General features: G+C 36.7%; 1 long non-coding RNA gene across 3 annotated transcripts; it reads right to left on the bottom strand.

The window, feature by feature from the left end:
- Positions 1-50,726: 50,726 nt before the first annotated feature.
- LOC145674527 (uncharacterized) lies at positions 50,727-107,124 on the bottom strand. 3 transcript variants are annotated; one of them, XR_014128966.1, is made up of 3 exons: positions 107,037-107,124; positions 82,624-82,765; positions 50,727-51,148 (listed from the first exon to the last, which is right to left on the bottom strand). It is a non-coding gene; the product is annotated as an uncharacterized LOC145674527 (long non-coding RNA). The 3 variants fall into 3 exon arrangements; XR_014128965.1 differs by having other exon boundaries at positions 106,790-107,117; XR_014128967.1 differs by lacking the exon at positions 50,727-51,148 and adding an exon at positions 75,679-76,690 and having other exon boundaries at positions 106,790-107,118.
- Positions 107,125-144,179: the final 37,055 nt, after the last annotated feature.

Raw genomic sequence — 144,179 nt, 5'->3', positions numbered from 1 at the left:
AATTAAAAATGCAACTTACGAAAATGAAAATGTAGTTTTGAAAATTAAAAATACAAGTTTAAACACAAAATGCAGAAACGTAAACTAAAAATGCGAGTTGATAAAATGAAAATGTAATTTTCAAAATTAAAAATGCAACTTACGAAAACGAAAATGCAATTTTCAAAATTAAAAATGTAACTTGTCAAAATGAAAATGTAATTTTCAAAATTAAAAAATGCAATTTTCAAAAACAAAATGCGAAAACGTAAACTAAAAATGCGAGTTGATAAAATGAAAATGCAATTTTCAAAATTAAAAATGCAACTTACGAAAATGAAAATGTAATTTTCAAAATTTAGAAATACAAGATTAAAAACAAAATACAGAAACGTAAACTAAAAATGCAATTTGTAAAATGAAAAAGTAATTTTCAAAATTAAACATACAACTTCCGAAAATGAAAATGCAATTTGTAAAACAAAAATGTAACTTACGAAAACTAAAACGTAATTTTCAAAATTAAAAATGCAACTTTCCAAAACAAAAATACAAGTTTAAAAACAAAATGCAACACACATAACGTCTCTTTCATACCTGTATTACTTTCCATCTATAACATACTGAACACAGGTCGTAAACTAAAAATACAACTTACGAAAATGAAAATGTAATTTTCAAAATTAAAAATGCAACTCACGAAAATGAAAATGCAATTTTCAAAATTAAAAATTCAACTTGCGAAAATGAAAATGCAATTTTCAAAATTAAAAATCCAACTTGCGAAAATGACAATGGAATTTTCAAAATTAAAAAAATGCAAGTTAAAAACAAAATGCAAAAGCGTACACTAAAAATACGAGCTGATAAAATGAAAATGTAATTTTCAAAATTAAAAATGCAACTTGCCAAAACAAAAATGCAAAAACGTAAACTAAAAATTCGAAAAGTTTTTCAGTTGCATGCATTATAAAATGCACAAACAAATTTTATATACGCGGATCATAACATGCAGATTTTTTGTTATAAAAATTGAACACTTTTTCATACGCACATGTTAAAGTTTTTAGTTGCAAGAAATAATTTTCACAGAATATTTTAAGTACTATAATGTATAACGCATTTACACATAAGAAAATTTTTTTAAAAAAACATACATCTAAGGAAATAATAAACACGAAAACAAGTAATTTACAGTGATAAAATTTTATTTACAAATTACAATAAGATATATATTTTACATACAGTTACATTTGTGATTTTAATAATGTTAACTTTCCTTGAAATATTGTTTAATACAATCTATATTTATATTAGTATATGTACAATTACGTGTTGGCCAATTTATTGCTGAAAGTCTTTTATCAGTTGTTTTTGTTAATTTATACACTTTCTTTTTATTATTTTGTAAATGATTAACAAAAGAGTTTTTATTTTCCATTATTACTATTTTACAAGTTTAAAATTGCATATTATATTGTAAATCTTTTTGTAAGAATAACTGTAATTATCTGAATATTGTCTTCGTTTAACAATATGTTATATAAGCGTATGTAAATGTATCATCAATTTCAATATCACAATGCACTCTTGCACATTCTTCATAGAAGTCATCAAAAACTTGCACATTAACCATAGCACGCCATGCATTATAGCATTACATATTATAGTCTAAAGTAATACACTCATGTTTATTTATATTAGTGCGATTTTCAAAACAACCGTAACACAAAAATTTGTGCTGTGGTTTCCATCGTGCAATACATAATAACACGCACTGTTCATGTATAGAAAAAGAAGAACACTGATATTCGCAATGGTCGTACACATTTAGGGAAAGACACTGGTACTCACAGTATGGATTCTTGATACACATTTTTATCCTGTTCAAGATATGCTTCTCTTAAATCAGAAATATGATAATCATTAAATGCAATCTCCTGATATGTATAGTTAAATTTGTTTATAAGATGTGGAATAATGTTTGCATCTTTATATTTCACATGAATTTTAGATATTGTTTTAATATTTCTTCACGTGTTGAAATCTTAATTAGGAAATTCCACACAATAGTATTTATTCACTTACACTTTCATCACTTTCACTTACACATTTATGCTCAGTTTCTTTCTCACTACGAATTGCACAACTTTCACAAAGTAATGGTTCAGAAAGTTTATATTTTTCTAGTAACTGTTTTACACAAACGTCACTTACTTCATTAGAAGTACAACCACACTTCACATAATTGAATATCAGAATGTCATTAGAAATTGTATGTTGATCTACTACTACTTCCTCTTCAAAGGGTATTTCATTTGGGTATCTGAAATCTCGTCTATACACAGTATCTTTCATTACCTCCAGCTTGGGAAAAGTGATCTTAAATGCTTCAGCGTCTTCTTCAGGAATGTCAGGATCATTTGGATGTATCCTCGTCGCCAAAAGTGCCTTTACATCGCCGTGACGGGTATGTGACAGCGCAGTACATTAAAGAAGGGATGGTTGCATAAGAATTTGTGATTAATTTTGAAGAGTTTTTATTTTGACTAGGAAAATAAAGTAGGTATAGGGAGTAAAGACACAGATTTGAAGCATCAGTGCACTGTCATCTCTGAAAAGATTCGTATTATTGCCTTATATGTTAAGTTAAACACCACAACATCTGTCACTGATAGCGTAGATCATCTTACTTTTTAAAATTGCCTCTGTAGCCTATTTGTCCATACATTAATCTCCAGACATGATGTATAGAGAGGAGAAAGAAAGAGATACAACATCTGTAAGATTTATGTAATTCACTAAGGGACTATAGGAAACGACTAAGCTAATTACTGCTACTAGCGCTTTTTAATCTTCAGGGATTTACTACATGTTGGCAAAACATTATTCTAAGTCCTAAATCTGTGCGTGAATTATTTCATTCGCCTCACTGTAATTATTTTAGAATGGAAACTGATTACGCTGAACGTGAAAATGTTTCTCGTAAAGCAAGGGCCGTAATAAATGTAAATAAGGTTCTCATTATTATATAAAACACATAAGTATTTATTCCGTGTATAGAACAATATAATACAGTAACTAAGCAACATCATAATCACTAACGGCCGCAGGATTTTTTTCAACGGGTGGAGGGGAAGTCCGATATAGAATGTTTCGTTTTATTCCCTATATATACTAACAGTCATAACATTTATCATTGATAGCGTATATCGTCTTTCGCCACTGTAGCTTATTAGTCAGAACATTCATCTCCAGACATGATGTCGAGAGAATAGAAAGAAATAGATAAGAACAGTGGTGTAACTAATTTTGCTGCGCCCTGGATCGATCGATCATCGATTTACTCATACTCCCCCAGGCCCTCTGCCACAGGTATTTCAGCTGCTGCGTTATATATATGGTTCCATGTCAGAAGGGCCAAAAAAAAGGGCAAAGACAGAAAGACCCGAGTCAAAAGGGCCCTGCGTCAAATGGACCCGGGTCGAGATGGCCCCCTCGCTACAAAAGGGCCCGAGTCAAAAGATCTCCGCAACAACAGGGCACGAGTCAAAAGACCCTGCGTCAAACGGGCTCGGATCAAAAGGGCCCGAATCAAAACGCCCCTCATAAAAAGGACCGGGTCGAAAGGTCTCGCAACAAAAGGGCCCGAGTCAAAAGGCCCCGAATCAACACGACCCTCATAAAAAAGCCCGAGTCAAAAGGGACTCCGATACAAAAGAGCCAGAGTCAAACGACCCTGCGTCAAAAGGGACCGAGTCAAAAGTGGCCGAATCAAAACGCCCCTCTTAAAAAGAGCCATAGTCAAAAGGAGCCCACGAGAAAAGGATCCGAGTCAAAGGCCCTGCGTCAAATGAGCCCGGGTCAAAAGGGGCTCTGCCACAAAAGGGTCCGTGTGAAAACGACCCCACATCAAAAGGGCCAGGGTCAACAGGTATCCACAACATAAGTCCCGAGTCAAAAGGGCCCGAATCAAAACGCCCGTCATAAAAAGGAGCAGAGTCAAAAGGGGCCCCGCTACGAAAGGACCCGAGTCAAACGGCCGTAAGTCAAAAGGTCGCGGATTAAAAGACCCTAGTCAAAAGGGGCCAAATCAAAATGCACCTCATAAAAAGAGCCCGGGTCAAAAGGGTTCCACGACAAAGTTACCTGAGTCAAAAGACCCTGCGTCAAACGGACCCGGGTCAAATAAAGCCGGAGTCAAACGGCCCCGCGTCTAAAGGGCCCGGGTCGAAAGGTCTCCTCAACAAAAGGCCAGAGCCAGAAGGCCCGAATCAAAACGCCCCTCATCAAAAGGGCCATAGTCAAAAGAGTCTCACGACAAAAGACCCGAGTCAAAAGGACCTGCATTAAACGCGCCTGCGTCGAAATGGGCCCCGCTACAAAAGGGCCTGAGTGAAATCGGCCCCACATCAAAAGGGACCTGTTCAAAAGGCCTCCCCAACAAAAGGGCCCGAATCATAATGCGACTCATAAAAAGGAGCCGAGTCCAAAGGGGTCCCCCTACTAAAGTGCCCGAGTCAAACGGCCGTGCGTCAAAAGGGTGCTGGTTTAAAGGGCTGGAGTCAAAAGGGGCCGACTCAAAACGCCCCTCATAAAAAGAACCCAAGTCAAAAGTGTTCCACGACAAAGGGACCCGAGTCAAAAGGCCCCGCGTCAAATGGACCCGGGTCAAATAAAGCCGGAGTCAAACGGGCCCGGGTCGAAATATTTCCTCAACATACGGGCCCGAGACAGAAGGCCCGAATCAAAACGCCCCTCATCAAAAGGGCCCGGGTCGGAATGTCTCCGCAACAAAAGGGCCTGAGAATCGTTTGTTAACACAACGCAAAAATTTGAGATTTAGATAGCGATAATAAACATAACAATTATAATGATGTCTGCAGAATTTTTGTGTATACTGGTACGGAATGACAACCAACGTCAGTAACAGAGGCGACTCTTGAGGGAAGTGACATTGGTAAAAATTAACATTTTACGAACGCAATCAACAAGAAGTTAACTGCACAAATGTATGATGGAATTTCATTTACGGTGGAAAACATTAACGGTCTCAAAACAAAAGATCAAACAAAACTAGTGATGAGCGCAAGAGTCTTGGTCTTGCAGTTTTTCCAAGAGTCTTGCATGCAAGACCAAGACCAGGAATCCCGATGCAAGACCAAGACCAAGACCAAGACCACATCTGCAAGACCAAGATCAAGACCAAGACTCTTGCGCAAGAGTCTTGCACAAGTACCGTTTCGGTGGTAGAGCAGTCACATGTGGTTATACGGGTCCCTGGTTGGATTCTAGCATGCGCCATGGAAACTTTTTAGTGGGCAAACACCGTGTGCGTGGGTTTTCTCGGTAGAGACCTGCATGGGCCGGGCCTTGCCCGAGACCCGAAGCCCGGCTCTACCCGCGGGCCGGGCTTGGGCGGGCCGATTGTATTATTTCTTTGAGTCGGGCCGCACTGAGAAAAATCCATTATCCGGACAGCGGTATATTGTTCAAATACAAGGATTCGTTATGTTTACTAAGGAAATCTGTACGGAGCGTACTTTATCCATATACTACACAGGTACTGCCTTTTACCCGCTTAGATATTACATCATTTCGCTGCAGGATGTCTGACATCTAACAATCTTCTGTATTTTACATACATATACGTATGTTAAGTACTTCAGTTATACGTTATATACGTCCATCTGTACGTGAGATCCAGACCGCCTATAGACACTCTTTCTTTCGCCATGGCTGACGTCATTGAACTAGCGTCTTTTGCTTGCGAAACGAGGTTGTTACAATCGGAAAAGAAGAGAGGAAGGAAACAAAAACCTGGGTAAGTGCCCTAGTTAACTATTACTTTAGTTAAATATTCCAATAATTATATATTCTTTTAGTGTAACTTGCTTTAGTATAGTACTAAGTAAGTAATATAGTTTATGACTACAACTCGTTAATGATTGAGGAGAATGGAATGGGTGAATCTGAATTTTGAGAAATCTTTGAATATTAATGTTTTGAAACATTTTACGTTACAAGGTAGCAAAATGAATGTTATGTGTTTATTCATTCCGTTTTATATGTGACGATTTATTACGTGGTGCAGAGTTACTACAGGACTGCTTAACATAATTGCTAAGAAACCGTTTTCAGCGCGAAAATTCCCTTGTGTAGTGAAGATTTAGGCTTTAGGTCTCTGGGCTTTCGGCATCAATGGCCTTGTTAGCCCGTCACATATGAGGGATGACGTCCCTCGATGAGCACACTATCCGGGTAAAGGAAGGGAAGAAAGGATTGGGGAAGGAAGAAAACGGCCTGGGACCTATATGTTAGGTACCACTCCGGCATTTTCCTGCTGTGAATGAGGAAAACCCAAGGAAATCTCATTCAGGATGGCTGGACTTAAAATCTTTTGACACTTTTTCGACTGAGGAAATCGATCCCCAACGGGATCGAACCCGGGACCGTTCGCACCGAAGGCGAGAGCGTTAGCAACTACGCTACGCGGGGCCACTTGTGTAGTCTAGAAAACTCATTTTTATTAGGATATTTGCATTTTTTTTACTTTTAGTTTAACGCCCCATGATTGTACATAAACGTAAGTGAGAAGGTGACGATAAGATACATGATAATGGTGGAATCAAGAAAATGTAAGGAAACTGGAAAGTCTTAAGAATAACCACACCTACAGTGTTCACCAAAAGGCTATTTGTCGGGAGCAGGAATCGAACCAGGGACCTAACAGGTCAGAGGTAAGCGCTCTACTACAGAGCTTTCTTTTGTTTAAAGAACTTGTTTACATTGAAATATATATATTTGACGAAGATATTGATATATTTTACAGCCTCACTGAAATTTTAAAAAAAAGTAGTCAGGGAGAGCTTACTTGTCAGGTTTTTATTTTTTAAATTTAATTTGATTTGATTTCTATTTATTTATTTTTGCTTGTTATGTTCCCTAGTTAATTAATGTTTGGGTTACTGAGAATTAAAACCTTTTTAGTATTATTGTTATGGCATCACTTTGGAACCAAAAAGTTTGATTTTTTTTTTCTTGTGTTTTCATATAGGAAGTTGGTAAGTTTGTGCCTTAGCATTGGTTTGGTTTCTACTGTAGAACGTAATTGAAGGTCATGTTGAGTTGAGTCTTGGCGGGTTTGAGTTCGTGAAGTGTCAGGCACTGATTGTGCCCCTGTCTTCTGTCTGTGATGTTTCCTGGTTTTGGGCAGTGACGTATTTATGTTGAGGAGTACCAACGCAGGCCGCGTAACTACAACACAGCTTCAACAGCTCTACGAGTGCCAGGCGTTTGAATTTCACCCTTCGTTCCGGCGTGACTAATGCAGTATAGTACTAGGTTCAAATTCTATGGCTGGTAAAAACGGTATGGTAAGAAACACAACGTAATAGTTATTAGTTTAATTAGTGTTTCTTCATAGTATTGTTTCACTATTTCTAGAAGGAATTAACTATTAACGAAGTAAAGAATAAGAAAAAACACACTTTGATTGACGTTTACGATTTCTCATACTCCATTGAGGATGTTTTGATCCTCAGTTGCGCAAACATCCAGTGTGCGTTTTTTTTTTTTTTTTTAATTTTTTGTTGCTTACACTGCCTTACAGATGAGGGTTATAGTTAAGGAGCCGTACTTCCCATTTAGGGAAGGACGAGAAACGCCATACTTTCAGGAATTATTCATTGACTATCTAGGACAGCGTTTCCCAACCGGTGCGCCGCGGCACACTGGTGTGCCGTGAATGGGCCGCTAGTGTGCCGCGAGGAAGTCGAAGCAAATTATTAATTCTATAGCAATCAAATTGCAAGACGAAGGAAAAATGTATATTTTTATTTCACATTACTATGAACCTCTACTATGAATCTACAACTTTAAGTTTCATACCGTGTTACTTTTCTGTACATTTTTAATGTTGAAAATATATATTGGTTATCATTGTTGTGACTATTATTGCTTCTTTATTGTTGCAGACTATTTTGTAACTTGAAAATTTAAAATAACATTCAATCCTTTCGACAAATTAAATACATTTGTATTTTAAAAGTAAAAAAGATTTGTTTGTTCGTTCGTTATTTAGTGATCTTACTTCTTAGTGAAAGGTTGGATACAGTTTTCGAACAAGAAAGCTTAGTTTTAAAAACCTGAGTCCAATATTTTATTGCAATTGTTTTATATTTTTAAATTAGAATGAAAAATAAGCATAATAATTTACCACGGGGAAAAAACAGTGATTGAGCTTTCTTCTCTGTCAGAAGGAGATCAATAATCGCAGAAAAAATACTAGTTTTATATTTACAAATAATAATATCTATGAGTGCGCCGCGAGAATTCAAGTTACATCCGTAGAGTGCCGCAAGTTGAAAAAGGTTAGGAAACGCTGATCTAGGATGTTAAAAAGCAGGTAATAGACTGAGTTCTTGCCCTTGTACTTAGGGTGTTTAGGTAGTGCAACAATAAGATGTATCCTCGTGCACGGGAGATGAGAAGTAGCTGTTCTTAACTATTACCCAGATGGGTTCCCTCGTGGCTAAGTGGTTAGTGTACACGCCTTTGGCGTGGGACACCCGGGTTCGATTCCCGGCCGGAGCTCATGTGGTTCGGATTTCACGTTAATCTGTAAGTCCATGTATCATACAGCCTTGCTGCTGAAAGGAACGTTAAAATCAACTCAGCACTGCTTTACAGATGCAATTGTTCGATTCCGAGTTCGAATGAAGCTTTTTACGGGCAGGGGGTGACTTTTATATATACAATCCAAGCATTTTAGTTATCAGTCAGTGATGTAATATATATATACAGTAATATATACTGTAATATATATATACAGTATATATATATATATTACAAAATTGAAAGTGACTAAGTTTATGACTCTCAATCTCTTAGGGCCGCGGTGGCTCAATGGTAGAGCGTTCACCTCTGGTGCTTGGGGTCCCGGGTTCGATCCCAGCTCCCGCCAAATGAACTTTGTGGTGAACAAACATCGCATGCGTGGGTTTCCTCGGGATTTTCCCGTTTCCTCCCACTTTCTTCATTCCACCATTTCATTCATTGCTCATCATCACCGTCTCCTTTAGCCTAACCGGCATAACCGTGAGACATAAAACTCAAAGATTTCATTTCATTTTCATTTCCATTGTAGCTCTCCCCGCAACCAGTGTTGCCAAACTGTTGACAATAAGTTTGCGAAACGAGAGGTGGCGACTCGAATTTTGGGTGAAAAGTCGCTATAAAAAATAATCGAGAAATTCATTGTCTATAAGCATTGTTTTAAAGTTGTAGATGTAAACTAAACAATATGTTCTACTCACTGCCGCAAATCCCGGGGGGGGGGATGACGGATACATGTCCCCTCCAATCTTGGAACTGAGGGGGAGTTTTCCCCAATAATCCGATTTGAAATGTGTTTTTTTGGGAGAAATTTGATGATTTTTGTCCAATTGCTACAAAGGAACGTGAGATAAAATAGACGTCTCCCAGAATAAGCCTCAAATCTGCAGCTTCCCAATGCTGAAGACAACTCTGATACTCCACAACATTGTTTTTCAAGTTCATAACTATTCTGGACATCGCAAAATAAAAAGTATGGTAACGGTCTTACCCTTCCCCCCCAATGTTGAAGACAGATTTGCGCCGCTGGTTCTACTCACATCTTTGTAAACAGGGCGCAACCAATCCTTGAATTCAGGGATCATTTCAGATTGTTTCGGGTACTTTTGTTCATATTGTGGAGTCAAAATAGTTCCGAAATAATTAACACTACAGTACTTACGTTAAGCAATTTTTTTGTAAAAGAAAAAGTGCAGAATAATTAAAAGACCCCAAAGAACAAATATAACAAACATCCACATCGCCTTTATTCACGCATCTATAGCTAATCTTTTTGCTATCGGTAAAGATGTATTACGTGTGTCTCTCAACGGAAACTGCGAACTAAAGGACATCAAGTTTGTAGTTCTTCTTCGTTAGAGGACAAGGGCAACATAACAATGCAGGATTGTGGGCCAGTGGGTACGCTGTATTTCCAAACTCTTCATCACTTGCGCTGATTAAAACAAACAAACAGAAAAAAGAACAAACAGAAGCATTATTAGTTCAAAAACTGTTTTGAACTAATAATGCTTCTCTACAGATGAAAATTTTGTTTGCAGCAAAAAGTCGCTAAATGTATAAGTAGCTGAATCGTCATTTAAAAATCACCCATAAAAGTCTCCAATCGGAAAAATTATTCGTAGGGCGACCATACGTCCCGTTTTGACCGGGACAGTCCCGTTTTAGGGGCGTTTCCCGGCCTTCCCGTCAGTACATGGAAAAAAGTAGTATTCGTCCCATTTTATGTAAATGAAAGAAGTAAATAACAAACCCAGTACCTTTACTCCTTTTAAAAGTATTAATAACAACAAAGAGGCAAAAATTGAACTGAAATTCCCTATATTAAACATACTCTACAGTTCGTAGTACTGCTCGAAAGACAGCAGAGATTTAGCAGTTGGTTGTGTGTTGAACAAACTTCAACGTGTCTTTCCTTTTTCATAAGTACCCGCTCAGTAACAAAGAGAGAGAGAGGGGGAACTCTGATATCAAGGCACTGATAAATGAAATGAAATGAAATTTTTGAGTTTTACGTCCCACGGTTATGCCGATTAGGCTAAAGGAGACGGTGATGATGAGAGATGAATGAAATGGTGGAATGAAGAAAGTGGGAGGAAACGGGAGAACCCCGAGAAAACCCACGCACACGGTGTTTGTACACCACAAAGTTCACTTGGCGGGAGCAGGGTTTGAACCCGGAACCCCAAGCACCAGAGGTGAACGCTCTACCACTGAGCCACCGCGGCCCCAAGGCACTGGTAAGAACAAAGGTAGATCTAAAAGCCAGAACCTATCCCGTTTTTAACTGAAAATTTTATGGTCACCCTACGCTATCGTTGAGGTCGAATTCCCCTGATTTAGTGACTTTTCCCAAAATTGGCAACATTGACCCCCACCGAACAACACCAAGTCATCTGTAGCCTAGCAAGCATAATAGTGGGACGTAAAACTTAAAGATTTTATTTCATTTCGAACAACACCCCCAGAAACCTACTGTTATACCATTCCCAAAACACCCTTTTGTACAATTCTCCCTATTCGAAAAAAATTGTAAATAGCAGGGTTCATACATAAATATGGAACTCAATTTCCCTGAATTTTAGAGGTTTTCCAGGTATTAATTTTGCAATTTCCAGGTCTAGTGGAAGAAACTAATAATACGAGAAGACATAAATTTTAAGAATACTATATTTATATATTTGAGAATGGCCACCCTTCTCCCCAATGAACGATTGCAATTAAATATTGAGTCACAAGAAAATAAATAATCAAAACAAATAAAATTTAAGTTGAAAAATATTAAGTTGAGAAGCCTACTAAGGGAATTAATTAAACACTTTTGTTCCATACTTGAATACATTCAAAATATATAAAAATATTGGGTTGGGAAAGAAAAAAGGGCCCGCGAGATTTTAACTGATTCTTGTAGTACTCGACGACAGAAATCGATTACTGAAAGAATTTTCAAAATCGGCGCAGGCAAATATGGAGAAAATCATATTTTCATGTACCTGTTCAAAATGGGGAAGGAAAAAGGGCCCGCGAGATTTTAACTGATTCTTGTAGTACTCAACGAGAGAAATCGACTAGTGAGGGAATTTTCAAAATCGGCGCAGGCAAGCATGAAGAAAAACCCATTTTCATGTACCGGATCAAAATGGGGAAGAAAAAAGGGCCGCGAAATTTTAACTGATTCTTGTAGTACTCAACGAGAGAAATCGACTAGTGAAGAAATTTTCAAAATCATCGCAGGCAAGCATGAAGAAAAACGCATTTTCATGTACCGGTTCAAAATGGGGAAGAAAAAAGGGCCCGTGCGATTTTAACTGATTCTTGTAGTACTCGTCGAGAGAAATCGATTAGTGAAGGAATTTTCAAAATCGGCGCAGGCGAACATAGAGAAAATGGCATTTTCATGTACCGGTTCAAAATGGGGAAGGAAAAAGGGCCCGCGAGTTTGAACCGTTACGATGTATGTTCACGAATGTGCTCGTCTTCTCAAATTTAGTTAATTACTGTAGCACTGAAACATGTGACACAGAGTCACGTTGTGGATGACTCTGCAATCGGCAACCACTGCACATATACTCCTCCAGTCCCACAGTTTTATTATTTCGATCCATTCCTCACGTGCTAACGGCATGGTTTAACATCTGCAAGAAAGAGGTAAATGTAACGTTCAATTGGCAATAGCTTTTCACCAAATTAAGCTGCATGAAATCTGATTGCATTTTTGACATACTGAGAAAATTCTAGCCCGTGGCCATATGTATCACATATCCCACCAGTTCATAATAAAAATTTTGAACACAAAATTACGGTCGTCCGTGTGATGTACTCCCAAAAGGCCTAATGTGTATCACCCACCTCACATTCAATGAAACCACATCCGTGTAGAATTTAGAAAGGAACTTCTTATGATGTATACAGTATGTCTCAAAAGTTCCCTGACGTAGGGTAACTCTGTTATTATCAGAGTTACAGCAAAATGTAAGAGGAAAAATCATATCGAAATATGACGTTTTCAATCTAAAGTGAACACTTTTTTTTCAAAAAAAATCGGACGAGATATTTGTGCTGTATACTCTTTATGCACCCAAATTTAAATGAAAATGCAACGTTGTCATTTACCTGGACCCACAACATAAGTGAATGAAGTTCCTGTTTGAAACGGGGGCTGGCCATCGAAATGTTAGCGCAAAAGAAAGTAACTTCATTCACTTATGTTGTAGGTCCAGGTAAATGGGAACGTTGCATTTTCATTTCACATTAGGCGCATAAAGAGTGTACAGCGCAAACGAGTCATCCGATTTTAAAAATTCCTTCACTTTAGATTGAAAACATCATATTTGGAGATGCTTTCCTCTCCTACATTTTGTTGTAACTCTGATAATAACAGAGTTACCCTATGTCAGGGGACTTTTGAGACACCCTGTATACCTTATTTAATGTATGTTTTATGTCACTATAACTGTAGTATAATTTAGTTTGTTTAAATTTACAATTTAATATAAGTAGATTCGGATTTACATGCGTAGGATTTTGTATGCATCTAACTAATGAATTCTTTTATATTCATGCTTCACTTAGTGACTTGGCTTTGGACTGCAACTGATTATTGTAACCCATTATTGCTTGAGAAGAAACAAGATATCCGAATCTTCATTTGAAGAAATCAAAGGTCTATTGGAAAGCTGGGGATTACAATCATTAATTTCTACATTTCAAGGTGCGTAAATTATATATTCTGTGTTTCTTGTTAAATTACTATTACTATTATTGGGTTTAGAATCAATCAAGCACTTCATGATATTTTATGGGGATCAAGATGGGTGCCGGATAGATAAGTATTTAAGCGTCAGGTTCTTAATTCTTTTCAATTTAATATTTAATCAATGATTATTTTCTCCCTCGTTATTCGGCCAAATCGTATTCCAAGATCATCAATTTTCATTACTCAATTCTGACCGTCAACCTACATAGCATATTCGTAGGACGTAAAACAAAGATTTCCTGTTATTTTTTTTGTTTCTATCTCTTTCCTCCATAGCTGTGAAAAATAACGCCTTCAGCATCATAAATTTGTATGCTACTTGCGCCTTCAGTCGTCTACTCTTCGGTGGCTCAGTGGTAGAGCGTTCACCTCCGGTGCAAGGGGTCCCTGGTTCGATCCCAGCTCGCGCCGTGTGGACTTTGTGGTGGACAAACACCGTGCTCGTGGGTTTTCTCGGGGTTCTCCCATTTCCTGCCACTTTCTTTATTCCACCATTTCAGTCATTTCTCATTATCACCGTCTCCTTTAGCCTAACCAGCATAACCGTGGGACGTTAAAGATTTCATTTTTTATTAATCTCAGTATTTTATAGTGTATTCTTAAGCTTAAGGTGATGTATAATTAAATTTTGAATTCAGTTAACTTATTTTATTTCTCAGATTGTTTTTAAAATGAATGTACAAACGTTTATTTTCATTCTTGAGTGTTTAAAGTGATGTATAGTTATTAAACATAGTATTTAATATTGTACTCTTAACGTGAAAGTGATATACAGTTAACTTTTGAATTCAGTTAACATTTTTCTTTCTGAAATTGCTTTAAAAAGTATGTAAAAACGTTTCTATTTTCTTTCTTGAGTGCTAAAAGTGATGCAAAGTTATTAAGCTTACTACTTTATATTGTATTCTTAACCCTAAACTGATACACAGTGCGTTTTTGAATAAATTATATCAAGTTATTTGAGTGACGAATACTGGTAGAAAATCCTGACTACTACTGGAACATTTTGATTTTAAGGTGACGACTACTGGTGCAAGGATTTTAAAATATTGTTTTTCCTTCAACGGCTACTCCTTTTTGAATTCTGACTATATGGTCATTATAGGAAGGATCAGTGAGTCCTTCCAACTATGGTACAGCTCCGACAGATTCACGATGCTCAGAGAAGAGACAAAATAGTATGTTTTCAACCTTAAAGTGAGAACCATTGGCGTTTTTACCCTGCTATGCAAAAGTAAGTGAGTACTCCAATGGGGTTCCAATGCGGTACCTAATTTCTGCATTTTAGATATTTGGAAATACATGTCTCTAAAATGTAAACAACTGATTTTTTTTTTTTAACTGAAAACTGCAACTCGGTAAGCCTTATGGATACCGAGATATGGGAAAATAAAGAGCGATACTATAGGTATGTGGGAATTGCATACTTGACGCTAGAATTCGGAAATTGAATTAAAATATGACTAACGGCTATCAAGATGTTGTCAAATAAAGGGAGGACCAACACAGTTAAGGGGTTTTAGTGTTAGATGCTAAAATTTCCGAAATCGGTCATAGAAAGTTAATAAACACCAGTAGCAATTTCATCTTAAAGTAATTAGATATCTTCAGGGGGTGTTAGAACATCATGGAGTCTACCAAAATTAAATTTTAAAAGCTTTTGAAAATATAATCTGACATTTGTAAACAATATTTGAAATATGTGTTTACCCAAAACTTCCAGCTAGTACATCTAACATCTGGAGAAACACTGAAATAAAAGCGTATGAGATCTTGAAATTTCGGAAACAATTATTGGTCGCAACAAAATTAAATCAGATGGGTACTTCTATGGGTTAAATGAGTACCTTAGTACAATTTCGATCGAAAATTTAGTTCAGTCCTAGGTTTTCTTCAGGCAATTCCAAGGGTTCATCGAGCTGTGCAAAAGAATGAAAAGTCGCTGTCAATATCTAAGATAGTCGAGAAGATATAAGGAATTATATATTTTATGACGTAAAAATAGATCTTTATGGATTTGTACTTTTGGGTCTTTCCCATAAGAAAAAAATTCAGGAAACTACTGTATATACCTTAATAGACAATTCAATGGACGGGGATACAGTAGCTTAGTGGTAGGGTTTTTAACTAGTCTTCTTTTGCAGAAACTATTGGAGTTTTCACTTATCCCATAGAGATACGATCATACTTAACTCCCTATTTCATTTTAAAATTAAATAAAAGGAAATATTTCAGTGTAGCGACCCACGATTATGCATTTTAGTCTCAGGGAGATTACGATTAAAGCAAGTGAATGTTGTTGACAGAATTGATGGAATGCAAAGGTGGGAGGAGAGGTAGTACCCCTAGAAAACCCACGAATACGATGTCCACTACAAACTGACGGCCGCGGATCGAACCACGAACCCAATACACCAGAGGTAAGCACTCTACCACTAAGCCACCGTGCTCCCGCCCATTTAATTTTCTATTAAGGTATATACGGTTGTTTTCTGAAATTTCTTCTTACAGCAAAGACTCAAAAGTACAAATCCATGTGGGTCTCTATTTTTACGACGTCATAAAATAATTTCTTATATCTCGCTTGCTGTATTAGATATTGACAAAAAATGTTCACTTATTTCAGAGCCCGATGAACGCTTGGAATTGTCCAAAGAAAATTTAGAGCTGAATTAATCTTTCGATCGAAATTGTACTGACAAGTCTGAGGTAGTCACTTAACCCATAGAAGTACCATCTTATTTAACTTTTGTTAGGATCAATAATTGTTTTCTGAAATTTCAAGATCTAATACGCTTTTATTGTATGGTGTCTCTCTAGCTGCTAGATGTACTAGCTGGAAATTTTAGGTAAATACATATTTCTAATACTCTTTACAAATGTCAAAATATATTTTCCAAAGCTTTTAAAATTTAACCTTGGTAGACCCCATGATGTTCTTAAACTCCATGGAAGTACCTAATTACTTTAAGATGAAATTGCTACTGATGCTTATTAACTTTCCATGACCGGTTTCGGAAACTTTACCACCTAACACGAAAATCCCATAACTGTATGGATCCTCCCTTTATTTGACAATATCTTGATAGTCATATTTTAATTAATTTTCTAAATTGTACTGTCTAATATGCAAGCTCCACGTACCTATGGTGTCGCTTTTTATTTCACCATATTTCGGTAACTGTTAGGCGTACCGACTTGCAGTTTCGGCAAACACACACCTCTAACGTTCTTTAAAACGTTATTAAGACATATTTTAGAATATTTAGAAATGAGAGTTCTGCGAATATCATGGTACCCGAAAAGCCCCATCAGGGCGTGTGTGTAGTGTATTTAATTGAAATTACTTTTGAGGTTGTTGTAAGCCCTCGTAATTACATTTCCGAAACTGCACCATCTAGTACTCAAACCCCACACTTCTATGGTGTCGCTCTTTATTTTCCCATATCTCAATATCCATAAGGCTTACCGAGTTGAGGTTTTCGGTAAACAGATGTCAGTTCCTTACATTTTAGAGACATACATTTCCATATATCTAAAAAAATACAGACATTAGATACCCCATGGTACCCCGAACACCATTGGGGTACCCACTTACTTTTGAATAGTAATACATTTTGAGTTGTTATTCAGCATCAATAAACACTTCGTAATTTTTCTATGTGCAACCTAAAAGTCCATACCTGACCGAACAGATTTTGTCCATTTAATCTCAAAAATGTTAAGATACTTTGTATTGTTAAGTACAACTAAGTTGAGCACACCGAATGTAACATTTTAAATGTTTTCTGATTTTTGTTTCAGGTATTTCGTGCATCAAACCAGGATTCTGCTTGAAAGACAGTGAAAAGAAGCAGTGTAGGTTGTGGCTAAAAGTACGTCCTTTCTGAAGACAGACCCAATTGTACTTACATTCTTTTGTACGAACATATAACCCTAATAAAGATACTGTACTACAAATTATTTCTTTCTTCCATAAATTAGAATAAAATATTGTCTCTGTTTAAAGAAAATGTTTGTTACTGTTAAGTCATTTCAACTCTTTTTCTCTGTAATAAGAACATTATCTTTCGCAATATTTTTTTATCTTCGCGCTATTACGTTTGAATGAAGTAAAATTCTATACGAAGCACTATTATTTCAGACATGCATTAATAACTAATGTATTGTTCTGTATGTAAGACAATGTGTATACTGAACATGTCTAGCAAAGGTGTTGTTTTAATACAGAATCTGTAACTCAGCTTTTCAGTAGTCAACTTTATTGGGAATCCGAAGAAAGAAGTAAAAAAAAAAAAAAAAAAAGTTCGACTTACCAACGTATATGTGTTCGAATTCTGGACTAATCCAAATTATCCAGAGAAATCATATATTTTTTGTTGCAATTTCAGATGTATCCTTTATCCAAGTCGTATGAAACGGAGACTTCATACATCGCTATACTTTGTATGAACTATGTTCCGTATTTACTTAATCACTTTGTAACTTTCTCTAGTGTTGACAAGGCCGCAGGTGTCAATCGAATAGTTTAGTGTTTCACTCATGTCACCTTGTGACTAAGGTACGTCCTGTCGGTATATATATATGGTACTGGGTTCAAGTAGCGATAAAATACATTTTTAGCATTAAACAAATGCAAAAGTCTACACGAAATGAGATACCATGATCTCTGACTTACGGATAACACCATGAACTAATGGTACTGAGTGTGATTGAGTTTACTAGTTACTATCTGGCTAAAATCAGTGTTCCTTTAGCTATAGTTCTTTTCGTGCTCTGAATTGCAAAGTTTGAAATAACAGTTTTAAATTATTGTATATATATATATAATATCTTCCGAGTAATTCTGAGAATCATTGCTCTTTCTTTAAGCAATGTATGAGACTGTTAATCCGCTCGTTGCTTAAAATGTTGCACTAAGAAGGATGCACCCACGAAAATCCAAATTTGCAGAATGTCTAGAGCAGGGAAGGATAAATATGTTTAGTCGATGGCTGCACAACGCCTCCGCTGTCACCACGTTGTCGCACAGCGAATACGGCGGACGTTTAAGAGTATTCTGCACTTACTATTAGGTATCGGCCTGGGAACTTTGGCGCAGCTACCCAGCCTCCTTCTTGGTGTTGCATTTTTATAGCGAGTACTGAGTAGAAATCATCTTGTGAGCGAACACGTTTTCAGCTGACACCATACTTTTAATTGTTGCGACATTAAAAAAAAAAACATACCTGTTAATTAAAATGTACAGAGAAGTTGTTTGAGTTTGAATATAGGATTGTATATGGCTGTGCATTTTGCATTATTATTAAAGTGCTGGAACTAACTAACAACAAAGCATATGATAAATTCTTACAGTAATATATCACATATTGATTTACTCTGTATGAAAACGAAAATAGTTTAACATATGGTTAACCTCCTTTGTGCCCATAATTTTAAAATTAACGCTTGTGTCACTTTTCAACACTTGGCTTTGCAGTAGCTTCCCAACGAATTAGCAGGAAATCCAAACTTATAGGACACCCTGCAGGTAAATACATTTCTTTGGACACTTTCACTGCTCCAAACTAAGATTGTTAATTTTATTATTATTGGCACAAAGGAGATCAAACATATTTTAAGCTATTTAGTTTTCATACAGAGTAAAACAATATTTGACAACATTACAGTAAGAATGTATCATGCATTTTGCAGTATGTTGCAGCACTTTAATAATGGTGCACTATACGTACAATCTAGATCCTGCATATGTCCAATCCATATATTACAAGAAGGCAATACGTATGCGATACAGGTAAAATCCGCATATTTCATATGGACAACCTATTAGCTATATACATCCAATCCATACATTACATATGGCCAACCTGTACGCGACATACGTATAATCTATATGCTGCATGCATACAGTCTGTAAGCTACATATGTGCACTCTGTATGGTGCATATGGATATTCTGTATGCTGTATCTGGACAAGCTGTGTGCGACATAAGGAAAATCTGTATAATACATACGTACAATACGTATACTGTATCTAGTCGTACGTACGGGGCACAAGTACAATATAGATGCTGTCTTGGGGTTGAACGAAAGAAACATACGTAAAGAACGTATATTGCATACTTCTTGAAATTATGCTCCGTCCTGATAGTCAGTGTGTGTCGTCATTATTAACCCACATGCTACATACGATCCTGACGTCACAAAGCTAGATATCACCTCCGTATATATTTGTTACTGCAGATGACGTCACACGAATGACGTCATTGCACTTATGCAGACAGTGCGTATAATACATACTTTTTCAGCTATACGTTTGCTGCAGGATGTTATATACGGTTGTACGTTAAGTCCAGAAACTACAGGAATTACGATTGTAACCTACGTTTTTAAGTATGCCACCTACATTTTTTTTCTCAGTGCGGGCTTGGCGGTCCGACACTGATTTCTTTTCAGGTCGGGCCGGGCTGGGGCCGATTAATTGCAATTCTTTAACCCTCGAGAAGTCGCGCTGAAAAAGTAACGCGAGTAGTCGCGCGCGGTCAAATCGACCGAACGAACATAATGTGTTGCAAAAATCGTTTTAAACAGTTTTCTTGTATTAGAAACGTAATTTTGTATATTTTCTGATTAAGAGGGAATAACATTTTTATTATTATAATAAGTTTTACAGTAATAACTATTAGAGAAACCTAAAACTAGACATGTTATTTTTTTATTTCTCATTTGGAATAAAATGTTTTTGTCGCTACATATTTCCTTAGATAGATAGCTACGCACTGGTTTTATTGAAAATTCTAAACCTGATGATGATCTTTTGTTTTTGTCAACTTTGGTTCGTCTAAAATTAGAAATGCAATAGTAAATTAGTCAAAAATATACTATATAAACATAACAATAAAACAAAGCTTCACAGCGCATTTTACATTGAATTAGAGCTCAGTCGTAGCTAAGCTGTTAGCATACACGCCTTTGGCGTGGGACTGCCGGCTCGATTCCCGGTGGGACCTCATGTGGTTCGGATCCTTCGTTAAGCAGTAGGTCCACGTCTTACATAGCCTTGATGCTGAAAAGGGCGCTAAATTGAAATCAAATCAAATTTACATTGAATTATTTTAAGGTCCTGTTATTTTGAAACTTCACCTATACAGCACTACATTGAATTATTTTAGGTTATCTTCAAATTTACACTGTTCTACACTTCGTCGTCGCTTATTTCGTCCCCTCTTGCTCTGACTACATTCGGGGAATCGCTGGTCATTTCTGGGTTTAAGGTCTTCAGATTCGCTCGCAGACTCCTCACTTGACCTTTCGTGTTCACTCATATATATATAAATATTTGTTATGATCTTCCTCAGACAAAGCTTCCACGAGATCATGTCGGCTGATTTATCCAAATAGTCAATCCCTAACATTTCCCTCCGTTGTTTTAAGCTGTTCAGTTCTAATTTTCTCTTTTCTCATACTTGGTATCAGTTTGTTAACTCTGTCGACCTCTCTTCCGTCCATTAAAATAATATTTATGTTTATAAAGCTTAAAACATCTCCAAAGCAAAGGTCACGTGCAGAGCGAAACACTGAGAAAAAACATTACATGGTTAGTCGCGCGCGGTGGAAAGCACCGCAGAATCACTAAACAATCACTAGTACTTAAACTAAACAACGGATAACGGAGTGATTGAGCAGGAATGTTTGGGAAGGTGAGGGGCAAGATTAGCTAGACGGAGAAGTCTGTCGGACAAACAGAATGGACACACGATCGAAAATAATTTCCCTGTGGTGCTTTTGACCGCGGCGCGACTACTCGAGGGTTAATAATTATTGACATTCGTTAAACGATAATTAGAATAAAGGCAAACGTTGAAGAACTGTGCCCGTGAAAAATGTTATAAAATGAAACTTCGAAAATTTATCGGGCCCGGGCCGGGCTTGGGCCAAGAATTTTAAAAAACTTATAGGGCTGGGCCGGGCTCGGGCCGAAAATCTCCAAAACGTTTCGGGTCCGGGCTGGGCCGCGCCTACGTACATTCGGGCTGGATTGGGCTCGGGCCGAAAACTTCGGCCCGTGCAGGTCTCTATTTCTCGGTGTTTTGATGTTCCCTCCTACTTTCTTCAATCCACTATTTCATTCATTTCTCATGAATACCGTCTCCCTTAGCCCCGATGCATAATCGTGGGACGTTAAACTAGATATTTCGTTTCGTTTTAAAACATATTAGTGGTGTTTTTCTTCCAAAACTAAAGTGAAATGTAGTATTGAACATTGGTGATACCGTACACCATAGGTGTCGACTACATGGGTATGGCCTTGGCTCCCAGACTCAAGCATCCGTTGGGAATTTTTAATGTGTGCTCATAAAATTAATATCGAAATAACATTTTCATGACATTGAAGAAACTTAATACATGTAACCGCAAGTTTGATTTCATGGGCGGATGCTTATACGTTGAATAATTGTTTATCAATATAACTTTTAGCATCCTTAGGTATACGACACATCGAGGGTTGAGCGATATAACATTATCCTACAACAATAAATCTATGTCATAAAATTGAAAGTGACTATTTTTGTGACTCCTAATCTCTTGAACCACCCAACCGATCTCGATGAAAACACTCCCAGGCTCAAACTCCATCTGTGTTGAAAATTTGATCATTTCACTTTGACGGTAAGCTTAGGAGAGGGGAGAAGGGGGAGTTATATAATAATAAATAAAACTTAACAACTTCGACCAAACGAGTAATCTCGATCAAATTTTTAACATAGATGAGGTTCACGCCTGGAATGTTATATGTCAGTTGTCAGTTCACTTTGGTGGTAGAACCTAGGGGGAGAAGAGCGAAAGGGTATATATATATATATATATATATATATATATATATATATATACATATATGTAACTTAATAACTCTTGAACCACCTGACCGAACTCGATCTTATTTTAAGATAGATGAGGATCGGGCCTGAGATGGTTTCTATCATATCACTTTGATCTTGAAGTTTAGGGGAGAGGGAGAGGAAAGATATTTAAAAATGATGGAAAATGACCGACATTGAAATGGAATCTATAGTTTTGGGGACCGCTAAGGTAAACAATGATACTTCCGGTGCTGTTTAAATCAAAATTCAGCCCCGTAGCTTGGCGGAGGGGAAGGGAGATATATAAAAATGATCGAAAATGGCGAATATTAGTGTCGAATCCATAGTTTTCGAGGTCGCTGAGTTGAATACTGAGACTTCCTATACCATTTACGACCAAATTCAGCCTCGTAATTTGGGGAAGAGGGAGATGCATAATAATGATTAAAAATGACCAAATATTAGTGCCGAATCCATAATTTCGTGGTCTCTGACACGAACAGTGACACTTGTGATGCCGTTTAAATCCAAATTCAGCCCGGCAACTTGGGGAGGAGGAAGAGAGGGAAACATAAAAATAATCGAAGATGACCGATATTAGAGAGCGCTTTACTAATAGTAAAAAAGTGATTGACTAACGATATATATATATATATATATATATATATATATATATATATATATATATATATATATATATATATATATATATATATATATATATAATTATTATTATTATTATTTTAGTTTAACCCAACAAAGTAGATACTTGATGCTAGTAATCCATATTCACAAGTGAGACTTCAAATAACTTGGAGTTTGATGCCCTTATTTTGTATTTCTAATACAGGTCAACAGTATTTATATAAATTGAGTCTACACAAAAGACAAAGACAGTTGAGTCGTTTTCAGTTTTCCCTCAAATTATTCTAAAATATTAAGAGGTTTGATTATAATAATTATTATTTTAATTTTCTTTCCCTCTTTTTTTTTGTCAATATTGCTAAACATATCATCATCATAATAGCTATTCTGCTATTATTGGCAGGTTATTTGCTTCAACAGACCAGGTTTGACGTTCGGTGGTCCTCAGCTGGTCTCTTCGTCTTGACGTGGCAATTTTCTGTTTCAATACCTTCCTTCAACTAGTCTGCTTCGCTCCCTTCCTCTTTTTCCTTCCACAATACTCTCCAGCACGTCCCTTGTAATACAGTTCCTCGTCAGCCAATATCCTAAACAGTTCCCTTTCCCCCTCTTAACAATATCTAAAATTCTTCTTTTTTTCTCCTACTGCTAATATTTCTAACACATTCGTTTTCGTTCAACACGGCTAATTCTCTCCTTTTTTCTCCATGCCCATGTTTCGAAAGTCTGCAATTTTTTCATCGCTTTTGCGTAATGTGAATGTCTCTGCCCCATAGAGTACATATTGGAATCAGTAAAACAAAAATTCAATATTTAATTGGAAGTTTGTTTAATATAAGAATTAGCTAATCGTGGTTGGAAAGAAAAATCTGACGCCTTTAGAGTGTAAAAATAATTTTGCAATTCATGGTATTTCAATAATCTGTGCCGTCTGATTTTCTATCATGCGAAACAGGGGTAGCCTCCTCAGTTTGGGAACCAGTGGAATGTTGGATCTGTTAAAAAAAAAATATAAACAGATTACGAAACCCTGTGATTTAGGCATATCTTATAAGTAGTGAAGCATGGGCACCCATTAAAAAAAATAAAGGTCATAACCTATGTTGTATGCTATCATACTTACACGACGTTAAATTATATTACATTTAGAAACATACATTGTATTTCCGTTACTACTGGTGCTTTGTAGAGTTTATTATCCCTTATATCCATAGTAAAATTTACCTATGAAAAGCTTGAGATTTCTTAAATGCAAGACTTGCAAGACTCTTGCATGCAAGACCAAGACCAAGACCAAGGGTTCCAGTGCAAGACCAAGACCAAGACTCGATGTGCAAGACCAAGACCAAGGCTCGATGTGCAAGACCAAGACCAAGACCTTGCGTTGAGTTGAGTTGATTTTAGTTTAGCGTCCCTTTCAGCAGCGAGGCTATATGAGACGTGGACCTACTGATTAACGTGGAATCCGAACCACATGAGCTCCCGCCGGGAATCGAACCCGGGTCTCCCACGCCAAATTCGCGTACGCTAACCGCTTAGCCACGGAGGAGCTCAGACCAAGACCTTGCATTTGCTCATCACTAAACAAAACACATCAATCACTTTTTGTTCATTGTTATGCATATTGTGATTATTATTATTATTATTATTATTATTATTATTATTATTATTATTATTATTATTATTATTATTATTATTATTATTATTATTATTATATTACTTTTATTGTTATTACCATTTTTACTAATAATAATATGCAAGGTCAGTGGTAGCCCATGCCTCCAAACCAGTATACGCCACTGTTTGAAACTATGAACTCTACATTAACATAGGTCGTCTTTCGATCATTTTATGTTCGAAGGTGTGCAAGGGTATCTTACCCCTTCCCCCAAAGCATGAAAAGCAAACACAGCCAGGGACAGAGAGAGAGACACACACAGAACACACAGCTCGCTGTGTAGCTGCAAGAGACCTATGGGTAACTATAGTTGCCCTCTTGTTACAAGGTGTTTAGTCAGGTAGTAACAAGGTCAGTTCCTGCAGTTGAACACGAAGTTGACTGTTAGAAAACAGAAGCATATAACCAGTCTCATCTGTTTACTTTTCACGAATATTTTTCACCTTCATGTGTACAGATCACGTCTGGCGTACATTTAAAAGGCATGCTGTGTCAAGTATATATTCCCAAAAAGATATGAATACTCAAAAGGCAAAAACCTGTAGCTACTTTTGTTTTCCTTTTTCTATTAGCCAGTGGAAGCGTTGTTTCAACATCCTTCTTGTAGCTTGCTTAGCACTTTCACTTCCTCTTTTTAGTTGAGCTTTCGGCTATGAATACTAGGGATGGCCACATTTTTTCGAAAAATACTTTTTCGAAAAATGAATTTTTCAAAAACGAAAATTTTTTCGAAAATACGAAATTTTTTTCGAGAAACGAAAAACGATTTTTTTTCGAAAAAACGAAAACGAAATTTTTCCGAAAACCGGAAAACGAAAACTACCGAGAAACGGAAAACGGATATTTTTTGTAAAACAAACTGAGTTTATTTCATTTGTTAGTACTTCCAAACTATAGTATACTATGCATACGTATAGGAAGTCTTATAGAAGGGCTATGTTCATCTGTCTGCCTATCCATCCGTTCGTCTGTCAGCTGGTATCAGAGCAAGAGCGGCAAGAAATAGCGAGAAGCATACATGTAAGTTTGCAACACGAATAGATTCATCTAATGCATTTGACTTTTATTTAATAATCCAGAAGTGGTAGAGATCTATCGCTTTCTGCTACATTGTTGATCAACACAGAACACAAACGGTAACATATAGAAAGACGCGATTTTCCAGAACCAATTCAGTGTCCCACGAATATATTCAACGTTCGCCCTTATTACACTTGCAGCTTAAGCTATGCATAAGTGTCGAAAGTCTTGAGAATGGCTTTGTCCGTCTGTCTGTCGAGAGGTGTCAGAGCAAAACAGTAACAAATATTGAGAAGTCGTTTCTTGCGGTCGATTTAGAGCCCCTAAAATAGGTTCGATTTCCTAAATTAACCCTCCATTTAAAACCGTAAATGGTTCTAATACCATTTTTGGTTTCAATTTGTATCGCTATAGAACGAAAATCGTAATAGATAGCGAGAAGCGATTTGTTGCAAACAATTTAGCGTCTTAAGACAACATACAACTATCCACAACATTGAATCAAAACCAGAAATTGTTTATATTTACTATTATTTCCGGTTTTAATACTGAATTACGAGATATCGAGATGTAGATTTTGGCAATCGATTCAACTACCTAGAAATAGCTGTATCTTTTCCATTAATCCTCTATTCAGATCGGAAGTTGTTTAAAATAATCATTTTCGGTTTAACATTGATCGATATAGAACAAAAATAGTAATAGATAGCCACAAGTGTTTTTTTTTTTTTTTTTTAATCTATACAGCGTCTCAAGAGTATATAAGCTATATATCATCTCAACGCACAGTACTATCGAAATTGAAAGTGGCTGAATTTACTAGTATATTCAATAGGGATTCAATACGGATTTTTATAAAGCAAAAGATTGAAGAAATATTGATGCGGTTTTTTGCGATCGACTAAGCGTTCTAAGAATAGGCTCTACCTTCTCCCTTGATCTCTATTCACACCAGAAGTGGTTCAAATTAACGATTACAAGTTTCAACATTAATCGCCACAGAACAAAATTGGTAATAGATAACGACAAGTGGTTCATCTACAATCGATTCAGGTTCTCAAGAGGAAATACAATTACAATCCACAACACTCCACAAAGGCAGAAATGGTTGAAGGTTATTACTATTTTTGATTTTATAGGTAATACTAATTTCCATAGAGCAAAATCGGTCAGAGATATCGAGATGCATTTTTTAAAATTAATCCAGCATCCCAAGAATAGATTCCACCTTCTTCGTTAACACTTTATTTGAACCGAAAGTGTTCAAATTAACCATTTCCGGTGTTAACACTTGTCGCGATAAAACAAAATTGTAATAGATAGCGACAAGCAATTTTCTGGAATCAATTCAGGGTTTTAAGAGAACATATCTTCATAACCTGCACCACTCTTCTGAAACAGAAATGCTTGATATTTACTACTACTTTCGGTTCTAATACTTATATGCATAGAACAATAACTATAAAAGATATCGAGAAGTTTTCTGAAATCGATTCAGCGTCCTAAAAATAGATTCCGTCTCCTCCCTTAACCCTCTATTCAAGCCGGAAGTGGTTCAAATTAGCCATTCCTGCTTTCAATCTTTGTCGCCATAGAACAAAAATTATAAGTGATAGCTAATAATGGCTTTTTGATATGGATTCAGCATCCGAAGAACAGATTCTATCTTTGATTTTATTAACCTATTCCAACCAAGAGTTTTAGTTGTGCTACTTGTTGTACTGAAGTTTTGAATATTCAATTCGCATGGATTGCAAGTCTGCCTCAGTTTTACACTGTGAAACGAAACTCATTTGTTTCTCTACAAAAACAGGAAAAAATGTATCACAATCAGGGGGGATCCAGGGGTCGATCGCCCCCAAGAAGGGAACACTCCTATTTTATATATAAATAAAACCCATCCCAGAGTTGGAGCTCGTAAAAATAGCTCCAAGTAGCAGTATTACAACCCCCCCAGAAGGCCGTCCTGGATCCGCCCTTGATCACAACTCCCGGTTTCAGTATTGATCACCATAGAGCAAGCGAGAAGCATGAATTCAGTACCTTCGCAATAGACTATGTCCAAGTTTTATCCTGTGGTAGAAATTTACTACCACTTCTAATTTCAATAGTGATCACCATAGAGCAAAACTAATAAGAGATAATGAGATATGTTTTAGTGGCGGATCCAAGGGGAGGGCTATAGGGGCTATAGCCCCCCCCTTGACGCTGAGGTATACACTGGATAAAATGGGCTTCAATCCTGCTTTACACTGGATAAAACGGCAAAATATGGTTTAGCCCCTCCCTTGATCATATCCTGGATCCGCCACTGTTTATATATATGAATCCAGGATTCGAAGATTGTCATATCGATCGCTATCCCTCTATGTAAACCGGAAATAGTGAGAAACTACCATTTCCGATTTCATAGTAAAGAAAAGGCGATAACCGGAAGTAGTTTTTGATATGGATTCTGTGCCACAATGGTAGTTTCCATCTCTAAGTTTAATGCAACCGAAAGTGATAAATACTTACTATATCTCTAGTTACAATCTTTCTTTCTCATAGAACGAGAGAAGTACTAGGAAGCGACAAACGTTTCTTTTCAATATATAATTTTATAATTCCAAGAAAAGATTTCAAGCCCTGCAACTGGTCTAGTGGCTAGCGCGTATTCCTTTGATGCACAGGGTCCCGAGTGGGAAAACATTGAACGTGTTATGGTGGTTCGGACTCCACTTTATAATGTAGGTCCACGTCTTGTATAGTCTTGCTCGATTCTGAAAAGGGACGCTGAACTTCAACAAACAACCAAATAAAAAATATTTCATCTTAGTAGTATTCTTCTACTGAAGTTAGTAGCAGTAAAAACTAATACGGAAACCAAGACCCACCTATTTAAAATTTGAATTCTCGTTTGATGAGATTATTATAGTCAGATACTTAGTTCTTTGTCTTACCGTATATAAAACATCTTTAGAACAAATAAACCATTCAATAGTATTTTGTTAGTATTAAATTGCCTATTTTTGAAAGCAGTCAAATTGTTTTCGATACTGACTTAATTAGTTATAGAAAATAAGATAAATGAATGGGGGATCTTAGTGAGAAGTCTTTAGTATCAGTACATATAATCACTTCATGTTTCATATTTTGTTAAAATCAATTGTTAAAAGTCAATTTATTACAGAGTTGCCTGATATTATCACGATCAGTTTATACAGCATCCTTCTATTTGGTAATTTATTAGTCTTTTTTTTACATTATAAAATATAATGTCGGGCTAATTGCTGTATCGCCGGACTAATTTTAGGAAATTTACCGGGTCAATTGGAGAATTTATTTAAGTTTATGAGGAAGAGTGATTGAAAGTCAGGTAAGGGGAATAGTAAAAGCTCAGATAGTGATTGTATTTGATGGCTGTTTTTGATGTTGTAAGCGGCACTGTATGTGGAGACGGATGGACTATTTCGCGGAGAGGTACACTTGTTTTACTATACGGATCCATAGATTGTAAAATGTATAGATAAATTTGAGCAAATCTTTAATTTGCCCATTTCATGTCGAGAACAGAAACCAACAAACCCCTGTGGGGCTTCTAATCCGTTCCTACTACTATCACTACCCCTACTCCTACTCCTCCTCCTACTAATACTGCTACTCCTACTTATACTATGGATCCGTATAGTAAAACTGCGCACCTAATAACATAATCTAACGTAACTTAATGTAATCCAACCAAATATAACCGAATGCAGTATATTTCGTTCCAGTTTTTCGATTTTCAAATTGATCCGGCGATTCAGCAGTAATGCCATATTGTCGATAACACATTAATAATCACTAGTAAATAATTATTTTTTAATATTCTGTAAAATATAAATTTTACACTGTTTACCTTTGTGAATTATTATTTCTAATTTATATCCCTCAAGAACCGAGAACCAAGGGTCTGTGGATCACAATATTTCATGCTGAGCTCGCACACGTACTAGACTTGTTAAAGTCTATGACCATATCAACTTTGGCCAATATCGGATGAGATTAACGCGTTTTAATGAAAATTATTCATTTAACTAAGTTCAAGTCCAAATTTTCTGAACAGTATTTTGAGAAAAAATACTGCTACAGGCTAGTCAGAGCATCAATGCAACTCTGTACTGTCAGCAGTTGAGCCGTGTTCCAAAAAAAAAAAAAAAACTCAAGACTCTGGATCGCAAAGGGGTCCTCCTCTTACAGGACAAAGCTAAGCCCCACGTGGCTAGGATAACCCGGGACACCATTCTACACTTTGGATGGGAAACACTATTGCATCCGCCATACTCCCCGGACATTGCACCGTCCGATTACCACCTGTTCCATTCCTTGGACAATCAGCTTAGAGGACACCAGTTGAAATCCCTAGTAGAGGTGCAAAATGCACTTGATACCTTTTTCGATTCACGGCCCACCAAGTTCTACCGCGATGGAATACATGGCTTTCCAAAACGTTGGCAGAAGGAGACTATTTTTGATCTTCCAGGTATGTCTTAGGTTAAATATCGATGTTTGAAGTTGTTGGGTGAAAAAGCGACAGATCTTTCTTGGTTACCTTTATAGTTACTAAGCTCTTCAAGATCTACCACCTTACCAAGTTTGGTAAAAATTGGATGAGTTCCATCTTTCGCGCTTTAATGAAATTTCTTGATTTCACTGATTCCAAACCTAACATTGATAGCTAATAACTCAGGAACAAAAAGTCTGCACATCATATTTTATATGAGCTTCCATGCATACCAAGCTTGTCAATATTTACGATCCTACCAACTTTAGTCAAGATCTTTTGAGTTTAATCAAATGCGACTTAGTGAAATTTCTTGATATCACTAACTTAAAACACAAATTTGATTAGCAATAACTCTGGAACCAAAGTCCCAAACACCATAATATTTAACATGTGTACTAAATACATTGCAGTCCATAACCTTACTAATTTTGGTCGTGATTGGATGAGTTTCGTCAATAGTAGCACTACACACTATCCTTTCATTAGATCGAGCTCCTCCGTGGCTTAGCGGTTAGCGTTCGCGCCTTTGGCGTGTTAGACCCGCGTTCGATTCCCGGCGGGAGCTCATGTGGTTCGGATTCCACGTTAATCAATGAAATGAAATGAAGTCTTTGAGTTTTACGTCCCACGGTTATGCCGGTTAGGCTAAAGGAGACGGTGATGATGAGGGATGAATGAAAATGGTGGAATGAAGAAAGTGGGAGAAAACGGGAGAACCCCGAGAAAACCCACGAGCACGGTGTTTGTCCACCACAAAGTTCACTTGGCGGGGGCTGGGATCGAACCCGGGACCCCAAGCACCAGAAGTGAACGTCCACGTTAATCAGTAGGTCCGCGTCTCATATAGCCTCGCTGCTGAACGGGACGTTAAACTCAAAATCAATTCAACCTTTCATTAGATCCAAATCCAAGGAGCACGGTAGCTCAGTGTTAGAACGCTTACCTCTTGTGCATTTGATCCCAGACCAAGTAAGTTCGTGGCAGACAACATCGTGTCCGTGTATTTTCGCGGGGTTCTCCCATTTCCTCCCACATTATCATTCCACGAATTCCGAAAACTTTTCGAGAAACGAAAAATCATCAAAAAAGGGAAAACGAATTTTTCGAAAAAAGATCTTTTCGAAAAAACGAAAAACGATTTTTTTCGAAAAACGAAAAATCTTTCGAAAAAACGGAAAACGAATTTTTTCGAAAAATGAAAGACGAAAAAATTTCCGAAAAACGAAAAACATTTTTTTTTCGAAAAACGAACGAAAAAACGAGAAATGAAATTTCCGAAAATCGAAAAAAAATATTTTTTAAAAAGGCCATCCCTAATGAATACCACCGCGACAAGTCGTGGTTCTTATGATAGTGGCGTATTTTCGTCCGGAGAAATTATGGAAATAATAAATAATGTAGACTCCGATGCTTTTGAAACCGACGATGAATGTAGTTTGTACGAAGATTCTAGCATCAATTTATGTGACACACATACCTCTTTTCATATAACATCGCTGTTGAACGGGACGTTAAACTCTAAATCAAAACTCAACACATACCTCTTTCTATTTAAAAATATTGTATGGTATACAATATTCGGAATTCAAGATGGCTGCCATGATGTGCACTAAATCATTTATGTCGCTATTATTGTTCTGTCCCAATACTTTTCAGTAACCCTGTATACAGATCCACATGTCTTCTCACAGCAAAATTAATCTAATGTTTTCCACAGAATATTTTTCATACTAATATGTATTTTTATACTTTGATCCAGGAGTAGAAATGGAATTCTAGAAGTAAGGGAAAAGTCAGCAATAGATAAAGTTTGATTGAGCTATGTCACGAGAATACAAACTCAGAAAGACGGTAGTTAGGGGCGGACTGGCCAGGGCCCTAAGGTCGCAATCGCGGCCTAGGCCCTCTAAGAAAACAATGATGAAAGAATAAAGAAAGAAAGAGAAAGAAAAGCTAAAACAAAAGAGAGCTAAATAATTCGGTAGCTCAGTGTTATTATGCTACCAACACACACTCCTCTTCCACCCTTCCATCAATCAGTAAGTTATCTTTTTTAATAGGGTCCTTTCGTTACTAGATTTGTGGCTAGGTCCATCTTTCACTATGGTCTTTTATTATCAGAAACTGTGATTTAGTTTGCACCTGGGGCCTTGGGCCCTTCTTTCAATATATTGGACAGTTGGGTCCTTCTTTCATTACATTGAGAAGTTGGGGCCCTGGGCCCTTTATTCATTATATTGGGCAGTTGGGGCCCTTCTTTCATTTCATTGAGCAGTTGCGGTCCTAGGCATGTTTTTCATCATGTTGAGCTGTTGGGACCTGGGACCTTTTTTCATAATGTAGGGTAGTTGCATCCCTTTCAAGGTTGAAGACTGGTGCCTGGTTTGTAGCTGGGTTCATATTTAACCACAGGCTGATTGGTTCTTTATGGATGTTAATACACCTTGTAGGTCTATATTTGATAATTCAAAAATGGGAAAACAACGCATTTTTAAAAATTTATTTTCTATCAAAAAGTTTACAAAATAACAGGAGAAAACAGTGGAAGACGCCAAGAAAGCGGGCATTTCAACATAATGGTTGATTCTATCCAAGATGTTTCAGGGCTTAATCAGCTGGCTATAGTAATTCTCTGCGTTATAAACGGTCAAGTATTTGAGCGGCTGTTAGTAGTTGTCGTAAACAGCTTGGGCGTCTCTGGCGGGGGGACGATGGGGACGCGTCTCTCCAATATTTTGAAGTACAAAATATTTAATATTTTGATCTAATTTAATTTATTTACTAACGGCAGAATAACATATAAATGATAATAATTATATTTATTTGTCATATAATATTCAGGCTGTGTAACAGAGTTCTTGATATGCCTCACGGGGTCCGTGAAGGTAAGCAGAAATGTAACAAATGGAATTAAAGATAATAAACAGGTTGGGCTAGATAGTACCATTTAAATAACTTTCTTTGATGTCCTCCCCAAATTGTATATGCCAGAGACGCCAGTGGTAAACAATGACACTACAAGACAAGTAACTTATAATGAAATCAAAAGAGTACTTTGTGACAAAAATGTTTTGATGCTTGTGATGATATTGTAAGTTGCTTTTTTTATGGAGCTGCTAACTTCAGTGGATGCTATTAAGGAGTTAAAGCATTACTGGAGAAGGATAATCCTGAAATCATTTACACCCAATGCATGGCTTATGCTCTTAATTTCGTTATGACAAATTCGACTGAGTAGATACCTGAAGCTGCAAATTTATTTGAAACCAGTGCCATGTTCTGTCTGAATACTACAAAAGAAAGAATGTTTGTAAGAAAATGATTGATGCAAGCCACGAGGGACATGACAGGCTACGAAAAGTTCAACAAGTTGGTACAACACGATGATGGAGCAGAAACAAGGCACTGAATGCAGTAGTGCACACTAATGAGTTTCGCTACGAAACATGAAACCAAGACGAGGATGACTGTCTATCATCAAGATTTCTTTCATTTTTATTGTTCCTCAGTGATGATGTACAGAACAGGGGTTTAAATGCGAAATGAAAATTTTAAGCTAAACTTTGCTGAATAAATGGACAGAATTTAACACTGTAATGAGGACTTCTATGTTTCAGGACTTATTTACGGAAACGGAGCCTGTTTCAAAATACCTGCAGTCTCACGGATTGGACTATCTTACTACCTGGAGATTTCTAGACAATTTGCAGCAGCAGCTTCAGAAGAAAATAGAGGCAAAAGATGTCTGTTTAATGCTTTACGAAAACACAAAAATATTTTGTGTGAAAATAAATCAACAGCTTGCGCAATCTGGTGTAGAGATAGCAATGGAAAAAAACTTTTTGCACAGAAGAATCTCAAAGAAAAAGAAAATGCCAGGAGAGCAGATGAACTGGAAAAGAACTTAAGTATAAGTGAAAATGATTTATTCAGAATAAAAAAAACTTCAACGAAAATTCTGAATACAGCTGTTACATGTGTCAGTGATAGATTTCAGCAGCCGAAAGAACTCCAAATACTGGAACCTAAGGACTTTTCAGAAATCAAGAAGAATGGTGTATCTGCAAGAGCTTTCAGAGTTCTTCCGAAAAAAAACTAAATATAAAACAGGAGAAAATATACAAAGAGCTCCAGTAGTTCTCTGTCGTGTATTTCACTGTCACAAAACGTTCTCGTTTTTGATGATCCTGAAGAGAATGATGCCCCTGAATCCGTAGAAAATGATGATGATTATGCATCTGAGCATGCTATGGAAGATGGAACATCTTTGGACGGGATTCACGGTAAGAGTGATAATGATGCTGCAAACACCTTGTATAAAAATTTTTTGTCATGTGCAGGGAAAATTTTGCACCAATTTCCGTCAGTCTAGTTGCTTTAATAATTTATACATTGTATACAAACATGCGTTGTCTCTACCATGCACACAAGTGACATGTGGAAGGTGCTTCTCAAAGTTAAAGTTAGAGTAAACAAATCTCAGAGCTAGTTTGTGTGAAGACATTTGGACACATTTTTGCTAATGAATATGGAAAGAGACATGTTAAATTTAGTGTCTGTGAACGAAGTTATTCAGAAACTTCGCGATTCATAAGCTGAACTGCAAAGAATCTTAACTTTTTAAAATTATTAGTTGTTTCGTGGTTCAGCAGTGTTTATCATTTTCAGTAAAACTGTCGTGTTCATTCCACAGTCAAAAGTTATTATTAGTTGTTTGGTGTTACAATTTTTAGTAAGCTGCCCTGTTCATTCCATAGTAAAAGTTATTCGCTATTATGTTTTTAGTGTTTCAGCTACTATACAGAGTGTCTCAAAAGTCCCGTGACATACGGTAATTCTCTTATTATCAGTTACAACAAAATATAGGCGAAGAAACGGTCTCCAAATATGATGTTTTCAATCTAAAGTGAAAGAATTTTTCAAATCGGACAAGGCGTTTGGGCTGTACACTCTATATGCGCCCAATGTTACATGAAAATGCAACGTTACCATTTACCCGGACCCACAACATAAATGAATGAAGTTACTGTCTGTTAAAAACATTATATTTGTAGGCGGTTTCCTCTCTTACATTTTGTTGTAACTCTGATAACAACAGAGTTATCCATGTCAGGGGACTTTTTAGACACCCCGTGTGGCAATGCAATAATAATTATAAAATATTCTCTTGAAAGGTTGTTTCTGGAAATTCTGTGCTTGCTATGTCATCAAATTTTCAACGACCAATGATAAATTATAGCTTGCAAAAACTATCAAGTAACAACGAATTTACAACTGCACAACGCGATGGCTCATCGCAGATGTTCATTGTACGCAGTGGCGCAACCAGGATTTTATTTCGGGAGGGGCCAAGAATATCCAGTACAGTAGTCTGCAAACGACGTGCTGCACCATTTGATGTGGACAAAATTGAAATTTTGAATTCTCCTCATTACAAGCAATTTAGTTATCCTTATTATTAACATGCTAAAAAACCTTAAAATGAAAATTCCAATTCACAAATTCCCTATTATTAACGGTTACAAGTTTTAAAATTTGCGCTATAATAAATATTTTGAACATCTTTATTTTTGCATAAAATGACGCACCCTTTACTAACATTTATTACTCTAAGAAATTAATGTAGGGGTTTTCACTGTGTATTTCTCCTTTCGTACAGTGCTTTGACTTAATTCAATATTCATTTATGCTTTGATCTATTTTGAAATTTCACCAAAATTTGTCTGCAACGCTGCTGTATAAGATAGATCAGGTTTGCTTCGGAGTTGGGCATGGGACCCCGAGTTCATAGCTCGTTGCGCCACTGATTGTACATTATTTTAGAAATTGGTGTTATAGTCTGAGCTCCCTCCATAGTAACCGCGGCCTAGGCCCTAATACACCCAGTCCGCCTATGACGGGAGTGCAAGCAAACTTTCATGGAGAACGACTTAAGCGATAGCGATTGTTCCAAAACAATCAACAAGCAAACAAAACTAATATTATCATTCAAATTTCCTATTTGTTATTAATAACCACAGATATATTTCCTTCATTTGCATAAATACTTCAACTTACTAAGGGGACACAATCCTCTTTTGCATGATTGATCTCCACTCTTGCTTTGATCTCAAGCTTTTTACACGTGGAACCGTATTTACCGGGCCCTTTGGACGCGGGTTCTTTCTGACTTGTGCCTTTTTGACGCAGGGCCCTTTTGACTCGCACCCGGTTGACGCCTGGCCGTTTTGACCCGTGCCCTATTGTAATGGTGCTCCTTTTGATCAGGGCCCGTTTGACGAAGTTTCTTGTTGACTCTGGCCCTTTTGTCGCAGAACCCTTTGGATCCGGACCCTTTTGACGCAGCGTCCTTATAACTCGGCTCCTTTTGTTGCAGATCCTTTTTGACCCGGGCCCTTTTAACGCAGAGCCATTTTGTCGCGGAGAGCTTTTTACCTAGGCCCTTTCGACGCGGGGCTGTTTTGACTCGGGCATTTTGTAGCGGGCCCCCTTTTGACTCGGATCCGTTTGACGCAGGGCCCTTTTGACTCGGATCCTTTTGTCGTGGTACTCTTTTGACCCAGGCCCTTTTCATGAGGAGCGTTTTGATTCGGCCCCTTTTGACTCGGGTCCTTTTGTTGCGTAGACCTTTTGACCCAGGCCCTTTTGATAGGGGTCCATTTGACTCGGGTCCTTTTGTAGCGGGGCTTTTTTTCACTCGGGCCCGTTCGACGCAGAGCCCTTGCGACTCGAGCCCCTTTGTACTGGGAACCTTTGACTCGGGCCCTATTGATGAGGGGTGTTTTGATTCGGGTCCGTTTGACGCGGGGCATTCTGACTCGGGTCATCTTGTCGTGGGACCCTTTTGACACGGGCTCTTTAAATGAAGGGCGTTTTGATTCGTGTCTTTTTGACTCAAACCCTTTTATTGCGGATAGGTTTTGACCCGGGCAATTTTGACTAGGGCCATTTTGACTCGGGCCCTCTTGTAGCGCGGCACCTTTTCACACGGGTTCATTTCAGGCAGGTCTCTTTTGACTCGGGTTCTTTTGTCGTGAGACCCTTTTGACGCGGCCCTTTTGATTCTTGCCCTTTTGACTCCTACCCATTTCTTGCGGAGAAGTTTGACCCAAGCCCTTTTTCGCGGGTCCCTTTTGACTCGTGCCCTTTGTAGAGGGGCCACTTTTGACTTCTGCTCTTTTCTTGTGGAGATCTTTTGACCCGGGCCCATTTGACGTGGAAAAGTTTTGACTCAGGCTCTTTTGTAGCGGGACTCTTTTGATCCTGTGCCATTTTCATGAGGGGCGTTTCGTTTCGGCCCTTTTTGACTCGGGCCCTTTTGTTGCGGAGACCTTTTGAACCGGGCCCGTTTGACGCAGGTCGCTTGGGACTCAAGCCCTTTTGTCGTGGGACCCTTTTGACTCGGGTCCTTTTAATGAAAGGCGTTTTGACTCGTGCCCATTTTTGCGGAGACCTTTTGAACCGGGCCCTTTTGACGCCGAGCCGTTTGACTCGGGCCATTTTGCAGCGATGCCCCTTTTTGACCAAGGGCCTTTTGACTCGGGTTATTTTGTCGTGGGTCTCTTTTGACCCGGGCTCTTTTTATGAGGGCCGTTTTGATTCGGCCCCTTTTGACTCGGGCCCTTTTGTTGCGGAGGCCTTTTAGCCCGGGCCGTTTGACTCGGGTTCTTTTGTAGCAGGGCTCTTTTTCAGCCGGGCTCGTTTGAAGCAAGTCCCTTTTTACTCGGGCCCTTTTGTCATGGACCCTTTTGATGAGGGTCGTTTTGATTCGGGCAATTTTGACTCCTGCCCTTTTGTTGCGGAAACCTTTTGACTCGAGCACTTTTGTTGCGGGGTCATTGTGGTCTGGCTCTTTTGTAACATGGTCCATTTTGACTCGGGCCCTTTTGACTTGGGCCCTTTTGTTGCGGAGACGTTTCGACCTGGGTCCTTTTCACATGGGCCATTTTACTTGGGCCCCTTTGTAGCGGGACCTCTTTCAACCCGGGTCCGTTTGAAGCAGGGCCGTTTTGACTCGGGTCCTTTTGTTGCGGGCCATATTGACTCTGGCCTTTCGGTCTTTTCCCTTTTGTCAGGCCCTTTTGACATGGAACCGTATATTTAACGCAGCAGCTTAAATACCTGGAGCAAGGGGCCTGGGGGAGTATGAGTAAATCGAAGGTAGATCGATCCAGGGCGCAGTAAAATTAATCTCATCACTGTTCATATTAATTTATTTTTTCTTTCGACATATCTGGAGATCAGTGTTCTGACTAATAGCCTATAGCGGCGAAAGACGATATACGTTATCAGTGTTATGACTGTTAACGTAATATATATAGGGAATAAAACGAAAAACTCTATATCGGTCTCCCCCCCCCCGTTAGAAAAAATCCTGCGGGCGTTAGTGATTATGATGTTGCTTAGTTACTGTATTATATTATTCTATACACGGAATAAATACTTATGTGTTTTATATAATAATAAGAACCTGATCTACATTTATTACGGCCCTTGCTTTACGACAACGAAACATATTCTATTCAGCGTAATCAGTTTCCATTCACAAATAATTACAGTGAGGCGAATGAAATAATTGAAGCCCGAACATGTCGTAGTAAATTCCTGAAGAGTGAAAAGCGCTAGTAGCAGTTGTTAGCAGTTTTTAACTTAACATATAAGACAATAATTTGAAAAACTGAGAATACAAATCTTTTCAGAGATGACAGTGCACTGATGCTTTAAATCTGTGCCCTTACTCCCTATACCTACGTTATTTCCCTAGTCAAAATAAAAACTCTTCAAAATTAATCAAAATTTCTTATGCAACCATCCCTTCCTTAGAGTACTGCGGTGTCACATACCCGTCACGGCGATGTAAAGGCACTTTTGGCGACGAGGATACAAGAATAATTTTGTTTCGTTTTTCAAGTTCAAAACGTTTTTCACATGGTGAAATATATTTAGACTTTACATGTTTACTTTGCGATAAAGAAAGATTGGTTTCAATTTCAACTTTCCTTTTCTTATTATGAAGAGAAGAATTTGTTTTTACTTGTTTAACATTATGCAAGTCTTTATTTTTCGCTTTGCAACCGCTGAAACAGATACCATTTGACCGTACATCTTAACACCGTATCACTCATTAATCCAATGTTCTCGGGATTGCTGCCAGAGTGAGTGTTGCTGTGCTGAGCTTTCGTTACCATACAGCGGCAGCATCTTCAGAGCTATGTGTTGAAATGTGCTGGTCGTACAGATTATATTGTGGTCTTTAAGAATCGCTGTGTTCCTATTGGTTGTCTTTGTTGGCCAATGGCGTGCTCTGATTTTGCTGGTGGAAACTGCTCTCTGATTGGCTGATGGTTCTTTTCGTACTGAGAAGCTGGAGATTCGTGTATTTTGTAAAATTATTCTTGTACATGAATCTCTATTCATCCGTACATACAAGCCATCCATCAACAGAGACGAAGGTTATCATCTACCTGACATCTGGATCCAGCTTCTCAGTACGAAAAGAACTATCAGCCAATCAGAGAGCAGTTTCCACCAGCAAAATCAGAGCACGACATTGGCCAACAAAGACAACCAATAGGAACACAGCGATTCTTAAAGACCACAATATAATCTGTACGACCAGCACACTTCAACACATAGCTCTGAATATGTTGCCGCTGTATGGTAACGAAAGCTCAGCACAGCAACACTCACTCTGGCAGCAATCCCGAGAACATTGGATTAATAGTAGACGCCAGCAAAGCTTCAAGATCATACCGTATCACTCACTTTATTTGTGCTAGTACAAGTACACGCTTGCGCGTGATTTATAGTGCAAGGGTAGGGGATGCGCGAAACAAATGCGCAGAAAAATAAGTATGAATATTTGAAAAGTTTTCCACATTGCAATACTTGTTTACGTATTGAATTAGATTCCATGTATTTAAAATATCAAAAAATATTTAATTCGATACGTCAGAATAATCAGTTTATTTTGATTGAATATAATAGTTTAAGAATCACATTAATTATATACATGATCTTATGAAAATATAGTGGAAGAAAATATAGTGGATTTTTTATTCATACAGATTTAATTGGATGACAATTCAGTATTTGGATGTTACAGTACTATACCCGTGAGTAATGTTTCATGATACAACACATATACACAAAGTAAAGAAATATACATGTAACAGTAGACATATATGTGTTATGTTGTGGGTGAAAGTAATATTAACAAATGCAGATATTGTGATACCACTTACTGTATGCTAAAGTTTTATTGCATTCCGACAACAAACAATATATTAATAAATAATTTGAGTTATCACAGAAAACGAAAAAATGTCAAAGATGGGAATTCGAACTCGTAGGTTCTGAGGTTAGTCATTTAAATAGTTTGACTACGTGAATTCTTTTCTTCAAATGAAACAGGAATCTTTTAGAATTTTCTACCTCATGCCAAACCAAAGCGAAGAAAAAATACATGAAAGAGTATCATGCACATGAAGGAATAGAATTAATAGAGGATAACATTACGACGAAACCGTGCATGAAACATATTGCAAAACATTCTACAATTCAATGTAGGGAAAATGGACATAACGATCAGACTTACTGCAGAACAAAAATTTTGTCTTACTTGCTGTTATCGCGATGCCATGCTACGGGTGTGAGGGTAAACACTGTACCATATGTAAAGTTACTGCATGCGGTATTCTTGCATTTTGACTGTGAACCGGGTATTGTATTGAAGAGTTGCAAGTCCACAAAAGATATTGTTGATTTGTATCGTGTGGGCTTCTTTCGTTAAGACATATGGTGAAAGCAGTGCGTGAAAAATTTAGGGGAATTGTGTTTGCAGGAAAGATTACAGGCTTAACTGCTGATGATTCCGACGAGTTATTGGGTGTTTCTCCGGGGGCTAGTACGAGTTTTGCACCAGAACATAGTACATGTTCTACATTGGAACCTATATTGTATGGTGCAGGCACACGGGATTACTTTCGCATTGTCAATAGTAAAACTAAGCATTATCCTTATTTTGGTCTGCGTGGAAAGGAAGTTACCATTGAATGTATGCGCACTAGTGAAATCGAAGACCCGCAAACATATATTCGCTCATTATTTGAATTTGTACAAGAGCATACGCTAAATGACGTCGATGATGATATGTATATCGGTATTACTATTGAAAGTTCTGCGTCGAAATTAAACAAACGATGTACATGACATGGCATCCTAAAAAAGGAATTGAACCCCGATATATTTTTCCACATAGTTGAAAATGTCTTCAATAGTAATGAAGATTTTGGGAAGAAGGTGAATTTTAAGATCCACATTGCTAATCCATGCAAGGGAAGGGGTCGAACCCGTGGATCAACCAAATATGAGGATTATGTTTCTCATTTGGAAAAAGTGTACCATCCCAATGGAGAAAAATATCTATTGTCTTCCTAAGGCTATCATCCTCGGTAAGGCTAGGGTTGATTATCGTCGTAACTACGTGTACGAACTAAAGAATCATCCTGAGCGATAGTTGAAGCAGGCTAAGGATTTGTATGATGATGTTACCATTGAACATCAAAATGGATGTACTATTGCAGATGCGTAAAAATTCAAAAACAAACTAACCTCTGAATACCAAATGGTCATTTATGAGAAGAACAAAATGAGTTGAATATATATCTGGGAACTAAAGCTGGCAAACAAAATTTACATCTTGTATGAGGACATGTACTACCAATTGATAACTAACATACATAAACGCTTGGTAGCCAATGGTTTCTCTTTTGTGGATATTGTTTGTAGGATCTTAAATGTATTATTAGTGAACATCTTACTATCACTTATTTAGTAAAATAGTCTATTCATTCTTACATTATGAAACTTTTAACAGACGCTAACACCTCCTCAACACTTATAAACACTTATTTTCCAAAATAATTCTAGCAGAGGAATATCTTTCAATATTTTAAATTGGGTTGTACATAGTTTTCATTTTGTATTGGTGTTAATCAGTTCTTCTTTTGCAACATTTACCACTTTCTTCGCATCATTATCAAAAGATATGTTTAAAATTATCGCACTGTACCGCACTATACAGTAACTATTTTCAACTTTCTTAGACAATTACAGCAGTAAGATTCATTTGTTATCAGTTTTTACGCTCACAGAAAAAAATCAAGTCATACCAATCCTTTTTACACTTTGTATGTGTAATACATCTACAGAATACTGTCAAGATCATTCAACGAAACACAGTTCTATCATTTGTTGGATTCTTTCAATCGTGAACACATTTCAAAGTTTTTTTTTCTATTCACAACAATGTTCTTAACTTAAAATATTTTTGCAAGAATATTTTTATCAATTGGTTAAGAAATGTATAATTATGAACTATTGGATAAAGTACCGTCATGCATCTTCTGAAACTGAAGCACAATTTCATCTTGTATTCATTTATATCCGTAAAAAACTTCTCATATTTGTCTTCAATATATTTTTTATCTAACAGAATACAGTCATGGTTTATTTTGCTCTCTTGTACATCCACTGCAAAGTACCAAACTACTTCTTTTAGATTCTCACACTTGAAATGTGTTTATTAAACATTGAATGCTTATGCGAATGTTATTGCAGTAACAGAGGCACACATCTTCACTGCTAATTTCATTAGATATTTTTTTACTTCTAATCTTCAGCACTGACAAAAAAGATGTCTCTATTCAAACACTTTTTGAAAATATTGTCTTTTTATATAAAACAGTACGAAGTTTTACCATAGTGCATGAAATACAGTCACACATAGATTCATCCTTTCTTAACTGCAGTATTTATTTACTTTACTGACTTCGTTGTAGAACTTTCACCCGATCTTTTATTGTTTTTATTTGGAAGACTTAGCTAAAACAGGTTTGAACAAGTATGACCATGAATCTTCCAGTTTTTATTACCAATAGGCTACACTTTTTCATGATTATGTTCACTTTAAAAATACTTTTCTAAATTCAATGAAATATTTTGCGACAGAATATTCACATTTTCGCTTTCACAGTATTCACTTAATTATTTTTCAATGTATTTGTGTTCGCAGGACGAATTCACATTATATGGTGAACCAGTAACATTATATTTTAATTTGTTTTCGTTTTAATAAAGACTATCCTACACAAACTGTAATATAAAGCATTTAAAAGTTAAACGAGAGGTTTTAATATTGTCTGTTTACTAGATTCTCCTATACTTAAGTAGTCATTGCACTTGTCATTTTCCAATATTGATTATCTTAAGCTGTACCTATTCATCATTTTCTTACTTTTGACCGTACTTAAGTCTCTCTGATGCTGAGTTTCCTACTTTGTCCACACTCGTCCCATCCTAATATCCATTTAAGCCTTAGCGGTTTACTCCCCTTTCTGTTTGCTTTTGGCATTGCTTGTAACAGAGATGTTCACCCTCGCGAGGGTGGCCCTCTCGAGGGCATCCTTACCCTCAAGTTCCCTCGCCCACAGTGACGCGAGGGCGAGGACAAGTTTTGGCCGCGAGGGCGAGGACAAGCTTCGATGGCGGGGGTGAGGGTGCGCGAGGGCGAGGAAAAGCTTCGACGAAGAGGGCGAGGGTTAACGAGGGTGAGGGCCAAGTGTTACTGCGGGAGCGAGGGTGCACGATGGCTAGAGACAACTTCCTTCAGGAGAACGAGGGCACGCGAGGGAGGAGAACAAGCTTCCTTAAAAGCAACTGTTTTGGAGTTTGCTGTTTGACCTCTTTTGGAGAGAGGCAAAATTTAAAATATCATCTGCCATGTCCCCTAGATGAAAAGTTAGTGTCATAGCAAGGTTATACATTAATCGTATTTTTCCTTTCAATTAATTGCAGTAGACAATTATGCCAAATAATTATTAAAAATAATAATGCAAATAAAAATAATATTTGATTTTTCCCATGAAAGTTTCCGGGTAGAAATAGCGCTACATTAAGAAGTAAGTGTGCCTCATTGTTGCCCTTCCTGTGCTGGAGACATTTTAGATAAGAAGTGTCTACTACACTGTCATGTTTAAATAGTGTTGGTAGACAGACAGACAGTCGCTCACGTCATTCAGCAGTAAATGACAAGAGCGCTGATATCTGAACAAACACAATCAATGAGAGAACCATCAGAATGCAGTAGATCAGATGGAAAAAACTTGATGGAATGACTTTGGTTCATAGATGGCCATTTTGCTCTGGACTCTCTCGGACTCGGGCTCATTTTTTTCAACTGGGCTCTCGCTCATTTATTCCTTTGGGAATCGTGCTCGGGCTCACTTCCCTCAGTTGGACTCGCGCTGACTTATTTCATTGGCGCTCGGGGTAGCGCTTAATTATTGAACCCGAGAACGGTTGAGCGCGAATGCCGAGCTAGCGAGCGTTGGGCTCGTGAGTTTGGATGCCCATGAAATGGGCTGATTAATAGCATACATCCTCCTCCAATGTCCACCACTGATGAAGTTGTTACAATTAATCGGAATTTTTAACTTTTCATAGTTTTGTGACAGCCCAAACTATTATCTGAATCGATATTTGTTAAAATAATGTCAGTCACTATTGTATCTATTTTCATTGTTTCTGCTTTTATAATCTACGTGGGTAGAGCTATCATTTAGTTACAAAATAAATAATATGTTTTTTTCTTGTCCTTAAATAGAAATATCTGACACGTTAATACTGAAATTTTGTTGAAAGAGCTGCTTTAACAAAATAAATTTAATAAGTTCCACAAGACATAAGTTGTTTATGCAGCCGAAATTTGCAACTGTTGACTGATTGCCGTTTAGCGTCCTCTTTCGTCGGCGAAGCTATATGAGAAGTGGACCTATAGGTTTAACGCGGAATTCGATCCACTGTCGTTCAATGTTTTCCCACTCGGAATTGTCCCCAGGACCCCATGCAAAAAAGGTTCGCGTGCAAGCCAGTGAGATAGGGTTTGTATGTTGTGTTGTTCAATGATTTTTATTAGGAATAAAATACGTTACAGGATGATATACTGATTGTAAATATTATAGTGCAAGTATTGAACGATTGTGTGGTAAAAGGAGAAATATAAATTTGGACAAATTAAAAAAAAGCCTGAAAAAAACTGTAGGATATATGAAACATATGAAACTTAGGAAAAGCCACTTCAGCAAAACGAACAGGATTTTGTTGTGGGTAAACAGTTTAATCATATTATTATTAATTTCGCACAAATGTGCCACACATCATAGAATGGGCGGCGATTAGGTGGGCAAAGGGGGGCAGTTACCCCCCACTCTTTTGAAATGACCCATTAATGTCGCTATATAGTTTCATTTGGAAATATAAAGTTTTTGTATGTGTTAAGGTTCATAGAATGAAAATGGTGCCATAAAATATTTGCCGTTCCGTGAGTACGTATTAGCTGTCTTCCCGTGCAGTTAAGAAAGCTACAAGAGTTGCGTTTTAATTGTCACGAAAAATGGCTCAAAAATTAACCTATCCGAGTGTACTTTCATATTCATTTCTTCTTACAAGGGCTCGATATGTTAGTCAGCCGCTTTGGAACTAATTGAGATAACATTTCGCAGAAAAAGAAGTCCTTCATAAGCAGTGTTTCTTTCAGAAACAATGTTCGGGGGGGGGGGGGCACACTTAGTATCTCGGGGCGGCACTGCAGGTACTATTCTATTCATTATCATATTATAGACGTATTATTTTGGTCTCCTTTGGGCGGAGGCTCTCAGAGCTTCGGGGGGCAGTACCCCCAAAAAAAACATGTCTGGAAGAAACACTCTTCACAACTTATTCTGTATTTGCACAAAAATCGACAGTTCCTGAAATGTCTTTTCTTCTTTCTAATAGTAAGGAATATTTGATTTGATTTTTTTTAATATCCCTTCAGCAGTGAGACTATATGAGACGTAAACCTACCGATTAACGTAGAATACGAACCACATGAGCTCCCGCTAGGAATCGAACCCGGGTCTCCCACGTCAAAGTTGCGGCATTGTTTTGCAGTGTAATATACGAGTTCAGGGTGTACATATACAATTTTGTATATACAATTAAATTTAGTGAATTCAACATAATTCTAGGTTTTAGGATTATTTGGGATAACTGAGTGTTGAGTGATTCTAAGTATTGTTGAAATGAAATGAAATGAAATCTGTAAGTTTAACGTCCCATGGTTATGCCGGTTAGGCTAAAGGAGACGGTGATAATAAGAAATGCGTGAAATGGTGGAATGAATAAAGTGGGAGGAAACGGGAGAACCCCGAGAAAACCTACGAGCACGGCGTTTGTCCACCACAAAGTCCACGTATGTTAAGCAAGGGCGGATCCTGGACTGACTTCTGGTGGGGGTGGTTGGTTGTAATACTGCTACTTAGAGCTACTTTTAAGAGCTCCAAACTCTGGGATGTGTTTTATTTGTATATATAAAATAAAGAAGTTTCCTCTTCTGGGGGGGGAGCGATCGCCCCTATCCCCCCTGGATCCGCCACTGACGATAAAGAAATAATTCAACAAATAGGTTGAATAATTGATGCTCTGATCCTCATGAAGGAGGCCCTCTCGAGGCCTCCTGATCCTCAATTACCCTCGCCCTCAATGATATGAGGGCGAGGGTGCGCGAGGGCGAGGAAAAGTTTTGAGCACGAAGGCGAGGGCGAGCGAGGATAATGGACAACTCCTATCGCGAGGGCGAGGACAAGCTTCCATGGCGAGGGTGAGGGTGCGCGAGGGCGAGGAAAAGCTTCGACTAAAAGGGCGAGGGTGTGCGAGGGCGAGGAGAAGCTTCGACAGCGAGGGTGAGGGTGCGCGAGGGCGAGGTCAAGCTTCGATGGCGAGGGTGAGGGTGCGAGAGGGCGAGGAAAAGCTTCGATGGCGAGGGCGAGGGTGCGCGAGAGCGAGGACAAGTTTCGGCAGCGAGGGCGAGGGTGCGCGAGGATGAGGACAAGCTTCGATGGCGAGGGTGAGGGCGCGCGAGGGCGAGGACAAGTTTCGACAGCGAGGGTGAGGGCGCGCGAGGGCGATGGACAATTCCATTCGCGAGGGCGAGGGCCAACTGCTACTGCGAGGGCGAGGGTGAGTGAGGTCGAAGTAAAATGAACATCTATGGCTTGCAATACAATACGCTAGTTCCCGCGTAAAACTCAGCAGAGTTGTCAGCCGGAGGGGCTAGTTGTTCTACTATTGCAGAAAGCTATGTGCACAGATAACTACAACAAACAATACCTGAAAATAATACTGGTCAAAGGCAAGATCAGATGATAATAATAACTTGTTTAAGGAGCTGGGAAGTGAACTTTGTGGTGGACAATATTGTCCTTAACTTTTCTTGGGAATTTTCCCTAACAATTTTCTTCATTTCATCATTTCCTTTAGCCCTACCGACATAAATGTGGGACGTAATACTCAAAGATTTCATTTATTTCATTGTTTAAGGAGAACGAGAATGTTTGTTGGCATTGGTTAGTGTAGGTTGAGAATATATCTTGCAGTTGCACTTGCTGACCAAATCAGCTATTTTGCTACAAACTCATACAAATTCTCATATTCGCTTGATAAATCTCCGAATGCTAATATTGATCACAGTGCAGTACACTTTTTATAGATAAATAGATACTCAGACCTTCATAGCTAACATGTCCTTAAATATAAGCTCAAACAAAGAAAGAAAAAAATATAATTCCTAATAATATTTATAGTAAACTGCACAAGTTATAAAGTTTCTAACATATCTTCTACCTCCTATCCTTCTCACGTGCGAATATTTGTTTCATGAAAGTGGAATTTATTGTTTACGGATAAAGTGTAGTATATCTCCTATTTATCTGTTTTCTCAAACATATATGTTGTACATTCAAAGAACAAACACTTATTCAAATAGCTTTATATTTAATAGGGTACAAATCTCCGATGTGCTGGTTTTTGATTCGATTTCCAACACTCAAGTCTGCCTTCATTTTTTCACCCACTTGTCTTAAGAGGACTTCTTCATACCCGCTTGAAACAAAGATTTCAGTTTAAGTATACTTTCTGACTTCAAGTTCTTGAGCCCATTCATCTTGTTGGTATTTAATAGCTTTAGCTATATACAATGTATATTGTATATCAGGTCTAACTTTGAAGTGCTTACTTATCACTTATTTACTGTTCAAACAATTTTAACAAGGAGTTTGCTACGCATATGCATTCTAAAATAATACGGAAAATTACAGTGAGAACTATGACATTGTTGGCAAATCTATCATTAGGTTAGCCATAGCTACGTATTGCTTATGAGGAATTCAATTGAATCTGAAGACCAACATGTTGGGAAGAAATAAAATGATGTGAACTATCAATTTGTTGTAAGAAAGATAGACACATATTTCGCAAAACCATGGAGTTTATTGAATACAAACTTTTTTGTAGACTGCAATGGCTCAGTGTTAGTGTACATCTTTTCTCTCTCTCTCTCTCTTCTTCTAAACTGTACATTTTGTTTTGTTTTGATTGTCATTGATTGTCGGCATTACCCATTTCTCTTAGCTTACAGAACATAAGGAAAGGAGATTAAACTGAATGACCCATGTAACTTAAATGATAAGGCAGTCAGAATAATTCCAAACTCTATAGCTAACCGCTTAGCGAACATGTTTTTTTTACCATGATAAACCTAGCTTAGTTCCTGGTAAAATGTTACCAGATTTCACGTCTCATATAACCTCACTACTAATAGTAATAACAATAGTTTCTCTCTTTGTTCTTTAATGTCAAGCTTGCCTATAAGACGAGACGAGATGAAACAAAAGTTTGTATGGTTAAGCGGATAGCGCATATGTCTTTGACATCTAAATTTTATTCGTACATATATTTTCTAATTTCACTTTCCATTTATTTAACAAGTAGCTCTTAATATGTTCACACATTTTTAATATTTTCGAAACAATTTTTATTGGCTCACAATAAATTTGTTCAGAGCTTGAACAAGCGAATCGTTAAGTCAAAATACAACTTGCAAAAGCAGATAATCCAATAAAAATAAATACTCGAAAGAAGAAATAAGTAATAAGAGGATTCGATTCCCAACTGGAAAGTTTAAAAGAACTTCAAAGTCTATCAGTTTACTGTTTAAGGACTACAAAGAAAATAGCATTAATGATGGTGAACAGAATGCTAAACTCCAAACAAATTCATACATATCAATCACTATCTTACATGAAGTTTTCCTTAATCCTACCACGCAAATGTAATGTCAAATAAAATAAGATCGTTTTCACATTACGTGCAAGTGGTCACAAATTCAAAACCAAGGGAGGTTTACACCAATTAAATGTTAGAATGATACTTGACATATAACTTATAGCTTACTGTTCTGTCATCCGTTTCCACGAATACATATTTTCAAACTGATTGTTTAACTAGACTGAACCTTAGATGGTTGAGATCTCGGGTTCAATCCTTGACCAACTAAAATTATGGCTGAAAATATCGTGTTTGTAACTTTTTTCTTGAGCATTTCCCAGCGTTCCCTTCACAGTTTCTTCATTTCATCATTTGCTTTAGCCTAACCAACATAATTGTGGAATGTCAGATTTCATTTCATTTTAATACATAGTCAAGGGAAATCATTTCAATACATAGCCAAGAGAGATCACTAATTATTTATTTAGCTACTAAAGAATTTGATTTCAAATTTCAATATAAGACAGCAGTGGGTCAGTGGTAGTTTTTCCCATCGCTGGGAGGACCACCAGTTAGACTTTGTAGTGAACAACATCGTGTCCGTGAACTTTCTTGGAGTTTTCCACTCACTTTTTCAAGATTTTCTTTTTATAAAGTGAAACAACATAAAATCATTCATTTCTCATAATTACTGTCTCCTTTAGCCTAACCAAGTTTACCACAAAACAAAGAGAAATATTACTGGTGAAAAATCAAATAAGCATTTAGCAATAAGAAAATACTACTTCAATTCTCTCTCCCTTTTTTTTCAATTGTTTTGAAATCTTCAGGCTTTGTACAGTATAGTTTCGTGTACAGTTTGTTTTCTACTGAAAAATCATGTAAGTACCAATTAAAATTGTTTCATGGCTAAGTGGTTAGTGCGACCGTCTTGGCCAAGTGGATAGTACATCAGTGTTGGACATTTAATATTTTTTATTTCTACGAAAGCATTTTCTAATATCACTTCCTAATGTTCACACTCATCGAGGATTCGATTCCCGGAGATAGGTCATGTGGCAACGGATTAATTCTTACAAGGAATTTTATTGTAAGAATTTAGAAAAAAGAAAATAGGCCCTTCTTGCTAAAAAAAGAAGAAGAAACTCAAAATTCAACCATTCATCAAAAATAGAACTTGCAATGATTTCAGGTGTATATATATATATATATATATATATATATATATATATATATATATATATAAAAGAAGAAACCTTATATGTTTTGTACAGAATGAATTTTCATTACACAATAGTTAGAGACTATTATCAAAATACCTCAGCAGTGTTAAAAAGTTAGGAAGGTTTTAAAAATTCAGAGGAAAGAAAACACAAATTTCCCAACACCCATCCAACAATACACAATGTATTTACATTAAATATACACAGATATATATATATATATATATATATATATATATATATATATATATATATATATATATATATAATATACAAATATTTACACTCCCACAATTACTTCACCCCCTCTTTTTCTTCCTCCACTTCCTCTTCCATCAATTCTTCCTTTTCTTCTTACTTTTCCCTCACCCTCCCCTCCAAATCCCACTTGATCCCCAAAATTTCCTTTACAGTTGATTCTCTCTCTTTTTCCGATATATAAGTTCCAATATGGTATCATTCACACAGTTCGAACACGAGTGCCACTTTTCCTTTTATATGTTATTAATACAGCTGTTTGATAAGGAGCACGATTTTCTGTTCTATCTCTTTCTTGTATTTTTTGTGCACAATATTCATTACTAGTCACAGGTCTACTATACGGTGTTGGTATTATTCTTTTTAAAAGAAATATTCTTAATCTTCTTCGGCATTCTTCAGAAGTACTACCCTTCTTAACTTCACTCATAATCTTTTCTGGAAAATAAAAAAAATTAAAAAATGTTATTAATACAAAATATTTTCACCAAATTAGTGCAAATTATAATTATTGTTTTTAATGTGCACAATATATACTTAATAGAAATAGAAATAAAAATTCTGTTATTCTATCCACGTACGAGAATCAGTTTCTTTTAGCGTACAAAACCTTAAAAAAATTCTTTAGTTTGCAAGAGCTGTGTACGATTCTGGACATTTTCGGATTCTCAATAAATCTGTACAAGTAAACTATCTATGCTGTTTGTGTGATCCAAGCCTAATTCCCAATAAAATGTTCATATAATTCGATTTGACCGTTGCAATTCTCAAAATCTATAAGAAATGCCTGCTAAACTTGCCGTTAAACTTAAGATCAACTGTACTGTTCCCCCACAGTGTAATTGCTAACGCTCTCGCATTCAGTGCAAGCAGCCCCCGGATTCGACTCCCGGTAGGGGAACTAGTGCTCCCCTCACAGCGTAGTCGCTAACGCTTTCGCATTCAGTGTGAGCGGTCACGGGCCCGATTCCTGGTAGGTGTCGCGACGCGGACGGACCCGACAGGTGCTGCGGTGGAAACGGGCCCAAAAGGGCTTGCGGCGCGAACGGTTGCGGGTTCGATTACCGGTGGGACATTCGGTCAAATAAATATAATTTTTTAGGACGTTCTGAATAATGTTTCTCTCATTTACACCAAACAAATACCTTGCGTGGTACCTAACTTCCCTCTTTCCCCGAATAGTGTGCTCGCTGAGGGTCGTCACCCCTCATAACGTCACAGGTTAAAAATGTATAGAAGGCAAAAATATAAAATCAACTCAATCTTTCACCAAAGTATAAAAAATAAATCTAATTTGGTCACAAAAACTCTTGCACTTGTAAAAATCCTATATCTCAATCCCGATGTAAAAATCCTATATCTCAATCCCAAAAATAAACAAACAAAATTTTGATGCTATAAAACGGAATTCATACAAAATTATTTATTTATTTAAAAAAAAAAGTGGTAAGGAGTTCACTTCATATGTTTCGGGGTCTGTAGTTCAATCCTAGGTCATGCCAACTGAACAAACACTATGTCTGCGGTTTCCTTATACTTTTTATACTATTACTCCCATATGTTTCCAAGAAAAAAATTCAGAACCACTACACTAACATTAGTAATTTAATACTATTTTAATAGAACTACTAGTGACACCTAGCGGTAAAATTCTAAATTAGAGATTAGTTGTACGTTGAAAGTCCGGCACTGCAGACCCATGTGTGACTGAGTTCCGTATATTTCTATATATTTTAAGGTGAGTATAGTATATTTATATTACACATGTTTTCAATGTGTAATAAAACCATAGCACATATTCACTATTTCAATCTTAATGTCTCCTGTGCGTAAAGTTTTCTCTCACTCAAATACATATGCTTGTATGTTCTGCTGGTCTTAATATTCTATTAAAGTATTGAAGATCAATACAAGTATAAGGTAAATTATTAGGTTAAATAAGGGACATAAACCCAAGTCTTTCAGTAACGCAATAAGTATTTAGTTAGGGGGTCCCGTACCACTTCATTTACAGGACATAAAGCCCAATCTTTCAGTAACGGAATGCGTATTTAGTTAGGGGGTACCGTACCCAGTTCATTTAAGGGGAATATCTCCTCTACCAGTATTGCTGCATACGTTTACTCTGAAATCCTAATACCAAAAAGACGGAGTAAATGGTCTAGGGGCTACCATCTAACAACAATAGCGGTGAACCCGCCATCTCTCACTTCGAAACAAAACGTGTTCGCTTTGAGAAAGCTATCTAGCAAAAGCAAGTAACGCTCAGTAATTGGAAACTTTAGGGCGGAATTACTCTTAAACACGGGCAGTCTCCTCTTCTCTGTGCGAAAGGTAACGTTCAGTAATTGAAAAAGTTATGGGGGCATTACTCTTAAACACGAGCATAGTCTCCTCTTCTCTGTGCAAAAGGGAGCTTTCAGTAATTGGAAACTTTAGGGCTGAATTACTCTTAAACACGGACATAGTCTCTTCTTCTCTGTGTAAAACAGAGCGTTCAGTAATTGGAAAGTTATGGGGGTTTTACTCTTAAACAAAATGGGTAAAGTCTCGCTCTCTCACACTCGCTCACACTGCATTGGGTTCTCTTTTTGCACCCCTAACAAAATATTCTAGAACTAAAAAAAATGATTATCAAAATTGTAAAACAGAGGCTAATGTTTTTTTTTTTTTTTTTTTTACAAAGTACGCTGCAATCATTTACTTTTCTGTAGTTCCAATATTTATTTTTCTCACCCGTTACATTCCTTAATATAGAGTTAGTATGTAAAAAAAAGTCTGTGACTAGCACATCATTAACATTCTGAATACTGCAACAAATGTTTAAAATACGCAACATCATGTTTCTTACATTTTTCAAAATATATTCCCAACACTTATCAAAGACAAACAACATCTAACTTAAATATCTCTCACTCAATTACATTCTTTTGTTCGTCATGTCTTGGAAAAACATTTGAGTATTCACTACATTTCGCAAGATTTGCGAAGGCCATGCTATTCTAACGCAAATTCAAAGGGTGAATTCCACCGTACAGTTCTATGATCAAAAATGAATAAACGAACGTAGTTCTTTCTTTCGACTCTAACTGTGCGAAAGTGTCATACATCTACAAGAAAAGCCTACACATTTACGTAAAAACAAACGCAAAGGCAGCGTAAAATTTGCAATAAACAACTGTATCTCCGGAAATTGCTCCCATTGCAATGAAAACTTTATATAATTACATTTTTCAGTATGAAAACACATTAAAACACTATTGGAATACTTCTGTGCACTTAATACTGACTGATTTTTTAAATATTACGGAATATATTTCTATTATAATTTTTTCTTTGCATTTATTCTTGTTATGCAAGCAAGACAAAAGTCTATCTTTATGTTGAACTTAATTATTTTACACTACAGTAAATAAAACAATATATTTTGAACATCATCTGTAGTAAATATTGAATATCTATCTGTTCTTTATGTGTAAATTGCTTATATTTCGGAAATACTTCCCAATATGAATACAGATTCTCGACAAATCATTCAGGCACAATCCGCCTTATGCAGAGTCGTTTTGACGAATGATTAGCGTCATACTAAAATTCTGAGTACTGCAGGGAACATATGTTAGTCGAACTTTTTAGCGTGCCTCTAATCAAGCATCAAAAGGACTCTGCATAAGGCCCAATGTATTTATATAGTACAAAATTTCTCAAAAGTAAATCCCCACGTTGAGCGGGTTTGCATATCCAGGCTTCTAACTATGAAAACATTTACGATCACTCTAACCCCAATCATTTCACAGATTCAACCTGTTGTATATAAGTTATTAGGATGTAAAATTCAATATAATTTATACGAAAAAGACTTTTATGCGTTGCAAGACCTGTAACTGCCAAATATTCATCACAAACTTATAGTCGTATCGACATAAACAAAAAGAAGTGTGGAGCAGGAAACTACTTTACCCAAAGTCAAACGAACTGAAGACATACGAACTGGTCGAGCGGTTTGGGTCATTAGTCTATCAGTTAGAAGTCTATGTGTTCAAACCCTGAAGGGAGTATTCGTTTTTTTTGTTTTTTAAGTGTGTTCCTATTTTCATCAGAGGACTGAGAACATTTCTTTAAATAAATCTTTGGCAACTACTTTTCTCTCAAATTCCATTAGAAGGGAACATTATATGAATTGCAAATCTAAAATCCACAACTGAGAACAAAATATTATGTTCAAGATTTCATTATTATCCTTTGATTTGTAATGAAAAACTAATTATAAGCATTGACGATTTCAGAAGATTCTCCCCCGGTAATGGTCAATATATGAATGAGAGAAAACTGATAAAACGTTATTAGTCCACTTTGAGCATGATCGAAGATAACTTATGGCCACAAAGGGGGAAATTTATGTCGACAGAGTCTCAAATTCTCCCACAGGTCATGCCCTGAAATCATCAGTTTGAAAGGTTTCCTTAACAAATAGAATATTACATTTATTTCTCGTTCTACGTTTAGAAATGGAAAAATCATAATTTTAAAGTGAATTATAATACGATAAGCATAAAGATTTATAGAACTAATGAAGTAAATATTCTTGTGTAAGTTATCGATTTCTAATCAGGTTAAAACTCGAATATTCGTTTGCATCGCACTTTAAAGTAAATCCTCTCTATATATAATTCTTACTGGAAAGTATGTTTAACTCCAATTACTTAATCAATATTTTTAATAATATATTTCTATTGTAATACTTTTACTATTCAATGTTGTATACACTTCATTTCCCAAAGCAAAACCTCGCAAATGTATAGTGGACTAGTGAATATTATCAAATAAATTATCATTTTTTTTACGTAAATACTGCATCGCCTCATCTGAAACTTCGTACTTTAAATAATAATAATAATAATAATATAATAATAATAATAATAATAATATCATAGCCATACGTTTATCAGAATATCAGGCTTAATCAATAAATGAATTCAACATGGTCTCTATTCGAAGTTCTATTTAATCGAATTCGATAGAAATACAAAGAGAAACTTCGAAAACAGGTAAAAGAAAAATGTTACCTTGGTGGGACTGGAACTAACTTTTAAGAGTTCCTTTCAATTTACAGACAAATGCCTTAGGCACTTTGTTTCTTTTCTTTAAGTTAACTGATTCACCGAACGTATCTGAGTAACTTGTCTCTATTTTCTACTCGGTTATATACGTTTTACAATCATTTCCGTTAATCTTGAACGACAGGAACAAGAATACAAAAACATCTAAGAGAATTAAAATTCTGAACTCCCCCACCGGGAATCGAACCCGGGACCCCATACACCTTAGGCACATGTGCTAGCCACTAGACGAGCGGGGAAAGTAAGTGAAATGCATTTTGTAGTATCTGAAGTTTACATTTATTTCATCCTGCTGTAATAATGTTTACCGTACTCGTTACTTTGAGGAATGATATATGTAATTCATATAGGTTCTATTACATATTCGTTCATAAATATTATATAAATTATCAGAATTATTCACGATCTTCCATGGAAATTCACTGGCGCATGCACAGTAGACAGACAGTGTAATTGAAAGGTGAGTTCAACTGATATTATATATTTCGCCGACATTATTTAATAGCTATGTAGAAGAGATAGAAAAAATGAGTTTTCATAATGGAGATGGAATTTCGGTAGGAGATAGAATGATGAGGTGTATACGGTTTGGGGTTGATATGATTGTTGTTGCAGAATCTAAAAAGAAAATTAATAAGGTGTAGAAAACTTGAGAAAGGCTTCTGAAGAATATGGGATGAAAATAAATGTTAGAAAGACAAAATCCATGGTGATTGAAACGAAGCGATCGGTGTCAAATATAGAAGTAGGAGCAGAAAAAAACAGGTGACTAGTTTTTGATGTCTGAGTAGTATCATTAGTGATATGACATGCGAACGTGAAATAAAAGCAAGGATAGAAATGGCAAAAGAAGCCTTTAGGATGAAGAAAATACTATTTTGTGGGGCCTTAGAGTTGAAGAAAGACTCATAAAATACTTTGTGTACTGTATTTTACTGTATTTATAGGACAGAAACATGGACATTACGCAGAAATGATGAGAAACAATTGGAGCCTTTCGAAATATGTGCGTGGAGAAGAATGGAGAGAAATAGCTGGGTCGAGAGGAAAACGAATGAGAGGGTTGGAAATGGAAGGAGAAAAATATTATTAACAAGAGGAAGAGAAACTGGTTGGAATATTGGTTAAGAAGGAACTGTATCATGAGGGATGTGCTAGAGGGTATGGAGGCAGGAAAGAGAGGGAGGGGATGAATTAGACTATATAGAAACATAATTAGGCTATTGGCGATATCAAAACAGAAAAATCGTATGTGAAGATGGAGAGGTTAACAGATGATTGTGGAGCATGGCAGCTTCTCTGCTGCGGTAAGTGACCCGCCGGTAATGGCGGAATCCTTCTGATATAATGATGCTGATGATGCACAGTAGAAACCGAAAGATCCACTTTACTGTCATTGCTAATACGAATCACAATGCAAATTTCCACAAGTTGTCAAATGCCTAGCTCTAAAGGCTGTAGAGAACTATCTGTTAGTCTGCGAGGAGAAATTATAGTCGAGTAAAAGTGGAACAAACTCTCATTCAGATCGCTTGGGTTTTGGGCTGTGACGAGAAAGCAGTGAAGAAATTGATTTAGCGGTATGACAAATAATAATAATAATAATAATAATAATAATTTACTTCTCAATTCATTTCTGCCAGTAGCTTTCGCCCCCTTACTCCCACTTCATGCTTACTCAGGAGGAAGCTGCGCGTCCCCAGGTTGGGAACCACTATTTTCCATTAAGGAATTCTGATAGCCTGTTAGAAATTTGCATTCTGACTAATATCAGTAAACTGCATTCATCTGTTTCTACTGCGCATGCACCAGTGAATTTCCATGGAAGATCATGAATAATTCTGATAATTTATATAATATTTATGAAAGAATATGTAATAGAACCTATATAAATAACATATATCATTCCTCAAAGTAATGAATACGGTAAACATTACAGCAGGATGAAATAGGTGTAAACTTCAGATACTACAAAATGCAATTCACTTACTTTCCCCGCTGGTCTAGTGGCTAGCACGTGTGCCTAAGGCGTATGGGGTCCCGGGTTCAATTCCCGGTGAGGGAGTTCGGAATTTTAATTATCTTAGGTGTTTTTGTATTCTTGTTCCTGTCGTTCAAGATTAACGGAAATGATTGTAAAACGTATATAACCGAGTAGAAAATAAAGACAAGTTACTCAGATACGTTCGGTGAATCAGTTAACTTAAAGAAAAGAAACAAAGTGCCTAAGGCATTTGTTTGTAAATTGTAAAGAACTCCTAAAAGTTACTTCCAATCCCACCAAAGTAACATTTTTCTTTTACTTGTTCTCGAAGTTTCTCTTTGTATTTCTATCGGATTCGATTAAATAGAACTTCGAATAGAGACCACGTTGAATTTATTTATTGACTAAGCCTGAAATTCTGATAAAGGTATGGCTATGATTTATTATTATTATTATTATTATTATTATTATTATCATTTAAAGTACGAAGTATCAAATGAGACGATGGAGTATTTACGTATACAAAATGATATTTGATAATATCTGATAATATCTAATATATTTGATAATTCTAATTAATGATTTGCCTGAGGTTGTAGAAAATTCCAATTGTTTGTTATTTGCCGACGATGTAAAGATTTAAAAATCGGTTACAGTTGAAGAAGATAGCAAAATTTTACAACAAAACTTGAATAAAATCATAGATTGGTGTGGTATAAATAAACTACAACTGAACGTAAATAAGTGTAAAAGTGTAACCTTTAGTAGAAAAAACAAATTAGTCAAATATGTATACAAAATTAATAATATCCAAATAGAGAATGTTGCATCGATTAGAGATCTTGGTGTAATTTTTGATTGTAAATTAACATTTGGTAATCATTTAGTTAGTGTTATAGACTCAACAAATAGAGCCTTAGGCTTTGTTATCAGAAACAAAAATATTTTCACAACCATCAGTAATTATCAAGTTATATGCAACCCTAGTAAGAAGCAAATTGGAGTATGCATCGGTAATCTAGAGTCCCCCCTTTAAGAAGGACACTCAAGCAATTGAGATCATTCAAAACAAATTTTTGAGATATTTATATTATAAAACATTTAAAGCAGATTCAACAAATTACTTGTCAGTGTCACTTTTACGCTCGCTATTCAACCTAAGTAGCTTAAAGGATAGAAGAATTTTACATTCTCTTATTATTTTAAGAAATATATTGACAAATAGAATTAATAGTTCAACACTTGCTACATATCCTTTTCTATGTACCAAGATATCGCTCCAGAAATCAAAATATCTTTCATATACCTATGTCGAAAAGTTCAACTCATGCACAGTCACCTATTATACGAATGCTGAGAGTCTATAATAAATTAAATGATAGGATACATCTATTTTCATATGGAAAAGTTAAATTTGTTAAACTTCTATATGAAATACTGCATAATGTCCATGTATGATCTATCATTATTTGTTAACGTACCGATGTACATATATATATATATATATATATATATGTATATATTATTGTTCTCGTGGCTGGATTGTACATTCTTTCCTTTTTATTTTTTAGTATTTTTCTTTTCTTTCCATGTCTTATTTTTCTTCTTTGTAAGGTCATGTTACCATCAATTATGTAAGTCAAGAAGGTATGTTATGGGTGTATGCATGTGTACTTTCATATAAATAAATAAATAAATATCCACTAGTCCACTATACATTTGCGAAGTTTTGCTTCGGGAAATGAAGTGTATACAACATTGAATAGTAAAAGTATTACAATAAAAATATATTAGTAAAAATATTATTAAGTAATTGGAGTTAAACATACTTTCCAGTAAGAATTATATAGAGAGAGGATTTACTTTAAAGTGCGATGCAAACGAATATTCGAGTTTTAACCTGATTAGAAATCGATAACTTACACAAGAATATTTACTTCATTAGTTCTATAAATCTTTATGCTTACCGTATTATAATTCACTTTAAAATTATGATTTTTTCCATTTCTAAACGTAGAACGAGAAATAAATGTAATATTCTATTTGTTAAGGAAACCTTTCAAACTGATGATTTCAGGGCATGACTTGTGGGAGAATTTGAGACTCTGTCGACATAAATTTCCCCCTTTGTGGCCATAAGTTATCTTCGATCATGCTCAAAGTGGACTAATAATGTTTTATCAGTTTTCTCTCATTCATATATTGACCATTACCGGGGGAGAATCTTCTGAAATCGTCAATGCTTATAATTAGTTTTTCATTACAAATCAAAGGATAATAATGAAATATTGAACATAATATTTTGTTCTCAGCTGTGGATTTTAGATCTGTAATTCATATAATGTTCCCTTCTAATGGAATTTGAGAGAAAAGTAGTTGCCAAAGATTTATTTAAAGAAATGTTCTCAGTCCTCTGATGAAAATAGGAACACACTTTAAAAAAACAAAAAAAACGAATACTCCCTTCAGGGTTTGAACACATAAACTTCTAACTGATAGACTAATGACCCAAACCGCTCGACCAGTTCGTATGTCTTCAGTTCGTTTGACTTTTGGGTAAAGTAGTTTCCTGCTCCACACTTCTTTTTGTTTTAGTCGATACGACTATAAGTTTGTGGTGAATATTTGGCAGTTACAGGTCTTGCAATACATAAAAGTCTTTTTCGTATAAATTATATTGAATTTTACGTCCTAATAACTTATATACAACAGGTTGAATCTGTGAAATGATTGGGGTTAGAGTGATCGTAAATGTTTTCATAGTTGGGAGCCTGGATATGCAAACCCGCTTAACGTGGGGATTTACTTTTGAGAAATTTGGTACCTACAATATACTTAAACAATATAGTATCTACAATCAAAAATATTGGAAGGTACACAATTCTGTTTAATCACGCTTTCAGTTATAAAGATTCAGACAAATTGTACACTTGATTTCTGCCGTAAACTTCATCAGTGGCGGCTCTTAAGTCACTTCACCAAGCATTTCTAAAAACACCAACTATTCTAGACTTAGTTTCTGCAGTAAACTATAAAGTCCGTGAATGGCGGCTCTTAAGGGATGTCATCAGCCATTTTTCTCTAAAAACATGAACATTACCAAGATATTTTCCGTGTAAAGAAGACACTACTTTGTTTCTAAAAAAGTGTCGATGTAAAGTTCCCCCATATTCCTACCTATAATAATAATAATAATAATAATAATAATAATAATAATAATAATAATAATAATAATAGTCTCATCCTTCAATCTTTTCTTGGTTAAGTTGCCCTCAAAACGAAACCGAGAGGGGATTTTTTCACTCGAGACGCGATCGAGACTGAGACATAGTCTTCAAACAATATAAAGTATGGACTACCTATGAAATGAAACGTGACTAAAACATAGTCTTCAAACATCGACTTGCAGCTTAAGTTCACCACAAGACACGACAAAAGTAAGGCTTAATCTTCAAACAATAATTTAATTAATCGTACAAACAATTCAGGGGATGCGAACACCCTCAACTAATCTCTTTTCAAAAGCAAATATTTCGCTCGTTCGTGGAGCAAGCCGGACCGTTCAGGAGGTTGGCTTTCCCCTGGTGTTGGCAAACACGGAGGGTGCTATGGTCCAGGTTAGGTTCCCGCGATTTGGGAGCGCTATGGTCCCCCTTAGGTATGAAACATATTGGCGAAAATTCTTGGTTCATTTCTACACTGTGTTAATTATTTTCTAGGGATGGTTCCCCCTTCGATCCTTATGCAAATATATCAAATCAATAATAATAATATAAAACTTAATTGAATATGATATCTTCTTTGGACAAGACCCACAAAAAATCCAAAAAGAAACACGTTAAAGAAAACAGAACGTAAGAACGTCGCAACGGTAAACTCTCTCTAGAAATGATTGTGTACAGCATTTATATATATTTTTATTTATTTATTAACATAGACTGGAATAGAGAAAAAAATAAAGTAAATGAATTTCCTTTGTAATACTGCTTGGTTTCGGTCTAAAAAGAGGAAAAGAATTGGGGTATTTCGTTTGTAGGTATCTTCTCGGATCGGAGGAAACATTTTTTTCTTTTCTATAGAGGTAAATGGTTAATAAAGTTTGAAAAATCGTCAGTATGTCTGAATTCCTCTCTTAAAAGGCGCCTCATTGCTGTATTTTCATAGCATATGGCTGGTTACCAGACAAATAACCATAAAAAAATTCGTTAAGCTGGGATCAACCAGCAATTTTCATAAAATATTATTTTAATGGTACATAGATTTTAAACGAAAAATGGAACCCAATGCCGACTTTACACAGTTAAAATATATGGTTATCATTTCAATAACTTGTATTTTTGCCGAAAAGAACATACCATCCATTTAGTGTCTAAATACACGTAAACTAATAAACCATTCTAGAAGTGTTTGTGTTGTTTGCAAAACTAGTTATGGAGGCCATCCAAAACAAATACAAGAACCCACGCGTTTATCCATAAGGTTATTGGCATTCAATCGAGGGGGAGGGAGTGAAAGTGGACCATGCAGGTTGTTCGTTCACCCAACGTAAAAAGAAAAGGTGGGCAGGTAACAGACATCCTGGAACCAAACATCAGAAGTGGTCAAAGAGTTGAGGGGAAAAAGAAGTAAACATCCTTTTGTGACAAGAAATGTATGTCAGTCGTCGCAGGGGAAAGAAGAAACGTGTTCAAACAAGAGACTCTGAACATTGATGGGGCAAAGGGAAGAGGGAAAAATGAAATCTTCTATTCACTCAAAACTAGAGGAAATGATTGACAACTAACCATCTCCCCGTGGTTAAACATTGGAGGCGGAGCAAGCTAGTCTTCAATGACCAATCATATCGCGAGGATGTTTGTGTGGCGTACAAGAGAACTGAACATTGGTAAATGTATCATTCTTCCTTCAGTAACGCTTTGGAAAGTGCAGAAAACAGAGCGCTCTGCCTATCTTCAATGTTATAAAGCCAAAGTCTGTCATTTTAAGAAGCAAGCTAGAACAAAAGGAGTGCAGTTCGCAAGGAAAAATAAATGAAAAATAAATAAATATTCATTCCCTTTCCTTCCAGTTCCTTATTTTCAAAGTTACTGTAACCCATCTTAATACTTTACATAGTAAAACAAAGCACCATTAAAAATCAATGCTAAACATAGGAAATTCATGGTTAATGCAGAAGCTTGAAGGGTAATGTTTCAGGGAGTCCTTCAATGTTGTAATCATATTCATTATTTTGAATTTAATCATAATTTTCTAGTTCAAATTAAAGTGTTCGACTAGTTACGAGCTTTACAAGTAAGATCATAGTTAAATTAATGGGGAAAAAGCTTGTAGGAACTAGGAAGCGCGTTTTAAGCCATTACTGAAGTTCTAATAATTTGAAACATAGTTTTAATTTTAATTTGATTATAATTTTAAAATTTCGATTAGAGAATAGTGTAGGATTATGTTTGGGGCTAGGGATCGCGTTTTAAGCCATATACTGAAGTTCTAATAATCTGAAACATAGTTTTAATTTTAATTTGATTATAGTTTTTAAAATTTCGATTAAAGAATCGTGTAGGATCATGTTTCAACAAGAAAAGAGGTCATTCCACTTTCCAAAACCATTTCACCTCCTTTTACCGGTTATAGTAATAAAGCCACCTCCCCCAGGAACCTACCCAAGGCCAGGGCGGCCCAACAGACAAGAAAGTACACAGTAATAAAGCAATTAAGCAAACAATAAAGGCATTGTTGTGTAGAAAGCGCTTCTGTTCTACTCACTCCCAACTCTTTCTTTAAGGTCCCACGAAACAGTATTTTATTTCTCCTAAATGTCTCCTTCGGCATTCCTAACCTTGCTTTTATTTCACGTTTACACTTCATATCACAAATAGTACAACCCAGGTATCGAAAACTAGGCACCTGTTCTATTTTTTCCACTCCTATCTCTATAATTGACAGCGATCCCTTTCTTCCAATCACCAGGGCTTTTATCTTTATCCTGTATTCTTCACAGCCCTTCGTCAAGTTTTCTAACATCTTATTGATTTTCTCTTCAGATTCTGCCACAAGCGCCAAATCATCTGCAAACCGTATACACCTAATCATTCTACCTCCTACTGAAATGCCATCTTCATTTTGTAACCTCTTTCTCACTATATCTTCTAGATAGATGTTAAACAATGTAGGCGAGGGACAGCATACCTGTGAAACTACCCTTTCAATTGTACTCCTCTCTGTCATTTTCTCTCCTATTCTAACACTTATTTGTTTGTTCATATAGCAGTTTCTTATCAGTCTTCGATCTTTCCATTCCAGCCCAGCATTCTTTAGAACTTACAACAATTCCCAAATTAGGCGGCCAGAAACCTTTTCTAGAGCAAACTATTGAACGTACACCTCTTTCCTTTTATCTATAAACCTTTCACAGATCTCATCTTTATTGGATATCTATGTTTGAAAGAAAAAAGGTGACAAGGAAAAGGGAAAAAGGAAAGAACAAAGGAACCACAGCACAAGAACAAAACAAACAAACAAAGAAGAATAAACTATGAAAAAATTAAAAATTTTCTTACGAAGTGGTATTCAGCTTAACTCTATCTGCACCTATCCTGAACTATACTACTTAGTATTTCAATTCCTAATCCAACAACTATAATAATATGAAATACGATATAAAACACTTAAATAATACATTATATTGTTATTAATTCTTATCTACTTATCCATTTATATTATCTACTCTTCTATTTTGTTATTATTGGTTAATAACAAATAATAACAAAGATATGAGAGTAATAGTTTTATAATCGTCACATCTCTTTTGGTTTGATTTCTTAGCCATCGGTAGCATAATCGTCTTCAGGAAGTCTTTTGGCCACTCTTCTGTTTCATATTTTTCATTGCAGAGTCGAAACAATTCTTTCTTGCCCTTGTCTCCCATATTCTTAATGAGTTCGATTGATACATTATCTATCCAGGTTATAATTCGGATATAGCCTTTTCATTCATAATCTCGGATATAGCCTTTTCAAACACATCGCAAATAAATCCTTTTATCATCCTTGTGTAATTCATTTTCTACTTCAACATATAGGCAGCATGGTCTATTTCGACTCTCAAATAAGTCCTCAACATATTCATTCAATCTTCCTAAGACTTCACTTCTCTCGCTTACTACCTTCCTATTCTTATTTTCAACTGCCATCGTCATACCCCCTTGATTCTTCTGAAGTTCCATAGATTTCACCTCCTTGTACATTTCCTCATCTTTCCCAACTCTTTCTAATTCTTCTATGTCCTTACATTTTCTTTTGTAAAACGCTTCCCTTGCACTGTCTGTTTCCCTTCGTAACTCACTGTTTGACTTCCTGTAAATCTTCCTGCTCTCTTTTGTATCAACCTGTTTCCACGTCTTCCTTTCTCTCATTTTCTGTAACATCTGTTCTGTAACCCATGATTTCTTGGCAGTTTTATGTTCGGGGTAACCTACGATTTCTTCTGCAGCCTGGTGTATGCAAAGTTTAGTATGTTCTCACCGTCTGTTAGTAGTTGCATCTATCATTCCCTCCTTTGAGTATATTTCTTCGAATTTCTCAACTAAAAAATCTTACTTCATGGTTTTTCAGCTTTCGAGTATTCAACATCTTGTTGCCTACTTTTCTTCTGCCTCCATTTTTCAATTGAAAATCCACTTTGACTAGCACAAGATTATAATCAGAGAAAATGTCAGCCCGGGAAGGGTCTTTGCTTTCTTCAAGCTATTCGGATACCTCTCCTGAATCTTAACATAGTCCATCTGATATCTTCACCGTCTATTGGAGATTCCCATGTATATTTTCTTCTCTTGTGCTGATTGGACCACGTGTTCCTAATTACTATTGAATTATATCTACAGAAATTGACAGGTTCTTCTCCCCTTTCATTCTTTCGCCTAAACCATATTTCCCTACAACACTACCTTAATGTTTTGCTCCCACTACTACATTGAAACCTCCTATTACAATTACACATTCACACCTCTTCTCCCTGTCCATAATTTCTTCTATTTTTCTTAGTGTTCCCCTACTTCTTTAGTCGTATGCGAAGTCGTCGGTGAATATGTCTGTATTACTACTAGATTCTTCTTCTTTTCCTTTAAGTCTTAACATCATAACTCTATCATCAACATAATCTACTTTCACTACCTTCTCTTTTAAGCACTTACCAAGAGTTATTCCTACACCATTATGACCACCCTTGAGTAAAACATTCTATACCCATCGCTGTTCAACACCCCATTACCTTCCCATCTAACTTCACAAACTCTACCAAATCTAGATTATTTTGTTTCATTTACTCTATAGGATTTTCTAATTTTCCTTCTTGGAACATGGTATGTGCGTTCCATGTCCCTATTCTAAACCTTTTGCTCTTACATGTCTTTCTTTCCCTGTCTATCTTCCCAACATTCTTACTTTTTTTGTTAAATAGTCCTCAAGCCATCCCCCTTCCGGAGATCCGAATGGGAGAATATTTTACCTCCGGAACCACACTGCCAGAAAATAAAATTGCAACACCCTGTAAAACATGAGGGAGATTGATGTGCTTCCAGTATTGGATTCTTTGGTGATAGTGAAGTAGATGATTAATTATGTAACAGTTTCGGCCAACAGATGGCAGCGCCACAGAGAGACATTTGCGCCACCTGTACCGAGTCTGTGTTGTGAATTAACACAGGCCGAAGATCAGCAGGTGAATGAAAGTGACTCACACAGTAAACACAAGCAAGACAACATGCCACGACGACGCAATCGTGCTCCATACAGTCAAATTAGTGAGTTCGAACGGGGTTGTATTGTGGGCCTTAGAGAGGCTGGTTGGTCCTTTCGTCGAATCGGCAACCACGTTGGCCGTGATGCATTTGTGGTGCAGCGGTGTAGGCAGCGATGGATAGAAGCCCATTCTCACATCCGCAGAGAAGGTTCTGGACGTCCTTGTAGTGCGGACGTGCGCCAAGATCGGTGTATTGTGAGGGCAGCATTGGCAGACTGCACAGCTACCACGTCCAACATTCCAGCAAATGTGGCCCCTGAAGTTTCCACACGCACTATTGGGAACAGATTACTAGCGGCAGGACTTCGGACATACACACCAATTGCCCGTCTGCCACTGATGCCAAATCATCGCCGTACACGGTTGGCCTGGAGTCAGCAAAGGAGCACCTGGAGGAGGGAATGGCGTTCCGTTGTGTTCAGCGATGAAAGCTTATTCTCTCTCTCTATGCAAGTGATGGTAGACTATGAGTGCGATGTCAACGTGGAGAGCGTCTGCTTCCACAGTGCGTGCGTGAAAGACACAGTGGTCCCACCCCAGGTGTTATGGCGTTGGGCGCGATCAGCTACAACTCTCGCTCCTCCTTAGTGTTTGTGAACGGGTCACTAACAAGCACCTCTTACGTGCAACAGGTGGTAGAACCGATTTTGCTGCCTTTCTTGAGACAGGAGGTCCTGTAATCTTTCAGCAAGACAATGCCCGGCCACATACTGCCCGTGTAAGAGAACGTGCTCTGCAAGGTGTATCCTGAATTCCATAGCCAGCACGCTCCCCAGATTTGTCTCCTATCGAACATGTATGGGACATTATGGGTCGACAACTGAAAACTGCTCCACGTCCACCTACAACTGTTGCTGATTTGCACGACCATATCGAGCAGGCATGGCAGAATGTACCGTAAGACTGTATCCGTCAACTCTATGATCGAATGCATTGTAGTGTAGGAAAAATCGCAAATTATTTTTTGCTTTCTTTTTTCTTTTGCATTTTTGTTACTGCAACAGAATTAGTATTTCATTTACTTCTTTTAAAATACGAATTCATGTTGAGTGTTTTTGTTTTCTCTTAGCTAGAACGAAAGACTTCTCGTCTTCCCGTGTCTCGCATCTTATCTCCCCCTCTTGACCTTAGAGTTCAACTCTCTGGTAGAATATAACATCCCCTGTGTAACAGGGAGATGTCTGCCTCTGTGTCTAGTATATATGTAGTCTTTGTATTAGTTATATTATTACTATTATTATTAGTTGTAGAAGACTTAACAAAGTTAATACAATCTGTAAGTTCAAAATCTTTTCGTTTTTGCTCCTAAAAAGATTCTTTTTCTGTCCTCAAACTGCAGATGTTTATATATGTTATCTTAGCAGGGTCTAAAAATAAATTACAGGAAGAAGATTCATGGTTCAAACATATATAAAATCTTTGTTCTGTAATACTTAAAACCTTTTGTATTTTATATTTTTAAGTGAAATTATGTATGAATATTGTATATCTCAATGTATATCACTCTTCCACGGAATACATATACACGCACGCGCACCAACATAATATTCTCTTCACATTTAGCGCCGCCCAGGCACCCTATTGTAAACCAATCTTGGTGTTAGGAGCATGATGTGTTCCAATCGCTATTTCCTCCGCCCCACGGAGAAGCACTTTTCTCAGCTGACTTTGCCCTTAGTGTCGTGCGCACACCAATCAGCTTTCTTTTCAGGCTGCTGACTACTCTTGGGTTCCTCCCCAGGGAACTTTCAGACTATCACGCATGTCCAACCTCTGACCTCACGGTCTGAGTGCAATGTCTGCACACGACACAATCATGCACCCGATACGTAAATTGGTGCCGTCTGCAACGCCGATCGAGCCCCTTAAAAGCTCGTCTTTTTGGCTCGATCGTCGAACAACGTCCCTATCCTGGCCCCTCAAAGTCGTGCTATCTAGACGGAGCCCGCAATTTCTTAGGCACGACTTAGCCCAGGATCTTCGAGTAAGCTCCTAGTTGTCTTCGCCGTCACTCTGCCTCTCACACTCTCGGCTTCTCCGGAAGCCTCCCTACTCTCTTGGTTACCATCCATACCTTATCCTAGTGGCTAACTTGGCACTCTGTTTCTGAAAGCTTGACGACAGCCAGGGGTCTGTCCATAATTGCTGGTCGGCTTAGGAAACTGACGGTCAAAGTTACCTCCTTTGAACTTGGCAATCTACTTCTGCAAACTTAGCTCCAGACGGAACCTGTGCGCCCAGAAACTGCTGGCGAGCTTAGGAAGTTGACATTCGAAGTTCTTGTCACTCCCCTATTTGATGTGTGTTTTGACAGACTCTAGGTTTATTGCCTAGCTGGCCTAAAACGCACCGGTACGATCAAATAGTAACACCTGTACACCTAAACCTTCTCTGGTAAACTCCTCTATTTGATGTGTGCTTTGACAGACTCTAGGTTCATTGCCTAGCTGGCCTAAAGCACATCGGTACGATCAAATAGTTACACCTGTGCACCTATCCTTCTACTAGGACTGACTCGTGCCCTCCCAGTCTACTGAAATTTTGTTTTATCTTGTGAGTATTTCTCTGTGCAAGTATTTATCGATTGCAACCAATCTCATAAGTTATAAAATCTTTCTATAAACACATAGTTGCACTTAGCGCCCCAGCTAGTGGACTTGTAATATCATTAGGACCAATAAATTGCAGGCTTACTGCAAGGAACTTTATTTTTGAGTTTTGTTTCCAAGTGATATCCCAAAGGTTTGGAAATTATCAAGTTTTCGTCGAGATAACGTATTCCACCGTTCTCTATTAGAAGTTAAGTCTTGGCCGCGGCCAACGCTACCTTGTAACACTAGAATCTTCAGGTTGGTTGTTAGCTGAGTTCCTGTTCCAGTATAACTTTGCCGCTCGAGTTATAATTGGTGATTTTGCAGAAACTTTGTTGACCAATTAGGAGTATTTTTGTTTTTACTAAACTCTCTTGTGTGGGTGCCGGTCTACGCAAACGCATACCGCCGGCCCGCCACAACATCCAAGAATCCGTGCCTGTATTGCAGTTCGTGGAGGGTATACAATGTACTAAAGTGGTGGTGGTAGTGTGATGATAGACGTGACGTTCACAAAACAATGTACTGAAGGAGCTAATATTGTAATCATCTCATATTCGTACCATGTACAGTATATGGAATAAATGTGGTTCAGATTGGAAAACAATTTCATGGTGTTCCAATTTTATTTTCCGGCAATGTATATTGACATGCCGAAGACCATTGCTTATATGTTCTCTTTCTGCTGTCAGCAAACTAGGTAAAAATAGAGTGGTTGTTTCCAGTTGCCTTCCATCCCGCAGTATCCCAGCCGCTAAAGTCGAACTGACCACACCTGGAACTAATGTTCAAGTTGCCGTACCAATGTTCAAGTTGCCGAGTTCACTATGATTTCCACCAACTTGGCTACTGAAGAGCAGCTGCCTTCTCCCAGAACACTTCGTCTGGCTACTCCATTTAAACCAATTCGGTAGGGGTGGCCCTTCTGGTAGTGAACTACCACCGACATAGCTCTAAATTTCTTCATCTATCTAAAAGAGAGTGAAAAACAGCCTATATAATCAAGACGGCATTTCAGTAGGAGGTAGAATGATTAGGTATATACAATTTCAAATGATATGGTGCTTATTGTAGAATCTGAAGAGAAAATCAATAAGATGTTAGTAAACTTGAAGAAGGCTGTAAAGAATACGAGATGAAAATAAACGTTAAAAAGACAAAAGCCACGGTGATTGGAACGGTGCGGCCGGTGTCAAATACAGAAGTAGGAGGGGATAAAATAGAACAGGTGATTAGTTTTCGATACCTGGATGATTGACATTATTAGTGATGATATGAAGTATGAACGTGAAATGAAAGCATGGATAGGAATGACGAAAGAAGTATTTAGGAGGAACAAAATACCATTTTGTGGGACCTTGAATAAAGAATTGAGAAAAAGACACATGAAATGATTTGTGTTGAGTATTGCACTGTATGGATCAGAAACGACTGGAAGCCTTAGAAATGGATAGAATGTTAGAATGTGAGTGTGGAGGAGAATGGAGAGAATTAGCTGCGTCGAGCGGAAAACGAATGAGAGGATCTTACAGACGGTAGGGGAGGAAAGAACAATTTAGATATTATTAAGAAAAGGAATAGAAATTGGATGGGACATTGACTAAGAAGAAACTATATCATAAGGGAGTGCTAGAGGGTATGGTGGCAGGGAAGAGAGGGATGGGGCGAAGAAGAAGATTGTAGGATCACGATTCATACACCATTCTCTTTAGAATAGAGCAGGGTTCCAGATTGTATTACCCTCATGTCCCTCGGACGTCCCTAAGGAGAGAAAAATTGAATAAATAGGGATTTTTGCTGAAAAATACATTTTTCCCGTTTTGGGGCCCTCTGGTGCGGTCCTGGGTAAACATAGAGATCTGGAAATCACTTTCAAAAATACTACGTAGTGTACTAATTACTTGTGCCAAACACACATTTCCTATCTTCAATACTAAGGACGGGGCGGGAAAAATATTTCCCGCTTCTACGAATATTTCCGAAATTTCCCAAGGATACTATACAAACTTCAAAAATTTCCTGACACGTCCCTAATTATCGTAGGATGATGATACATACGTCGTTCTCTTTAGAATAGATCAGGCTTATAGATGGTATCACCCTCATGTCTCTAGGACGTTCCTTAGAAGGTTACAAGTGAAGAAAATAGGGATTTTTGCAGAGAAAAATCCCTTTTCCACGTTTTGGGGCCCTCTGGCGCGGCCCAGGGTTAACATAGAGATCTGGAAATCACTTTCAAAAATATTACTTATAGTACTAATTACTTGTGTCAAATACCAATCTCCTATCTTCAATACTAAGGGCGAGAAAAATATTTTCCTCTTCTGTGAATATTTCCGAAATTTCCCAAGGATACTATACAAACTTCAAAAATTTCCTAACACGTCCCTAATTATCGTAGGATGGTGATTCATACGTCGTTCTCTTCAGAATCGAGTAGGCTTTCAGAAAGTACTACTGAAATGTCCCTATCATGTAGCCGTGCGGAGCAAGAATCACGAAAGTGGGATTTTTGGTCAAAAAATATCCCTTTTTACCCTTTTGTCCCTCTGAACCCCCCTTCTATGCTGACGAAGAGATCCGAAAAAATTCTCATAAAAACTAATTGGTCCACTGATTGTTTAGGGAAAATGTTAGGATTCTAGGATTAAAGAGAAGCTCACCAAAAAATGTTGAAGTTAGACCTCAGTAAAAAAAGGGAATTTATAAAATGATGACGTCATACCCCCTATGTTCTGACGCTCGGAAGCGTATAGACCCTTCCAAGGCTTTCTTGAATGCCTCCTCTCTTGGAAAATAAAAAAACCGGAACTAAATAGCATTGACCTTAAAATATTCAACAGAATTGAAACAATTCAGGACTGCTTAGAACTTCAGAGTGACTTACAAAATCTTGAAGTTTGGTGTAAAAACAATAAATTTAAGTTAAATGTTCGTAAATGCAGTTATTTAACATTCACTAGAAAAGAAAAATATATTCAATATAATTATTCAATATTAGGGGAAAAACTAAAAAAGCTTGATTTTATAAGGGATTTGGGAGTTATTTTTGACTCAAAATTAACCTTTATTCAACATATTGAAACTATTTGCAAAGAAGCCTACAAAAATCTTGGATATATTTATCGAGTCAGTAAAGATTTTCAAAATGATCAAACTTTAATTGTGCTGTATTATGCATACGTCAGGTCAAAATTAGAATATTGTAGTAATATATGGAACCCTAATATACAGAAATACTCATTCTTGATTGAGCGTACTCAAAATAAGTTTTTAAGGCTTCTTACCCTTAAGAAAACAAAATTCTATCCAAAATTTGAAAGCTACATTAACCTTGTTGAAAATTTTAATTTTGAAACATTAGAACTCAGGAGAAGAAATATTGATTTATTGTTTTAACACAAACTCTTTCATGGCAAAATAGACTGTCCTGATCTTAACGAAAAAATATGTATCCAAGTACCATCTATTAAATTGCGCACTGCTTCGAAAAATACATTTTTTTGTATGACAGCGAAAACAAACGTTTTAAGCAGATCTCCTATATGGAGAGTTAGTGCAACCTACAACAGGTTAGTTAAAGAAAATTTCAACCTGGATGTACTGGCAATGGATGTAAGTAGTTTTAAGAAGTCTATTAATTTTGTAAGACAAATGTGGTTATTGCCAATAGCTTTATTAACCTATACAATATGTATAACGATATACTATGTAACACTGTAATTAGGCCTGTGCCTGTTGTGTTATATGTCAATAAATCAAATCAAATCAAATTCTTTGTTCTCTTTTAATCGAATCTTTAAGACACTACAATATCGGTCGTAAATGACCGAAAAAAATTAAAAGGGTTAATAGCTGACAATATCTTGAATGCGTATGAAGTTTTCAACTGTTCTCCAACAATATTGTAATCAAATAGCAAAACCAAACGTAAACAAATAGTAGAGAGTACAAGATTCCAACCATCATCTACCGCGTGGCAACTCGGTACGCTAACAACTTCACTATGTTGAAAAGTAGTAAACATAATTCACATTAGTGATTTTCTCGTTACTTTTTCTTTCTTGCGTTATTCTTTAATTCACTATGATATTACTGAAAAATTAGATGAACACTTTCAATGTTACTTTCGGTTCAAGAATATACATTAAGAGACAAAAGGAGAAGGATTTATTATTTGCTTTAATATATAAGATGTAATGTACTATATTGCATATCTGTGGCATATTTATAATTTTCTTATAGCCATATTCTTTGGAATAGAACACACATTCCTTGTTTAAAAAATAAGTTTCTGTAAACAGGATTCGAACCTATGCTAAAATGAAGTTCTGCACGCAACTCTATTATGCTAACCACTACACCAAAAAAACTTCCCTCTAGTAGCAGAAACATGAATTCCATATTACCAAGTAAGCCAGATTTTGATTTCATTTGTCTTTTTTATCATATTTTATGACATTTTCGTATGTGGCAATTACATATTTACTTGCCTGAACGTCCAGATAGTCAATATCTCTGCTCCAAATGGTAGCAGAATGGAGGAAAAATAGATTCCCCTCAGGATTCCGCGTCTGACGGTCTACCGGACATGGAGAAACCACTGTTACGAGTCATCCACGTACTCTAATGATTCCAAGGCCATCAGATATGTGCGCACCTGACTGCAATGAAATGAATGGGGAAGTCTCATGGTGAAGTAAATAAGATTATATCCACGGATCATGTCTCAAATACTGCGTGAGAACTTAAGGGTTCGGGCCTATAAGCGTAGCAAAAGACATTTTGGTGGAACAAGGTCATAAGAGCAGAGCAGTTTTTTTTTTTTTTTTTATTTTTTTATTTTATTTTAGCAAGTCAAGAAGATTCGCACTATATCTTGTTTACGGACAGAATAATCTTCACCATTGAGGAGTCCTTGAACACCCAAATGACCGGATATGTATGTAATCCCTTCCATGAAAGCTGCTGGAATTGCGCCTAGAGTGCATCAGCCGTGGCAGTAATGTTGTAGGAAATCTCGCATCATGGAGTCAAAAAGCCCCTCAGTCTGATATCTGTAGTTAAACCTCTTAATCACCCTTTTTGTTATAGTACGTTGAGTACACCAAAGAATGCTGCACTTTTTATTGGAATGTGCCACTTTCTGTGGTCATAGTTTATGTTAAAATGTAACATTTGAGACGAAGAGTCACTTCGAAATCCATGTAGAACACCAAAATAGCCACGGTATTGCCATGGCGACGGTATTGCCTTTTTTTTTAACACTATTGCTATTGCTTCAACATTATTCGTCCGAATTTAATGATTAGTACCGCATTCTCTTAACAATAAAACAGTCTTTCAACCACATAATTGCACATGTTCGTATGACGTATGAGAAAAGGGAAATTTGTCAGGAAAAAATACATTTTTTTAAGTTTCGTGCCCCCTAGAGCGACCCCAGATAAAAGTATGCGAGTACATTGTATCCTGAAAAATACTTTTATTTATTGGTAATGTTTTTGTCAAATATGATTTTGATATCTTAAATATAGTAATGTGGTAAAAATATTTCCCGATCCTATCTGAAATTAAAAAATATATATCAATAGGGAACATTACAATCTAAAATTCCTTGAGCGAGTACATCCATCGAAATTCGTAGGCCATTCTCTTCAGAATGATGCAATCTTTCAAATGCAATATTGTTTGTGTCCTGATAAGGTACGGGAAAGGGGAAATTTTGGAAAAAGAGCGAAATTTCTTCGAAAAATTCCATTTTTTAGACGTTTAGATCCTCTTAGAGCGGCCCCAGGTGAAAGTACGCAACCCAGACATACAACAAAAATATGATGGAGTATTGTTAATATTTTCTGCAAACAGCATTAATATATCTTATTTAGCGATGTCGTGAAAAAAGAAAATATTTCCTAATCCTGTTTGCAAGTAAAACGTATATACAAGTAGGGAAAATTACAATATAAAATTTCTGGACAGAGTTCTAACCATCCAAACTTTGTGATTAGTATGTCATTCTCTCCAGAATCATGGAATGTTTCAAATGCAATATTGTCCATGATCCCCTGGCGTACGAAAAAACGAAAGTTTATGCCCCCAAATTTATTGAAAGGTAAATGTTACGGGGTTATTCAGGACATTTAAGAAGTTCACTAAACTCTTTCGTATCTTATCTACTAATTGTCCGATTTAGATGTTGTTAGAACGGCTCCAGGTGAAAGTACGCAACAATAACATACCACAAAAATACGTCGGAGTATTGTTAATGCTTCGTACAAACACCGTTTCGATATCTTATTTAGTGACGTCGTGAAATACATCGAAATCTCTTGTTAAGAGGGAACTTTCCTGTTCTTACACATTCTTACTTTATGGGTTTTGCACTTTTTTTTTTCAAAACCAGGAGTTTTTCACTTTACTCACAAATTTCATTGACAAGTGCCCTTTTTATTTTTTCTTTATATCTCCTTTTTCTCACGGGGTTCCGTGGATGTAAATCAAGACTCGTTTTTATAGACAGCAGTGATTTTAATTATTTTTAGAAGAAATACTACATTAATGTGATAAATGTTTACAAACAACTAAAACATTAACTGCTTCTGTACAGCTCTCATGATCCTTGATCATCTTTCAACCTTTTATTGTATTTATTGTTGCATTGTCTACCATCAGTGCATTTTGTGCAAAACAACGTTCATGAAACTTTCGCTCTTGAATAAGAGCATCGTATAACACATCCGGAGCAACCGCATTTAACGAGTTCTCTGCACGTTTCCTAATACGGGGAAGAGAAGACCAGACTGGTGTCCACTCTCCATCAACAATGGTCCATATCCAGCCTTCTGGCTTTAGAATATTGTCATTCTCTGAACAAGCATGAGACCAAATTTCACCTACCTGGTATGCTGAACAAAGGCAATGATGCCTTAATGCCTCTTTTGTTGGAGGAAGACTTTGTAGACTGTTCTTTTTGAAGTAAAAAGAAACTCTCTAAGCTGATTGACTGAGAAATCTGCGTCTTTGTAGTACAGTAAAACAGTGAACTTCTCCAGAACTTGAAAAGTCTCGTCAGAAATAGACTGCTGTGGTAGAGAGATTGCTTGGAAGGCTTCAGTAACTTCAGGGAATGATTTTCACACTTCCAGGCATCTGTTTCCCTTTCATTGCAAACGAGAATGTTACATGTGTTCCACTAAATGCATGAAAGCTCTCAATGCAAAAGCTTTAAGTTCACCCATACTTTCAAACATATCATTAATACTCATGAATCTCTGACATTTGCCAAAGCCAAAGAGAATTCATATGTCCTGAAGTCCAGCAGTTTGAAGTGTGTGAAAAAAGATATTGCCAAAACAACTACATTAGTATCTACTGTGCAGATCATTTTTTTTCTTCATGCTCAATACTGTCTTTAGCATGGAGGAGTATCCTGCCATCAGCTTCCTCCTGTTGTCTGCGTTGTGCTCCAGCAATTGAAGTTTCATCCGACCTAGATGAACAAATGATGCCATCAATCTCAGTATTGATATGATTCCAATGAAAATTTAAAAATGCATGTTTTCAAAGTAACTTAAAGAACTCTGTCTTATTCTGATCACAGCAGAGGAAATCATACCAATTTTTGGTAGCATATTTCCTTCTGCTACTTAGTGTTATAATAATCTAACAAGTGAGGTGGACATTTTTTCGAGCTACCCGGTGTTTGAAAGAGCAATAAAACGCGTGCTGGCTAAATAATATTACTTGTGCACTCTTTGTTAATACTATTGATGTTATTGTTGTTTATTTTTTAAATTCTTTTTCTTTTTTTTCCCGCTTGTTGACATTTCCCTGTGTAAAATGGCACAATTACGCTGTATCTGGGAATTTGTTCAATTAATAAATAAATAAATAAATAGTGACGAATACCAACGCCTCTATTATCTTTTACACGTTTCTTCAGGCAAGTTTTGGAGTACGTGTCCCACAAAATGTGTATTCTGTTTGCACGGAATATCTCAGAATCATTAAAAATTCTGTCTTCGAATTCCGTATCACAGTATTATCGAAAGGTTCATGATGTTTTGTGTTGAAGAACATGTACTATTGCTGCCCCATCGTAAATGAGTGTATCGCAGAATTCTTCGAATCCTGGTGGATCAACAGCTTCTTCCAAGATTTGAAGTAGCTGAGATTTCTGAGATGATCGCAGAATACTATTTGCTGAAAGCGAAGGTGCTGTACTATTATTCTTATGTTCCAAAAAAAAAAAAAAAAAAAAAAAAAAAAAAAAAAAAGAGGACAAATCCAAGTTTCTGTTTTGACTTACAATGAAAGCCTTGGAAAAAAGCTCTACATCATTTTTCAAGTCAAAATTTCTGGGTCAGGAAATCTTTCTTTCTAGTAAAGCCAAACATCTTAATCCGATTTTGTTTTACAGGAGCAAATAATTTTGTTTTACACTGTTGCCTCGTGACTCAAACGTGTTTATACATAGTTATTGTACAGTTGTAAGGCTTTTTCTTTAGCACCAACCAAAGCATTTACCCGCTCCTGATCCATTCCAACCTTTGTGTTCCAAACCACAAGATCACATGTGTTTTCCTCAAAAGGGTTTCCGAACACAAGAAAGCTTCTATTTAAATCTTCTTTCTGCTCTTGGAACTTCCTTTGGTAAGAAGCGTACTGTTCGTGGTGAAGAGATCTATTAGTACTGTTCATTTTTCTTGTTGATTCGAACTCATCAAGAATACTAAGTAATTGAAGTAATTAATAGTAAGTGATTGAAGTCCAGACAGCATCCATCTTCTCAACATGGATTTGCAATAGACCTACAGCACCACAATTTCCTTATACGAGGATGTTGTTTTGCTCATGACCTTAATCCACAGCGATCGCAGAAAGAGGACTGTTGGTTTTATGGATAACAAATTGACCTTTGCAAAAGCATTCGTGTACACTAGGTGCCTGTCTTTTAGTTCTTCTAAGTTTTTTATATAGATTGGCAACCTACAAGCATAGTGGTAATGATCCATTAGGAAAAACCAAGTTACTAACTTCAGCGTTTGTGTGAATAGTTCGTAATTACAATCCCTAATCGACCTAATGAAAAACAAAAGAAATATCTCCAAGTATAGCACTAGGAGCCACAATCGAGAAGTTGGGCATTTTGACCGTTTTTCTTTAATTCATTCTTCATATGAAATATCAGCATCTCCTTGTGTAAATGCTTCATGGAACAGACTGTATAAAACCGCAGAAGTCGTCTGATGAATTGCTCTTGTTTCTGTGACATGAGTACCTTTAAGAAACGCTTCCTCTCCTGCATCTGTCTTGATTCCAGAATTTTCTACCAAGCCAGTCCAGCCACTACCTTCGAGAATCTGAGCAATTTCGAAAAGGCCTGTTCAACATGAAAAGCTACAAACATACCTACAAACTTGGATTCACCATATGAGTGAGGCTAGTTCCAGTCGATGGATTTAGTCAAAGCAAATAGAGGTTGGTCCACACATATCACAGGAATTTGTACTGAATTTTAAAATGATGTTTTATATATATTTCTTCCATTGCATGCTTCAGCATTGACGGTGAAGAAGAACTTTCATTGAATAAGGGTAAAAGAGAACTACGTGTTAATTCAAATGATGAAGAATCTTTTCTTGAAGCATAGAACGCTGCCCAGGAAGGACCTAGAGGTCCATGTTTTCTATCAGTAAGGATGTGGTTTAGCCATTCCTGTTCCGCTTTTCCCTCAGACCCAAATTCGGTAACTGACATTTCGGAAGAGGTGCTTTTGTTTGCTTTTGGCACAGATGGCTTCTTCGATGATACTGTTACATGCTTAACAACACTGTAATTGCCAGGAAGCTCTGGCACTTTTCTGTTACTTTGATCAACACAAGAAATGTTAGTGACAACTTTATGAGGCTCACCAACTTTTCCTTTGGCGGGAATTGAAATATAGAAATTGCTGTTCCATGAAAAGATGATTCTGAAGTCGTGCTGTTGTAGTTATGATCAATGTTTTCATACACACCAATCATGATTAGACATGAAGCAAGTTTGAGGGACATATAACAAGTTCCTCTTCACCTCTAAGCGCCTCCAAGTAAGCAAGACTTGCTGTTATCTCCCTAATTCTGTTTATTGTAATGGCGAGGTCTCTTTCATGCATGCCTTCAATTATTATATTATTTCATGTTCTTCCAAATACAGACAGGCCCAGATATACAGGAACAGATGGTTCATGATTTTTCTTGGGACGAACAATGTTGCCTCTCGGAATGCTTTCTTTATGGTTGAAAACTATTAACTGACTGATAGTCAAAGCAGGCTAATGTGGTCTAGTTGTGTTCTCTGCTGTCCTGTAGCCATAAAGTAAATTACACGCTGGAGCCAGAAGTTTTGGAGGAATGCTTGCAGCTTGCTGATCATCATTCAGGCGACCATCAAAAGTAACTTTCTTCTGTGTTATGATTTTTCTAATGGGTTTGATAAATATTTCACATGCAATTGCATCATCGTCAAGGCTCTCAGAAGAAACATTTTGAAAATTATTAGCACCATCTCGGTAGAAAAAGTATTCTTTGCCTGAAAGTTTAGCTTTGAGTTGCGGAAAGTGGTCGAAAATTCTTTTACATACACGGGTACTAATGTGTATTTGGAAGGTTTTTACTTTCCACTCCCGAAAGACATAAATAGTTTTGAGATGAGACATTTTGAAATCAATCTCTGTTTTACCAAATTCGAAAGCCTGAATTCTCTCTTATGAAGCGCGCAACGGAAGCAAATGCCACTCTCGCAGATTGAGCTGTTCTCTTCTTCTTTCACTCTGTTTGACGTTCTCAGACAATTTGTCAGATTTGTATAGCACTTTGAGTGGTACTTTGTTTCTTCGGCAACTAAATCACCACCCTCGAGGAACGCTTTCAGTTCTACGTTATTAGTAATTTCGGCACATCTCTTAAGTTCATTGTCTTGCAGAGAAGCAACCCTATACAACGGTTTTCGAACAGTGCCCTTCTCATTGCATATAAAGCATATATCGTCTTTCATTTGAATAATGTTGTACGATCACTACACTTTTTTTTTTATCGTTTGCTTCTGATGTATTCTCTCTACTGTCCTCAGATAACGTATTGGGCAATGATGATGAACGTTGGCGTTTTTTGCCCTGTTAAATTTTATTCTATTAAAGCTCATTTCACATTTTTTACGCCACTTAGTTAATTTTTTCCAAGTGTTTCTTCTATTTCTTCTCCCTCATTTAACATTTCTAAATCAAGTCCACTGGGAAGAGCAGCTATATTATGAAATTCTTTTAAATTTTCTGCAAGCGTCCTGTAGCCAGCACCGACAAGTGACTTAATAGAGTTTGTGGAAGAGGAAATCAAATCTCAGTCACTAGATTTCTGGCATAAGCAACATTTGATCCAATCTGTAACCCCAGGAGGAGACTCGAAATTCATAGTTGCTAACCGTACAAACCGTGAAGTCATTTTCATTCTAAAACTGTCTTATCTGAACCTGAGATAAGCACTGGAAACTAGCAACTCGACACAAGTCAAGTCATCTAAAACAGAGTTATTTTTAAGCAAAATAAAGTGATGTTACTTCGTTATATTTTACGCAAAAGATAATAAAGAATATATATGATAAAAGTATACATTAAAAAAAAAATCAATAATCAAGAAAAGAATATTACAATATTATTTTCTTCTAAGAACAGACTCCATTAAAAAAAATATAAAAAAAATAGAAAGTTAAAACTGAAAAGATAACAAACTGAGACTGCCATCTTTCATAAGGTTGAGAGTTAAATGTATAAAGACAAAAAAGTTTCTTCTTAACAAGAGTTTTCGAATTATAAAAGAATGTAAATCGGACAATTAGTAAATAAGATACAAAAGAATTTAGTGAACTTCTTAAATGTCCTGAATAACCCAATAACATTTACCTCTCAACAAATTTGGGGGCATTTTCGTACGACATGAGGTCATGGGCAATATTGCATTTGAAACATTCCATCATTCTAAAGAGAATGACGTACTAATCACAAAATTTGGATGATTAGAACTCTGTCCAGAAATTTTATATCGGAATTTTCCCTACTTGCAAACAGGATTAGGAAATATTTTTTTCATGACATCACTAAACAAGATCGAAATGGTGTTTGCAAGAAACATTAACAATACTCCGGCGTATTTTTGTGGTATGCTAGGGTTGCGTACTTTCACCTGGAGCCGCTCTAAGATGATCCAAATGTCTAATAAAAAGGAATTTTTCGGAGAAATTGCGCGCTTTTCATAAAATTTCCCATTTCTTGTACTTTATCGGGACATAAATAGTATTGCATTCAAAAGATTGCATCATTTTGAAGAGAGTGGCGTATGAATCATAAAATTTGAATGAATATACTCACTCAAGGAAATTTAGATCGTAGTGTTCCCTATTGATATATATTTTCTTATTTCAAATAGGATAGGGAAATATTTTTCCCACATTACTATATTTAAGATATCAAAATTGTATTTCGCAAAAACATTACCAATAAATAAATTTATTTTTCAGGGTACAATGTGATTCCGTACTCTTATCTGAGGTCGCCCTAGGGGTAACCAAACTTCAAAGAACTTATTTTTTTCCTGAGAAATTTCCCGATTTTCCCCAAATTTCCCTTTTCTCATACGTCATACGCTCATACACGATTACGCAGTTGGAAGACCGTTTTATTGTTAAGAGAATGCGGTACTAATCATTAAATTCGGACGAGTAGTGTTGAAGCAGTAGAAATAGTGTTAAAAAAGGCAATACCTTGACTCATGGCGGCCATCTTAAATGGCCACCATTTTGGTGTTCTACACGGAAGTGGCATATTATAATCAAAATGTGCTGCACTTTGACTTTTCAAGCCATGACCCAACGTACTATAATATCCACTGGATCTTCAAACAGGATTAAGCTCTGTTTGTAAGGAAATGTCGACTGAAACAGCTTCAACATGTTCCTGAGTTTATCACAGCGGACGAATGGCCAGCCCGCAAATTGGAGGTTAAGGTCTATTGCGTTTACGTGCTTGTGTGACTGTCCACGGTGGACATTTTGAATAATCTACACCTGTTGCTTCTGCACCGGAGTATATCCAATAAACTTCTGTAAAGGGCATACCTACACTCACACTTGCTTGTGCGTACCACCTACCGATATGTGTACCAAAGCTATTGTTTAGTCTAGGTACTGTTGTCCACGTATGTTGTGAGTGCCAATATGACGCAGAAGTCACGCAACCTAGCTTCGCAAAGCTACTTACGAAGCAATATATACACCACTCTTCTTATTTATATATAAACTTTGTGGTAGCATGTACATGATAGGAAATTAGTTACGAAACAGACTTAAGAAAAATTTGTTGAACGTCAATGTGTAGTTAGAAAATCTTACCCTTTTCCTCCATATTTTGGAAAATTCTCAAGCGAGCTGCATCTTCGGCAGTAATATCTCCAGGTTCTAAAACGACAATAGCAGGTTGTTCATCGTCTCTATCTTCAGTGTCCTCTTGGCCAGCAGCTGGTAGAACTTCTCTCTATAAGGAAACAAACTATCTTATAAATATAATCCTTTAATGTTGCTTATTGTTAGAACTTAAGAGTTCTGTGAAAACTATCGACAAATAATGATTTATGAGTAATTTTTACTCTTACATGAAATGAAGAGATTAATTAGCAGTTAGAATAATAAGTTAGTAAGGCCTTCTTTTAAATATGATTAGTATGTCATCAGCATGGAGAAAATGTCATTGAATGTACATGACTTCTGCTAAGAACTGCTGTTTCAAACATGTTTATGACAACGTTTGCTAACAGTGGAGGAAGTTGGCTACCCATGGCTAAATAAACCTTCAGTTTGCTTCAAAATTATACCTTCAAAAGTAAACAAAATTAGACAAAGCTCTATTATCTTAATAACTTCAATGATTTCTAAGTCGTTGAATTAACTTTCCTTAAGCCATTGTTAGGTACAGTATAACTATATTGATGGGAAGAAGCTACACATTTCTACTGTGTGGATAGACCAATTTTAAGTTGCTAGCACTTATAAATGAGCATATGTCTGATTTTAGACCTAAGCTACTATTGATAGCATACTTTATTTTTTTAGTCTTTGGTAATATAGTTAGTTATTTTTTTATTTGGGGAAATTCCTCAGCTGAACCTGCGCTCTCTACACAGTGCATCATTCACATATGACCATGAATCTCCTTCTCATTCCTCACAACATTGTACAGCGGTGGACACTTCTAAATTTAGCCGTAAATTTCCATATGGCTGTACCATTTAGAAGTGTCCACCGCTGTACATGTCCCTTTACAGACACAAGTGAAAGACGTCTTAATAAAAATCGGCAAGGGGTACCAAAAAGGGGAGATTTTTTTCGATTGTGTTTTCAATATCTCGCACCGTTTGCAAGATTGAGCCTACTTCTGGTTGGAGTTCCTGATTCATGTATGATCAATATTTTCTTTCTTCTTCCATGCAGTGTGTATAATTATAATGTCAGTGATATATGGTGTTAAATTGGGCAAAACCCTCCAAACAATAAAGATTCAACTTAGACTGGAGAAATGGTTATCCTTCGTTTTTCATTATAATTTGGGCATGAAACAAACACGTGAGAGATATACAACCCCTATATACAATTATGTTGTGTTGGAATGTATAATTCATAGGATATGGTGCTTTTTCAACACTTCAAGTGTACCCCTAAAAAATGTAATAAAGAAATAACGGCCATGTTTTTTTTTTAAAAAAAAATCAATTAGAACTGGACAACCTGCACAAAATTTGAATCGACCATCGAAAACGGCACGTTTCTAGCACTTGTGGTTTTCGAGATCTCATTGTCGAAAGGATTGGAGACAAACATATAAACCTAGCATTTTAATATAAAGACTAGCTGAACCTGCTCTCTCTACGCAGCGCATCATTCGCATATGAGCATAAATATCCTTCTCATTCCTCACAACATCTATACATGTCCCTTTATAGACACAAGTGAAAGACGTCTTGATAAAAAAAAAAATCGGCAAGGCGTATCATAAAGGGGAGATTTTATCGATTATTTTTTCTCAATATCTCGCACCGTTTGCAAGATTTGAGCCTATTTCCGGTTGGAGTTTCTAATTCATGTATGACCAGTGTTTTCTTTCTTCTTGCATGCAGTATGTAATAAGCAAATACATTACATACACAATTAACTATAATGGCAGTTATATATGGTGTTCATTGGGCAAAACACTCCAAAAATAAAGATTCATCTTAGACTGGAGAAATGGTTATCCCTCCTTTTTCATTATTATTTGGCCATGAAACAAACGCCTAAGACATATGCAACCCTTGTGTACAACAGTGTGAAGTTGGAATATATAACGCGTAGGATATGATGCTTTAGTTTTTTTTTTCAACGCTTCCAGTGTACCCTAAAATGTAGGAAAGAAATAATGACCATGTTCTTTTTTTAATATTCAATTAGAACTGGACAATCTACGCAAAATTTGCAACCGATCAGTGAAAACGTAATCTTTCTAGAGCCTGTAGTTTCCGAGATCTCATTGTCAAAAGGATTGACCACAAACATATAAACGTCCACAACATATAGTTTAAAGGGGGCGCGGTGGCTCCGTGGTAGAGCGTTCACCTCCGGTGCTTGGGGTCCCTGGTTCGATCCCAACTCGCACCGTGTGGACTTTGTGGTGGACAAACACCGTGCTCGTGGGTTTTCTCGGGGTTCTCCCGTTTCCTCCCACTTTTTTCATTCATTTCTCATCATCACCGTCTCCTTTAGCCTAACCGGCATAACCGTGGGACGTAAAACTTAAGATTTCATTTTTTCATATAGTTTAAAAGAACTCGGAAGATGGAAGCACAATTCACGTGCATTGATTTTAGAGAAGACTTATTAAAATACAAATTCTTTGAACAATAATTTTATATCATAAGCTTTATGAAAAAGATCTAGTTAACTAATTTATTTAAAGTACACACACTTAAAATGTTTGTCTCTGTTAAACGTGAAATCAAACATAACCGTAAATGAAAGATTTGAAAGCCAAAGTTACAGGTTGGAGCTCAGGCGCTTTTAATTTGCCAAAGAGAGGGCGTGGCTAGGGTTAGGAGACACTCTACAAGCATACAATTTTGAAATTAAAATAGATGAATAAAGCTTAAACTACCAATCCCTAACCCTGTAACCTTAAAAAAAAGCGCTTTTAATTGCTATTGTAGCATTTTAATAGATATAATAGATAGAAGATAGATATTTACTTCTTTCTTTCTTTCTTTATTTATTTATTTTTATTTTATTATTATTATTATTATTTGTTTGGCGTTCCACAATTATGCTCCGAGGCTAAAGGAGAAGGTGGAACCAAGAAAGTAAGATGAAATAAGAGGACCCGAGGACACCCACCCACACGATGTTTGTCTACTTATTTGTAGGGGGCTGGGATCGAACCAGAGATCCCACATACCAAAAGTGAGCACTCTACCAGTGAGCCACCACGGTCCCGTGCCTTCTTTATGTACTTTAGATAAGTGAAAAAAGATGCGAAGAAAACGAGCGCCGATTTATATTGATTTTGCTACTTTGTTGTTCATTAGTCACAATTCTTCTGACACACCGTTCACTTTCCTAGAGACATTATTTAAATGGTTGAAGTTATCTGAAGTGCAGATAGAGCTTTCAATTTTGGTTTTAGTTTGCTTTTTCTAGTCATCTATAGTAGTTATAGTGAACGTGCCTGCCTTATCCGACTTTGTGCATGAACATTCATTGTTGATCAACCATTCTTTGAATCGCGACTAAAATTACAGGAAAGAATTCCCTGACCTTTCCCGGTTTCCCAGAACATTTTTGGAAATTTTTCCTGATACACAATTAGCGAAACAGACTTTCCTATGTTTATGAAAAAAGACCAAGAAAACATGATAAAGATGATCCCTAATCAACTAAAGAAAGTGAATGATATAAAACAAATACAATGTATTTAATTATGAAATCACACAACACTATATAATAAATATTTCTGCACAAAGCAAGAAATTAAACATCTTCCCTGAAAGCTGAATCTGTAACTTTAGTCACATGACGGAAGTTTCGTCACATATGACAGGAAAACGTTGCAGTGAGACTCTCATGGGAAAAAGGGAGATGGATATATGTACATAAAACTGGCTACGGTATATTAACAATATCTTTTTAGGAAAAATCAATAGTATTGTGTAATTCATTTGACTTCTCCAAATGCCTTATTTCCTCATCAATATTGCGCATATCTTGCATTATTTTAGTCTTCTCAGCTTCAAACTCGTTCAGAATTATCTTTATTTTCCAGTTTTGAGCTTCTTATAGTTTCTTTTCCTCTTTCTCTCGTCATTGATTTGTTGCTTCTGCACAACCAGTATGAGCATTTCATACATAATGAATCCTGGATTTCCTTATGGATATTTTCTCAAAGCCACCTGAAGAAGGTATCGAATCGTACACAAGTCTAAGTACTACTAAAGTTCATTCTTTTAAATAATCTACTACACACTGTGCACTGATTGAAAGTGCTATTTCTAGATTTGAATTTTCAAGAGAAAGACTGAAGACCATTCTAACATCTTTAAATCATTTTGCTCTCAAGCATCCAAATTCTTTACCCAAAAGTCATCCAAACATTGACCAGTTCTTAAATACCGACTCATAATTGGTTTACACTTTGAATTCGAACAAAACTCTTTAAACTGCCTAACAGCTCTTTATCCTATTGCCATCTAACCAATTATTTTCAATTAATTCAGCTAAAAGAGACTTCATCCAATTCACTCCAATATCAGATACTGCAGAAACATTAAGATCCAAACACGAAAGAGACCTTGTAAATTTATAATTTAACCCTGGAAAGACACCCTGGAGTCACCGGCGACCCCACGTGTATCAGGGTTTGAAAAAACCCGGGCTTTTTTGAAAAAGCCCAACCCACCTGGGCCCATATGGGTTTTTTCGGGTATTTTCGGGTTTAATTTGGTTTTTTCGAGTTTAATCGGTTTTTTTCGAAATATTTCAATGTCTTTGGGGTAAAAGTGTTAAAATGTGATTTATATTTCAATATTGTCATTGTCACAACTTGCAACAATTTTCTACTCACTGCCGTTTTGAAAACAATGGCCGCCATTTTGGAATTTTACATTCGACAGACGAGAAAATCTACACAGCAAATTTAGCATATCTTGTGCTTCCACCGTCCAAATTTCAACTTAAAAGACTGAAAATTGCGCTTCGTAGCGTAATACTCGCTGTTTTGGCAAAATGGCCGCCATTTTGATATTTTACGTTGGTATGCCGCAAAAATCTATACAGAAAATTTAGAGTGTCTCGTGCTTGTACTCTGAAAATTTTAACTTAAAAGGCCGAAAGTTGTACCCTGTAGTGTGTGTGGTAGAGGCAGACAAACGAGTTGAGTTGATTTTGTGTTTAACATTTCTTTCAGCAGCACGGCTATATGAGACGGGACCTACTGATTAAAGTGGAACCCGAACCACGTGAGCTCCCTCCGGGAAGCAAACCCAGGTCACCCACGCCGAAGACGCGTACACTAACCGCTTAGCCATGAAGGAGCTCGGCAGACAAACGAACAAATGTAAATCAAGTCATCCAGAAGCCTGACTGACGTTCGCCAAATATGAATACCAAAAGGTATCTATTAATTTAAAACAAAGATACAATTCATGTTGTATGAAATAAATAAATGTTTCAAAATGTCTTACATGAAATTAACATCTTCCAGCGTAAATAAACCTGCCATATTTTCTCCTGAGAATACGGGACACCTCAGATCCCCCCCACCTTCCCTATCAACTTTCCAACACAATGAATTGAACTACAGTCTGGTTATGAACAAAAGTATAATAGGCATCGGTGGCTCAGTGGTAAAGCGTCCACCTCTGGTGCATGGGGTCCCTAGTTCGATCCCAGCTCGCGCCAAGTGAGCTTTGTGGTGGACAAACACCTTGTGCGTGGGTTTTCTCGGGATTCTCACGTTTCCTCCCACTTTCTTCATTTCTCATCATGACCGTCACCTTGAGCATAGTAGGCATAATTGTGAGACAAAAAGTAAAAGTTTTTTTTTTATTTTTTTTAAGAATACGTATAATAGGCGAAAGTTCACTAAACAGCAGCTGCTTTTCTCTCTTCGTACCCTGCAATTAATTGTATAGACTGAAGATGCCTAAAAACTTAAGATGCGCTATAAAAATGCTTTACAGGAAAACAATATGCAAATTATTTAAATCAGTGGTACAATCTACCTTCAATATTCTTCGCGCGTTTAGCAATATTTATTTACATGGCTGTATTTACCAAAATCACGTTCGTCAATTTAATCTGATGAAAAGCTGATTTTTCTCCCTGTGTCGTGTGTAATTGTCAAGACCAGAGTTACATATTTCTAAGACCTGTACCAAAGCACAATTCTGTGCCCCTAGCCTCTGAAAAAGATTATAATATTTTTTGTTAACTTATCTAATGTGTTGCTGGAGAAAAGGACAGCCATCTTCCCTGTGTTTGTAAATGTAGAAACACTTAAAGCCATCTTTATATATATATATATATATATATATATATATATATATATATATATCCGGAGAGTATCCGAGTTTCCATCAAGTTCAATGGAAAAAAGTAGCATTGCAAATTTTGCTCGCTATCAAGTCGAACAGGGTGGTGTAATAACTTCCTCGAAACTGTTACATGCAACAGCGTTCTGTTCATTCACTAATTACAGAATTCCCAGCCAAAGTCAGATTTTTTTTTTTTTTTTTTTTGTTTTTGTTTTTTGTTTTTCACTTTTCGAATAAGCTGATATTGATAGCAGAAATGGAACGGAGTTAAAATACGGGACACTCGAGGCCCAAAAACGGGACTGTCCCGTTTTTTACGGGACGTATGGCAGGCTCAAGCGTAAAATAAATAGTTTTATTTTTGAAGTATTCATTTCCGATCCTTCTGCGTTTAATTCGGGAATTTCCCGAGCACTTCTTTCACGGCGTGTACATCAAAACTTCCACTAGTACGGAAATTTGAACTCAGCACTTGAAATAGTAAGCGTTACATTATCTTCGGAACCCCAAGCATTAAGCTTCTTAAGTTTGACAAGAATTTTTACGCTATTGCTGGTGTTGATTCTACAGAATGCTTATTTGAAGAGTAGCAACAAATGACTGAACTAAACTGTTATTGTTCAACCAAATTTTAGTTGAAAAAACTTGTGTTTTACATCAAAGGTAAGAAATAATACTAATAATTTTACTAATGTATATGTACTATTAGTACAGGCACCTATGACCTTAAACCCGTCAAACGTATGAGTGATAACGTCCCTCGGTGTCGCCGAGTCGACGAGCACACTTTTCACGGAAAATGTTTTCTAAAGTACAAAATTGCTTATTTTACTTCAAGTAGGCTATAAGCATAATCCATACATTAATTTGTTCTATAACTATCTCAAGCTGTTTTTTTTTTTTTTTTTTTTTTTTTTTTTTTTTTTTTTTTTTTTTTTTTTTTGTAATTCATTTAGTGCATTCATTCAGAACTTTATAAGGGTCTTATGTTGAATGTTGTTGTATACAAGGGTCTTATGTTGAATGTTGTTGTATACCTTAACGTGAAAGCCTCTAATTCGCCCAAGAAAAGTCTAAGATCTGATAAAAATCACTTACAATGTGATCACCTTAGTTGTACCTATAATATGCTAACAAATAGGTCAAAAACCCAGGTGGGTTTTAAAGGTTTTTTTAGGTGGGTCCACTTGGGCAAACCCTGACGTGTATTGACTTATCTACCTGCGCCTGAGCTAAATAACTTAAATACTTCATGATTTGTGTACCTTCAGTGCTTGAATAGTGGTCAAAGTAGGAACATTTAATTGTTTCTTCTCTACAGTGTTTATTTAGTGCAACTGGGCGCATACGACCCCAGGGTGTTCTTTGTGGTACGAAAATAGCATTGATGGAAATTTTTCTTTTCTTTTCTTTCAAACTCTCTGCAGCTGAAGTGCAACATATATTGGCGTCAATAAATAACGGACTCACAGTGGAAAAAATATCTGCAATACTGAGTGGAGAAGCATCAGTCCCAACTATAAAAGAAGCATCACCAAGTGGACGACCTGGTCGGTGTGTTTACTGTCAACGTAATAAGAACAAAAGGGAACAAACAAGATATGTTGACTGCTTACGCAGCTTATGTGCTGGACATCGCTTTGGAATCTGTAAGAACTATAAAGATGTGAAGTGACTTTTCACTAATGCTGTAAACAAATAAGAATTTTCAAAACTTGTGCAGCTCTTTCAAATAATTTGGACGGGAAAAGAATATTAACATTTGTATGACTATTCAAATAATATAACTAATGAACAGAAAATTCAATATTATTCTAACTGATGACCTGTATCTATAACAATAATCCAACCTCTCCTAAACTAACCTAACAAGTTGCAAAATATATGTTAGATTAGGTTATAGTTATAGATATACGTCGGTAGATCACCAGGTAGAAGATTACCGAAAATTTAATAGTAAACAATTAACACAATATTTGTGTTCAATAATCAAAGCTCTTCTGAGACTATGAGAAATCTCACATCTATAGGAGTGACGTAGGTCTAATCTAAAATAAATTAGCACATGATACTAACTCTTACTCGACTGGTGTTTTCTGAATGTTTACATTTTGTAATGGGTCATACATGACCCCACGGCGTACTTTGTGTCATGATAATACTATGGTGTCTTTTCAGGGTTAAAGGTGATTACTCTAGAAGTTTAAAAATACATTTCTGTAGACAGTTTCTGCAAATTTGAGAAAATCCAAAATTCTAAATCCATTATTGGTTGACATTTCTTAACAAGAATATTTTCTTCATTTTCCACATCAGTTTGCACACATGAACTCAAAGAACTAAAAAACTTATGGTTTTACAAACTTATTTTGCATTATATTTTTTAATCACGTGCGATAAAGTGTTGTAAAGAGATGAAATGAGAAGAAAGGCAGTCTGAAATTCAGTAAGCAAAGGTTCTACTTCTGAAACAAGTGATTTCAAAAGATGTAAGTTTAGGACTAAGCATTTAATCTTCTTCCAACATACCTGACACGATCTGATAATTCGAAGAGCTCGAAACCTTCTATTCTTCCTGTGACGTTGAATATACAACAGAATATACAGATACATTTCAATAGCTCGCTGAGCAACACTATCATATTTAAACCAATACACAACAAAACTTCACTGGAAAATTTTCTGAACCTCTATAGGAGTGAATCGTGCTGGAACATTCTTAAATAAGTTATGCAGAGCTTTTAGAAATTCAATGATTCTGCAATTCGTTACCTCGACTGCAGGCTTAAATGCTCTTCGCAAAGCAAGTAACTCACACCTTCCTATATCAAGTATTACAGGATCATTTGGTGACATCTTGATACCTTACTTGTAGATATGCAGAAATATAAAGTTTACATTAGAGCCATCCACTGAAATTTGAATCATGTTTTGTTAAGTTCAAGGTTAAAACATCTCTCTGAAAGCTATCCAAAGGTAGAAGCTATAGAATTTCCCTAAAAACACCCTGTCAAATTACGTGTGCACGCTTGCTCTTTTATGATACCCCAGAACCGCACATTTATGTCTCCAACAACTGAATTGGTTCACTTCTAAGTATGGCGATAGCCCATAAACTAAACGTATACTGCATTTCCCAGCAAATTATTGTTTGCGAACGTAAGAGATAATTTCACATTTTTAGCAGCAGTGCGCATTGATGTATGTCATTACACTTTGAATACACTATAATAATTCTGCTTTTATAATGCTATCTTTTACTAACAATCTTTGTAATAGCAGGGCGCAAAATTTCCAGTCGCCATTGGCGACTAGAAATTTAGAGCTGGCGACCAATGTTTAGTAGGAATGTTTTCTGCCTAAACTCACAGGGTTACGCAGTTTCTGTTTCGCACGAAAATAATTGTCACTGAGAGAAAACACGGAATGTGAAGTTTTCACAACGGACATGGAAAGTGAAATCTTCACAACGTTGTAATTCGCCCCTCCTTCCCCACCCTCAATCGAAATGGTGTGCCTCCTGGCGCGTCAACGCGAGAGATCGTTTTCCTTGCTGTTTGAAGCTAATAGAGCTGGGGGACAGCCAAGTGCCTAGAATAGATCAACCAATCACATCACGATGTCAGTGATAAATAAATAAATAACAAAATAAGTAAATACATAAAATATTTAAATATATATATATATATATATATATATATATATATATATATATATATATATATATATATGCATGAGATAGCGTTATCATTGTAATCGACAACTGATACTTCAGTGTAAAAAGAGCGTTACACAAACGTGAAGTCTTAAGGTAAGATATTTTTTAACATGTATATGAATTGTCCAATTCAAAATTGATTATCCTGAAACTAATTGTCTGGTTTTGAAATTTTATGCCCTGATCTAAACCAGCTTATACGGTTTACCCAACATTGTTAGGGTCGTCAAGTCTAGGAGGCTTAGGTGGGCAGGTCATGTAGCTAGAATGGAAGAAAGTAGAAACGCTTTCAAAGTCTTGACTGGTAGACCCATAGGAAAACGACCATTAGGAAGACCTAGGCGCAGATGGGAGGACAATATTAAGATGGATCTCGCAGAGATAGGAATACAAAGTAGAAATTGGATGCAATTAGCTAAGGATAGAAGTCAGTGGAGAGCTTTTGTGAACGCGGCACTGAACCTCCGGGTTCCATAGGCCATAGAGTTAGTTAGTTAGTTAGTTATGCCCTGATCTAATATCTTGCTTTGTCAAATCAAAGGCCGTGAAGGCGGCGGGGGGAGGGGGAGAACCTCACATAATTTGTACATGAGAGATACTGGCGATCATCACTTTTGGTTTGCTGAGTGCATCTGACTTTGAAATTTTGCGCCGTGCTGCAAAATACTTCGTTTCGTCCCCGAACCTGTATCCACTTGCATTCTAGAATCCACAACTGAGCACGTGACATCACCAGAAACCCTTAAGTTCTGTACAGATGAGGTATAAATACGAGGAGACTCAAGTCAGAACTTGTTTTCTTGATTCACAAAGGCATAACTATTCCTAATATTGAAATGGACGTAGCCATCTTCTGCATATGCTTTTTACCTCTCATGTGACTTGCTACCATTTATTGTACTATTCAGCGAAAAGACGTTACAGCGGCAAACGTTACAGCGAGCAAAATAGTTGTCACTTGGTACTTTCTGAACCCATGACAAAGAACTATCTAACAACTACGAAGCACTGAACGTAGTCTTGGAATACTTGGAAACTGACACGCTTATTATTTATACAGGGACACTGAATACAACGAACACCGAACACAACAACTACAACACCTTCACTTTCGATCCTGCCTCTGCAACTGGAACCACCATGATAGATCAGAGGACTACGCACTCCGTCCCTTTGTTTCTCGACTACCTTTCTATACAACAATATGCTGTCGGAAATAAAAGCCTGTTGTTGACGACTGGATTAAACAGTTTTCTTCTGACACATACGCTGCTTCAATCCACTGCATAAATCAATTAGCATTTGCTATTTTCCTTTTTGGGCACGGCCAGTTTTTGTGTTTAGTCTAGGCGTGTAAGCATTGTTAAGTTTCTAAGATAAATGAAATACTAAGCTAGAGAATGAAACACGATCGTGCACTTGATACACGATAATAAAGCGTATACATTCAGGTCGCTATTTATTTTTATCGAATTTCTTGTAATAATATATTTATTATTTTGTTTTAACTATTGGACTTGCACGTTTAGGGATTTACAAAATTCTACCTTCCGGCAACGAATACTATAGCGAAAGTAAACTAAAGTCCTATGCCATAAAGCAAACAGAGAACAGCTTATTCCTGAGAAAAATAAAATCGTGTTCCGGATCATTGTTTGCACGGGTGTAAGAAGTCAGTCATTGCAAATTCGTAGTTCCACAATTCCCGAAAGCGCCTTACGGTTATTAATAAATATTAATCGCTTAACATTTATATTTTACATTAAAGCATTAGTTTAGCGTCCAACAAACAAGATAGTAATTACTAAGTTAATGATGTAAGAACCAAAAGAATGCGAATAGAAGGGGAAATGGAAGAAACCTGAGAAAACCCGCTCACTCGGTGTTTATTTACCACAAAACTCATATCGAGCACCCATGATTTGAACATTGGAACTTTGGCCTCAGAAATGAACACTTTACCGAGTTCGCCACCGAATTTGTGTTTAAGTTAATTTTAAACCCGCAATGATTGATCATTTGGATCAGTGTCCTTCTTCAGTATAATACGTGATAATGAACTGTCAGCAAGAAAGAACCTGTTTACTACCCTAGTTCCAAAATCTAAAGATATTGGCTAAAAAACAAGACACAGAACAGTGACATTTGAACATAATGAGCATTCCATTCACATTTTTTTTTCCTGCAGTGAAGATATGAAGATGTCAGCATTAAATCGAACTACACATCATGAAACTTCGTTACTTCCACACTGGATTGGAAACAAGCGATTTTTATATTATGACAATTTAAATCGTATATTCTTTAACCGTTCCCTTTATTATTATTATTATTATTATTATTATTATTATTATTATTATTATTATTATTATTATTATTATTATTTCATTGCGAATTGCTAAATAACGAAATTCCGCCTTTGTTACATACTTTTCGGGAAGGATGCTAGCAGGGTGTCCCCATGGGAGCACAGCCTCCAACAACCAGAACAATTTTTGTGCCCCTCCGTCAAAAGTTGAATTCTAGTTACAAAATATTGTCTGCAAAAAAAGCTTGTTTTATAAAACTTCGACCACATCGTATTGACATTGAAAATTTTGGCTCAAAGAATGACTAAAGGAAGAGAGATTGAAGTTTTATTTGAACTTGTCTACCATAAATATTGTTCGCAAACTGCTGCATCATATATAATGTCAGAATAAGTTTAAAATAAAAATAAATAATATTATTTTAAGCTTCTACAAAAGTTTAACAATAAATATTTCATGATAAGCACAACGTAGAAATTACACTTTGGTATCTGTAGACGTATTCCATATTTAAAGATCAAGAGTCCGATTAAATTAGTCCCGTTATTCACTTAGTATTGACCCAATGCATACGCTAATGTGTAACTTTATCAGCTATTTTTATAAATTCATAACCACTTCCGAAATAAATCTCCTTGAGAAGTAAAACACATTACAATAAAAACACAGATGCTCAAATGCGGGTAACCGTAATGCAAAATCCTTTCATTTGTATGATAAGCTACTTTCATTTAATTCAGGACAGAAAATTCAGATAAAATCGAAGCTAATGGGAACGAAGAAGAAAGAAAAAAGAAAAAGAAAGAAATCTGGAATTATGCGTGTGTCGAAAATGAATTGGCTCGTTGATCAAACTGGTGGTTTGTGGACGATTCACTAACATGATATTCCACTATACATGCAAAACCAGAAGACAATGCGCACTATTACAAAGCATAAGTTTGTTACACAACATTACTGGAAAACACATAAGTTTCTAAGTTTGAAGTTGCCAATAATAAATAAATAAATAAAAAAAAAACCGCAGTTGTAACCATCTGAGAGAGATGTAGCAAGATCCTTCCTCGTGTTTCCACCTGTTGCTAAAAGGACAACAAATATTATTGACGTGTAATTACAAAGAAGTGTCCGCAAAACAATTTATGTGGATACTGAATGACCTTCCAGCAACATAAACGACTAAAGACATGTTCAGCGTATTACCTGTTCGGGGCCATCGCTAATAATAGAACACACAAATGAAACATACCCTAAGTAATTCGGAGGCTAAGTGTTTCAGTTTTATGACACATGCAAAGAAATTTTTTAGTAAGTATTGAAATATGGAGAGGCAAAACAAATTCTCTCCATGTAGTAATCCATGTACGTGGGAAATGCTGAACATCAACTAACTAACTCACTCTATGGCCTATGGAACCCGGAGGTTCAATGCCGCGTTCACAAAAGCTCTCCACTGACTTCTATCCTTAGCTAACTGCATCCAGTTTCTACTTTGTATTCCTATCTCTGCGAGATCCATCTTAACATTGTCCTCCCATCTGTGCCTAGGTCTTCCTAATGGTCGTTTTCCGATTGGTCTTCCAGTCAACACTTTGAAAGCGTTTCTACTTTCTTCCATCCTAGCTACATGACCTGCCCACCTATGCCACCTAGACTTGATGATCCTAACAATGTTGGGTAAACCATATAAATTATGTAGTTCTCCGTTATGAAGTTTCCGCCATTCCCCATTCCCGTTTCTCTTGGGTCCGAATATTCGTCTCAGGATCTTGTTCTCAAATACTTTCAGTCTATGTTCTTCCCTCAGAGTAAGTGACCATGTTTCGCAACCATACAAAACAACAGGCATGATTATCGTTTTGTATGTTTTAAGCTTCAAATTCCTCGACAGAACTCGCAACGACAAGAGATTTTGAACCGAATAGTAACACGAATTACCTGCTTTCAGTCGACATTTAATTTCTCCGTGAATATGATTTTCCTCTGTTAATATTGATCCTAGATATTTGAAAGTATCCACTTTCTCAAAAGTATTATTTAATATTTTAACGCATCCATGATTTGCCGTATTACGGTTCCGACGCACTTCCATGTATTTAGTTTTCTCTGCATTTACTTCTAAACCCATGAGCATCAACATTCATATCAAAGTAAATCATTTATTGCAGCTTTGGAAAACTCAAGACTGCTAATAAAAATCTAACTGACCAAAGCAGTATATATATTTTAAGAGTATATGTCCGTGATAGTGTTTCGGCTATGTAACATAGCCTTACTCAGACACATTATGAGAGAAATATCCAATTTTGACAGCTTATGTACAATCTGAATGCAACACACGCCCCCTTTTCTCTTTACAAAACGTAAACTTTTAATTGGTTGCAGAAAGGAGAAAGTGTTGAAGGACCTAAAGCTGACATGAGAGAATAGTGTATGCAGGATGGGTGAAAAATTGGTGAGGATAAAAGAGGGGCTAAGCATAAGTTCGAGATGAGTTCAGTACTAGGAGAGATCGTAATGAACAAGTGGGAACAGAAAGTAAAAGAAGGGACAAAATCTTACGATGTTTTGTAGATATGTAGATGATTGTCTTGAGATATGGAAAGGAACTAAGAGACAGTTGGAGAAATTTGTTAAAACAATTGAGGATGAAGAGAAAGGGATTAGGCTACAAATGGAAATAGAGGAAGAGAGGAAAATCAATTTCACGGATATGACAATAAAGGAAATATGATTAAAATTCGAGACGAGGTGGTACAGGAAAGAATGCGATGCCGGAATATACTGCGACAAGAAGAGTGACATAGACATAGGGACCAAGAAGAATTTTATACGGAACATGAGAAACAGGATAGAAATGATAGATAACGACGAAGAAAGAAAGAAAGAAAGAAACAAGACATAGAAATACTGTGCCAGTTATTAAATGAAATGGATACAGAAGATTTAAAAGAAAGAAAAAGAGGAAGAGAAAGAAGGAAAAATATGGTTTGGAATTGAAAGCTTAGGCTATAAAACGGAAATCCTGAAGAATCTGTTGAGGAAGGAAGGGATTAAAACTTACAGAAAAGGAGGAAAGAGGATAATAGACTTAGTAAGAGAGAAAGGAATGAAGAAAGAAAAGTAGTTAAGATCAGAAGATGAAGGAGTTATGCACCAAGTTAATTGTAAAGAGTGCGATATGAAGTACGTATGGGAAAGAGATTAGAGCAAAGAATAAAACAACATAAAGACAATGCCAGAAAAAAAAGCAATATATAAGCACATTAAAGAAACTGGACATGAGATAGATTGGAAAGGAATAAAAAGATTAGAAACGGAAAAAAAGAGTGTGATAAGAAAGTGAAAAGAAGCCCAGTAGATTAAGAAATATGGGAAGGAGAAGTTGAGGAACTGGTCTAGTGGACTTCTGATACCAGTTCTCTCGCCTACCATGAATTCGTTTTCCGCTCGACCCAGCTAATTCTCTCCATTCTCCTCCACACCCAATTTCGCAAGCTATCAGTCGTTTTTTTTATTTTATTATTTTTATTATTATTATTATTGCGTAATGTCCATGTTTCTGCCATATCGAGTACCGGTACAATACTCCACAAGAAATATTTTACGAATCTTTTTCCCAACTCTTTATTCAAGGTCCCAGAAAATAATATTTTCTTACTTCTAAAGTCTTCTTTCGCCAATCGTATGCTTGCTTTTATTTCATGTTCGCACTTCATATCATTACTAATAATACTACCCGGGTATCGAAAACTAGTCACGGGTCCGATTTTCTCCCCTCCTACTTCTATATTTGACACCGACCGTTTCGTTCCAATCGTCATGGCTTTTGTCTCCCTAACATTTTTTCTTCATAGCCCTTCCTTACGTTTTCTAATATCTTACTGATTTTCTTTTCAGATTCCGCACAAGCGCCATATTATGTGGAAACCCTATACACCAAATCATTCTGCCTCCTATTGAAATGCCGTCTTCATTATGTAGACTCTTTTTCACTATGTCTTCTAGACAGATATTAAATAATGTTGCCGAGAGACAGCACCACTTTCGAACTCACTTATCAATTGTACTTTCCACTGTCATTTTCTCCCCTATTCTAACAGTTAAATCTTGGTTAATATAACTTCCTTATGAACCTTCGATCACTGCATTCCAACTCAACCTTCTTTAGAACTTTCAACCAATTCGCGCGATCAAAAGCCTTTTCTAGATCAATAAATACCACACTTCCTTTCCTTCCCTTTCTCTATAAACCTTTCACCGATCACTCTTAATAATCCAATTGCATATCTTGTGCCCTTAACTCTCCTCAACCCGAACTGTTCTTCCTAAACATTTTAATTTGTTCTTCCATAACAGCCTTCTGTTCAGAGTTCGAAGCAAAATTTTAGCTGCGTGAGATATGAGACTAATAGTTCTATAATCCTCACATCTCTCTCGGTTCGATTTCTTAGCCATCGGTATCATGATCGCCTTCAGGATGTATTTTGTCCACTCTCCTGTTTCACATATTTCATTGTAGGGTCGGAGCAATTCTTTCTTGTCCTTGTCTCTCAAATTCTTAATGAATCCAATTGGTATATTGTCTATCTCAGTTACCTTTCGATTCCTAATCTCGGATATAGCTTTTTCAAACTCATCCCGAAGAATGTTAAATCCTTTATCATACTCGCCTACTTCATTTTCTACTTCAACATCTAGGCTAGACTCTCTATGCCTACTCTCATATAAGTCCTCAACACGTTCTTTCCATCTTCCTAAGACTTCACTTCCCTTGCTTCTCTCGCTCTTTCTGCTGCCAGGAAACTAGGGAAAAATAGAGTGGTGGTTTCCCGTTGCCCTCCACCCCGTAGTATTCCAACCATTAAAGCCATTCTGATCACACCTGGTACCAGCCGCGTAACAACATTTCGAATATAGGAGGGGGCAAGTCTTTTTGTTTCCCCCCCCCCATCACAGCGCGTAATTTCCACTAATCTTTACAGTATTACTGTTATGTATTTTTTTCGTGTGTGGGAAAATAATTGTAATTTACGAAAACAGCTATACATTTGAAAAATTAAAATATTAGACTTACTTGAAGTAAAGACAGCTTCTTCACCCACCCAATGTATTCATTCAACACAAGAGTCGTACATTAGTAAAAGTAGTAGACCTCATTTGATTTGCGTCGGGATACGTATGAAGTACAATTTACTATTAATTAATCACTAAATAGTACGACGTGATTGTTCCGTATACGTTCGGCACTGAAGCCACATTCTCACTCTCCAGAACTCATAGGCTGAAGACATATCACAACCAAACCGAAAAATATGAAGAAGATATTAGTTTTTTTAAAAGTTTTTTTTCGAGACCATAAACAACTATTGAGAACAGTTATTGTTCCCACCACTAACTTTTCACTAAAACTTTTTTTGTCGTTAAACATTATTCTAAGAACTGTACAAACAATTCGTTCGAACTAGAAAACCTATACATGAACCCTTTTGAGATTTCCACTTTTTTAGGTAAATTTTAGACTTTCAGTCAAGCAGCTATTGCATAGAGACTATTTATCGTAGAATCATGGTTCATACCCCGTTTTATTTGGAATGAAACAGTGCTTTCCTCATTTGTAAGTTTCCCTAATATGTACCTAACGCAATAAAATTCCTGTCCAAATGGAGAAAAATGGATTTTTTTTTTAAAAAGTCACGATTTCCTGCGAATTTCTTCCCTTCGGTGGACAACATGGACATGTGACTGTTACCCCCCCCCAAAAAAAAAACCTTCACTGCAAACAAAACGAGGTATGAACCATGATACTGGGGTAAATAATCTTGGTGCTACAATTAATTTACTATTTTTTTCCTAATATCTACTATTGTTATTCGACAAGCTCTAGTATGAAGACTCTTTATCGGAGGATCATAGTTCGTAATTCTTTGTATTTGTAATGAAGGAATGTTTCCAACTGTACCATTCAAATTTCCCCATTATGTACCAGAAGTGAAAAAAATCTCGCTCAAATTGGAAAAAAGAGACTTTTGTCAGGAAAAACTAGTCTTTTTGAGAATTTCTTCCCCGAGATACATGCTAGCGCCACGGCAGTGGTACAGTTCGAAACGTTACTTCATTACAAACAAAATGGGGCACGATCCATGGTCCTACAATGAACAATCTTGATGCTAGAGCTTATTGAATAACAATACATTAGTAACTATTACCCAAAAATGGGGAGGGGAATTTAATAAATCAGCTCTAGCACCAAGACTATTTATTCTAGGATTATGGTTTGTACCTTTTTCTTTGTAATGAACCAGCGTTTTAAATCGCATCATTTACATGTCCCTATCATGTACCTGAAGGGAGAAATTCCCGCCAAAAATGTATAAAGAAAAGCAGGAAATTCAAATTTTCAAAAATTAACTTTCACGGAATCTTATCTTCTCAGGTACACGACAGCGCAATGGTAGTGGTACCGTTGGAAATGTTGCATCATTACGAACAAAATGAAGTACAGACCATGATCCTACGACAAATAGGGATGACCTGTAGCTACTTAACTAAACACGTTGACTAAAAATATGTAATAGGGGAAAAATTCAGATTTCTTTTTTTTTTTTATCACTATTTACCCTACAATCATGGTTTGTACTTTTTGTTTGGAATGATGGTAGGTTTTAAACGGTACAACACACATGTCTCTGAGGGGAGGAATTCCAGAAAAAAGAAAGATCTGAAAAATCCCCTTTTTTACACTTTGGGCGCGATATTTCCGCTTCTGGTACATAATAGGGAAATTTGAGTGGTACAGTTGGAAACATTTCTTTATTACGAACACAACTAGGTATGCACCATGATCTTAGGATTAATAGCGATGTGTTAGGATTAAAAAAAAAAAAAAAAAGCTCTAAAATTTATCCTTTTCTTTCTTCCTTCGTCCATGTTTGTGACGTCACTGCCCCCAGACATTGCAAGCGTGACTGCAAAATGCCCATGAAACACATTCTTTGATGCTTCCCCGCTTGAATGAATGCAAAAAAAAAAAAAAAAAAAAAAAAAACATGTTGTGAAAAGCTTTACTAGAGATTTATAAAGCAAATTTCGAAGGTCAACGCCATGGATCAGATCTGTACCAAAAGTCCCCAAAGGGTTAATATATTTGCCGTTCTTTTTCTTATGAGTGATCGATTATTCTTGATTGCTGAACTTCTCATATTTATTTTTCTTCAGAATGCAGTAATTAAATCTCTTTTTCTTCTTATAATGGGGAACAATGATGGAAAGTACTTTCTTCATTAAAGTTGAAATATTCAAAAAAAAAAAAAAAAAAAAGTTCAAAATTTGACAGGCATGAAAGCGGTGGAAGAAACTTTTTTAAAGCCGTTTTTTGAACCCTTGCGTGCATAACATACAACTTTTAATATATTTAACAAGAACGGAATGTAAAAAAAAATAAGGAGCCACTGTGATTCTATAACTCATTTCGACACAAAAACTGCACACTTCAAAGAGCAGAATTCACACTTTTCCGAAGACAATTGCACGGTAGGAGCTATTTGTGAATTCTCTGCACAGTTTCCTCACGTCCAGTGAGTCAAGCCTGTCTGGGTATGCATTAAGAACTGCAAAATGGTTCAGTCTTGTCTGGGTCATTATGGACCTCAGATAAGTTTTGAGACGCCGCAACATTGAGAAACTTCTCTCGACAGTTGCACATGTCACCGGGATGACAAGCAGGAGACGAAGGACTTTCAACACTTCAGGAAACAACTCTCTTGTTTCTTTACAGAGTTTCTTGAAGTTCTCAACCAGGTCTCTTAGATTTTTTGAAGGATGACTGTTGCATCTGTATTGACATGATATTCTTTTAAAATGTCACTAATGTCTTGAGAAAAGTTACCTTTCAGAATTACATCCTCTATTGCACGATACTTCTTTAGTTCAGGCTGATGGAATCGACTCAATTTTGCAAACGATATTGTCCAAACATTCATAATAGATTGCGCGTAATTTCTCTTCTGCGGTGTTGAATTGGTAATTTTTCGCGGATGTCTGCGAGTGTTCTAGTCTTTCCGAGGTCTGTTTCCTGCGCGTTAGCTGAGGAGGTCCTTGTTTGTTCTCTCGAAGGCGCCCCTATACAATCAGGGGCGACAAAAGGAATAATTAATACATCTACAGCACCCTTGGCGCAATATTACATCGTTGTTTGTTCCATCGAAGGCGCCCCTATACAATCAGGGGCGACAAAAGGAATAATTAATATATCTACAGCACCCTTGGCGCAATATTACATCGTTGTTTGTTCTATCGAAGGCGCCCCTACAGAATCAGGGGCGAAAAGGAATAATCAATACATCTACGGCACCCTTGGCGCATTATTACATCCTTTTTTGTGCTATCAAAGGAGCCCCCATACAATCAAGGGCGACAAAAGGAATAATTAATATATCTACAGCGCCCTTGGTGCAATATTACAGCGTTGTTTGTTCTATCGAAGGTACCTCTATACAATCAGGGGCGACAAAAGAAATAATTAATTTATCTACAGCGCCCTTAGTGCAATACTATTCCTATTTTATTTTATCGAAGGCGTCCCTATACAACCAGGGGCGACAACATGAATAATCAATATATCTGCAGCGCCCTTGGTCGAATATTATATCCCTGTTTGTTCTATGGAAAGCGCCCTGTACAATCAAGGGCGAAAAAAGGAATAATTAATGTATCTACAGTACCACTTGATGCAATATTATTCATTTCTTTTTTATTCTATCGAAGGCGCCCCTATACAGTCAGGGGCGACGAAAGAAATAATTAATATATTTACAATGCTCCGTCATTGTAACATTATTTCCTTTTTTATTCTATCGAAGCATTATGTCGCCCCTACATAATAAGGGGTGACAAAGGATTAAGAAATTATTTATGTCGCTGCTTGACTGTCATATAGATAATTTTTATTTCTTTATTTTATTGTATTAAAAGTGCCCTAGACAATCAGCAAAAAAGAACAGAAAAATTGTCCATTAATTATAATAATACAAAGCACTGTACTCTGTCGAAGATTTGGCAGTGTATACAAAACACTGCTTTTGTACATAAAGTTTTCATTCTTCAATCGGCTTTTAAAAAAGGCAAAGTAATCATTAGACGCCTTCGGCGCCCCCAATAACTTCTACGAGAACTTTGGGGAGAAGGCAATGCCCCCTTGCCCCCCGTGTTATTACGCCACTGCCTGGTACTAATGTCCAAGTTGCCGTACCAATTTCTATGATTTCCGCCAAATTGGCTACTTTAGAACTGCTGTCCTCTGCCAGAATACTTTATGTGGCTACTCTATTTAGTCCACTTCGGCAGGGGTGGTAGACCTTCTGGTCGTGAATTTCTGAGGAGCTAATTCAAAATTTCACTGTAGGTCACATTCCTGCCCACCTGACCTATAACTATCTTCCTAAAGGTGGCAAACGATTATACGTGTATTATGCACAATAAGCAAGATAATTATCGCAAAATCAGTAAATGATACTGAATATAACACAACGCAAATTTTGCGTTGCTTTCACGCAAACCGATACGGAATAAAGCTCAGGTCTTCCTTTCATATGTAAACTGATTTCATTCGTGTGAGTGCAGTGTGCAACGCCGCAATGACAAAGGAAAATATAAACGGCGAGGTATTATTAAATTTTACGGGATCATAAATTTGTAAAATCTATGGAAGAAATATGTTACTTGATTTCACAATAGGATTGTATAAGTGATCAAAATATATCGGGATTTTACCTGTTACACGTATAATAATGTAGAAGTAGGAAAAGCAAACTTTGCTCTTTACCATGTAGTATTCCATAACGAAGACATGATGAAGTGAAGTGCTATGTGAAGGCAGTGTACAAAGTGATGATAGAAGTGTTGCGAAGCTCTGCCACACGCAAAGAATATGTTTTCTTTTTTGCCATATAAAGAGTTTCTCTGCTATCCTCGTTTGAGTACACTCATTGTCACTGACGCGCCTGCTCTTTACGGACACACCCCTATGCGGGCCCGCCTACTTCGCTCCTGCCCTGACTCGGTTGGATAACATTCATCCTTTCTGTAGACACCTAAGGCCTGTGACAAACGCCTTGACATTTCAGCTAAACGAATAAACGCAAGCTCTGGCGTGACGTTGCCAAGTGGTAAAGGGGTCTGGTTATGGGTAAGCAGACAAAATACAGCACGATCAGGTGACACGGGATAGACGTGGATGTGTGCAAAATAAACATGGCAATACCGCTGGCCTCTCATTTCCTAGTAGCATTTAAAGGGAACTTGGAGCGCCGCCTTCAAATGCCAAGATGTTTGTCACGCCGTTTAGCACAAATTGGGGCATTAGTGCTGTGTCGCCGGACAACACAAAAAATCGAAGAAAAAAAAAAATTCCAAAATGTGCTAAATTACGTAGGCCTTCAAAACAGAAGCGTGTAAACTTCTCCATGAAATCTAAAAAAAAAAGGAGGTACTATTTAGTTTCTCCCCCAAACCACTTGGTACTCACTCTGGTCCAACTACTGGCTTCGGTGCCGTCGATAGGGATGTGAACTTGCATGCCTTTGTACAGATTCACTTTAGGAGGAGTTCATTGTACGTACGCACACTAACCAACTTGTGCAAGATGCCCACTAATAAAGCATGAATGCTATCTAACCGAGTCAGCGGAGGAGCGCAAGAGAGGTCCAGAGCCGTAGGGAACAGGCGCGGGTATACACATAAACGAGGATAGCTCAAAACATAATATATGCGATAAAACATATCTTATCTTTGGAATTGGGAGTGATACTAAATGTCATAAAAAAAGTATCAAAATGTACTAAATTAGGTTACGTTAGGTTAGACCTTCAAAACAAAGGCGTGTAAACTTTTCCAATTTCGAGTAGAAAATCGTGTATAATAATGTAAAAATATACGCACCATTTCCACGATGCCTTTCCCGCGATTAAATCATAACAAGCGTGCCTCTCTGCCAAATAGTCCCTTTCTCCTTCACATACAGTGCAGCTTACAACAGCAAAAACAACCAACAACAACAAACACTTTCTTCTTTTCAACTAATCCCCTCATCTAACTTCCACTCACTCTTCCTCACAAACCAAAATAAATTCTCCAATTGGCCCGGTAAATTTCATAAAAACTGGTCCGGGGGTTAAGTTTAGAGTTGTCCCTCCGTTTTTTTTTTTTGTTTGTTTTTTTTATATAAAAAATAGGAAAATTTACAGGAGAAATGGGGTAAGAAATGATGATTTGGAGTTCTTATGTAATGTTTAAGTGTCGAAGTTTGGCAGTAAAGTTATGTAGAAGTGGGTACTATTTGCAAAGACGCGGAAGGTTTCGATGACTGAACAGCATGGTAGTCGTATAGGATGGGAAATCGGTGCGTTGAATATGATAGCTCCGCATTATATAAGAATAATGAAGAAAATGGTATAAATTTTCAAGAGAACCATGGATTACTGAAATTAAGTGATACTTGAAGCTTATATGACAACCTGTTCCAGTCAATGTTCTAGTCTAACTAAAGTCTTACACCAGGTAGCCTAACCAAACCTAACTCTGTATTTATACTCAGCCTTCTTAAGACCATTCTGCACCCATTACTACAACTCCTTCCTTAATAAACATCTTTCTAAAGCCTTAGGAGTGCATTTGTTACTAAAAGAAATTCGCATTTATTTAATAGAAGTAGCTCTATAAAATGGGATAGCACGGACGGTAATATGAAGTGTATTACTTTCGCAAATGCAGTGAACAAACAAACTAAAATGACAATATGAGCCTTTGCAAGTACATGGCAACATTCAACCTTACAACAATTCAAATATATAAATAAGAGGAAATATGAGATATGAATTGTGAATCCAGCATCACATTCAGCGACTAAACACCTAGACAATTACCTTCGTATCGACTGTTGCTCCTTATTTGTACGCAATTTTTTCTTTCAATTCTCTCAAGAAGACCGGGTCTTTTGCTTTAATGAAATTTACATTCCTTTTGGCCATATCAATATCTCAAACACTTCATGTTCCTTTCTAGCAAAAATTTCAAAAGATTGTTGGGTGTGTTCATACGTAACATGCTTAATTATTATTACTTAATTTTCGAAAAAATAACAATAATATAAATTAAATCACTGGCACTTACAAACACCAAGTTTATTCATAGAGTAAATATGTTTACTCCACGGTTTTGTTTACTAACAAGAAACAAATGAGCTCCAATAATCAACCACTGTTGACAGGTCATATAACTTCTTTGCAGAGCGTAGAGTGATTATTGTAATAATCACGTAGTGTATAATACTCACTCTACGTTTGCAGAGTGCCTTCCAGAGTGAAAAAGTTGCATCTCGATCTTTATGTCCCTTGAGTCTGCTTATAAGGGAAATTGGTTAAGATTTATTGTACGGATCCACACAAAATCATTGTATGTATATGTTTCAGTAAATCTACTCTTTGTACCTTAATAAATCATTTTCATTCCTCTGTGCAGAGTTACTTTCGAGTACATGTGCCCAGTGGTGCTATTCTAATTTTTTAACAACCGGTTCTGTATATTTTATATCTAAATATGTAGGTATAATCAGCGGCGTGCCGTCAAGGGGACTAGGGGACTAGGCTAGTCCCTTGGCATTTTAATTAAAGCATTTTGTGATAAATATATACCAAAGAAAACGAAAACATTGTTTGTATTTCTCTATTTTCGTAAAATAACACTATTTCAATTGTTCTGACAGCTTTAGTCAGCGCCCGTGTGCTGGGTGCGACAGCGAAGTGGAGATCGGAAACGCTCGGGTTTTAATCGGCTTTTCTCGGGAAAGGGAACAGGGTCCAGCCAGCTAGTCCTCATATTATGTTGTCTTAGCTCTAAGCACGGGCGTTCTGTCGTAAGCGAATTTAATGCTCGTTTGCTTTTTACAGTTAATAGTTTTAATGCAATCAAATTTACAGTATTAATCTTGACACTTTAAGAGATCTAGTGAAGTGTGAACTTTTTAGATTGTCAATATATTTTGAAAATGACTCGAAGAATAAAGTATGGAAGGGGACTCGTTTGAGAAACCGAGTCCCTTGCAGCAAAGCGATGGCGCAAGCAGTGATATTACTTCAATTGGTACGGGAGACAGTAGGGGTGGGGATCGGCCGTTTCAGTGTTGTATTCTGGACTAATTATTCATCGTATTATTTGGATTCCTTAATTTTCAAGAAAAGCATCAAGTAATAACCAGTGGTAGAACAACTCCAAGCATTTCCATTCAGACAAAAATGAAAGATTATATACATAATATCAAAACGAATTATTTTGCTTCTTCAAAATAGTTAACTGCATGTAAGACAAGAAACAAACTGTATTGCTGGTCTTGTATTCTGTTCCACATAGAAAAGGACGTGTGGAATAATGATGGCTTTTGTGACATGAACAATTTTCACAAACCCAAGTTGCGCCACGAAAAGTGTTATTCACACCTGTCCACAATAACTAAATTGAAAACTTTCGGGAAACCAGAGTTGATTTTCAATTGAGCGAGCAATGCAGAAGTTGATTCAAACCGAGAACTAATGAACCGATTGATTTATGCCTCTTGTTTTATGGCTAAACAAGAGCTATCATTTAGAGGTCATAACGAACAGGAAGATTCTGTCAATTAGGGAAACTATATTGAAATAATTCAGTTACTTTTTAAGTAAGATACTAAATGGACTTGCAGGGGCGCCCGAAGAAAATGTTCTAGGGAGCGGCCCATCTCCATAGATGCTATGTTGCGTCTGGTATTTCTGGTATTTAATATACGTGGTTTGCTATATTACGTATACATTTTCGTGAGCCAGAGGAAGGCCCGGGCCGCACCCTGCCCTCTCCCTCGGGCGCCCATGTTGACTTGTCATCTTCACAGCACAGAAGCCTTTAAAGGAACATCAAACAGGATTCAGAATGATATTATTAAATGTGTTGGTGACGTAATTCTGGATAAAGTTAAGTCAGAAATAAACAATACACTTTCTACAGCAATAATGTTAGACAAAACTACGGACATTGCAAAGATCTCTCAACATTCATTCGGTACGTGAAAGACGGCAATATTCATGAAAGATTTATTTGTTTTGCGGATGCTACTAGTGATTGCACTGCGACTGCTCTAAGTGCAGGGGCGTTCCAGGGGGCTGATCGGGGCGATTGCCTCCGCAGAAGAGGAAACTTTCTGATTTTATATATATAAATAAAACCCATCCCAAAATTTGGAGCTCTTAAAAGTAGCAGTATGGCAACCCATCGTCCCCTCCCAGAAGTCGGTCTTGGATCCGCCCCTGTCTAAGTGAGCATGCTTTCCAAGTTCACTCTCACTTTAATTGTAAGCAAAAGCTTGTAGCACTAGGTTATTAATGGAGCTGCCACATTTTCTGGCAGGGTTGATATGTTTAAAACAAAATGTTTAAAACAAGTGTTTAAAACATGTTTAAAACGAGGGCTGTTGTTTTATTCAGTTTGTTTTAAACGTTTTAAACAAACTGTTTTAAACGTGTTTTTTTTCGATGCTGGTTGGACATGTTTAAAACAACTAAAATATCAGATTGAAGAAGCTAATTTAATTTTCTAACAAACAACCCATCCTCCGCAGGGTTTGTGCATGGAGTAAATTACAAGCAGAGTTATATTCTTATTATAACAGCAATTACTGAACGAAATTCTGCACATCAGTGTGCTTATAACTAAACCAACAGAAGTTCAAGTGAAGTATTTGAACATTTCATGAGATATACACCATTGAAAAGCTTATAGACCACAAATTCCAACGAGATAATATGCGTGAAATTCCCGCCGTATTCATAGAAAAAGAACAGACATAAAATATCATTAAAAATATGAAAATATTGACTTTGCGGGGCCCTGGCAACCCTTGCAGTTACCTGCGCTGACAAAATGATGCTAATGTGTAGGCCACATACTTGTGACAATAATATAAGAAATGGTAGCCATTGCTACCATTGCGTAATGAATTCGTTTTATGTAGGAAATATTTTTTAAAAAAATATGCGCAGAAAAACATTCATTGAATTAGACATTCTCTCCCCTCCCCCACTATAGTACCACGTCTATATGCAAATCATTTTTGCTGCACACATCATATATACGAACAAGAATTATGCTTCTAGACCACTTCAGTGAAATATATCTTGTGTTATACGGGACCGTCCCGAAAATAAATGTAAATTAACCAAATTTGACCCCCTCTTCCTCTATAAACAACAAGTACACATACAGGTTACTATCATGTAGGGGACTACTTCATTGCTTCACATACCAATTTTTATGGATGTACCACACAGAGGGGAGGAATACCCGCCAAAACCTGATGAAAAAAAATTGATGAAAAAAAAAATACTTCATCCTCCCTCTCTCGGCCGTACATACGTACCCCGTATATACATAAAATGCAAGTGACGGAAAGTTTTATCTCTCAAAAATACTTTGGTACCAAATCACCTTTCTAGCTTAATTAAGGACTGAGCTATTGATGTTTGTTGTAAAAATAAATGTAATTTACGTCAAAAAACTGAAACTCCAAAAATTGGCTAACTTTGTCCCCTCCCTGCTCCCCATAATAAGCAAGAAGTACAAATCAGGGTTGGCAAAAACCATGGTTTTTATTGAAAAAACAAAAAAACGTTTTTTTGGTTTAAACCAGGTTCTTTTGGTTTAAATAATTTGCTCTATATATTCATATCATATATGGACAGAAATAAGTTTGTTTCGCCTTGATGTTATTATGCAACTACCGGGTTTATGCTGGAAGGGATCACATAAGCTTAAAGCGGAATAAAAATCGTTTCTCGAGTTATATCCGAGAGAAATTGTCCTCCATTTGAACTCGGAACCAGGACTAATTGGCCACAAATGCGATACGTCTGCCGACTCACTCACGAAGGAATCCTGATAAAAATACGTTGTACTGATCTTTACATGCTTCTTAATATAACTGTCAAGAGTCATTTCAGAAGGACAAAAAGATAAACAGTTGCACAAGTGAAACCATTATACAGAATTACATATGGACAATTTCAAAGTACTACGGAGTACAGAAGAACTAATTTAGTTCGAGTTAGTTAACAGCAACTTTTATTGGTACAAATTAAAGAAATACAACGACTTAATTTGCATATTAGTAAGAAAAGTGAATAAAGATACGAATTATTTGAGTCCACTTTGGCTCAGACTCATTTATACATAAATAAATACCAAAGAGACTTCTCATTTCACTAAATGTCTCTCGTGGGGTCTGACCCCCCCTCCCCCCACACAAAAAGTACGGCATTTCGATGTATTTTATCAATAGTAAACATTGAAACGAAACAATATTTAGAATTTTTCTTTGATTGCAATTAAATAAAAACAATAATAACAACTACAAAAAAATCACAAAACAAACATTTATAAACTTGTATATATATATAAAGTTGCTTATGCAGTATAATCTTTTTGAGTAATGAATGGGGAATTTAGGTCTGAATATAATAGGAGTAATATACGGGAGTGAAACGTGATAACCCACAAACGTGTGTTCATCAAGATTTTACAACCACTTACACTTTTAGGAACATTTTTCGTTTTTTGGTTTAAACCAGCCAACCCTGGTACAAATACACGATATTACCATGTAGTAACCTACTTCATTGCTTCATGTAACAATTTTTATGAATCTATCCCCCAAGAGGGGGAACGGCCCCCCAAAAACTGTTGAAAACAAAACAAAAAAAAACACGATATTTACCCTCCTCCCACATACGTAAAATGCACACCAGGAAAGTTGCATCTTTGAGGAATAAATTAGTACCAAAACCATCTTCCAGCCTTAATTTGAGGTTTAAGACTGAGCCATTGAGGTTTAAAGCCCTGACACAGCAGTTGCGTCAATGGGAGTTTAAAGATGAAGAATGCAGACGACCAGTAGAACGTAACACAAATAAACTAAACTACATATTCTGTGAACGAAGATCGGGAAAATCCCGATTTTTTCTCCGGAATTGAACATTTGGGCGGATCGAGATTAGGGAAGTTCCCGAAATTTGATCTAGCGGTTGAATATAGATGGCAAGCAGTACCTAAGAGTGTAAAAATGTTATATATAAGCTTATGTAGATTATTGTTTTAAACAAAATAAACGTTTTAAACATGTTTTTTTCTTGTTTAAAACAAAGTACTTTGTTTTAAACGTTGAAAACGTTTTAAACAAAAAAAAACATGTTTTAAACATAAAAAACGTTTTTTATGATTTTTTTAAAAAAAACATGTTTTTTTCAACCCTGTTTTCTGGACATTTGAACGGTTTACAATATTTTGTGAAAAGGTGTTTGAGTGCACTCACCATACACTGCTATGCTCACAAACTCAATGTCGTTGATCCACAGTCTGTTAATCACATCAAGGAATGTAAAATATTTTTTAGAATAAGTGGCATTCCAAATTTCTTTTCATATTCATTGAAACGCTGTAACGCGCTTGCTGAATCAGAAGTAATTAAGCGATTTCCAACAGTTGCCAATATAAGATGGAATTACAATTCTAGAATTGTGAATGCAGTAAATGAAAATCAAATACAACTCTTACGGTGTTCTGAGAAGATTGTAGAGGATTCAGATAATTGCGACATCGAAGCTTTCATGACTACAAAAAAAATGTGTGAGTTATCATTGAAGGATTTCGATTTTGCATTTCTACTAAAATTTTTCAGTCATTTTTTTTCGCGCACGGATATACTATTCAACATTCTTTAAAGTAAAACCTTGGATGTAAAATATTGCATTTAAAAAGTACAAAAGATGGTATCTCAACTTAGAAATGCAAGAAACGATTTTGAAGAGACTTATAGAAAAGTAGAATTGGATGACAACGGGAACTTTCTAATAAAAGACGTAAACTAAAGTAGATGACTCAACAGATCCAAAAATTAAATATATGCGTCTCTTCAATGACATTATTGATACTGCGATTGGACAAATGGAGGTGAGATTTCAAGATCTCATTGAGTTACAATTTGAGCTGTTAGATTTAAAGAATTTTCAGTGCTTCAAATCTCGATTTCCTGATTGTTTTTGACCCTTAAATCGTTACAGGAATTTTTTTTTTAATTTTAACAATTTGCGGAGTGAATTAATATAGGTTTACAGACTCTTAGATTTTTCAAATAAAACTGTGACTGAAATTATCCATTTCTTGAAAGAAAGAGGCTTGGTAGAAGAAGCGTTTACAGAAACATATAAATTGTGTTATTTGGTGTCAACAACACTAGTCAGGACCTCCACTGTACAGCACACATTCTCTTCGAACCTAGTCCCCTGTGAGAAAAGTCACGGCACGCCACTGGGTATAATATATAAATAGATAGATATAATTGTCTTGTGACATGTAGCAACCTATACAGCATACTGTATAATACAAGGTGTTATGAAAATAAGTAGCACTTCGAATATCTTGGAAACGGATCGTTGAAAATAAATGGTTGTCTAAAGTATTGCAAAGACCTTTATCCAGCAATGGATAGACAGTTGTTGATAATGTTATGTATGTGTTTCAAATATAGATAACCATTACCACTTCACTCATATAATACCAGTTCTCATTCTTGATATCTGAGCATTTGAGATTAAGAAATAAACGCTTATGCCTTGTTTAACCCTGTAACTGTAAGGATTTCTAAGAACAAATACACTTAAAGTTTTCAATTTCCTCCGCCCTCCATTAATCATCTGGTATGTACAGGGCAAAGTAACGTTCTTCAGATATGTCAATTGTTTTTGGCTGTGAAGCATTTATATTTTAAAAGCTCTCCCTTTCAGCTGAAATTTGCAATACAAACACTTACTATGCTAATAGACATACAAGAGATACAGAAATCTTATCTGCATGGTTTATTTTCGATTTCCGAAAATTAGTTCTGCCAGGTTCACGCGTATACATCTAATTTATGTAATTTCTTTCTTTCACTCTTGGCTAGGTCATGGTTGTATGTTGAGTTTATATCTGGGTATAAAAAATGGTTCTGCGAACTCGAAATATTTTAACAACCGGTTCTACTGAACCGGTGCGAACCGGCTGAATAGCACTAGTGCATATGCCATATAAACTTTAACTTGGGCTAGGTTTCCACTAAAAAGCACGAGTGCTGTCTAATCAAGTCAAGGCAGGAGCGCAACAGAAGGACTTGCGGATAGAGCGTGGAGCATCCGTAAGAGAGCAGGCGGGCCAGCGATGATGCGTACAAACATAAACAAGGATAGTGCAAAACATTGTAGCTATATGGCATGAAAACATTTAGCTTACCTACGTGCTGGATTACCCATTTGTACTTTACTATGGACATTACAGGTATATCTCGGTACGTTTCATTGCTTACACGTTGATGTTCTAAAATAACATGAGATTTATTACCGTACTTACGTAAATTTCACACATATATAGATCCCTTAACTTTTATGCTTGTCCATCATGACTGCCTTCAGATACTTCACTTCATTTCACTACTTTGTATACTGTGGTTAATGTCTTACTTAAGGACAAATCCATGTTTAAGAGGTTCAAAATTGATTATCGTAGTTCTACACACATTTCACAAGTAAGAACACAACATAATTCAATTATTTACACGCTGGTCTATTAAAATATTGTTACAAATATGTTCTGTAAATTTTACAAATATGTAGACTCCTACAGTAAATCGGCACCAGCAAATCTATTTTTCCTTCATTCTACTATAGAGCAACATGGATATATATTTTTTAACAGAAATAGATTAACTGGATATTGCTGCCAAGTAGCTATATTGTGGCTTGTAGAAAACAATCATAAAATATGACAAAAAAGGAGATAAAAGTCAAAAGCTGGCATATTGCATGGTGCCAGATTCAAGGCTGTAGTAGGGTACACCAACCGAACAGGAAAAGAAATACACGAAGAATCAGTCATGCGTAGTAGATAGCGTTACAGAGCTTTGTACCTGTAACGCCCCTTTATATAACTTATCTACAATTGTATTACTAGTATAACTTACAATATACTTCTTGTAACCATTTGTATTTGGCAACCCTGTTGAAACATCATGTTCGCGGGTGCGCGCAAAGGATTCTGGGTACTCAGCCAAAAAAATGAAAACGTAATGGCTGATAGTAATTTTCGCCTGCCGACATATTTTCGATAAATCTTGTTTATTAGTGGTCATCCGAGTATCCAAAGTGGTTTTAGTTCACTTTGCAATATAGGGAACGATTCCTCACAGCCAGTTTGTGCAACTAGTTTGAATAGCAGCAATATTTGGATGGAGTTGGAAAACAGGTTCCTGCCTTAGCCTACCACGTGAGTTGACATTGTGTGCGCGAATTTCTCAAGTTATCTTCAATAGTTTCGTAGAAGCAAATTTACATATATAGCGTGCAGTTTTAGTGAGAGGCTTAGTCACTATGCCAGTATTAGCGCACTTATTTAGTTTGTGGCTTAAACTAAATCTTATTATGCACAGCTAAGCTCTTGGTAGCGGGGCCCCCAACCCATCCACGTCGGCAATGAAGCAACGCAATGTTTGATCATCTTTTCCATCTGCATTATCACTTTGCATCGGTTCAGTTACCTACCATGGAAGTTCCGAGATCGTATTGTCAACCCATCAAGGGCAAACTAGCCTTCTGTGAGTGTATTCCAGGAAGCAGCCAACGCAGCAAACCAAGTGATCAGTCCGTATGGTTAAGTGACTATCGCATCTTTATGATAATCTTGAATTTATTGCACAGCAGTCCAAGCTCTTGTAACCTTATAGTCAATCTGAGCAATTATTTTCGTTTCCTATGTGCAAAAGTGAGCATGCAACAATAAGCCCTGTAAAGGGAGTAGAATCTTGTACTTTGGAGGTGTAGAGTTCCAAGCCATGAAGTTTACTTGTGCGTGTTTTGCTCAAGCGCTTCTTCAGTATTTTGGTAAAGCAACCAGTCTTAAGGTTGTGGTGATAACCCAACGTTCGTGCTATTCATATAGTTCACTCAGGTTTATAATCTTAAATCGGTGTACCATCACCGTATCATCGGGACTGACCATTGTCATCCAGGAAGTGGATGCCCCACCATCTCCTCTCTGCCCGGGGAAGGGTCATTTGAAATGAGAATGTCTTCCTACAATCAGACTCCAGTGCTGACTAATCCAGAGGATCAACCCAGCGATAGTGATTGGGCAATTTATCCAGGCTTCAATGTTACGTGTGTGAGTGACGCAGTAATTCGTGTGTCTTGTGTAATCAGTGTTCTTTTGGAAATGCTTCTCACTTGTGTAGAAAGTGTATTTGAGAAAATGATAGTATGTCATATTTATCCAATGCCTGCCATAAGGGTAAGTACCCCATGTGATAAGAGCCCGCCTTCGCAGCCGGCTAATAATTCTGCTTCGCACAGAATTTGTCTTCACTTTCAGTGATTTATCGACGTAATGTGCACATATCGCACCCTCTTGTGGATTTGCCAGTGCACTATTAAAATGTTGGTTTGCAGGTAATCAGTTGTATTTATCAGAAGTCTTAGTTACTTCCGAGGCAGTTTATGAATAAGATGAAGTGCATAGCTTATAACTATCCTTCAGGATCATTATGGTTAAGCCACGAGCACGTCTCCACCGTTTAAAGTTTGCTTGGCCACGTAGCACAAGTTGGTCAAGAGTGTTGTCCTCTTTGGTTGTCATGGTTCTGTTACAACTGATTTAACTCTTTGTAGGAGTCATACTGTTCTCGTTCTAGTTCTTTCTTCTTAATCTCTGCCTAAAGGTGTCTTAGCCGCAGTAGTGTTCCACTGCAAATTGACTACATGGTTTATTTTTTTTTATTAGTTATGTCCCAATGTCTATATTATTGTGGTATGTTACAATGTCAATTGGCGTGACTTGTTACAATGTTTTACAGCTATGACTGTCCAACTTGTCCACCTCCTGTCCACCTTAAATAATCCTACTCCGTCAGGATCGATTGTTCGTCTTGGCAACGTCTGCTATAAACAATCTCTATATAACATGATGTTTCTCTTGAAAAGGGGTTTATTAGCCTTTTAGTAATAATTTAGTGGTGTATGATGTTTGTTTATACTTATGCCTCACTCAATTCTATGTCCACCCGACTAGTCGTGGTTACTAAAGTTAAATTGCTCGAGCTATTTTGTACTAAATAAGTACTAAATCCATGGTGAACTTATTAACATAATATTTTGCTTGTAGTGTATATCCTAGGTGTATTTATTATCCATGTAATATGTTTTTTTCGTCTTTATTATTCTTCATTTTTTTATTTTTATTTTATTCAGTATAAGTATAATTAGTCCCGTGACTGTGCAGGTTTAAGAGTTATAGAAACTTTATATTGTTTGGTTTCAATTTCAATGTCAGAAAGCCTAGTCATTCCATTTACACGTGTATTATAAGTATTGATTAACCTCACATGTGAATATTTACTCAGTCAAATAAATATTACCACCCATTTAATCATAAGTTTACATTTTGAAAAACCAAACCTTACAGGTGTATTTTTAATGATTAAGTTTTCCTTGTTTTATTCTCAGGTAAAGAAATCACGGCACAAGGAAAGGGCTGCTCTCTGTGCACTCGTAGAGTGTACAGGTGGCAGTCTCGCACAGGTTGGATTCGTTTACCGTTGTATAGTTGTGTTATGTTTTTTTTATATTAGATCGTTTAGATGCAGGTTTACCCTGTCTTTGGTGTTTTGCTTACTTCTTTCCTGTGTTCCAAGCAGTTCACAGGTGGCGACCCCTTTCACACATCTATTAACTCGGTGCTCCGGCACTGAGCGTCAAACTTAGCCGTAGCCTGCCAGGGATTAGGGCCCTCTGGGGCGCTACAGCGGGTTTTTCGTTTTTGGCGACCTGATCGCCAGGATATCAGCTGGTACCTTTTGATTTTTCTTGTGTTTTAGTGATTTCTATTTTTATTTCTCTATATAGGATCTTGTTGGTATCGTGTTACAATTCTTGTTTATCAGTATCTTGTATATCTTGTATGTTTCTTAAGTCCCGAAGATGGATACCGTCGTCAGTGAATGTTTCCTTAAAAAAAAGCCTAGTCGCTTTAAGTCAACTTTCATTGTGGGCGAAGTGCAGAGTGCTCTTTGTTGACAGTGTCGGATTGGGTTGGGGACCCGCATCATATGTCAGTGAAGTAAAAGTTAATTGAGTGTTCAACGTCAGATAAACTATTTTTTCAGTGTATTCTTTTAATTTTAGTGCATGTGTTAAACTGTTAGTGCCAGAATGAACAAGTCTAAGAGGAAAGCTCGTCAGTGTGGCCATTCAGGCACTTTATTAGAGTGTACTTCCTGTAATACTTGGTACTGTAAGCAGTGTTCAGGATTAAGTGAAGAAGCTTTTGCTGAAAAGGGCAAGCCTAATGTTTCGTGGGATTGTAATTCATGTTTGGTACAGTCTCCTAACTTAGCAGATAATACCATTGAAATAGATGATTTAAACACTGGATCTTTGGTAGAGAAGAGTCAAAGCGGAAGTAGTAGTGAAATTGGTGTTGTTTCTAATTTTTCTGAGCTCTTAGCGCAGCTCACTACCCAAATAAATTCTATAAAAGTGGTCGTGACTGAAGAAGTCTTGCAAGTTAAGTCAACTGTGATTGGTGTGGGAAAAGAAATGTCGGAGCTGAAGGATACTGTAGACCATCATATCAAAGAGCAAGACGCCCGTATAGCAGCCTTGAGCAACCAATTGGAAAATAACACGGCGGAATTGAATCATCAGCTGGAAGTGGTGAACGAGAATTTAGCCTCTCAGGAAGAAACCTTACTTAATTGCTTAAGGGACAATAGTATGTGTAAGCGTCAATTGGAAACATTATCCAGCCAGGTCAAGGAGATTCATCAGACCAGCAACTCTTGTTTAGGACTACGGGACGAACTTGAAGTCTTAAGGGAGAAGGTGGATATCCTTTTTGATCAAGACTACGATGAAGAAGTGGAAGAACAGGGCAATCAGTCCAATTTTGATGCTGTTAATGTGGAGCGTAGGCACTTCACAGACTTTGAAAGATTCTTAGGTCTTGCTAATCCTAGCACTTGTGAAAGTAGCAGTCACTCTGAAATTCCAGTGGTTGTTTCTAGTCCTTTGATAGGAACTACTTCCGTAACCACTACTTCTTGTTTTCGTCCTGCCAATGTTAATCTATCCCAGGTACAGCATTTCTTTAATAATGTTAGTTGTGTTTCCACCGCTTCTTCTCATGGTATGCCGCATAGTCGTTGTGCTCATTCTCAGCCCAGTCGTGACAAGGGTTTGGATGGTTGTAGAGCTGATGGTTTTTCTGGTTACGAACGAAATAATTTATTCAATCCTTTTCTTTCTTAAAATCTTAAATCACGAAATGACTTGCCTTGTGTCTCGTCAGTCAGTGTTGGTCGTGGTGACTCTGCCTACCCAAGAACTTCCACCTTGGAGCCAGATGTCCCCTCTTTTCTGTCCAATGGTTGTCCATTGTCTAGTATTAATGGTAACAATAACAATGGTCATGGTTTGAAGTCTTTACGTTTGTCAGACTTAAGTCATTTCCCTGAGTTTACAGGTAATGTGTTGGAAATTTCCCCACTGGATTTCTTGCAACAATTAGAACAGAATTTTAAATTGTTGAATCTTGATCCTGAATACCAAGTGTTAGTTGCTATGAGAGCCATGAAAGATTCTGCTGCTTGTTGGATTTCGCAGGTTTCAGATCAAATTCATTCATATCATGACTTCAAACGTCTTTTCTTGTCGCAATATCTAAATCCGAAAGTTTGCAGGGCTCAGTGGAGATATTTGTTGTCTACTAAGTATAACCCCAGCATTCATGGAAAAGCTTCTGAGTTTGTATGGAAACTTTCCAAAGGTTTGAGAATGCTTAAGAATAACATGTCACAGATAGAATTAGTGGATTACCTAATCGATACATTACCCCCAGAGTACCAATTTACTTTAAGTCAAGTGGAAATTACTTCTGTCTCTGAACTCGCTGAACGCTTGATGAGATTGGAAGTGCCTGATAAAACTAAGCTACTAAATAGTCCTTTAGTGTCTTTAGAGTCATTTAGTTTTAAGCGCAAAGCAGGCAATGATAATGATCCTCCCAGTAAGAGTAAGAAACGCAATGTGCATTTCGATGTTAATCTTGCCACTACTATGATTAATGAAAATAATAATGAACAAGGTAGTTCTGGTACCAATTCTAATCCTGAAAATAAGGTAACTACTAAAGAGAAATGGGCTCAAGTGGGATATGCCAATGTAAAGGATTACTTAGGCAATAATCCTCCTGGTAATAGCAACAACAATAGTAATAACAATAATGCTAATTTTAGGCGTAATAACAGAAGGTTTGGCTTTGGTAATCGTAATAATAACAATAGTAGTAATACTTTTAACAATAGACAGAATAATAGTAATAACAGACAGGCTAATTGTAACATTAGAAGAGTAAACGTTAGAAATAGAAATTCTAGTAGAAATGCTAATAATCAATCAGGAAATTCTTGTGAACAGGCTGAACCTATTTCATCTTGCTGTAATTGTAGTCATTGTCCTAACTTTAGGAACAACCATAAAAGTGTGAGTGTAAATTCGCAAACTGTCTCTGAGCCTTATGCTCAATGTAATGCAGCTTTAAATTAACAAGGCAGACTCCTGATTGGTCGCCTGGAGCCCGCCAAGATTGTAGTCAGCGACCAGAAGCTATGTTATCTAACAGAACTAACGGTACTTGGTTTACTCAGTCTCCTCTCCAAGTTTTCTTTATCTTAAATGAAAATTCACATGACCGTGTTAGTGAAGATAGCACTTTCATAAAGTCACCTTATTTGTCAGGCCAAATAGCCGGTTTATCTCTATCTTGCATAATCGATAGTGGGTGTGAAGCTAACCTTTTGAGTTATGATAAGTGGAAAAGAATCGTAGAAGTGTTGCCTACCGCCAAGCTAGTTCCAGCTAAGCATGTAACTTTGCAAGCTTTCGTGGGTGATAACAAACACCGAGTTAAAGGTCAAAAGACTTTGTATCTAGAATTCTCTGGTCATGTTCTCGAAGTTTCTTTCTTCATTGTGGAAGGTATGAAGTCAGACGTTCTCCTGGGAACTCCTTTCTTGAATAAATACAGCTGTGTGGTAGACTTTTCTAACCGTATTCTTACCTTCAAAGACCTTGATGGTAAGCCAGCCAAGTTGAATTTGAACTCCTTATGGATAAGTTCAGTGGAACCGGAACCTTTAATACAAGAAGTGAACCAAGAAGACGATTATTTGGTGCCAGTGAGTGAAATTCGAGATACCATCTTGTCTAGAACTGATCTAACCGAGGATGTTAAGTCCAGATTAGTAGATTTACTAATTCGTTATAGGGAGTTATTCTCCGAGCGGCCTAGACCAGTGAAAATAAAACCTCTAAGGATCGAGCTCACTGATAACGAACCCGTGGTGTGCAAGCCGTACCCAATAGCCTACTCAATGCGAGAACCATTCAGGAAGCTCCTGCAGAAGTGGCTTGAATGGGGAGTGATCGAAGAAAAATTGTCACCGTATTTAAACCCTGTGCACTGTGTTTACAAGGCAGATAAACAGTCCATCAGGCCCACACTGGACTTGAGACACCTGAACAGGAAGGTAATAACTGCTAATGTGCGCGTAGAGCCCATACAGGATATTCTAGCTCGCCTCAAAGGTTCTATGGTGTTTTCCTCATTCGACTGTAAGGATGGATATTATTGTCTACCCTTGGAAGAAGAATCCTACGAGAAGACAGCTTTCTTATTTGAAGGAAGGCAATATTGCTTTCGTTATCTAGTGATGGGACTAAAATCCGCCACGAGTTTGTTCCAGTTCGTCATGAACAGTATTTTCGACTTGTCCACAAAACATTTTATCTCCTGTTACTTAGACGACCTTCTTTGTTTTTCACCCTCTATGGATCAGCACTTCGAACATCTAGAATTTATTCTGTATACTTTAAACAAATTGAACTTTTCTCTAAATTTTCGTAAATGTAGATTTTTGTTTCCAGAGCTGTTATTTCTAGGACATGTTATATCTGGTCGAGAAGTTAAAGTTAACTCTAAGCTAAATGAAACTATTAGAAAATTTCCAGTGCCAAGAACTCGTAAGCAGTTACGTCAATTCCTAGGTATAGCCAATTGGCGTCGTAAATTCATTAACAATTACGCCGAGTTAACCGAAGATTTGGTGCATCTCCTGCGTAAGGAAGTGAAATTTCAATTTGGTGCAAAGCAACTAGAAGCTTTTGAGTCACTAAAGCGAGAGTTAATCTCTCCTCCTGCCTTAGCATTGCCTGACATGAGTAAAACCTTTCACATCTTTTCAGATTCCTCTGCCATAGCTATTGGCGGATATATTGGTCAATACGAAGGTGACGAATTTAGAGTTATTTCTTATGCTAGTAGGCGTATCAAACCTACTGAAATGTCATTGTCTATTTTCCAAACAGAGTTGTTAGCTGTAATATTTCTCTGTGAGAGATTCGCAGATTATATGCTCGGTAGAGAAACTGTTGTCCATACAGACAACAAGGCCATAACCCATTTAAGAACTATACGTAATCTAGATGCCAGAACCACTAGATTATTATTAATACTTCAGGATTATAACTTGCAATTTGAACACCTGTCCTCTGGTGAGAACTATATTGCTGATGTTATTTCACGCAATCCTCCTGATGAGGATGAGTCTGGTAATGCTATGTATATGGTGAACGTTGTATTTCAAAACTTAACACAATCTTCTTTTTTACAGCTAATGTCTAAAGAACAGCTAAATGATGCTTTTGTTAGTAAATGTCTGACTAAATTGGAAGAAGGTAACTCAAATTATTGTAAACATTTGAATTTAGTATATGTTAAGCAATCTAATGTTTGGAAATTAATTATTCCTAAAAGTTTAGTGCATGTAGTAATTGACGAAATTCATAAGGAAGCACATTTTGGTTCCAGGAAATGTTACCTACATTGTAAAAAGCTTTTCTATTGGCCGAATATGAAGCGTGACATTGCTAAATTTATAAACGATTGTGAAATTTGTGCAACAACTAAACCATGTTCACAGGCCAAAATACATCAAATTTGTCATGTAGAGGCAGACCGCCCACATTGTAAATTAAGTGTGGATCTCATAGAGCGTTTACCAAAAAGTAACTCTTATTCTTACATATTATCTGTCTTAGATGTCTATAGTAAATTTCTTGTGTTGTATCCGGTAAGGAATGCTAATGCCAAAGAAATTATTTCTATCTTTACTAAAAGGTATTTTTACCATTATCCGATTCCCCAGGAACTCATTACTGATAGGGGAGCACAGCTTGTTTGTTGTTTATGGCGTCGTTTTTGTCGCAGGAATGGCATTCAGCACTTGTTATTAAGTCTGTACAATCCTAAATCCAACCCGGTGGAAAGGTACCATTCAGAAGTTTCTCGCCTGTTAAGAGTATTTATTAATAAGGACCATACTCAATGGAGTCAAAAATTGTCGGAGGTTCAGTCATTGTTAAATAACTCTGTATCTCTTACTACTGGTTATGCTCCTTCAGAGCTTTTTCTAAATTTTTCAGCGCTAGATAACTTCAAGAAAGAATTAGATTGGCCTTCAGAATTTGGTGAAGTAGACCATAAGTTTAGACACCAGTCAGTATTGTTGAATACAAGGAAAAGTCTTAGGAAAAATAATCCTAAGGTCAAGACCAAGGGTATTGAAATTAAAATTGGTGATCTTGTTTTTGTAAAGAACCAGAAACATAGCTCTATGATAGATAAAACCATTAGCAAATTTTTCTTGAAATATTTAGGCCCATTTTTAGTCATAGGTGTGGAAAATAACGCAGTAAGTCTGGTAAATTTAAATAACGAATGGATTGGTACTCATAATTTAGATAATGTCAAATTGTTTAACTGTTCCCTGGAAAAACGCCAGGAACTTTTGGTGAATACGTACTTATAAAAAAAACTATTTGGTCAAAGTTTTTTTTTCTTCAACCTGGGCGAGGTTGTAACGCCCCTTTATATAACTTATCTACAATTGTATTACTAGTATAACTTACAATATACTTCTTGTAACCATTTGTATTTGGCAACCCTGTTGAAACATCATGTTCGCGGGTGCGCGCAAAGGATTCTGGGTACTCAGCCAAAAAAATGAAAACGTAATGGGTGATAGTAATTTTCGCCTGCCGACATATTTTCGATAAATCTTGTTTATTAGTGGTCATCCGAGTATCCAAAGTGGTTTTAGTTCACTTTGCAATATAGGGAACGATTCCTCACAGCCAGTTTGTGCAACTAGTTTGAATAGCAGCAATATTTGGATGGAGTTGGAAAACAGGTTCCTGCCTTAGCCTACCACGTGAGTCGACATTGTGTGCGCGAATTTCTCAAGTTATCTTCAATAGTTTCGTAGAAGCAAATTTACATATATAGCGTGCAGTTTTAGTGAGAGGCTTAGTCACTATGCCAGTATTAGCGCACTTATTTAGTTTGTGGCTTAAACTAAATCTTATTATGCACAGCTAAGCTCTTGGTAGCGGGGCCCCCAACCCATCCACGTCGGCAATGAAGCAACGCAATGTTTGATCATCTTTTCCATCTGCACTATCACTTTGCATCGGTTCAGTTACCTACCATGGAAGTTCCGAGATCGTATTGTCAACCCATCAAGGGCAAACTAGCCTTCTGTGAGTGTATTCCAGGAAGCAGCCAACACAGCAAACCAAGTGATCAGTCCGTATGGTTAAGTGACTATCGCATCTTTATGATAATCTTGAATTTATTGCACAGCAGTCCAAGCTCTTGTAACCTTATAGTCAATCTGAGCAATTATTTTCGTTTCCTATGTGCAAAAGTGAGCATGCAACAATAAGCCCTGTAAAGGGAGTAGAATCTTGTACTTTGGAGGTGTAGGGTTCCAAGCCATGAAGTTTACTTGTGCGTGTTTTGCTCAAGCGCTTCTTCAGTATTTTGGTAAAGCAACCAGTCTTAAGGTTGTGGTGATAACCCAACGTTCGTGCTATTCATATAGTTCACTCAGGTTTATAATCTTAAATCGGTGTACCATCACCGTATCATCGGGACTGACCATTGTCATCCAGGAAGTGGATGCCCCACCATCTCCTCTCTGCCCGGGGAAGGGTCATTTGAAATGAGAATGTCTTCCTACAATCAGACTCCAGTGCTGACTAATCCAGAGGATCAACCCAGCGATAGTGATTGGGCAATTTATCCAGGCTTCAATGTTACGTGTGTGAGTGACGCAGTAATTCGTGTGTCTTGTGTAATCAGTGTTCTTTTGGAAATGCTTCTCACTTGTGTAGAAAGTGTATTTGAGAAAATGATAGTATGTCATATTTATCCAATGCCTGCCATAAGGGTAAGTACCCCATGTGATAAGAGCCCGCCTTCGCAGCCGGCTAATAATTCTGCTTCGCACAGAATTTGTCTTCACTTTCAGTGATTTATCGACGTAATGTGCACATATCGCACCCTCTTGTGGATTTGCCAGTGCACTATTAAAATGTTGGTTTGCAGGTAATCAGTTGTATTTATCAGAAGTCTTAGTTACTTCCGAGGCAGTTTATGAATAAGATGAAGTGCATAGCTTATAACTATCCTTCAGGATCATTATGGTTAAGCCACGAGCACGTCTCCACCGTTTAAAGTTTGCTTGGCCACGTAGCACAAGTTGGTCAAGAGTGTTGTCCTCTTTGGTTGTCATGGTTCTGTTACAACTGATTTAACTCTTTGTAGGAGTCATACTGTTCTCGTTCTAGTTCTTTCTTCTTAATCTCTGCCTAAAGGTGTCTTAGCCGCAGTAGTGTTCCACTGCAAATTGACTACATGGTTTATTTTTTTTATTAGTTATGTCCCAATGTCTATATTATTGTGGTATGTTACAATGTCAATTGGCGTGACTTGTTACAATGTTTTACAGCTATGACTGTCCAACTTGTCCACCTCCTGTCCACCTTAAATAATCCTACTCCGTCAGGATCGATTGTTCGTCTTGGCAACGTCTGCTATAAACAATCTCTATATAACATGATGTTTCTCTTGAAAAGGGGTTTATTAGCCTTTTAGTAATAATTTAGTGGTGTATGATGTTTGTTTATACTTATGCCTCACTCAATTCTATGTCCACCCGACTAGTCGTGGTTACTAAAGTTAAATTGCTCGAGCTATTTTGTACTAAATAAGTACTAAATCCATGGTGAACTTATTAACATAATATTTTGCTTGTAGTGTATATCCTAGGTGTATTTATTATCCATGTAATATGTTTTTTTTCGTCTTTATTATTCTTCATTTTTTTTTATTTTTTTTATTCAGTATAAGTATAATTAGTCCCGTGACTGTGCAGGTTTAAGAGTTATAGAAACTTTATATTGTTTGGTTTCAATTTCAATGTCAGAAAGCCTAGTCATTCCATTTACACGTGTATTATAAGTATTGATTAACCTCACATGTGAATATTTACTCAGTCAAATAAATATTACCACCCATTTAATCATAATTTTACATTTTGAAAAACCAAACCTTACAGGTGTATTTTTAATGATTAAGTTTTCCTTGTTTTATTCTCAGGTAAAGAAATCACGGCACAAGGAAAGGGCTGCTCTCTGTGCACTCGTAGAGTGTACAGGTGGCAGTCTCGCACAGGTTGGATTCGTTTACCGTTGTATAGTTGTGTTATGTTTTTTTTTTATATTAGATCGTTTAGATGCAGGTTTACCCTGTCTTTGGTGTTTTGCTTACTTCTTTCCTGTGTTCCAAGCAGTTCACAGGTGGCGACCCCTTTCACACATCTATTAACTCGGTGCTCCGGCACTGAGCGTCAAACTTAGCCGTAGCCTGCCAGGGATTAGGGCCCTCTGGGGCGCTACATACCACTATTCATTTGGGTATGGTTTCAGGGGCGAGCAAGGCAAAATTTTCACCCGGACAAAGTAGCTTTTAGACGCCCCTTAGTCCTAGCCTATATTTTACGTTTTATTACAGTGATTTTAATATTTTAAAGCCCTTTTTACAAAAAAATTAATACTCGAATACATGATATAGGTATATTTACTACTTAAAAATATACATATGGTATCAATTACATTGTGTTTATTATTATTATTATTATTATTATTATTATTATTATTACTATTATTATTTATGTGGGGGAGAGAGGGGTAGCCCGGTCAGGAGGTAACCCCGGTCAGTTCGATATAGCGTGAAAAACTTGTCGTAAATAGAAGTAGATGATAGCACCTTACTAGCAGCTGTCAGATAAAGTAATTTCGAGAGCGACGACATTGTAGGAGTGATAGGTATTAAATGAAGGCTTGTTGTTTTTTTCTCTGCGTTTGATGTAATATTAGGGAAAATATTCGACACTGTAAGTACTATTCCGTTTGATATTTTTATTAAGTGACTTTTTAGGTAGACACTATGCTTATATAGTTCTAAAGCAATCTATAAAAATGCATTCATTTGTTTATATGTTGGTATTGACCGAGTTTTACTCAAAACATGAGTTTTGGGTAGCCCCGGTCAAACGAATGGGGTAATGGCAGTCAGTCACCGGGGCTCCCCGACATTAAAATAAGCGATAATAAATAAGTCTTGACAGTCAACCCCCAAACAAAGCTATTCAAGTGTAATCTAACTCAGAGGCCAAAGATGATGAAGTTGAACAAGGAACTTCCACTGGATCCAGACGTATATATTCATTTGATGATTTTTTGCCAATACCAATAGATTTATATTTTAAATATATTAAGGTGGTGACGAAAAATATATGTAACTTCAATGAATAAGTAGTTTTTATTATCTTCTTTACACGAAACTGCGGTTTATTATCTGCCCCTCTAGATACCCAACTATTCTAAAGTTAATGAATAAATTTGAAATATTAATGGTGTTGAAGTGTTTTTCTCATATGTAAAGCATGGGGAAATCTCTGACTGCCATTACCCAACCGTGGAAATAACGGTCAATTGAGTATGTTCATATTTTCGTTTTAAGCTTGGCAATGAAATAAGGGATGTATTTTGAAATTGGTCACAATAAACTAGACAGAATTACCTATAGGATCGACTTACCGCGGAAACTTTTCGTGCTTTACGAGCTAGATTATAACGATTTTTGCGTAGGAGACCGCCATTTCTCCATTCTCCCCTACCAATATGTATAAACAAAAACAATATCGAACAACATTTAGTGAATACTACTAATGGCTGCATGATTACTGCTATATTGTAAATTGTTTTCTTATATGAATAACATCAGGAATCATTCTACCCAGTGGCGTAACAATGGCCTTTGGCGCCCCTAGGTCAAAATCCCTAGTGGCACCCCTCACCCATCGAATAGGCCCCATGCATGACCATCTATAACTTAAGTGTACGGGCAGAAACTGCCATAAACCGAAAATTATCAGTGGGAGGATATTGACCGTTTTTCTTTTAATATCGTTGTAGTAGGCACTTATGTCTTTTAAAGGTAAGCTGGACAGAGTGCCCTGTTCATTAAAAATATACTCATGTAAAATTCGGACTTTTATTGTAGTGGTAGTGTAAATAAACAGCAATGTATCAACCAGTATTACCAGAAGGATTTCAAATTAATTTATCTAAATGTTACGATTTTACGTAATTATAAAATAAATAATAAACCTTATAAAACTGCTTATAAGAATTTTTCTATTTTTTTTTTAATCGACAAATTGTACACAAAATCAGAAGTGTCTCTTTCTCACTTTTGCTTCTGCAAATTCTTTTATCAGATCAGAGATGCCCAATTCATGAGCACAAGTTTCACCCGACCAAAGTGTCTTTTTGGCACCCTAGCCTATATTTTACATTTTATTACAGTGATAGAAAATATGTTCGAAAATTCACTTTGGGGAGCTCATTTGGGCGCCCTCTGACCTTTGCGCCCCGGCCAGTTGCCATGTTTGCCCGACCTTGGTACTTGGTTCTGTGTAGCTGCAGTACGTGGCAATTACGCTATGACTCATAATCATGGCAACACTTGATAACTCGTTTTAATCCAGATCTTATAGGTCATAGAATTTGTCATTATTTTTGAAGCCTTTTGCGCAGGGAAAGTTTATTTAAAGTTAATAAGCTATCACTTAATATAGGACTGATATCGTATTAATACAGGAGGATTAATTTCTTAATTATACAGTGCTATAACCTCGACGTGTTTACAATAATGGCAATAATTTGATGTGCATATGTAATTAACTGCGAGTAAAGTGAGCAGGAATTTTTATTCTTGCCATGCTCGGAAACAAAGACCACGAAAACTTGGGGCTCCATTTATATAATTTGCTTCTTTTTTATTAAAAACCTAAGGCGCCCCCTAATATACCGAAACACCTTGCGCCCGTAGACAATGCCTAACCTGCCTACTCTCTTGGTACGCCACTGATTCTACCATATATCCGACTATGTAACAATCTATGCTAATAACGTGAAATACCAATAAATGCATTTCACATATGTTGAACATGTTTTACGCAAAGCAACATAAACAAGCATTTTTATGTGGGTCCTAGTGGTTGAAGTTCATAGCATTCATAAAACGTATCTCATGAATTTGTACAAAAGCAGACTGAAGCTTAATAACACGTTTTATCAAGTAGTAGAAATCCTCTAACTTTCGTAAGTGTGATAAACAAGTAAACCATATCAAAGTCAATTTAAGAAACTTTATGAGAAAGCGTCCATACCTTTTTCTTCCATAAAAACAATACCTTAAATTCTAGAATCATTTATACAAATTGTTATCCAATTTTGCAACCCTTGGCGTCAGGCGTGATAATTAATAGCATAACAAAACTCAAGAAAAACTAAATAAAAAGTTAAATTCCACTAATACTGAAAATTAGCAACAAATTAAACGATTTTAAATACGTTTGTTTTCAGTACCTCACAACAAACAATATAAACATCCGAGCATTTTTGTCTGCAAAATCTCTGACAATGACATCTATGTCAATATCTAGAAGAATGTCGAACTCAATCGACATCATGGTGAGTCCCACGAGGCGCTCCTAGTACATGATAGATATGAAATAATTTTGTTTTAATATAATTTTAATTTTGAGAAACTCCTTTCGCTTGAAGGCACACTGACAGAAAGAGTGAGAGCAGTTCTGAGTGCAATTGATACATTTTCAGTCAGCTGGTTACTCGTCAAGTATTTTAATACTTCAAGGGGGCTTTTAGTATTTTGATCTGGTAGTAGGAATGGTAAAACCAATAGTTCTTGTTGAAGTTGTAAACCCTCGATATCACAATGCTCTTCATCTGTTAAAGCCACCTGAAGGTCAGCACATTCCTTCATCAAGGAATTTTTTTCTTCATTTTTGATCCTGTATAAAAACCCAAATAGGTTATGATGGTGGTTTAATTGAGAAGACCGTTCTTCTAGTGAGCTTATGGCCTGATGCAAAACATGAAAATAATTTTAAAAAAAGCTACTTTTCAAAGAAATTTTGTGATCCGCAATGCACTCATCAGGAGTCTCATATTCAAACTAACGTTTGGTTTCCCGTGGCCGTAATTGTAGCTCACTTGAAAATAGGGGACGATTTTAAGAGTCTCTGCAATTTCTCTCGCATTAGTAGCTCTTCAAACCCTCTATCGGTTCGCAATGGTTCAAAATGACTTTTCACTTTTGCGATCATTTTAACTTTTGGAAAGTCAATTTCTTCTTCTTGAAGCAATTTGCCTACAAGATTGATTCTGAATACAACTGTATGCCAAAGTATGAGACAGAAAGTGAACTTGAAGCTCTTAATATTGTGGGTTAGACTATTAGCTTTGCTTTTCGCATCACTTCTGGGATCAATAGACAGTAATCGTTTCAACAAAGGCCGACAATTTAGCGCGGCTTTGTCTTTTCTAAGAAATAAAAAGCAACTGCTGTATGTACTGTACCCCCTTTACTCCACTTTAAAAGAGTAACATATATAAAATCCAATAACATTCATTGCGTGGGAAATGTTCACACACACACACACACACAAAAATGTCCCGCTATAAACAATACCAACTTCCACTCCACTCTTTTTTCTACATGCTATGTCTCCATTTGTCGATACAGTCCCCTTTAGTACTATGAAACTCTCTTTTTCTTCCATGGTGGAATGGAAAAAGGTAATGTAATTGACGCTACTTTACAAGAATATAAACCAAGAAAAGTCAGTAGAAAACACGTTATAAAATTTACTTTTTGAAGCTCGTTTTTGTGTCCCCCGACTGTGACGCCCCGGACAGTCGTCCGGGTTGCCCGGCCCTTGGTCCGCCTCTGTATGGTTGCGAACCCTGTCCACAATAAGTATTTTATATTTTTTTTATAAATAATATGCATTTCATTGACAAAAAATATTCATGTATAAATATAAGAAGTATATATGGCAGCTATGTAATATACCTAGGTAGTACATTGGGACATACAAACAAAACAAAATCTCAACTCCTTCCCCTCTTGTCTCTAATGTATATTCTTTAAAAGAACGCATTGTGAAACATGTTCATCCTAGAAAGTAATTCTTTAGTACTTTGGGCGTGGAAATCATTGTCGAAGAAAATAGTCATTACTTTATATCAATAATTTATACCACATTAATTTATTTGATTTCGCAATAGCAAGTGGATCCCATTCCTAAGAATTTGCGTTTATTATTATTTTTTCATTTCTTTATTCTTTATTATATATATATATATATATATATATATATATATATATATATATATATATATATATATATATATATATATATATATATATAAACACACATTTCAATCCAAAAAAATCAATATTCTTGGAAGTTCTCTGAACTATTCGAATGAAAATAGTTAGACAGTCTTAACTCAATCATATATCGTAAGACACACAACATATTTAGTGATGAGCAAATGCAAGACCAAGACCAAGACCGGGGTGGTCTTGGTCTTGCACATCCAGTCTTGGTCTTGGTCTTGCACTGGAATCCTCGGTCTTGGTCTTGGTCTTGGTCTTGCACACCCAGTCTTGGTCTTGGTCTTGGTCTTGCATGCAAGAGTCTTGCAAGTCTTGCATTTAAGAAATCTCAAGCTTTTCATAGGTAAATTTTAGTCTGGATATAAGGGATAATAAACTCTACAATGCGCCAATAGCAACGGAAATACAATGCATGTTTCTAAATGTAATATAGTTTAACTTCGTGTAAGTATGATGGTTGGTGTAAATATGATGATAGTGTACAACATAGGTGATGTCCTTTTATTTTTAATGGGTGCCCACGATTCACTACTTATTATATAAGATATGTCTAAATCACAACGTTTCGTAATCTGTTTATATTTTTTAACAGATCCAACACTCCACTGGTTCCCAAACTGGGGAGGCTACCCCTGAAACGCATGAAAGAAAATCAAGACGGCACATATTATTGAAATACCATGAATTGCGAAATTATTTTTACACTCTAAAGGCATCAGATTTTTCTTTTTAACCACGATTAGCTAATCCTTGTATTAAACAAACTTGCAATTAAATATTGAGATTTTGTTTTACTGATTCCAATATGTACTCTATGGAGCATAAACATTGACATTACGCAAAATCGATTTAAAAAATTGCAGGCATTCGAAATGTGGGCATGGAGAAAAAAAAAGAGAGAATTAGCTGTGTTGAACGTAAAACGAATGAGAAGGTTTTAGAAATACGTATTAGCAGTAGGGGATAGAAAGAAGAATTTTAGATATTGTTAAGAGGAGAAAGAGGAACTGTATTATGAGGGACGTGCTAGAGGGTATTGCGGAAGGAAAGAGAGGGAGGGAGCGAAGGAAACTGTAGTTGAAGGAAGGTATTAAAATAGAAAATTGCTACGGCAAGACGAAGAGACTAGGTGAGGAGCACCGAACATCCAACCTTCTCAGTTGCAGCAAGTAACCTGCCAATAATGGCAGAATAGCTATGATGATGATGATGACATGTTTAGCAACACTGACCAAAGCAAAGAGAGAAAATTAGAATAATAATTATTATAATCAAACCTAATATTTTAGAATAATTTGAGTGAAAACTGAAAATGACTCCACTGTCTATGAGGCACGTAGCCAGGATTTCGTAATAGGGGGGGTCCGAGACATGAAATACTGTGGTTATCACACCAGAGTTCGATTATTCTAAACTATTTTACTGGTAACATATATTGGTTCGTTTAATCAGGATTTCGTGTTGGGTGGGTGGGGGGGGGGGAGTTTGATATGGAATATTGTGGTTATCATACCAGGGGCTTGATCAATTTAAACTATTTTACTAGCAACATATATTGGTTTGTTAAGAATTTAAAATTAGGACATTTTTGCAAGGGCGCCGATTTCCTGTAAATTTGGTGGGGGGGTCCATTCAGATGCAGAAGGCATATATGAGGATTTTAAGACAAATTGCATTCAAATTATGTCAATATATTGTATATTCATAAATACAACAAGGGGGCCTACATGACCTTTGGGGGGCCGGGCCCCCTTGGCCCCCCAGGATCGGTGCCCATGCATGTTAGTATTTTAGTAACAAACTATGAAGAAATCTCGAATAAAAGAATATTTATTTAAAAAATTTAAAAAATTACAGTATATACGTTCCTTCTTCTGTTCATCCAAATATAAAGTTTCCTTTCATTATGACAACTATTTAAGAAAAAAAAGTACGTATCCAATAATGTCTTGTAAAATATTTTATATCTGCGTTCCTTTCTCTGCTGAATCAGGACTTGCTTTCCACATAACTTTTTGTTTTTCTTATTCCGTCAATTACTGTCTGTTTTAAATGACAAGTTAAAGGAGCAATAGAAAACAGTTTCTGAAATAACATGTTAGATACTACAGGGAAGCGATGATAAAAAAGTATTTTTATTTTTAGCTTTATTTTTATCTTTATCTTTATTTTTATCTTTATATTTTATCTTTATTTTTAACGCTGATTCTTCCTATTTCTTGTCTCTTTTTGTTTCGTCCTTCCTTATTTTTTTTTTATTTCTTGTCTCGAAGAGGGGGTCCGGACCTCCCGGACCCACCCCTTGGCTACGTGCCTGTGTCTATGTCTTGTATAAACTCAATTTATGTGAATACTTTCAACCTGTATTAGAAATACGAAATAACAGCATCAAACTCGAAGTTATTTGAAGTCTCACTGGTGAATATGAATTACTAGCATCAATTATCCACTTCGTGGGTTAAACTAAAAGAAAAGTAATATATTTCGTTAGTTTACTATTAGTAAAGCGCTCTCTTATATCGATCATTTTCGATTTTTATATTTCTCTCCCCTCCTTCTCCCCAAGTTGCGGGACTGAATTTGGATTTAAACGGCATCAGAAGTGTCACTGTTCGTCTCAGACACGCCAAAAACTGTGGATTCGGCACTAATAGCGGTCATTTTCAATAAACTTATATATCTCCTCCTCCCCCATGTTGCGAGGCACGGCATCGGAAGTGTCATTGTTCATCCCAATGACCTCGATAACCATCGGTTTGACATTGATAATGGTCATTTTCGATAATATTTATATATCTCCTTCTTTCCCCAAGTTGCGATGCTGAATTGGCATTTAAACGGGATAGGAAGTATCACTGTTCACCTTAGCGACGCCAAAAACTATGTATTCGACAATAATATTTGATCATTTTTTATCATTATTATATATCTCCCTCTCCCCCAAGTTACAAGGCTGAATTTGGTCGTAAACGGTATCGGAAGGTCAGTATTCAACTCAGCGACCTCGAAAACTATGGATTCGACACTAATATTAGTGATTTTCGATCATTTTATATCTCTTCCCTTCCCCCCGCTAAGCTACGGGGCTCAATTTGAATTTAAACAGCATCGGAATTGTCACTGTTTAGCTCAGCGACCCCCAAAACTATAAACTCCACTCTAATATCGGTCATTTTCGATCATTTTTAAATATCTCTCTTCTCCCCGACCCTAAGCTGCATTGTCAAAGTGATTTGATAAAAACCACAACCTCATCTATGTTGAAAATTTTATTGAGATCGATCGGCTGGACCAAGAGTGATGAAGTCACAATGACAGTCACTTATATTTTTAGTTTTTTACATATATCTCCCTCCTTCCCTTCCCCTACGTATCACCATCAAAGTAAAATTATAAAAATCGCTCCAGGCTTCAACTTCATCTATATTAAACATTTGATCAAGATCGATCGGGCCTTTCATATATATCCCCCTCACATCCTTCTCCCCTACATTCTACAATCAAAATGAAACAAACTGTAAAAAACTTTCCAGGACCGAACCTCATGCATGTTAAAAATTTGATTGAGATCAGTTCAAGAGTTATTAAGTCACAAACTTAGTCACGTTTATTTTTGTTCATATTGATTTTTATACATCTCCCCCGCCTCCCCTACGTTGCTCCGTCAAAGTGACCTGACGGATAACATTCCAGGCTTGAACCTCACCTATGTTAAAAAAATTATCGAGATAGGTCGTTTGGTTCAAAGGTTGTTAAGTTTTATTTATTATTTTATAACTCGCCCTTCTCCCGGTCCCTAAGTTTTACCGTGAAAGTGAAATAATGAAAACACTCCCAGGCCCAAACCTTATCTATGTTGAAAATTTGATCGAGATTGGTCGGGTGGTTCAAGAGATTAGTAGTCACAAAAATATTCACTTTCAATTTTATAATATAGATTTATTGTAGTATAATATTATATCACTCAATCCTCGATGGGCCGTATACCTGAGGAGGCTAAAAGTTATATTAATAAACAATTATTCAACGTACAAGCATCCGTCCATGAAATCAAAGTTGCGATCACATGTACTAAGTTTTCGTCAATTTCATGAAAATGTTATTTCGATATTAATTTTATGAGGACACGTTAAAAATTTCCAACGAATGCTTGAGTCTCGAAGCCAGAGCCATACCTATGTAGTCAACCCTATGGTGTACGGTATTACCGATGTTCAATACTCATTTGTTTTTAGCTTTGGAAGAAGAACACCACTAATATACTTTGAAATGAAATGAAGTATCTAGTTTAACATCCCACGATTATGCACCAAGGCTAAGGGAGACGGTGCTGATGAGAAATGACTGAAACGGTGAAATGAAGAAAGTAGGAGGAAACGGGAAAATGCCGAGAAAATCCAAGCACACAGTGTTTGTCTACCAAGAAAGCTCACATTGCGCAAGATGAGACCTGTGTAGTTTGAATAATAGCAATATCTACAGAAAACGCGAACAACCAATTTAGAAAACGACATACTGTAGCTATATGCTACAGGGGCAGATCGACTCACACGGATTGCATAAACTACTGGGAACACATTCACTCCAGCGGTATTTTTACTGAAGCCGAGAACTTCAAGTGAAAAGATGACTTCAAATGACTTCTCCCCTTTTTTACATTCTATAAAATAATTCAAGTAGAACCGGTACTTGTGCAAGACTCTTGCGCAAGAGTCTTGGTCTTGGTCTTGGTCTTGCAGGTATGGTCTTGGTCTTGGTCTTGTTCTTGCACCCCTTGGTCTTGGTCTTGGTCTTGCATCAAGATTCCTGGTCTTGGTCTTGGTCTTGGTCTTGGTCTTGCATGCAAGACTCTTGCAAAAACTGCAAGACCAAGACTCTTGCGCTCATCACTAAACATATTGAAATCTGGTTCCTTTCAAATATATACAATATACAATAATGTCAAAGTAGAACAATGGTTCTCCAGTAACAGCATGAGCTACCACGGATATGTCCCATTAACGGCACTGCATGAAATAAAATGGTCTTTCAGTTTAACGTCCTACGATTATGCACTTTAGGTTAGGGAAACGAGTGATTTAAGGCAAGTGAATGATGGAAAAATTGGTGAAATGATAATGTGGGAAGAAACAGGAGTAACTAGAGAAAACCCAGCGATATTGTCTACCACAAACTTACTTGTTGGTGGATCAAACCAGGGACCTCACACACCCTAAGTAAGCGCTCTACCACTGAGCCACCGTGCCCCCAAACTGCGATTATAACTAAATATTTTTCCAAATAATGCCCTTCGATTTCCAGATCTAACAAAATTTATTTAATAAGTTGCAATAATCCTTATGAGCTTTCAGTTTTTACGCGTCTGCCAATGACCTGTATACACAAAATAACTTACATAAAAATACATCCTAAATCCTTTTCATATTTCTTTTTTGTGGTGGACAAACACCGTGTGCGTGGGTTTTCTCGGGGTTCTTCCGTTTCCTCCCACTTTCTTCATTCCACTATTTTACTCATCTCTCATCATCACCATCTCCTTTAGCCTAACCGGCATAACCGTGGGACGTAAAACTCAAAGATTTCATTTCATTTTTTCATATTTCTTTTTTTTTATGTCCATACACAGTATCAATTGTCCTGATCTATAATTCAACTACTAACATTGTGCTTGGTCAATTCAGTCACGTGATGTGAATACTCTCAGATTTGTCAAGTTCAAGTTCAAATTCTTACATATGTATCTAAAATAAATAAATAGATAGGTCATCCTTAAGCGCCTGTTTGGCAAGAACCATTTAAAATTCGTTTCAACCAACTCTTCAGTAATGCGTTACGAACTCCAAATCTATGCACCAAATCTCCGTAAATATATCAAACCCATCTAATAGCTGCATCAGGTAACATTATCAGACACCTTTCGTACGTCTCGCAGTGTTGCCGAAAAATCAACACAAAAAGTCGCTAAATTGAAGATGAAATGACTCAAATTTTTGTTGAAATGACGCTAAAATATCTATGATTAGTTCATGTCTTAATCATATCTACACTACAAAAACTTAATCACATAATAAATAATTTCGTTTCTAGTACTAAATATATAACTTTATGATCAATTTCACATCAACGAATTCAAAAAGGAGTTTACCAAATTGAACAAAAGTAAAAGTTTACGAAGAAAAAATCTCACATCTACTTCACTTTTAATCGCGCTTCTACAAATAATCATCTAGCTATTTGTAATGTATTATTTGTACCTCTAAACGGAAGCTCTGGAAACCGAAGGACATTTTGGAGTTGGTCTTCGTTAAAGGGCAAGAGGTAACAGCAATCAAAGTGGGATTCTGGAGATGTACGCTGTGTACTTTCCCAGTTTGTCGAAACTTGGGCTGATTCAAATAAACAAAAGTAAAACAAACACAGGTCTAAACTAATTCGAGATAATTGTGCTTGATTACGGAGGAATAAGTTATTCCCAGCACAAGATTTACTAGATTTGTAGCTAAGTCGCCAAACTGTCTTTTAGAAATCACCAAAAACAGTCGCTAATCGGAAAAAATATTTTTTGACTGCTATCCTGGAAGTTGAATTCTCTACATTTAGCGACTTTTGCCCTAAATTGCCAACACTACGTCTCGTGTACATTCACGTCCTTTGAATCAATAAAATACAATCCGTTGTAGATAGATACAAAACTGACATTTAAAAAGAAAAGGAAGATTCTTCAGTCTAGAAATACAAGAAAACGAAATGTCAAAGTGTTCTTAGTATATTTGTGATATATATATATATATATAGTTTAACAGTGTAAATAGTTGTAATTCGATTCCGGTTACAGATTATATTTCCAGTCTTTTTCTATTCAAAATAATAACAAAAATATCAAAATACTAACTAACTAACTAACTCTATTGCCTATGGAACCCGGAGGTTCAATGCCGCGTTCACAAAAGCTCTCCACTGACTTCTATCCTTAGCTAACTGCATCCAGTTTCTACTTTGTATTCCAATCTTTGCGAGATCCACCTTAATATTGTCCTCCCACTTGCGCCTAGGTCTTCCTAATGGTCGTTTTCCGATTGGTCTTCCAGTCAACACTTTGAAAGCGTTTCTACTTTCTTCCATTCTAGCTACATGACCCGCCCACCTAAGCCTCCTAGACTTGACGACCCTAACAATGTTGGGTAAACCGTATAAATTATGTAGTTCCTCGTTATGAAATTTCCGTCATTCCCCATTCCCGTTCCTCTTGGGTCCGAATATTCGTCTCAGGATCTTGTTCTCAAATACTTTCAGTCTATGTTCTTCCCCCAGAGTAAGTGACCATGCATCGCAGCCATACAAAACAACAGGCATGATTACCGTTTTGTATATTTTAAGCTTCAAATTTCTCGACAGAATTCGCGACGATAAGAGATTTTGAACCGAATAGTAACACGAATTCCCTGCTTTTAGTCGACATTTAATTTCTCCGTGAATATGATTTTCCTCTGTTAATATTGATCCTAGGTATTTGAAACTATCCACTTTATCAAAAGTATTATTTAATATTCTAACGCATCCATAATTTGCTGTATTCCGGTCCCGACGCACTTCCATGTATTTAGTTTTATCTGCATTTACTTCTAAACCCATGTCCCTGCAAGCGTTTAATAAGATCTCTGCATTTCTTTCTATTGTTTTCAGAATACAGTAATAATAAAACTATTAACTAATAAAAAAGGTGAAATCTTGTAACATGCAAATATCGGCAGAGGAACATTATTTGACATATTATGTGATACCATCACGCTAACAGTGTTGCCAACTCAACATAAAGTTTTATTTTTTCAAATGGCACTACATCACGCTATTACATGTTTGAAATCTACCCGTTAAAACAACATTTACAATATTAGATCTGTTACTCAGTGTTTTAAACTAACGGCGCTACAGTATCACAAACATCGAAATTTTGGTGTCCTCTATAGCAGTAATAACGCAGATATGAGAGACGGGGCAATGCCATCCAAAGAGTCTTGATGTCTAATACTATGATCATATTGCGGATTTCGAGTAAGTAGAAATAAAGACATAAAGGATTGAAAATTTGATTGATTTCGAAAAACTGCTTACGTAAGTAAACGAAAAAGCTCCTTAAATTAATTTAGGCATGTTTAATTGAATCCCAAAGTAAAGTTCTGATAGAGAAATTCCTTCCGAGGAGCTTTCACGTCCAGAATGGTCTGAAACAAGATGATGTGTTGTCGTCACTATTATTCAACTTTGTCCTGGAAAATCAAAGATAGCAACCAGGGCCTAGAGTTGAACGGTGTTCACCAGGTTATGGCTTATGCTGATTATGTAAATTTAATAGGGGATGATAGGAAAACAATAGAAAGAAATGCAGAGATCTTATTAAACGCTTGCAGTGTCATGGGTTTAGAAATAAATGCAGAGAAAACTAGGATCGTAAAACTGCAAATTATGGATGCGTTAAAATATCAAATAATACTTTTGATAAAGTGGACACCTTCAAATATCTAGGATCAATATTAACAGACAAAAACCATATTCACGAAGAAATTAAATGTCGATTAAAAGAAGAGAATTCGTGTTACTATTCAGTTCAAAATCTCTTGTTGTCGCGAATTCTGTCGAGAAATTTGAAGCTTAAAATATATAAAACAATAATCATGTCTATTGTTCTGTATGGTTGCAAATCATGGTCGCTTACTCTAAGGGAACAACGCAGATTGAAAGTATTTGAGAATAAGATCTTGAGACGAATATTCGCACCCAAGAGGAACGGGAATAGGGAATGGCGGAACCTTCATAACGGGGAACCACTAATTTATACGGTTTACCAAACATTGTTAGAGTCATATAGCCAGAATGGAAAGAAATAGAAAAGTTTTCAAAGTTTTAACTGGAAATCCAATCAGGAAACGATCATTAGGAAGACCTAGGCGGTGACGGAAGGACAATATTAAGGTGGATCTCGCAAAAATAGGAATAAAACGTACGAATGGATTCAGTTGGCTAAGGATAGAAGTCAATGGATAGTTTTTGTGAACGTGATATTGAATCTACAGGTTTCGTAGGCTACAGAATTAGTTAGTTAGTTTAGGTAAGTAACCCATCCAATTGTATACATGGCTTTCAATAGATGATAATATCATAATGTGATTTCAGCAATTTAATATCTCAAACCATTCTCGAGGTATAGCAAATACTGCTAAAGTTCGCAACACTGCATAAAATTATGTAATTCTGAGTACTTGTAATATTAACTTAGCAACAGCTAGTGTTGTAACATAGAAACAAATAAATAAAAAAAATGTTTATAAAAGTTAAGAAACACATTACAAAACATCAAACTGGACATTTTTTTCATATCTCCGGAGTAGTTTAATACATGGAATTGCTGTTACAATCTTCATGTTTGTTGAAAACCATCTACATAATTCAATGTGACACTTACCTAAACACTTCTTTAAAACAAAATATTTTGGAAAAAGTCAAATTTTCAATTTCTTGTAACTTTGTTTCTACACTGAGAAAAAACAGTTATCCGAACAGCGGTATATTGTACTGTACAAATATGCAGATTTCATATGTTTACTACGGAAATCTGCACGGAGCAATGTTATCCATGTGCTACATACGTACTACCTTTTTCTCACTTAGATGTTACACCATGCTGCTGCAAAATGTTTGACATCTAACAATCTTCCGTATATTACATATGTATACGTATGTTACTTACGCCAGCTATATGTTACAGGCTATACGTCCATCTGTAAATTAGATACAGAACGCCTAATATACAGTTCTTTGTTTCATAAGGAAAGAAGAACACTTATATGGAAAATATTATAAATTATACATGTTCAGTCATACGTTTACTGCAGGATGTTACTTATAGTCCAAAAACTACAGAATTTACGCATTTAACGTATGTTTTCCGTACGCCACATACGTTTTTTTCTCAGTGTAGCTGATCGAAATACGTCATATGATGACCATAGTATTCGACATTACTGCACTAGGTACTTCGGATATGCAAGTGGACAATATCCGTGTCACTTGTGTTAATATTGTTGTAAAACCTTCCAAATTTGGCTGGTTTTCGATGTTTCTGATACTATAATGTCTTTAGTTTGCAACACTATATAAGAAGTGTAGTACTGTATGTTTTTGTTTCGCACGTAAATTTGAAATATGTAATAACCTGATGTAGTACCATTTGAAAACATACAACGTTGTGTTGGGTTGGCAACATTTTAAATCTACTGTGTTGCAGATTATGTCAAACAATATCCCCTGTCGACAATGGCGGATCTAGAAGGTAAAAACTGGGGGACCAACCTGAACTCAGACTATGATAGATGTATCATGAGTTTACTATAAACTTTCAAAAAATATATAAATAATAGCTTAAATTATTTTTGTCACTCAAAAAACTGAAGAGCTTAGTTCCCCTCCGGCCCCGGGCTAAATCTGCCACTGCATGTCGATGTTTATATGGTATAATATTTCAGCGTTTTCTGCTTCTTAGTTTGAAAGTTAGAAGAGCGTAAAAAGATAAATAGTCCACTCTGTTTAAGGAGTATTCGACCTTACCATTCGGGGACTTGGACATTACGGAAGCTAGAGAAGAAATATTTCGAAAGCTTCAAAATATGTGTTGGCGGAACATGGAGAAAATTAAGTGGACGAAGAGACTAACAAACGAAGATGTTTTGAGACAAGAAAACGGGTGAGGAAAGAGGACACATTCAGCTCTCATCCGTAGGATTGGATTGGACATATCTTGCGAAGAAATTGTCTCCTTCATAACGCCGTAGAGGGATAATGGAATGAAAGCGAGGGGCAGGAAGAACAAGAAAACACTGATCGATAATTTGAAAAATAGAAAATGAAATAAAATATTACATTTTAACATCCCACGATTATAGCCTTTAGGATAATGGAGACGATGATTAAGGCAAGTGGATGATGATGGAATTGATGTTATGAGATAGAGAAATGGGAGAACCCGGAGAAATCCCACGAGCGATGTTGTCCACCACAAACTTACTTGGCCGGATCGAACCAGGTACGTCACACATTAGAGGTGAATACCGGGAGGGACTGCCGCGTGCTCCCTGGTTTTATTCAAGAATTGAAAAAATGAAATGAAATCCTTAAGTTTTACGTCCCACGGTTATGCCGGTTAGGCTAAAGGAGACAATGATAATGAGAGATGAGTGAAATGGTGGAATGAAGAAAGTGGGAGGAAACGGGAAAACCCCGAGAAAACCCACGAGCATGGTGTTTGTCCACCACAAAGTTCACTTGGCGGGGGCTGGGATCGAAGCCGGGACCCCAAGCACCAGAGGTGAACGCTCTACCACTGAGCCACCGCGCCCCCTATTCAAGAATTGAACACACACTGACAATTGAATCTGCGAGTATATTAGCTACTTAGCTACAAAGAAAGAAAATGAAATCTTTAAGTTTTACGTCCCACGTTTATGCCGGCTAAGCTAAAAGAGACGGTGATGATAAGAAATGAATGAAATGGTGGAATTAAGAAAGTGGGAGAACTCCGAGGAAACCAACGCACACGGTTTTTGCCCACCACAAAGTTCACATGGCGCGAACTGGGATCGAACCAAGGACCCCACGCACCAGAGGTGAACGCTCTACCACTGAGCCATCGCGGACCCCTAATAGAGAAGGAATACGCGACCTATAGTAAAATTCTTCAATCAAAAAGGAAATGAAAAATAAAAACAGGAAATGACAGGCTGTAAAATGATACTGCTTTTACACTTTTAATTTCACACAGTTTATTTCGAGACCATTGAGACAAGCCGGAGTCTAGAATGAAATTGGGCTCTCGAGATCAAGACCGAGATCGAAACAAGCATGTTTTGACCAGAATGAGACGAGACGACAATTTTTGTCTCGAGACGAAACCAAGATCTAGACGGCTACTTGTCAATCGAGATAAGAGCGAGACTATATGAAGTCTATTCGCGATACCATCCCTATCTTTAGGATATTGCTTATACCCGGCGTAGAAACACGTCTCGCAACTTGCTACTGTATTTTGAAAACGTTTGCTTGCTTTGATCATCGTTGTCCTACTACCTGAGATAGAATTAGATAACTTGTATTCTCTCTGCTTATACCCTGAAGACAAGTTCCTTGTTTTGTGACATCCTTGAAACAGAAAATACAGAACTTAAGTCGCGTTGTCTGGCACAGTCTATCTATTAAACCCGCCCGCCTTAATCTACCAGGGTCAACGCACGCGTTTGACCAAACTAACTGGTACCACCTCATCCTCCTCCTTTATAGCAGACGACATTATGTATTCATAATAAATGGCTATTGTTGAACTGAGGTTTTATTTAATGTATTTACTCAACTGTATTTTACGTAAGGGTGACGTTTATAAACTTACAATAATTATTGGAGATTTGTAACCCATTTTGCTTAACTTGTTCT

This window comes from Thermobia domestica, chromosome 17 (assembly GCF_964235325.1).
Source record: "Thermobia domestica chromosome 17, izTheDome1.hap1.1, whole genome shotgun sequence".
Taxonomy (NCBI): domain Eukaryota; kingdom Metazoa; phylum Arthropoda; class Insecta; order Zygentoma; family Lepismatidae; genus Thermobia; species Thermobia domestica.
This window is presented reverse-complemented; position numbering and strand designations above follow the sequence as displayed.